The sequence below is a fragment of the Oryctolagus cuniculus genome, chromosome 15 (assembly GCF_051225735.1).
Source record: "Oryctolagus cuniculus isolate XC-2025 breed Fujian yellow rabbit chromosome 15, ASM5122573v1, whole genome shotgun sequence".
NCBI classification, from domain to species: Eukaryota; Metazoa; Chordata; class Mammalia; order Lagomorpha; family Leporidae; genus Oryctolagus; species Oryctolagus cuniculus.
Genome location: NC_142881.1, coordinates 10,256,779 through 10,400,957, shown reverse-complemented (window position 1 = coordinate 10,400,957; position 144,179 = coordinate 10,256,779). Strand labels below are relative to the sequence as shown.

The 144,179-nt window shown below is 45.8% G+C and overlaps 1 long non-coding RNA gene and 1 pseudogene across 9 annotated transcripts; both read left to right on the top strand.

The window, feature by feature from the left end:
• Positions 1 to 67,000: 67,000 nt before the first annotated feature.
• Positions 67,001 to 143,889, top strand: LOC149121904 (uncharacterized). 9 transcript variants are annotated; one of them, XR_016221520.1, is made up of 4 exons: positions 67,001 to 67,235; positions 67,619 to 67,756; positions 70,480 to 70,623; positions 100,559 to 101,578. It is a non-coding gene; the product is annotated as an uncharacterized LOC149121904 (long non-coding RNA). The 9 variants fall into 9 exon arrangements; XR_016221516.1 differs by lacking the exons at positions 67,001 to 67,235; positions 100,559 to 101,578 and adding exons at positions 142,655 to 142,757; positions 143,581 to 143,889 and having other exon boundaries at positions 67,342 to 67,756; XR_016221518.1 differs by lacking the exons at positions 67,001 to 67,235; positions 100,559 to 101,578 and adding an exon at positions 106,980 to 107,121 and having other exon boundaries at positions 67,360 to 67,756.
• Positions 119,127 to 119,237, top strand: LOC127484308 (U4 spliceosomal RNA; annotated as a pseudogene).
• Positions 143,890 to 144,179: the final 290 nt, after the last annotated feature.

The window sequence follows — 144,179 nt, the reverse complement described above, 5'->3', positions numbered from 1 at the left end:
TTTCAATTACATAGAATAATTACTGCTGTGATGTGACACCACTAGGCCTTTTCTTTCTGGTAATCAGTCTGTTTTTCTTTTTTTTTTATTATTATTATTTTTTTTGACAGGCAGAGTGGACAGTGAGAGAGAGAGAGAGAGAGAGAGAGAAAGGTCTTCCCTTTGCCATTGGTTCACCCTCCAATGGCCGCCGCGGCCGGCGCGCTGTGGCCAGCACACCGCGCCTATCTGAAGGCAGGAGCCAGGTGCTTCTCCTGGTCTCCCATGGGGTGCAGGGCCCAAGCACTTGGGCCATCCTCCACTGCACTTCCGGGCCACAGCAGAGAGCTGGCCTGGAAGAGGGGCAACCGGGACAGAATCTGGCGCCCCAACTGGGACTAGAACCCGGTGTGCCGGCGCTGCTAGGCGGATGATTAGCCTATTGAGCTGTGGCGCTGGCCAAGTCTGTTTTTCTTTACATCCATTGTTCTTTAAGATGATGAGTGTTTAATTACTATGCCAATTTCATTGTTCAACAGAACTCTGGTGAAAGGACACCTTCACTGGAACTTTCAACCTGTTGACAAAATTTCCTTATGGCATTTTGAGCCGGAAAATGAAAAACAATTACCTACCTAATAGAATTTATGGGAATGAGTACAAATGTTTAATAACCTGTTTAATAATCTGGCCACTGAGGAGTTCTGAGGAGTCAGGTTAAAGTCACACTTTCCTTTATGCAGTAAAGTAGAATCATACTATTAGGCTTGTTTTCTTTTCTTTTATCCCCCCTGAAACCTTTTATTTAAGGAATATGAATTTCTTGCTTTTCATAAATACAACCAACTTTAGGAATATAGTGATTCTTCTCACTGTACCCACCTCCTACCCACACTCCCACCCCTTTTCCTCCTCCCTCTCCTATTATCATCCTTATTTTTTTATTTATTTTATCTTTTTTGTCTTTTACAGACAGAGTTAGACAGTGAGAGAGAGAAACAGAGAGAAAGGTCTTCCTTCCATCGGTTCACTCCCAAGATGGCCGCTACGGCTGGCGCTGTGCTGATCTGAAGCCAGGATCCATTGGTCTCCAATGTGGGCACAGGTGCCCAAGAACTTGGGCCATCCTCCACTGCCCTCCTGGGCCACAGCAGAGAGCTGGACTGGAAGAGATTCGATCGGGACTAGAACCCGGTGCCCATATGGGATGCTTGTGCCACAGGCGGAGGATTAACCAAGTGAGACATGGCACCAGCCCCCTGTCCTTATTTTTTATTGAGATCTATTTTCAATGAACTGTATACATATATGATTAACTTTTACTAAATAGAGTTCAACAAATATTATGAAAAAGAAAAACCTGTTCTTCAACAGTTGAGATAAGGCTGTTTGAAGTCATTGCATCTTGAAGTGTTGATTTTGCTTCTATAGTTTACTTTTATGTGCTCTAATAGTTATCACATATCTGGGAGAACATATGGTATTTGTCCTTTTGGGCTGGCTTTTGTCACTAAGTATGATGTTTCTGTTGCACTAATTTTGTTGCAAAAGACAGGATTTCATTTTTTAACCGCTGTTTAATATTCCATGGCATATATATCCCATAATTTCTTTATCCAGTCTTCAATTGATAGGCATTTGGGTTGATTCCATGACTTAGCTATTGTGAATTGAGCTGCAATAAACATGGGGATATAGATAACTCTTTCATATGCTGATTTCATTTCATTTGAGTAAATTCCCAGGAGTGGGATGGCTGGGTCACATGGTAGGTCTATATTCAGATTTCTGAGGTATCTCCATTCTGTCTTACATTCCCACCAACAGTGGATTAGGGTAACTTTTCCCCCACATCCTTGACAGCATTTGTTATTTTTCTGTATGAAAGCCATTCTAATGGGGGTGAGGTAAAACCTCATCGTGGTTTTGATTTGCATTTCCCTGATGGCTAGTGATCCTGAACATTTTTTCATGTGTCTGTTGGCCATTGGGATTTCCTCTTTTAAAAATGCTTCTTTAAGTCCTTTGCCCAATTCTTTTTTTTTTTTTTGACAGGTGGAGTGGACAGTGAGAGAGAGAGACAGAGAGAAAGGTCTTCCTTTTTCAGTTGGTTCACCCCCCCAATGGCCACTGTGGCAGGCGTGCTGCGGCCAGCACACCGCGCTGATCTGAAGCCAGGAGCCAGGTGCTTCTTCTGGTCTCCCATGGGGTGCAGGGCCAAGGACTTGGGCCATCCTCCACTGCACTCCTGGGCCACAGCAGTGAGCTGGACAGGAAGAGGAGTGACTGGGACAGAATCCGGCACCCTGACTGGGACTAGAACCTGGTGTGCCAGCGCCGCAGGTGGAGGATTAGCTTATTGAGCCGCAGCGCCGGCTCTTTGCCCAATTCTTAACTAGGTTGTTTGTTTTGTTGTTTTTGAGTTTCTTGATCTCTTTATATATTCTGGTTATTAATCCTTTATCAGTTGCGTAGTTTGCAAATAATTTCTCCTATTTTGCCAATAGCCTTTCACTGTGTTGAGTGTTTCTTTTGCAGTGCAGAAGCTTCTCAGCTTGATGTAATCTTTATTTGTCAATTTTGGCTTTGATTGCCTGTGCCTCTGAAGTCCTTTCCAGGAATTTTTTGCCTATGCCAGTGTCTTGCAGGATTTCCCCAATGTTCTATGACAATTTGATGGTATTGGGTCATAGATTTAGGTCTTCAATGAATTTTGATTGGATTTTTTGTGTAAGGTGTAAGGTAGAGGGCTTGCTTCATACTTCTGCATGTGGAGATCCAGTTTTCCCAGCACCATTTGTTGGAGAGACTATCCTTGCTCCAGGGATTGATTTTTAGCTCCTTTGTTAAAGATGGATTGGTTGGGGGCCAGCGCTGTGGCTCACTCTGTTAATCGTTTGCCTGTGGCACTGGCATCCCATATGGGCACCAGGTTCTGGTCCTGGTTGATCCTCTTCCAGTCCAGCTCTCTGCTGTGGCCTGGGAGAGCAGTGGAGGATGGCCCAGGTGCTTGGGCCCCTGCATCCGCATGGGAGACCAAGAAGAGGCATGTGGCTCCTGGCTTTGGATCAGTGTAGTGCTGGCCATAGTGGCCATTTTGGGGGAGAACCAACAGAAGTAAGATCTCTCTCTCTCTCTCTCTCTCTCTCTCTCTCTCACTGTTTATAACTCTACCTGTCAAATAAATAAATAAAAAAAGAAGAAAAGATAGGTTGGTTGTAGATGTGAGAGTTCATTTCTTGTTTCTGTTCTGTTCCATTTGTCTATCCATCTGTTATTGTACCAGTACTAGACTGTTTTGATTATAACTGCTCTATAGTATGACTTAAAACCTGGTATTGGGATGCCTCTGGCTTTGTTTTTGTTCCTTAAGATTGCTGTAGCTATTTTGGTCTTGTGTGTTTCCATATGAATTTCAGCATCTTTTTTTCTAGATCTTAGAAGAATATTCTTACTATTTTGATTGGTATCACACTGAATATGTAAAATGCTTTTAGTAGTATTGGCATTTTTATGATATTGATTCTTCCAATCCATGAACATGGAATATTTTTCCATTTTTTGTATCTTCTTCTATTTCTTTCATTAATGTTTTATAATTTTCATCATAGAGATCTTTGACATCTGCGGTTAAATTTATTGCAAGGTATTTGTTTTTTTTTTAGAGCTATTGTGAATGTGATTGATCTTAGAAGTTTTTTCTCAGCCATTTTATTGTCTGTGTATACAAAGGCTTTTGAATTTTGAGTGTTAATTTTATATCCTGCCTCTTAACCAAACTCTTTTATGAGTTCCAATAGTCTCTTAGTGGTGTCTTTTGGAGCCCCTATATATAGAATCATGTCATCTGCAAATAGGGATATTTTGATTTCTTCCTTCCCAATTTGTATCCCATTGATTTCCTTTTCTTGCCCAATGGCTCTTCATAAAACTTCTAGGACTATATTGAATAGCAGTGGTTAGAGTGGGCATCGTTGTCTAGTTCCATATTTCAGTGGGAATGCTTCCGACTTTTACACATTCATTAAGATGCTGGCCGTTGGTTTGTCATAAGTTGCCTTGGCTGTGTTGAGTAATGTTCCTTCTATACCTAATTTGCTTTAAGTTTTCATCATGAAAGAGTGTTTTATTTTATCAAATGCTTTCTCTACATCTATTGAGATAATAATATGGTTTTTGTTCTTCAATTTGTTAATGTGATGTATCACATTAATTGATTTTCATTTGTTGATAAATCCCACTTGGTCCAGGTGAATGATCTTTCTGATCATTCAGAAAGTATCATCAGTATTTAATTGGCTAGTATTTTGTTGAGGATTTTTGTGTCTGGGTTCATTATGGAAATGGGTCTGTAGTTCTATTTCTCTGTTATATCTTTTTCAGTTTTAGGAATTAAGGTGATACTGGCTTCCTAGAAGGAATTTGGGAGGATCCTGGTCTTTCAATTATTTTGAATAGCTTGAGAAGACTTGGAGTTAGTTTTTCTTTAAATGTCTGGTATTATTCAGCAGTGAAGCTATCCTGTTCTGGGATTTTTACTGAGAGGGTCTTTATTACTGATTCAGTTTCTGTTTTGGTAACAAGTCTGTTTAGGTTTTCTGTGTCTTCATGGCTCAATTTAGATAGATTTTATGTGTCCAGGAATCTATCCATTTCTTCTATGTTACCTGGTTTGTTGGCATAAAGCTCTTTGTAGTAATTTTTGGTGATTCTTTTTATTTTGTGGTGTCTGTTTTTACATTTTCTTTTTCATCTCTGATTTTATTAATTTGGGTCTTCTCCCCCCCTTTTTTTGGTTAGTTGGACCAATGGTGTGGCATTTTTTTTTTTCAAAAAATCAGCTTCTTGTTTTGCTGGTCTTTTGTAATTTTTTTTTGTTTCTGTTTTGTTTATTCTCTAATTTTAGTTATTTTGTTCTCCTACTAGTTTTGGTTTGGATTGCTGTTGTATTTCTGTTCCTGAGATGCACTGATAGCTCATTTATGTGGTGCCTTTCCAATTTATTGATATAAGCTCCTATTGCCATAAAATTTCCTCCTAACACTGCTTTTCTGTATCCCATAAATTTTCAATGTTTTATTGTCACCTTATTCATTTCCAGAAATTTTTTGATTTCTCTTTTGATTTCTTCTATGAGCAATTGTTCATTCAAGAGCATGTTGTTCAGTCTTCATGTGTATACATGTTTTAGAGATTCTTGAGTTGTTGATTTCCAGATTCATTCCATTGTGGTCCGAGAAGATGCATGGTATGATTTTGATATATTTTTAATTTGCTGAGACTTGCTTTATGGACTAGCATGTGGTCTGTCTTAGAGAAAGTTCCAAGCACTGGTGAGAAAAATGTGTATTCTGCATCTGTGGGATTAAAAGCTCTGTAGATATCTGTTAGGTCCATTTTGTCTATAGTGTCAATTAAGTCTGCAGTTTCCTTGCTGGTTTTCTGTGGGGAGCAACTCGGACTAGACTAAGTTACTGGAATTAAGACTTATTCTATGCATCTGTTCTCCCACAATATGGCGCTGGGAGAGGAGTAAACAACTTCTACACAGGTGCCTCCAGTTCGACCAGTAACCTGCAGGAGCTGATCCCGCTCCTGATTGGAGGAGAGCAGCGTACTCGGAGTGTGGGTAGCAGAGTTGGGATTGGTGGAAGAGGACTATAAAGGAGGAGAGAGACAACATGCACCAGGAACACCTGAGGAACACCTGAGCAGCCCCCGAGAGAGCCGGCCAGTGGTGTGCCGCTCCCCTGCGGAAGTGGGGAAAGTGGCAGGGGGAACTGCCTTTCCACAGAGGTGGAAGGGTCAGTAGCCAACCCGGGAAGAACCAGCAGCAAACCTGGGGAGGGCCGAGCAGACAAAAGAACAGCGCAGGGTCCTGTGTCGTTCCTCCACGAAGAGGGGGAGCGACAGTTTTCTGTCTGGTTAATCTGTCCATTGCTGAAAGTGGAGTATGGAATCCCCCGTTACTATTGTATTGGAGTCTATGTCTCCCTTTAGCTCCATTAACATTTCTTTTAAAAAGCCAGGTGCCCTTTAATTAGGTGCATATACATTTATAATTGTCACATTTTCCTGTTGAATTGGTCCTTTAATTATTACATAATGCCTTCTTTGTCTCTTTTAACAGATTTTGTGTTAAAGTCTATTTTGTCTAATATCAGCATGGCTACACCAGCTGTTTTTTGGTTTCTGTTAGCATGGAATATATTTTTCCATCCTTTCACTTTTGGTATGCACATATATTTGTTGGTGAGATGTATTTATTGTAGGCAGCAAATAGATGGGTTTTGGTTTTTAATCCATTTAGCCAGTCTGTGTCTTTTAACTGAAGAGTTAAGGCCATTTACATTCAAGGTAAGTATCAATAAGTAACATCTTTGTCCTGCCATTTTTCCATAAATATTCCTACTGTTTCCTTTTATTTCCTTTGCACTTTTTTAAAAAAAGGATTTATTTACTTATTAAATCAACAACAGGAGTCACTGTGCACTTGCTCCCCATGTAGGACCTCTGTCCTTAATGTGATATACTATGAGAATTAATGATAAAACTAGTCTTCAAACAGTACTTTCTACTTTGTGTGTCTGTGTGGGTGCAAACTGTTGAAATCTTTACTTAGTATAGAGCTGATCTTCTGTATATAAAGGTAATTAAAAATGAATCTTAATGAATAATGCGATGGGAGAGGGAGTAGGAGGTGGGATGTTTTGGGAACAGGAAGACGAGTATGAGGGGAAGAACCATTACAATCCAAAAGTTGTACTTATAAAATTTATATTTATTGAATAAAAGCTTTCTATAATTACATATATTTATTTGAAAAGTTGGAGAGAGGAGAGGTAGAGAGAGAGGTCTTCCATCCTCTGGTTCACTCCCCAAAGGGCAGCAACAGCCAGAGCTGCACCTATCTGAAGCCAGGAGCCAGGAACTTCTTCCAGGTTTCCCACATAGGTGCAGGTACCCAAGGACTTTGGCCATCTTCTATTGCTGTCCCAGGCCATAGTAGGAAGCTGGATTAGAAGTGGAGCAGCTGGGACTGGGACCGGTGCCCATATGGGATGCCGGCACTGCAGGTGGTGGCTTTACCTGCTATGCCACAGTGCTGGCCCCTATTTTGAACATTTAATGGGGGATTTTCTGCCTACAGTTTCTTTCATAGTGATGACCATGTTTCTGTATTTCTGTGTGTATCACATCTTTAAGCATCTTTTGTAAGGCTGGATGAGTGATGACAGATTTTTTCAATTTCTGTGATAGAAGGTTTTTTATTTCGCCTTCATTGATAAATGACAGCTTTGCAGGGTACAGTATTCTTGGTTGACAGTTTTTTTCTCTTAAGACTTGGGATATATCTCACCATTCTCTTTTAGCCTGTAGGGTTTCTTATAAGTCAGCTGTGAGTCCATTAAAGTAATCTGGCATTTCTCTCATGCATTTTTTAGAATCATTTCCTTATGTTTTACTATGGAGAGTTTGACTAGGATGTGTTGTGGTGAAAATCTTTTCTGGTCTTGTCTATTAGGATTAATATGTGTTTCTTGTACTTGGACGTCCCTTTCTTTCTCCAAATTAGGGAAGTTTTCTGTAGTTATTTCACTAAAAAGGCCTTTTAATTTATTCTCTCTTTCCATGCCACCAGGAACTCCTAAGCCCTGTATGTTGGGTTGTTTGATCATATATCACAAATCTCCAGCACTGTTTTACAGTTTTCTTGTTTCTTCTTCTTCTTCTTCTTTTTTTTTTTTTTGGTCTGACTAAAATTTCTGGAGTTTTGTCTTCTAACTTGAGTATTCTTTTCTTCTGCCTTGCCGAGTCTGTTCTTAAAGATTCCACGATATTTTTTTTGCTTGATTGAATTCATTTCCAATATTTCATTTTGATTTCTCTTTAAAATCTCAATTTCATGGGAAAAATTTCATTCATGTCATGTACAGATTTCTTTTTCCATGAATTTGCTTTTGATTGCTTCTAAGTAATCCTACAATCAGTTTTTTTTTTTTAAATTCTGTTTCTGGCATTTCATTAATCTCTTCATCTTAACATTCTAGTATAGAAGTGTTACGTTCTTTTGGGGGCGTCATGTTGCCTTCCCTATTATTGTTTCTTGAATTGCTGTGTTTATTATTAGGCAATTGTGGTGATCCTTGTTTTTACTTTTATTTTTCCCCTGTGATGGCTTTTTTTTTAAAGATTTATTTATGTATTTATTTGACAGGTAGAGTTACAGACAATGAGAGAGAGAGACAGAGAGAAAGGTCTTCCATCCGATGGTTCACTCCCAAAATGGCTGCAATTGCTGGAGCTACGCCGATATGAAGCCAGGAGCCAGGTGCCTCTTCCTGGTCTCCCATGCAGGTGCAGGGGCCCAAGCACTTGGGCCATCCTCTACTGCTTTCCTGGGCCATGGCAGAGAGCTGGACTGGAAGAGGAGCAACTGGGACTAGAATCTGGTGCCCATATGGGATGCCAGCAGCACAGGTGGAGGATTAAACTAGTGTGCCACAGTGCCAGCCCTCCTTGTGATGGCTTTTATCTTTGGAGTATTCCTCTGTGACTTAGTGGAGTGTCCGATTTTTCAGTGGATACCCAGAGGCTCGTGCTGGGTGTGGTCAGGGAGCTCTGATCAGTGCTCCAGTGTGAGGGTCTAAGGTGACAACCACGTTGGGCATGGTAAATCTCTCTCTCCTTTTTTTTTTTTAACCAGAGGGGGAGGTTTGTTTAGCTCTGTTGGCATAGTCTCACGCTCACCTCCTCTCCTGCAAGGAGACCAATGCCTGGGCACTAGCCCTGGTGGGTACAGTTTTCATCTGTGCTGCCATGAGAACCACACAAAGGATCCATGCAGTCCTCGGTGTGAACACAGATCCTGCAGAAATGAGCCTCACCAAGGATTTAGGAGCCCTGAGCATGTGGAGCCACCCACAGTGACTGCCCAAAATCCCAGCCACACCCTGCTCCCTTCCACACAGCCACTGTTTTCACAGTCCCAGCACAAAATACTCCCACAGTCACGAGCTCCCAGACCTCCGTCGATTCTCCCAGCCAGACTCAGGCATCGCTCTCTGCTGGGTGCGTGGACACAAGCTGGAACAGCTGTCGCATATGTCCAGATTGGTGCCCGCCCTCTCAGCTGGTTACAGGATGCCAGGTGGTTGGGAGAGAAAGGAATGTCCCTCCTTTTTTCCCTCTAGGTTGGCAGGTACACTGTCCCCCACAGGGCTCCAGGCTGGACTCCCACCGGGCTCTTTCTACAGCTTTATTGCCAGTGGCTTGGTCTACTGCATTCTGGTCTCACCTCACTCCAAAACTGATGCTGAGGCTCTCAGGTGCTGGGGTCCTGCGTTGTGTGTGTCCACACCCTCTACGTAGTCCCACAGTTTCCTTCTCATCTGCAGGGAGTTTCCTCTGCCGTTTTCTCTCTGAGATGTCTCTTTTTTGACACTGTCTTCCCCTAGACTAGAGCAGTAAGCTCCCTTCCTATTCCGCCATCTTTTAGGCTTGCTGTCCACTAGAAGTTAACCAGATTTAACAGGTGGTAATATTCTCCAGTATCTCCTATAGCATAATATTTTCTAGATGTTATTTGTAAATGAATTTTATCTTTAAAAGTAGTAAATGCTTCACAGAGAATCTTAGGTGAGTATGGCTCTGGGTGTGGTGTAATTTCATTATAGGAATTGTCTTGTGGGGAATGTCTTGTTTGGCAGATTCAGTTCAGCTTCCTGGCTAGCCAACAGTGAGTGCCTGCTGTATACAAAGCTTTACGTTTGGAACCTTGGAGTCTAGAAGAGAAGGTAGCTTGCGTGCTGTTTGAGGAGACAGGTGTTGAGACACTGAAGGTCGTAGGAGGCAGTGCTATGATGTTGGGGTCCAGGATGTAGTGGCTCTTCTGCCCCCAGAAAACAGCCTTTTCCAAGTAGAGGATATCCCCAGATGTGAAGCTGAAGACAGGTAGTTTACTTAGAATGCGATCATAGGAACCCGGTGGGGGAGACAGCACAGAAAGTGGTCAGTAGGGGCGTGCTATTAAGCAGGCTAACTCTGTGAACAGCTGAGACTCATTTCTGTTGGGTGATTCTGGGGAAGAGTGAAGGACAGCCCATGCTGTTGTCCTCACAGAACTCTGGACAGGATTATTTGCCAACTTCTGTTAGTCATTGGCTGAGGGCACTGGTGGGGAAGAGTGCAATTTCCAAGCTCACCTGATTTGTTCTGGAAGCAGCCAGAGAAAGACCTCAGGAGAGACTTCCAGTGCTGGCATTAGGACACCATTGTATTGATGTGCACGGGAAGGTGAGTGAGAAAGTGCATGGGAAGTGTACTGAGAGTTGCTAAGATAGATCTGGGCACTGCACAGTAGTCTTGGTTGATTGGCTCAAGTGTGCACCTGACTGAGGAAGACGTGACATTGGTGGGTTGAGAAAATGAAGTTCTCTGGAAACATGAATGTGTTTCTAGAGTTCCGGACAGTGGCCTGTCAGAGCAGGGGCTAGAGTGGGTGCCACAGGAGGACCAAAGGCTAGGGTAGGTGGAATGTGGGCAGAGGGAAGGGCCTTGCTGAGCATGATGGCCTGTGGAGAGAAACAGGAAGTGGAGGAGAGAGGGAGAGTTGGGAGTCCAGTGAATTTGTAGACCTGGCAGCCTTGAAACTCTAGTTGGTGGTCTGGGTTCCCCCTGTAACCCAGCTGTCCTTTACTTCCTGTCCTTGCTGGTGAGACTGTCAGGTGTCCCTTCTGTGCTCATCCTTTCTACCTAACCTAGATCGAGAGGGATTTTCCTCCTTGCAACCAATCTCTAAGTAGGACCAAAGTCCTGTGGCTCATGACACAAGAAGTGGACTAGAAGTGAAACTTGATCTGGGTCTTGGTGCCTGAAGAAGGGTTTTACGAAGAGAGAAGGTGGGGGAAACTGAGGTCACAACCAACAAAATGCCACCACAGGAATTGGGAGACATTTCCTAGGGAGAAAGGTGTGGCTGGGATAGATTGGATGGGGAGGAGGTGAAGGAGAGGTGGAAGTCAAAGCTGAAGTTGCATGCCTGGTATCTGATGGGCAAAGGTGCCATTGGCAATAGAACTGAGTCATTTGTGCAGAGAGCAGGTAGGGAAGAAGCTACTCTGTTTGGTTTTTGCTAGATGTATTGATTTCTTTTTTAAAAAATATTTATTTATTTTAGAGGTGGAGTTACAGATGGAGTTGGAGAGATAGAAGGGTCTTCCATTTGCTGGTTCACTCTCCAAATGGCTGCAATGGCCAGAGCTGGGCTGATCTGAAGCCAGGAGCTTCTTCCAGTTCTCCTACATGGATGCAGGGACTCAAGGACTTGGGCCATCTTCCACTGCTTTCTCAGGCCATAGCAGAGAGCTGGACTGGAAATAGAGTAGCTGGAACTCCAACCGGTGCCAATATGGGATGTCAGGACTGCAGGCAGCAGGTTTACCTGCTACGCCACAGTGCTGGCCCCAGATGAATTGATTTCTGATCATGAACTGATCACTCTTATTGGTTACAAACAATATCAGGGACATTGATTTTAATCAAGGGAATAGATAGACTAATAATATGAAGAAACATTCCATTTCCATCTTGAAGTGGAAATCATAAACAAATAAATGAGATGTTTAATGCTTTCTTAGGTTTGCAGTGTTACAATACACATCCATCAGCACTTTATCTCACAGTTGTCTGGTTTGGATCTCTCAGGAATTTTCTTCTTTTTTTTCATCAAAGTTTCATGCACCATTATTTGAAAGAGGTTAGTTGGAAAAGAATGGATCCTTTGGGGCATTGAGGGGTCTCTTCCCACCATGAGCCAGCTGTTTCCTGGGTGTAAGTGGGGCTTTGGTATGGGCTTTTGAAAACTGTCTGAGTGCTTGAGTATTCTCATAAATCATCATCTAGCAGCTAAATAGTCTGAAAACAAAAGAGTCTCTACTTTCTAAAAACCAAGGGCCAATTTGTTTTCAGGAGGCTGAAGTCCAAGGGCACATTATGTGGGGCAAAGAACCCTGAGTTAGGAATCCAAAGTCTCGACTTTGGTCCTGGTTTTCCACTGTCCAGCCTCCCTGATTCAGGCAAGATAGTTATGCTCTGCGTGCCCCACCTTTTGGTGGTGGGGAGGCCACACAAAGCTGTGAGCTGGATTTCTGGTGTACTTCCTAGCTTTCAGTTACGATAGTTTTGTGATTCTAACATTTTACTTAGCCATCAAAACCTTACCTAGGAGAAGCTGAGGGCTGGGTAGATGTGAGATGCAAGGTGTTTTGTACACATACCAAGGCAGGAGAAAAAAGAGCAACATAGAATGACAGAGCCCTTTCGTTCTTCCGTGAGTTAATGGTGCAGCCAAATTACAATGTCTGTATCTATCTAGAAATAAATATGTTCACTGGCCAAGCAGTTAATGGGTCTGAAACAAATTTTCAAAACTGTGCACACTAGAAGCACTTTATTCCTGAGGACATGGCGAGGTGCCCATTATGAAACAGGGATGGCGGGATTGTTACTGTTAGGAAATCCATCAGGAGGCTTCATTTTCAGACACTGTGCTTACAAGGCTGTCAGCAAATTGCTCAGATTTCAGATGTTGCATATGAAACAGTCTGCTGTGATGCCATCTCTTTCCTATTTTTCAATCATGTGGTCCCTGGATGGTGAACTTCTCCCAAGGAAAGTCCAGATATGCTGATCACACACCTAGCTTGGATGATACGAAGATGACATGAAATGGTTAAAGGTAAAAGCATCGGTTGTGCATACAACTGATCGGTTAACACGAAGAAAGCCTGAAAATTCTTTGTTGCTGAGATTATATATAATTTGAAATCTCATTTCTTACCAAAGGCCAAGGATCTAGAAAATGAAACTCTTTTCAGAGAGGAGCTGATTTTGATGAGACACATGCATTTTGCAAAGCTCCCGTGAGCAGGATCAGTAGTCATTGAGATCCTTGTGGTGCTGATTGAAATGGGGATGTGAAATTCAGAGAAATTTCATCTTATGATGACTGTGCACTTAAAGTCTGAACTCTGAGCAACGGAAGTAGGAGAGTCAGAGTGTCCCTGAGGCTCCTGTGAAAAGCCTCGCTATGTAGAAGGGAGCACTGGGAGGACAGACCTACAGGAGGATGGGGAGAATTGTCAATTCGTTGAACTAATCTCATAGTTCCAGTCTCAGACACACTGGCTCTGAGTTTCCTCTGGTATTTACTTGTCTCTCTTTTCTTTAAAGGTTTATGCAGTTATTTTGAAAGTCAGAGAGAGGGAGAGATCACTCCCCAGGTGACTGCAACAGCCAGCACTAGGCCAAGTAGAAGCCAGGCGCTTCATCCAGGTCTCCTACATATGTGGCAGGGGCATAAACATTGGACATTTTCTGTTGCTTTTCCCAGGCCATTATCAGGGAGCTGAATGGGAAGAGGAGGAGCCATAACTCTAACTAGTGCCCATATAGGAAGCTGGTGTCACTCTTACCCACAACATCATCCCCATTCCTCTGATATTTCTGAAGAAAGATGGCCAGGAGCTATCAGCTAGCCACTGACCTTTGGAGGGGATGTCCAGTGGAGTAGTAGGGGGCAGAGGTTTTCAAGCATTTACTCTGGACCAAACCCATATTGTCTCTATTTCTCAGTAAAGGAGCTTGAGGCTTACGGAGTTTAAACAGCTTACCCCGATTATATAATGAGGAAGGAGGCCAACACTCCTATGTTTTTAAAAAAGCTTTTTGTAAACTTTACAGTAGACTGTTTCAAGCCCATGCAGAAGTAGAGAACAACAGTGTAAAGATCTGTGGAGCTTCAATGTTATGGGTTATCTTGTCGCATCTATTTCAGCTACTGTAAGTGAAAATCATTTTATCTGTAAATATTTCAAAGGCTTTGAAAAAAACCAAAGCCATCATCATACCTCCCCAGATTAATGGTACTTTCTTATCAGCAAATGTCCACTGTGAAGTTTCCCCACTGTCTCATACTTTAAAAAAAATCCTTGTTGAAATCAGGGTCTAATAAGGTCTACAAACTGCAATAAACCGCTATGTCTCTTATCACTATTGATCCACACTTCCCCAGTTGCAAGTTACCTGTTGAGGAAACACATGAAAATTTCCTTCTCCACTTCTGTTATTATTTTCCCCCATAGAGAGTTATTTTCAAGTGTTTACTGTTTAGACTTTATGATGTTCATTTAGAGAAATGAACACACACATATGAACTATGTATATTTCACAGGCATGTATGCATGTCTTGGTGATCTTTGTATGCTTGGTGGACATAGATCCAGCTAGTCCTAGTGGCTCAATGGTAATGCCATGAGTTGTATTCCTGCACTACAGTTATCCTATTGATACAAATTTAAATTCTATTTTCCCTGACCTTGACTGTGGAATGTAGTTTAGAAAGTAAGGTTTGAAATCTCTGTTCTGTTGTCATGGACAGAATAGAAATAATTGCTAGCATTTGTAGAGTGCTTTATTCTTTATTAAACACTTTCATGACTCTTCCTGTTTAATCATCTTGTCAAACATATGACTTAGGAATTAAAAGTATTGCTCTTACTGTTTGCAAAGTAAGCTTGGCCTGAGAATGAAAATTCCAGTCAGAACTGTTACTCCTATCTATTTTTAAACACTTGTCTACCCAACTAGTAGTGGCAATATCATCACAGTTCCATTGGCAGGAATCTTCTATGAGAAAGACTGCCTGCCACCCCAGCACCCGTGGGACAATGTGTCAGGCTGTGATTGTTCAAACCAGCACCAATGGGGCAAAGGCTGGCTGGTTTGTCAAGAGCCAAGGAAGGAGGCAGAGTTTTCTTGGGAAATATAAAGTCACATGGAGTTTAATTGGGTCAGAGGCTGAAGCTAGATAAGCTGAGGCTGACCCTGCCTCTCTTACCTTTCTACAGAACTACCCTTTCCACACCTACCCGCAGGGTTTCTGGTGCTACGGTTACCCGAGAGTCCCTGCCACATGCAGGAAAGAATGAGAGAAGTTGACTTAAATCAGGGAGCATTCTTAATGGGGTCACACGAATAGAATAAGTCTTTTCAACCATATGAGGTTGCCAAAACATGTCCATTGTTTTTTACTCAAAATGCCTATTTGTTTAAGAAAATTCCTCCTTAGAAATAGTTATTTCGGGACTGGTGCTGTGGTGTAGCAGGTTAAGCCTGCACCTGCAAGTGCTGGCATCCCATATGGGTGCTGGTTCGAGTCCTGGCTGCTCCACTTCCTATCCAGTTCTCTGCTATGGCCTGGGAATGCAGTGAAAGATGGCCCAAGTGCTTGGGCCCCTGCATCAATGTGGGAGACCTGGAAAAACTTCCTGGCTCCTGGCTTCGATCAGCCTAGCTCTGGCCAGTGGACCAGCAGATGGAAGACCTCCCTTGTTCTCTCTCTATGTCTATAGCTTTGCCTCTTAAATAAATAAATAAATCTTTTCTTTTTAAAAGAAATAGTTATTTCTAGGTTCAAGTGACAACTAGGATGTCCACTTGGCCCAGGGCTACTTGCATTAATCAAAGATTCATTGCCTGGGACAGAAACAGCCTTTCCCCTCCATGCAGCTGGCCTCCATCTCCCTGGGCTTCAGGTCCACAGTTTCAGCCGACTCGTCTGAGAAAAGGTTACATCTCTGTTGAACATGTACAGACTTGCTTCATTGCCATTGTCCCCCAAACAATGCAGTATACCAATGACTTGCACAGCATTTATACCATATTAGGTATTAAGATTAATCCAGAGGTAATGTAAAGCATATAGAAGAATGTGTATAGGTCTTACGCAAACATCACACCATTTTGTTTAAGGAGCTTCAGTATCTTCAGCTTTTGGTGTCCATGGGGGTCCTGGAATCAGCCTCCCACAGATACCAAGGGGGAGCTGTGTTCAGTCAACACTCAACACTCTGGTACCAAAATACATGAGCTTCTCCGGTATCAGCCAGTTCTCCAGCAGTAGCTGGGTGAGCCACCATGTAACTCAGTTCTGTTACCACCTACCTAGAGACAGCATCAGATCCCACAGGTTGAGTGCTCACCCCCACAAGTCTGCCCCCTGCCCTCACTTCAGATGCCAATCCCAAGTTCAGGGATTGTGCTTTCAACTGACTGGTTACACACAGAAAGCTCCCATGCCCCCTCTTTAGGTTCAGTTAGTGTTAGAATGGCTCAGGGAGGTCAAGGAGACACATTACTTACATTTGCCCATTTATTACCAAAGGGAAGTAGTTCAGGAACAGTGTGGTGAAAGAGGTGCATGGTGTGAGGTGTGGGGGAGGGGCGTGGCGCTTCAGTGTCTCTCCAGGGCCACCCTCCCAGCACCTCCCTCAAGAAGCTCTTGAGTTTTAACAGGGCTTCACCATGCAGGCATGACTGATGACTGGCTCAGCCTGCAGCCTCTTTCCTCTTCCTGGAGGCTAGGGGCAGGGCTGAGAGCTCCAAGCTTCCGATTACGGCTTGTTCTTCTTGGTGACCAGTCCCCAACCTAGATTCTGCCAAGAGTCATGCCTCATTAGGACAAAAGATGCTCCTGTCATCCCGGAAATCCCACATGGATCAGGAGCTCGGAGCCAGGAACTGGGGATGTAGACCTACATATATTCGACATAAATCATAACATCACATCTAGTACATAAGAGACTGACTACATAAGACTGAGTTGCCACCATTATTTTCTGGAGTTAAATACTAATTTCGAAATGCTAGAGATGGACACAAACACTTGCATGGTTTATTCTTTCTGTTATCAAGGTCCTTCTGGGGGCGGAAACCGATTCAGCCATCCTCTGAGAAGTGGGGACGGCAGCACCTACCTCGTAGTCCAGAGCCCATGTGCAGAGGCAGCCCACAGAGGGACTCAGTCCTCACTAGTTACTACTAGCTCATGGAAATTAGTGTCCAGGGCCAGCATTGTGGCACAGCAGGTTAAGAGGCCACTTGAGCGCAAGCATCCCATATGAATGCCAGGTCCTGGTTGCTCTGCTCCCCATCCAGCTCCCTGCTAATGTGCCTGGGAAAGCAGCAGAGGATGGCCCGAGTGCCTGGGCCCCTGCATCCAGATGGGAGGCCTGGATCCTGGCTTCAGCCTAGCCTGGTCCCAGGGGCCATCTGGGGAGGGAACCAATGGGTAGAGGATTTCCTTCTCCATCTTTCTCTTTCGTTCTCTCTCTAACTCTGACTTAAAAATAAAATCTTAAAAAGAAAAAAAAAAAGTTAGTGCCCAGAGAAAATACTTGAGACCCCATTTTAAAAGCAAAAAGTATTTGGTGATAAAAAAAAAATAAACCTGATACTAAACAATTTTGTGACAAAGGTCTTGTGGCTCCAGAAGGTGTCAAGGAACAAAACGAAGGAGCCAAGAGCAGTGAGAGCAGAACCTGTGCGGCCATCAGGGTTTTTCCGCTGTCTAGTCTGATTCAGATAATAGGCCTGTCTTCATCTCACAGGGTCACTGCCAGTCTTCAGGCCAAGTGTGTGGGACAGAGTGACCTCTCATGTATGGTCAGCCCCGTCCCTGACCTCCACAACCAGGCAGACACGGGATCTTTCTTCTTGAGCTCTGAGGCTTAGCACATTCTCCCTTCCAGGACTGTCATTAATGTGTTACTAATGGAAAAATAGAGTTTAAATCTGAATTGCCAATTAAAACACCCTGCTGTAAAGGAAATAATTTAAATCAAACTCCCTCGACAGTTGAGAGTAATACAAGTGCATTTTAAAAACCCTTCAAATAGATGAGATTCTTGAAAGATGATGGAAGCTTGCTAAGTATGCAAGTATTATCTGCAGACTTTTCTTGAGCCATGATTAAAAATGTTTCAAAATTATATGAATGTTGAAGCTTGAAGTTGTCCAAGAGGTCAGAAGTGAATGATGTAGAAATGGAACATATGAGGGGATTTCAAAGGGTTAACAGAAAATGGAATCAAAACATTTATTTTGGAGCAAAAACTTTTTGGAAGTCATGCATTTAGGGGGAGTCTTTAAAAGGCTCTTGGAAAAAATGGGCATCAAAAGATAATTTGCATGGATTACAAAATGATTTTACACCAAAATAAGCATCTCTTATTCTATTTTCCCAAAGATTTTTTTTCAAGATTTATTTTTGTTCATTTGAAAGGCAGAGTTAGTGATGGTAGTGTTGGGGAAAGATCTTTCATTTGCTCGTTGACTCCCCAAATGGCTGCCATATCCAGTGCTGGGTCAGGCTGAAGCTAGGAGCCAGGAGCTTCATCTGGGTCTCCCATGTGGGTGCAGGGGCTCAAGCATTGGGCCACCTCCCAGTGATTTTCCCAGGCACATTAGCAGGGAGCTGAATCAGAAGTGGAGCAGCCAGGACTCGAACCAGCACCCATATGGGATGCTGGCATTGCAGACAGCAGCTTAACCTGCTACGCCACAACACTGACCCCTCCTTGCATGTGTTGAGATCCCCTTACACATAAGATCACATTTATGTCTCAGCAGTCTTGCAGGTGGGACAGGAAAATCCAGCAGCCTGTTGTGCTCCCTGACTCTGCTCCCCAGGCTCTGGGGTTTAAAGAGATGGTTTTCTCCTTCTGTGGGCTCAGTCAGTCTCTGGCTTCTGTCTGTGGAGTGGAGTGACTTCCCCGCCTCCCTCCCTTCCCCTTCCAAGCTATCATCTACACTCAAGTCAGAGTGACTTTCTGTAACACGGTTTTGATCACATCACTCCCTGATAATGTGGCTCCCCGGTGCCTACACAATAAGCCCTGAAGCCTTAATATCTGAATCCATGACTTTCATCCTCTTGCAGAACAGAGATGTGGTTGAAGAGCCTTGTTGATGGAACGAGACTGCCTGAGTTAATCCAACGAAGTGCTGGGAGCTGTGGCTGGCATGCAGAGAAGGCACAGTGTAATTCAGCAGTGCCGATCATTCGGCTCTGGGCTGTCTTCCAGCCTCATCGTGTCTTTGATCCCGCCTACGTAATCCATCCATCATCATCTTTATTAGCACTCCCTTGTGACAGCCCATGGAGCTGGGTTCTTTGATTAACCCCATTTACAGTGAGCTGTGGATTTATTCCACATTGGAATCACTTGGGGTGCTTTTTGAAATACTGCTGCCTGGACTCTGTGCCTAGAATTTCTGAGATAATTGGCTTGGATTGAGACCCAAGCATTGGTTTTGGTTTTTTAATCTGGGGTGATGCTAACATGCAGGTGGAGTTGCGCAACAGTGAGTTCAGAGATTTGCCCAAGCTCTCAGAGGTGCTAGAATGAACCCTCTAGCTGTGTGCTTTTCTGCTGGGCTCCATGTCATCCTGCCTATGCAAGACTATTTCAGATTCTGTGTCTTTGAGGCCCTATTCCGCTCATCCAATGGGAAGCCCATTATCTTACCTCTTTACCTAATGAGAATTTTCCTTTTTCAAATCTTGGCTCATAAATGGTCTCCTTCTCGGAGACATTCCTAAGACATTCCAATAGACATTGCAATAGACATTCCTAAGTCTGGGATGCTGCTGTCTACTCCTGGGCACACATAGCATTGCCCTGTCATCTGTTTGCTAGTCCGGCCCTCCCAGCCTGGAGATCCTTGAAGACAGACCAGTCTCAGGCCTCTGGGGCACCAGCTTGTTGACTGGCAGCATAGATATCAGAGTTTTTGGTGAGTGAATGCATGAGACTGCATGCCAGTTCTGTCAGGTTCCTTCCATGGAGGAACAGGATACCTGTTCAGACTCCCTAACTCCCTATTTTTTTCTAAGTTAAGAAAAATTTCTCTACTGCTTTGGCTTGAAGGTGGTTTGTCCTCCCCCTCCCCCGCCCCAAACCTCATGTTAAGCTTGGTCCTAGTGTAACAGTGTTGAGAAGAGGTGAGAAATAAGAGGCATTTGGGTCTCGAGAGATCTGCCTTCAGGAAATGATGAATGCCTTTCTCTTTGGGTTGGGTTAGTTCTTCTGGGAGTCAGTTCTTGCTCTTACAGAACTGGATTAGTTACTGAGAGAGTGGATCGTTATAAGGTGAGGGCACCCCTCCTGTTTTAGCTCTTCTGCACTCACCTGCCTGTCCTTCCACGTGTTATGATGCGGCACTAGCCCTCAGCAGACACAGCTGTCCAATCTCTGACTTCCAGCCTGCAGAATCACAAGTCAAACAGAGTGTTTTAGTCTTAGGTATTCTGTTCTAGCAACAGAAAATGGCCAAAACCATGCTTTTCCCTTGTAAATAATGGACCCCGTGAGCTTTCCTCACTTTGTTGGAATATTGGATAATATCAGATGTATTTTTCCTCTGATTGAAAACATTCAGTGTCAAGGCCTTAAATGTGGTTTAAGGAAATGAGTCTCAGGCTCCACTTTTACTTTGGGTCTTTGGAGAGAGGGTGGGCACTATAAATGCAGCTTTTACTGTCATTAAAGAGAAAGTTGAGGGGCCAACACTGTGGTATAGCAGATGGAACTGCTGCCTGCAATGCCAGCATCCATATGGGCACTGGAGATTGTGTTGGCCTCTTTATATGTACTCTCTGGAGTTAGTTGTGTATTGCTTAATGACAGAGATACGTTATAATAAGTGCATTAGTGGTGATTTTGTCATTGTGTGACAAAAAAGTAGATGGCACAGCCTACTACACACCTGGGCTATGTGGTTGACATGAGGGATCTTCAGAAAGTTTATGGAAAGTGCACATTATCTTTCATTTCATTTTCCATGAACATCTTGCAGCTTCCTTAGCTACGTGGTATGGCCTGTTGCTCCTAAGGCCACGATGGATGAAGCAACATGAGATCAAATCAAGCTCAGGAGAAAACGATGCCATCAAGAGATGTGGTAACCATGAGGTACATGATGCTGCTGGCAGTGCAACATGGCACTGTTTTACATTAACTAAATTAGGTAGAAGAAATGTGTTCTAGAATAATGATAAAAAGTATAGTGCAGAAGCACTATAGCCAGTACCTTAGCTGGTTGTCTTTATCAAGTGAATATTCTATTAATGTGCGTAATTGTGTGTGCTATATATACTCTCATATGACTGGGAGCACGGTGGACGTGTTCATACCAACATCACCACAAACAGGAGGTGTGCTTCGGCTGCAGCTAAATGACAGGAAGGTTGCAGCTCCATTGTGATCTTCTGGGGCCACAGTTGTGTATGCGGTGGTCTGTTGACAGAAACGTTGCTGTGCATGCATGACTGTACTCACTTGCAGGAAACTCTGCTCTGTGTGTCCTCTGGTTCTTCAAGCTCTGCAGAGTTGCTGACTTTGCTGCCTCGGATCAAGGGGGGGTCCTTGCAAAGTGAAGATGCCAACTCTGGTTGGAAAACCTGGTTAAACTATTACATGTATTCAAAGTCAAATCCCCCAAGTCAATGGAATATTTTTCTTTTGACTACAGGATTTATTATTATGATCCTGTTACTTAAGAGGAGGAGTTGAAGCAGACATGGAATAGTGATTATTATTTACTGTATATAAAAGAGAAATTACATTGTGTTCAAGCTTTCATCAAGACAAGTTGATTCTCTCTTTGTGTGTGAAACCATTAGGGATTATAGTTTTGACGTGGTAACGAATATTTTCTTACTGTGTTGAATATTCACTTTACAAAATTACCATAAACTATGAATAAACATGAACAGGGCTATTAGAATGGTTATCCTCTCAAATCCTCTGGGTGTGCTTGTGGAAAGCTGATGATTCTAACTGCCTTAGTAAGTTCTAATTCTGCTAATAAAACAAGGGGGTTCAGAAAGAGTGGTTTGAGACAAGTTTGAAAAAGATGAATCTGTTTTCTGTGGTTGTTTTAAAGAATACCTGTATGGAGTTTACATGTTTTGGCCCAAGTAGCATGATGGGCATTGGTTTCTTTGAAGATACTTTGGTTGATTTCACAAAGCACGTTGTAGAGATGTGTTGAGCAGGAAAATGCACGCCTTGGTGTTGATGAGTCTGTACAGGTAATGGTATCACTGCTGGGTGTAGAGAAGGCCCCCAAACTGTCCATGGACTGTTTTTCAGCTTATGTGACTTAGGCTTGGGGACCCATTTCATCTGACCTATTTTTCACTAATTTTTCTTTTATCTCTTTTGGGGGAGTTGTCAATGTTTCTTAGGTGGTTCCCTATCCCTACCAAACATACCCTTCTTGAGCCCGAGGGAGTTAGTGTATTACCACTAGATGATGGGTTGGTTTCACTTCACTTTGCAGCTAAAGGGATTCCTTGAAAACAAAAGAAAGACTTAAGGAAGAGGAGTTTCTACTGGTATCTACCACATGCCACCAGCGGTGACCCCAAAAGTGCATTGCAACCCAGAGCAACTCTCACTCCGGCCCAGGGAGTTAATATGCTTGCTAGGAGGTTGGTCTCAGGATGGGTTTTTAGAATATCATATATTTTTACAGTTCTTTTGGTATCTTTTTGACTTTCTTCTTCTTCTTTTTCCTCTAGAAAAATATTCTAGATATTTGCTACATACAAGTAGAAACAATGATAGATAGACAACAAATGGTTATAGGAAATGGGATTATAGTCTAATTGATTTTTATTAGTAAAACAAATTTTGCTTATATTTACCTGAAAAAAGTAAAATACAACGAAAAGAGCCATTGAATTTCAGGAATATTTTTCTGTGTTGTTGACTAGTCTTGAGCGTTAACTGTGGGTCCTGGTGGCATCATCTGAAGCAGGGGCCCTCAGCTATGTCTTGGATGTGTATATAGATATGTTACTGTACTTATCTTTGTGAATTGATTTTTTTCAAATCAATATTATAATTGAGCTCGGTGTGGCCTTGAACTCTAGGTCTATTTTGTGCTTGTTCATGGATGATTATTCTTTGTGAACATTAAGCTGCTGTTCCGCAGGCACCATGCCAAGGGCTGGATTCCTGCAGCAGGCCATTGCTCCCCACCCTGAGACTCGTTGTGCACCGCAAGCCTCCTGCTGGACCTGCCTTTGCCTTTCTCCAGTCTTCTTGGAGTTACTTTGTTCCTTACTGTGGGACTCCAACAGCTTTGGCCTTTCTTCTTCTCCTTCTTTTTAAGTACCCCTTCCTGCTTGGAGGACTTTGACTTGGTTGACTCGTTCCATTGAAAGCTCTTCTCTGTGTTCCTGCCTAATTCTCTCCACTATTCCTTTAGCTCATGTCTCAATTCCTGAGGGGAGTCTTCTAGAATCTTCTAGAATATACCAGATTCCTTTGATATACATCCTGCTCTTTTTGTCTTTAGGCTTTTTGTGGGATATATTTACATGTTTATTTATGTGGTTTTCTTTCTCCCCCACTAGACTCCAAGTGCCATATGGGCAGGAACCCTGGGTCTTTGCCATCCTGTCTCTGGAACCTAGAGCATCTTGGCCAGGCAGCTGCTCAAGTGTTTTCCTTTTTCATACAAAATGTTGTAGTTAAATAAACCATGGCCCTTATTCTCCAGGGGCTTATCGTCTACTATAATTAAAGGAATTAATTCTTGTAGCAGAGTGTGTGCTGTGCTATGAGAGACTATGTTTGTAGATCTTTGTAGGAAGCTTTGGAGGATGGGTAGAGGGGTTGAAGGATATTGGAGTGTTTATGTGTTTGTAGAGGTGGGAGTGGTGGTGGGAGTGGGAGGAGAGTGTAATGAAAAAAGCACTTGGGACACAGTCACCGAGTAGAAAGGATCGAAAGCATTACAGCGACATGTTCAGTGAACTTCAAGGTATTTTATGCGACTAAAGCCACACAAGGTAGTGGGTGGTCGAAAGAGATGAACTTGAAAAGGATTATGTGGCAGAATGTGAAAGATTTTAATGCCTACTACAACAAATGAAAATGTTTTCAAGATAGAATAGAACCATTAGCTTATAGCAAGAGGAAATGTACTGTGGCCAACACTGTGGCACAGTGAGTTAAAGCTGCCGCCCATGGCACCAGCAACCCACACAGGTGACAGTTCAAGTCACAGCTGCTCCACTTCTGATCCAGCTCCCTGCTAATGTGCCTGAGAAGGCAGTAGAAGATGACCCAAGTCCTTGGGCCTCTGCACCCATGTGGGAGAACTGGATAAAACTCCTGGATCCTGGCTTCAGCCTGGTCCAGCACTGACCATTGCAGCCATTTGGGGAGTGAACCAGAGGATGGAAGATCTTCCTCTGTCTCTCTGCCTCTGCTTTTCTTTTTCTGTAACTCTTTCAAATAAATAAATCTTTAGAAGAAAATAAAACAAACTACTTAAAACTGTCAAATCTTTTTAAAAAAGAGAAAATATATTTACTGTTTAGAAAATACTGCTTAGTTTGTTTTATAAAACATCAAATAAATTAATTTTTTAGAGTGTCAAGTTTTATTATGATACTTCATGAAGCCAAAAAGATAAAGCTTATTTGTAGAAAATAAAACCATAAAGCTATAGATAAAGCCTTTAAATTAAATTTGGGTAACTAGGCAGAAAAATAATTTGGATATCTATATACAACAAAAGTAGAAATTAAAGCTACTTAGTTAATTTTATCATAACAGACTTAGAAAACCTTTTCATGTCAGTGGCCTTTTGTTGATGGTAATTTAAAGGATTCTAACATTTTTCTGTGGAAATGGGCAAAATGGATCAGTTGAATTACAGACTTGTAAATTAATTATAAATCCTTTGGAAACCAAGGCATCATCTAGAAAAGAGATAGCATGTAGTATCTGCTTGTTTATGATTTCCAGTTGGGGGACTGTTTAGTCATTTTTTGTTCTTCTTTGAGAGACTTTTGTGGTTATGCAAATTTGCTCCCCAATATTTTATGCCGTCGGTCTTTTCTTGGGAGACATGCATTCTCATCCTGGATCAGCACTACTGGTGTGGCTGGACATGAAGAGATAGATAGTACAGATTCCTGGGCCCCAGCTCAGACTTCTGGTTCCAAAGGCCCAACGTTCTGAAAGCTCCTGACAGAGTTCCATTGTATACTGAAGGAGGGGGGCGGAGTCTCTTCCAAGATAGAGGAGGTGTCCATGCTAGACAGAGAGTCGTCTTTATGCTGGGAGACATGAAACGGAGTTTGAGAAATTCCATTCACCTGCCCAGGGAGGCAAGAAGAGAGTATGGTAGATGGAGAAAGAATCATCTGTGAGAAACCAGACACTGCCTAAGCGTCAGGACTCCCGTGGAAAACAGTGTCAGTAAAGATGAAAAATAAATCATCCACACTGGGAAAGAAAACTCCACGAGGCAGATTTATCAAGCTAGAGAATTCACATTACAAGAATTAGACATCATAGCAGCAAAGTTTCCAAAATGAGAAAAGATGAGCTAGAAAGCACAAATAAGAATAGGGTAACATGATAAATGAATAGGTGCATTTGTAAAGGAATCATATAGAATTGATGGAAAATAAAATACATCCATTATAGGGAAAAAAATCTCTCAAATAATTAATCTAAATGTAGAACACACTAGCCTTAAATGAAAATTACTTAAGTGGGAGAAAGATCTGAGGAGATTACCCAGAATGTAGCACAGATAAACAAAAAGAAAATACGAAAAAAATTAGGAGATAAGAAGAGATGATCAAAGGGAATACTGACTTTACAGTGAAAAACATACAAAAAAATTCTATATAGACATTATTATAGCAAAAATGTCTGAACATCTCACAACAGAAATAATGCTGCCAGAGATGAAATATTGAGTATTAGAAGGCATGAAAGTCAACCCTAAGCAAGGTGCTTAGCAGACATGATAGATGCCAGAAGACAATGGGGTGGTGGCTTCTTCATGCTGAGGGAAAATGAAGATTGAGCTGGGAATTTACACCCAAACTATTCTACAGGAGAGATGATGAAATAAAGACACCTGATGATGTACAAATTCAGAGTCTGCCACTCACAGACTGTGTTGGAAACACATTTTCCTCAAGGTGAAGCATAACAGAGAGGGAGAGAGAATGCAAGAAACATTTGAGAGAAAAATCAGTAATTCTGGTGCCTTAGGGTTCTCCAGAGAAACTATTCCTGCCAGTAGAGGCCTGATGGATGGTTTGACAGATGGGTGGATGGGTCAGAGGGAGTTTATTAGGGAATTTGACTCAGGTGGTAATGGAGGCTAAGAAGTCCACAGTAGGTCATCTGTAAGCTGGAGAACCAGGGAGGTGGATGATGGGACTCTATGTCAAAGAATGAAGGCTTGAGACGCTGAGGGGGTAAGGGGAGGGGCACTGGTACAAGTCTTAGAGCCCAAAGCCCGCAGAACTGGGGGTTCTGATGTCCACGGGCATCAGTGATCCAACAGAGAGACAATTTATCCTTTTTCCTGCATCTTTATTCTGTACTGGCCCTCAGCAGGGGATGGTGACTGCCCACCTTGGTGAGGGATGGGTCTGCTAATTCAGATGCAACTCTCCCCCAGACACAGCCTCACAGACACTCAGAAATAATGCCTTTCTAGTTTCCTCCGTATCCCCTAACCCAGTCAACTTGACATCTACAATTAACCGTTTCAATTGGCAAACCTAAAATGAGCTGGCCTAGAAAAGACCAATTTGTGGGGATAGCAGAACAAAATGAAACTAAGATGACCATATATATCATAGAAAAGGGGTTTGGGCCGGCGCCGCGGCTCACTAGGCTAATCCTCCGCCTAGCGGCGCCAGCACACTGGGTTCTAGTCCCGGTTGGGGCGCCGGATTCTGTCCTGGTTGCCCCTCTTCCAGGCCAGCTCTCTGCTGTGGCCAGGGAGTGCAGTGGAGGATGGCCCAAGTGCTTGGGCCCTGCACCCCATGGGAGACCAGGAAAAGCACCTGGCTCCTGCCATCGGATCAACGTGGTACGCCGGCTGCAGCGCGCTGGCCGCGGCAGCCATTGGAGGGTGAACCAACGGCAAAAAGGAAGACCTTTCTCTCTGTCTCTCTCACTGTCCACTCTGCCTGTTAAAAAATTAAAAAAAAGAAAGAAAGAAAAGGGGTTTGGGGGTTGGGAATTAGAATATCCTCACTTTATCAGATTATTTGTGACCAAGATTTTGATACTGATTACTTTAAATGTATTTGATTATGTATATATAAAATTTAATGAAAGTAGAAAGTGTAACTTCTAACCAGTAAGTAGGAAAGAAAACAAATGGTCAATCCCCCTGAAACAATAGAAGATTTGAAAAAGGGGGAAAATAGCAAAGAAAACAAATAGAAATGCAATCTTATTTTTAATTATAAATAATTATATTAGTATTTACAACAGATGTAAATAGCTTAACATTCTCTATTCAAAAGCAGATATTTGAAGAGTTGCAATTAAAAGAACTTATAATGCATCTTAAAAATGTCAAAATCATGATTGCTGCAATTAAAACAAATGAAATGTGTTTTTGACCATCGACATGCACAAATTTAGAATAAAATGTTGAGTTAAAAATTCAAGTTACACAATATGTACAGGACTAAAATTTATGTATATTTCGACATCATTAAACAGTATACTTTAATGGGCTTATACTAGAATGCAAAACTGTGGGAATGAACTATATTATTAAGATAATGGTTGTCCTTGGGGAAAAATGGAATGAGACTTGTGAGGATACAAAGCTTACTTAAAATGCATATTTTTACATTAATATTTTAAAAAGAATTGGAGAAAACATGGAAAAGTGACAGAATTCATCAATGATCTGGCTGGGTACTGGGCTGAGTTAATATATTACATTTCTGTAAGTCTGAAATATTTTATTGTGGTTTTCAAAGCTCCAGACTGATTCTTCCCTTTGAGAATAAGCAGAATAAATGACCCTGTGTTCGCTTCCAATGTGAATTTTGTTCAAGTCCACACATTATTTGAAATACGCCTTGTGGGAGCTTATAGAGACCCAAGTTCTTTGTGTTTCTGGAGAAGCTGTTAAGGATTGGCCAGAAAACTGCCGCAGACTCAGAGGGGGCAGTGAAATCTCGGGCTGCCATGTTGAGTTGGTGGCTTCTGTTCGAGCCATCTGTTCGCATCATTTTCCAGCAAAGAGCTCTAGAATGGGGGGGAGGGGGTTAAAACTTTCAAACTGACATGTGGGGAAGTTATTGGTGGGTGAAGGCCTCGGATGACATGTGCTCACCCCTGGCATTTTCCGTGGAAGGGAGGAGGGGCGTGGAAAATCAGAATTAGATGATCCTTCAGAGTTCTGCCCAACTGAGCTCTCTTGGCAGTTTTCCCCTCCTCTATCAGAATCATCTCTGTTTCTTGCCAATGTGTTCTTTTCAGTTACTCTTAATATCCCATCCAGAATTAGAGACGTAGGAAATAATTGGGTCAGCTCATCTTTGCTTTGCCAGTGCAGGTGTTTTCCAACATGCTCTCCATGGTGGTGCCCAGTTTTTAATAACAAGCCTCGCACTGTGCAATTATTTTAAGAGTAGGGGAAAGTGATGAGCCGTGTCTGTTGTATGCTATGAAGACCCTCATCACAGCATTCTATACAGCAGCTTTGGGGAAACCAGTTGATTTCCACATCTGCACTGAAGGCCCTTGACTGAAACTCCCTTCCAAATCAGGAATGAGAGGGAACTGCATGTCTCGGGGAGCCGAGCAAAGCACAAAGTATAAGTTTTTAAAGTCTTAGCTCTAGCCAGCCACAGGAAACATATAATCATAGCCCTTGGTATTCGAAATCTCCATTAGACAAGGTCTAATCTCCATTAGACAAGGTCTATTTCGTAGTCCTTATGATACTTGAGAAATGACAGACGTTGTAAGTATAATTCCTTCAGAAATTGAACAAGCAGTGTGGCTATCCTTCAGCTATGTGACTCTTACACCTGTTCTTATTTTTGTGGCATGCATTTTGTTGCATCATAATGACTGTTTGTCTTCCCCTATATGGAGCCCCTTGAGAGTAGGGATTCTATATTTTCTGCCCTTCTTCCCCAAGTCCCTAGCACAGTAATTGGTTCATAATTGGTGTTTAGTGAATGTGTGATATATATATATATATATTTACATATACATATGTAAATTGGACAGCTAGTGGGGGAGGAATGAAAGGGGGCAGAGAAGGAGATCAAGACAGGCAGACAGAGCTCCTGTTTGCTGGTTTATTGCCCACATATCTAGAAAGGCCAGGGCTGGCCCAGGGCCAGAGCCAGGAGCTGGGAATGAAATTCAGGTCTCCTATGTGGGTGGCAGGGACTCAATTACTTGTTTTGTTTTTTTTTGTTTTTTTTTTGTTTTTTTTTTTTTTTTTTTTTGACAGGCAGAGTGGACAGTGAGAGAGAGAGACAGAGAGAGAAAGGTCTTCCTTTTTTTTGCCGTTGGTTCACCCTCCAATGGCCGCCGCTGCAGCCGGCGCACCGCGCTGATCCGATGGCAGGAGCCAGGAGCCAGGTGCTTTTCCTGGTCTCCCATGGGGTGCAGGGCCCAAGCACCTGGGCCATCCTCCACTGCACTCCCTGGCCATAGCAGAGAGCTGGCCTGGAAGAGGGGCAACCGGGACAGAATCCGGCGCCCTGACCGGGACTAGAACCCGGTGTGCCGGCGCCGCAAGGTGGAGGATTAGCCTATTGAGCCACGGCGCCGGCTCAATTACTTGTTTCTGTGTGTATTCAACTTTAGGATTTATTTTATATCCTGTTTAGTATTCATATAATAAAATAAAAAGTTGGCCACAAGGTTCAAGTCAAAATTGTATGAAATGTGTATTCAGAGGAACCCCTCTGCCAGCTGTATTTTGTCTCTATTTCTACCCTCTCTATAGATCACTTTTTCTTAGATTTGAGTAATCCTTTTACTATTTGTTTATTTATTTTTTGAAAGAATTATACAGAGAGAGAAGGAGAGGCAGAGAGAGAGAGGTCTTCCATCTGCTGGTTCACTTCCCAATTGGCTGCAACGGCCGGAGCTGTGCTGATCTGAAGCCAGAAGCCAGGGGCTTCCTCCCGGTCTCCCACACAGGTACAGGGGCCCAAGGACTTGTGCCATCTTCTACTGCTTTCTCAGGCCATAGCAGAGAGCTGGATCGGAAGTGGATCAGCCGGGTCTCGAACCAGCACCCATATGAGATGCCAGCACTGCAGGCATCAGCTTAACCTGCTATGCCACAGCACCAGCCTCTTGAGTAATCTTTATGTTTGTATAAGTGTGTGTGTATGTTTGTGTGTTTGTCTCCTTTATTCTTATGTAATAATAGCTGCAAAATCACTCCTCATTTGGTGGAAAGGATTTTCTGCACATGCTGGACTGTAACCTAACTTGATGTGTACACAGGGCTGTAGCCTACTCTCGTAGCAACAAGTGTTGAGCCTCAGCCAATCATAAGTTTGAATATGCTCAAGTAGGACTGATATGAACTATAAGCAATTGGGCTGTCTCTGTCTCCCACTTCTGTTTTCTGTCGGCAACTTCCTCTTTTCTGATTATAAATATCACCTGCACATAAACTCAGTGGAACATTATGACCCATATTTGATCTGTACTGATGCCTAATTCAAAAATCAAAATCAATTAAGATCCAAAAAACTAGATTTGTTGTAAGTTTCTCTTTTCAACACAAACTATATGTCAATGAAGAACTTTTATATTTGCTGTTTCTTATAGTGGTGGCTTTCAGGGTAAATTCTAGAAGTAGGAATTCTGGGTAAAAAGTTGCCAATTTGAATTCTGAGTGTATTTGAAATGGAGACAATAGGTAGAAAGTGAAGATAACGTCAGCTTTATCCCTCTTAGAGCAGTTGTTAAAGGTCGCTCAAGTTCTTCCTGTTCTAAATTCCTGAATTAGGGGCCGGTGCTTTGGCACAGTGTTTTGAGACACTGTTTATGATGTTGGCGTCCCATATTAGAACTCCAGTTTGAGTCTTGGCTGCTCCAGTTCGAGTCTGGCTTCTTGCTAATATGCCTGGGAAAGCAGCAGGAGATGGCCCAAGTGCTTGGGCTCCTGCAATCACATGAGAAACCCGGATGGAGGTCTGGGTTCCTGGCTTTGGCCTGGCACAGTCTGGGCCTTTGTTGGGGAGTGAACCAGTGGATGGAGGCTCTCCCTCCCCATCTCTCTGTGTTACTCTGCCTTTCAATTAATTTTAAAGTAATCCTTAAAATACATAAATTCCTGTAGTGGGTAGACTTAACTACTCAGTCCTACACATTATGGAAAACTCAGTGGACTTTGCATAGGCAGAACTCCTTCTAAGTTTACAGCTTTATCCATGGGAGACCACAGCAGGGAAACTGCAGAATGCAGAGGCATGGGAAGGCAAAGGGGTGGAGCCATGGGACCCAAGTATCTCCATCTCGTCAATCTGAGAAGTCTGCCCTCCTCCTGTAGGGAAGAAAAGTGAGGCGCAGGGAGAGGCCAGGACTGTTGCTCTGATGTCCTTCCACATGGAAATATGACAGCAGAGGGAAGGTGCTTCCCCTTTCTCTAATACCCTTTATTTTTAATTTTTATTTAATGAATGCATTTTTACATAGATACAACTTTAGGAATATAGTGGTTCTTTCCCCCATATCATCCCCCCTCCCATCCCAGCTCCCATTCCCTCTCCCATCTCCTTCTTCATTATGGATCATTTTTAGTATGACTTTATATACAGAGGACCAACTCTATGCTAATCATAGATTTCAACAATTTGCCCTCAGGCCCACACACACAACATATAAAACACAGTTTGGGGAGAGAATTTGCAGTGGATTCTCATATTACAATTCAATAGGATGGCTGGCGCCACGGCTCAACAGGCTAATCCTCTGCCTAGCGGCGCCAGCACATCAGATTCTAGTCCCGGTCGGGGCACCGGATTCTATCCTGGTTGCCCCTCTTCCAGGCCAGCTCTCTGCTGTGGCCCGGGAGTGCAGTGGAGGATGGCCCAAGTCCTTGGGCCCTGCACCCCATGGGAGACCAGGAGAAGCACCTGGCTCTTGCCTTTGGATCAGCGCGGTGTGCCGGCCATTGGAGGGTGAACCAACGGCAAAAGGAAGACCTTTCTCTCTATCTCTCTCTCTCACTGTCCACTCTGCCTGTCAAAAAAAAAAAATTCAATAGGGACAGAGGTCCTACCTGGGGAGCAAGTGCACAGTGACTACTGTTGTTCCTTTAACAATTAACACTCTTTTTTTTTTATGACATCAGTGATCATCTGAGCTCTTGTCATGGGCTGCCAAGGCTATGGAAGCCTTTTATGACCACAGACTCCATCAGTATTTGACGTGGCCGTAAGCAAAGTGGATGTTCTCTTCTCCCTTCAGAGAAGAGTGTCTCCTTTGATGACCCTTTCTTTTCTCTGAGGTCCCACATAGATCCTCCGTGTAGGATAATTTTTGTCACAGAGTCTTGTCTTTCCATGCCTGAAATGCTCTTGCAGGCCTTTCAGCCCGACCAGGAAGTCTTATGGGTAGATTCTGAGGTCAGAGTGTTATTTACTACAGAAGTCATTCTAGGAGTCTGCTGTGTGGACTGCTTCCCATATTGTTCCCTTCTTCCTTTTCTTTTCTTTTCTTTTTTTTTTTTTTGACAGGCAGAGTGGATAGTGAGAGAGAGAGACAGAGAGAAAGGTCTTCCTTTGCCGTTGGTTCACCCTCCAATGGCCGCCGCGGCCGGCGCACTGCGGCCGGCGCACCGCGCTGATCCGATGGCAGGAGCCAGGTACTTCTCCTGGTCTCCCATGGGGTGCAGGGCCCAAGCACCTGGGCCATCCTCCACTGCACTCCCTGGCCACAGCAGAGAGCTGGCCTGGAAGAGGGGCAACCGGGACAGAATCCGGCGCCCCGACCGGGACTAGAACCCGGTGTGCCGGCGCCGCAAGGTGGAGGATTAGCCTAGTGAGCCGCGGCACCGGCCTCCCTTCTTCCTTTTCAATTCTATTATTTTTACTGGGTACTTGATGTTATTTACATCATCTCTTTTAAACTTAGACCGATCCATCTGTTGCCTTTAACATTTAATATGATCATTTTAACAATGAAGATGCCGTTTATTCCACCAGTGCTTATGGGTTTGGAGCCCCATGACTAGTTCTTCGGCTGCACCCTGAGAGGTACATCTATATGCCTGTATGCAGAACTATACTGTTTCACAGTTTTAGACTACTTCCTCCATCTCTTATTCCCTCTATTATTTTTACCTGGGATCTTTTTCCAATTGCCTTAAAATACATACAATTAACTCTGTGTTACATAGAGAGTTCAGCATATAGTATGAAGTAGAGAAATGAGAGAGAAAGAAAATAGAGGAAAAAAACAACAAAACAAAAAGGAGATAAGCAGTAAAAAGTACCAATGATAAACTGTCCCTTGACAATCAGGTCAAGGATTCTTGAAGCCATTGATTCTAAAAGTGACAATTTCACTTCTATAGCTTTGATTTTAGCTGCGCTATTAATTCTTCCAAATCAGGGAGAACATATGGTATTTGTCTCTTTGGTACTGGGTTATTTCACTAAATATGAGGTTTTCCAGCTTGCTCCATTTTGCTGCAAAGGACTGTATTTCATCCTTTTTATTGTTGTATAGTATTCCATAGTGTACATATCCCACAATTTCTTTTTCCAGTCTTCAGTTGATAGACATTTAGGTTGCTTCCATGTCTTAGCTATTGTGAATTGAACTGCAATAAACATGGAGGTGCAGACAGTTCTTTTGTTTACTGATTTCATTTCACTTGGGTAAATCCCCAGTAGTGGAATGGCTGGGTCATATGGTAGGTCTATATTCAGATTTTTGAGGTATCTACATGCTGTTTTCCATAGTGGCTTTACCAGTTTACATTCCCACCAACAGTGGGTGAGGGTGATTCCTCTTTTGAAAAATGTCTGTTAAGATCCTTGGCCCATCTATTTATTGGGTTGTTTGTTTTGTTATTGTGGAGTTTCTTGAACATTTTATAGATTCTGGTTATTAATCCTTTATCAGTTGTGTAGTTTGCAAATAATTTCTACCATTCTGTCGGTTGCCTCTTCACTTTCCTGACTGTTTCTTTTGCTGTAAAGAAACTTCTCAATTTGAGGTAATCCCAATTGTTTCTCAGTTTGTTAATGTGATGTATCACATTGATTGATCTGTGAATGTTGAACCATCCTTGCATACCAGGGATAAATCCCACTTGGTTTGGGTGAATGATCTTTCTGATGTGTAGTTGGATTTGGTTGGCCAGGATTTTGTTGAGTATTTTTGCGTTTGTATTCATCAGGGAGATTTTACTGATTTAAATCTTCTCTATCCTTTTTTTGGTTAGTTGGGCCAATGGTGTGTCAATTTTGTTTATTTTTCAAAAAAACCAGCTCTTCCTTTTGCTGATCTTTTGTATTTTTTTTGTTTCAATTTTGTTGATTTTTTTCTCTAATCTTAATTATTTCTTTTCTTCTACTGGATTTGGGTTTGCTTTGCTGCTGTTTTTCTAGATCCTTGAGGTACATAAAGAGATCATTTATTTGGTACCTTTCCAGTTTCTTGATGTAGGCACCAATTTCTATAAACTTTCCTCTTAGCACTGCTTTTGCTGTATCTCATAATTTTGATAAGTTTTATTGTCATTTTCATTTGTTTCTAGAAATTTTTCGATTTCTCTTTTGGTATCTTCTGTGACCCACTGTTCAATCAGAATCATGTTGTTCATTCTCCATGTATTTGCTTATAATGCAGAGATTCTTGAGTTGTTGATTTTGAGCTTCATTGCATTGTAGTCTGAGAAGATGCATGTTATAATTTCAGTTTGTTTTTTTTTTAATTTGCTGAGGCTCCCTTTATGGCCTAGCATATGGTCAATCCCAGAGAAAGTTCCATGCACTGGAGAGAAATATGTGTACTCTGTGGCTATGGGGTGGTAGACTCTGTAGATATCTACTAGGTCTGTTTGGTCTTAGTGTCAACTAGCTCTGTTGTTTCTTTGTTCGCTTTCTGTCTGGTTGATCTGTCCATTGCTGAAAGTGGGGTATTGAAGTCCTCTATTACTATTGTATTTGAGTCTATATCTCCCTTTAAATCCTTTAATAATTCTTTCAAATAGCCAGGCGCCCTGTAATTAGGTGCATATAGTAACATCTTTGTTTTGGATTGATCATTTAATCATTATATAGTGTCCTTCTTTGTCTCTTTTAATAACTTTTGTGTTAAAGTCTATTTTGTCTGATATTAGGATGGCCACATCAGCTCTTTTTTGGTTTCTGTTAGCTTGGAATATCTTTTTCCATCCTTTTGCTTTCAGTCTGCGTGCATCTTTGCTGGTGAGGTGTGATTCCTGAAAGCAATAGATAGATGGGCTTTCTTTTTTTAATCCATTCAGCTAGTCTGTGTCTTTTGACTGTAGAGTTGAGACTGTTTACATTCAGTGTGACTATTGTTAAATAATGTCTTCTTTCTGCCACGTTTCCTTAAGTAGGACTGTTTATGTATGTTGCTATTTGCTTGTATTTTAGCTGGGTCATTTTCTACATTCGTCTTCTTTTGTAGTGAAGTTCCTGTTTCTGTGTTTCTGTGTGCAGCACATCCTTGAGCCAGTGTTGTAGGGCTAGATGTGAAGATACAAAATCTTTCAGTTTCTGTTTGCTGTGGAAAATCTTTATTTCCCCTTCATTCATAAATGATAGCTTTGCAGGGTACAGTATTCTTGGTAGGCAGCGTTTTTCTTTTAAAACTTGGAATATATCATGCCTTTGTCTCCTTGCCTGTAGGGTTTGTGATAAGTTTGGGGTGAGTCTGATTAGATTACCTCTGAATATGATTTGTCGTTTCTCCCTGGCACATTTAGGATTTGTTCTTTGTATTTCACTGAGCTGAGTGTTTCCACAATGTGTTGTGGTGAATTCCTTTTCTGGTCATATTTGTTAGGACTCCTGTGTATTTGTAGTATTTGTATGTTCTTTCAACCTGCCTATGGTGGAAGTTTTCTGATATTATTTCATTAAGAAGGCCACCTAATCCAATCTTTCTTCCTACACCCTCAGGGACTCCTATTATCCGGAAGTTACAATGCTAGATTGAATCTTGTAAGTCGTCAACAGTGATTTTTAATTTTCTAATTTCTTCTTCTTGTGTTTGATCTGACTGTATTATTTTTGGAAGTTTGTCTTCAACTTCTGATACTCGCTCTTCTGTTTCATCTGTTCGATTTCTGAGGGATTTCACAGCATTTTTTATTTTGTCAATTGAATTTTTCATTTCCAGTATTTCATTCTGGCTTCTCTTTAGAATCTCTATTTCTTTTTGTTCAGATCTTGAATCTGTTTCTCATTGCTTCTAGGTAACCTGATTATTAATTTTCTGAATTCTTTTTCTGGCATGACTTCAAATTCTTCTTCTTCGACCTCTATTATTGAAGGTTTAGATTGCTCCATTGGTGAGTTCATAGGTTCTTCTATATTCTTACTCAGGATTTTTCCTTTGTTCTTTGGCATTTCTGTTTGGTTTAATTTGAAGTTGGTTATCATCTGCTATGGGCTGTTATGGGTGTGCGGATTGCCAGTGTAAGCAGGAAACTCCACCTCCTAGAGCTTTGTTTCTGGTAGCTGAGGGAGGTGGGTACTTGAGTAGGCTGATACCTGGGCTTTGAGGTGCTAAGCCCCGCCCACTCGGGGAATCTCCCTGTTCCTTTGTTCACCTGAAAATGCCTGGGCCTCCGCTGACAGCCTTCCCTGTCACTGTGCTCCCTGCATGACGATGGGGGAGCCACTCTGAACTGCTGTGACCCTTGTCCCCGGGTGGGGTGGCCCATCACTGAAGTTCGCGTGTGGGAGGCAAAAGCACAGCCCGCCCTGCTGCGCTCCAAAATGTGAACAAATAAGATGGCTGCTCTCCGCCTGCTGAGCTCCAGTTGTGGGGGGTGGAAGACACCGAGGGATCGTGGTGTGCTCAATCTCTGCTCGCCCCCCAGAATTCGTACTGTCCTCCCGCTTTCAGCACCAAGCGCCGTTCACTTCGCCTTGCTTCTGCACTCCTCCGTGCTCATGTCTCCGTGGGCTCTCACATCTCGCCTGTTCCTCCAGGGGTGGCGGTGGCCCCGGCGGCAGCAGTCCTCCCACTGCTTCTTTGTTCTGTTCTCTTTCTGCAGTTTGGGCACCTCTACCTCCCCCGACATGGTCCCTGGCACTCTCTGGCGTGCTCTCATGCCACTCTGCACCACCCTTCCCGTGGTTCCATCGCCTGACTGTCCCCTCTCTTCATCAGTCTCTCTCTGTACGACTTGGCACATCTTGCTGCTATACTGCCATCTTTCCCAAAACAACCTCTCCAGGAAGCGTTCCCCAAGTCTGCTGATGGCGGCTTTCCTCACAGCAGGCCCGGAACAGACGCTGGCCACATGATAGGGGACACTGTGCTGACTGCCCCCAGGTGCCCTCCAGGACACTCCCTCAACACAGGACCCTGCTCCTCGGAGCCCTGCAGCTGGCGGTGTGGACGTGGGCCCTCGGCAGAGACCCTGTGGAGTGGGCCCAGCCGCTCACGCATGCCCTAATATCCTTTAGCCACCAACTTCAGACTCTTTAGTCTATGACAGGCACAGGTGAGGACTAGGAATGTCTGAAAAAGCAAAAACTAGTGAAAGCTAGACCACTGGGAGGCTGCTATTCCTATATTCCACTGAGTAGACTAAAGAGACTGCACCGGTTTTCCTCTTCCTGGGTTGTGTGCTGTGATTTAAAATGAAGTTCAGGTACATGGGAGCCATGATGAAAGGTGGTCGGAAGAGATGGGGTGCCCTCACGGCCACTACATTGCCATGGTACAAGCAGGCGCCCAGGGAAGACTCACTGTGACACACTTCTGGTTCTGCTGGGAGCTCCCTGGGCAGGGGGTGGTTACAGAGGGGGTCCCCATCATTCCTCTCATCTATAAAGGTTCTTGAGGATCCAGAACAAGAGGGGACATTTTCAGTCTAAATTTTACAGAGGCTTCTGGGATTACAGCTATGCTTTTAAACGTTTTGTGTAGAAGGAGAACAGTGCTTTGAGTTGTCAAACTGGCGAGTTGAAAATACCAGACTCCAAAAAACATTTAAAGGAAATATTTCTGTGTTTTCCTTCAGATTAGAATATTAAAAATTAAATAAGTTCAATAATGTTTCATTGCAAATATGAAAAATTTATGCTCAGAATCTGATGGGAAGATTTTGGATTCCTGTGAAGCCTTGTTTATTTGGAAATAGAGGAGTTTTTTTCTACTTGTGTTGTAAAGTTGAAACCCTAAAAAAATGTGTAATAGAGAAAGTTGCCTACCTCTGAGATAATTTTTATGTCGTTTGGCATAAAACCCTCCAGCGTTTCCCCTTCTGTTCCTGTGATAGTGTGCATTATGCTTTACGTGAGATAGTGCAATTATGTTGTTTTTCAACTATTATTTCTTCAATTATCATGTCTTAGATGACTTTTATAACAGATGTACAAAGTCCGTGACCCTAGACCACCGTGCTTGTCCCTGCGGCTCCACTGGACGTTCCCCTCGCCAGCCAGCATCATGGTAAGGTGACTCCTCCTGGTTTTATGTGGCCTCCCCCTCCCCGCACAGTGACTAGACTGGCTCACGCCGTGTGAACCAGTGGCTTCCATGACGTTGTAAAATGAATTGAGAGGCCGATGAATTTCTCTCTGTGGGGATGAGGTGAAGATATTCAGCTTAGGAGCTCTTAAAGGCAGGAAGTCAATACAGATGGTCCCTCTCTTGGGGTGCTTTGACTGATGATTTCTGACTTGCTGGTGGTATGAAAGCCATCTGTGGTCAGTAGAAACCATGCTTCAGCTTCTGCATTTTACCTTTTCCCAGGCTAGTGCTGTGAGGTCTGATCGCTCGTGGTTCTGAGCAGTGGCAGCAAGTGCAGCTCCCAAGTAGCCCTGGGATTGCCAGGGAAACAAGCAGGGCCTTGCAGGGTGCTGTGTTGCTGAGTTGGAGGATTGCATGCATTTGCAACTTACAATGGGTTCATTGGGGGACATAGCCCATTGAAGACTGAGGAGCATCTGAATGAAGCCAAAATGCAGAGAGAGGCAGGGCCCAGGAGTACCTTGGCCCTGGATCTGACTGTTCTTTTCTACAGTTTGATTTAGTTACCTGCTCCTTCCTTAAATTATAAGAATCCATAGGTCTTCTTTCTTTCCCCCAGCCTAATTTGAATTGTCTCCTGTCACTTATATTGAAGAGTCTTTATTACTGTGCCTTTCTATGTGAATCCATAAATATTAACCATTTTAATTGGGTGGATAATATTTCATTGAAATATAAACTCAGATATTTTAAAAATCTTTTAGCTATAATCATTTGTATTATTGGGAAGTTCGGATTTTATACAATACTGCAATGTGCATTCTTTTATACTTGCACAGTTGGTGAATATATCTCTAGAGAAAAATCTTAGCAGAGCAACAAAAAGGCTCAGATCTTTTAAATTTTAATAAGCCATAACAAATAACCCTCCTGCAAAGTGCACCCATTTATTCTACCACCAGTAGTGGCAGGTAGTGCAGGTATCTTCCAAATAGGTGTTGCCAGGAGTTTAAATCTTTGTAAATATAATAGGAGAAAAAATAATTTCTGGTTTTAATTTGTATTTTAAAATTTTTCTTGTGGAAGATCACCTTTTTTTTAGAAAAAGATTGATTTATTTGAAAGGCAGAGTGACAGCACACATGCTTCCATCTGCTGGTTCACTCCCCAAATGTCTGCAATGACTGGAGTGGGGACAGGCCAAAGCCAGGAGCCTGGAACTCCATCAAGGTCTTCCACGTTGGTGGCAGCACTTGGGCCACCTTCTGCTTTCCCAGGCACATTAGCAGGGAGCTGGATCAGAAGTGGAGCAGCCAGGACTCAAACTGCTGCCCACAGGGATGCTGGTGTTGCAGATGGCAACTTCACCTGCTGTGCCACAACGCCAGCCCTGGATCACTTTTTAATATACTTACCTCAGAGGACAAAGAAAATTATATAGACTTCTTGTTGGAAATGACATAGGCAAGAAGATGGAGGGACAAAATGTCAAAAGAACTGGAGGAACAACCATTGACTTCTAATTAAATACCCAGTGAAACCATCCTTCAAAACCGGAAGAGATAGGAAGACTTCTGAAGGAATGAAAAACTGAAAGAACCCAGCAGCAGCAGAGCTGCACTACACGAGATGCTGCAGGAGGTCCTGCAAGCAGAAGAAGATAACGCCAGAGGAGGTCTGGATTTATGCCAGGAATGCAGACTAACCCCAGATGGCAACTGCACAGATAAGCACACGTGACTTTTAGAAAGTAATCATTGGAACTGGTGCTCTGGTGTAGTGTATAAAGCTGCAGCCCACAATGCTGGCATCCTATATGGGCACCAGTTCATGTCCTGGCTGCTCCACTTCTGATCCAGCTCCTTGCTAATGGCCTGGGAAAAGCAGTGCAGGATGGCTAAAGTGCTTGGGCTGCTACACCCAAGTGAGAGACCTGGATGCAGCTCCTGGTTCCTGACTTTATCTTGGCCCAATTCTGGCCATTGGGGCTATTTTGGGAGTGAATCAGTGGATCTCTCTGTCTCTGTCTCTGTCTCTGTCTCTGTCTCTTCCTCTCTCTCTGTAACTCTTAACTTTCTAATCTTAAAGCTCTCTCTTTTTTTTAAAAAAAAAGTATTTAAATCTCTTTGTAAGATAATTGGATGCTCAAAGCAAAAAATAATAACTATAAAAATGGGTTTATAACATGTGGATTTAAAAATTTTAAAATTTATGACAACAGTAGTACAAATTGAGCCATGAAAATACTACATTTGTCCTAAAGAAGACAGAAAAAAGAGTAAGCACAGCTGATACAGAAAACAAATGACAAGATGATAGATTTAAACCAAGCCATCCAACTGACAGAATGGGAGAAATTATTTGCAAACTATGCAACTGATAAAAGAGTAATATACAGAATCTATAAAGAACTCAAGAAACTCAACAGCAACCAAGCAATCCAGTTAAGAAATGGGCAAAGGATTTGAACAGGCATTTTTCAAAAAGAGGAAATCCAGATGGCCAGACACATGAAAAAATGCTCAAGATCATTAGCCATCAGAGAAATGCAAATCAAAACCACAATGAGGTTTCACCTCACCCCCAATCAACAAACAACAAATGCTGGTGAGGATATGGAAAAAAGGATACCCTAATCCACTGCTGGTGAAAATATAAACTGGAGCAACCACTGTGAAAGACAGTATGGAGATACCTCAGAAATCTGAATATAGACCTACCATATGATACAGCCATCCTACCCCTGGGAATTTACCCAAAGGAAATGAAATCAGCATATAAGAGTTATCTGTACCCATTTGTTTTTTTATTACAGCTCAATTCAGAACAGCTAAGATATGGAATCAACCCACATGCCCATCAACTGAAAACTGGCTAAAGAAATTATGAGGGGCCGGTGCTTTGGTGTACTGGGTAAAACCACCGCCTGCAGTTTTGGCACCCTATATGGGTGCCTGTTCGAATCTCGGCTGCTCAATTTCTGATCGAGCTCTCTGCAATGGCCTGGGAAAGTAGCAGAAGATGGCCCAAGTCCTTGGGCCCCTGCACCCATGTGGGAGACCTAGAAGAAGCTCCTGGCTCCTGGCTTCAGATCAGCACAGCTCTGTCCATGGCCATTTGGGGAGTGAACAAGCAGATGGAAGACCTCTCTTTCTCTCTCTCTCTGCCTTTCAAATAAATAGGTAAATAAATCTTTAAAAAAAAAGAAATTATGGATATGTATACCATAGAATACTACACAGTGATAAAAAAAATGAAATCCTGTCATTTGCAACAAAATGGATGAAACTGGAAAATGTTATACTTACTGCGATAAACCAGTCCCAAAAAGACAAATACTATGTGTTCTCCCTGATCTGTGGTAACTAATAGAGTAACTAAAAGGTAATCTATAGAAGTAAAATTGGCCAGTGCCGCAGCTCACTAGGCTAATCCTCTGCCTTACGGCGCCGGCACACCGGGTTCTAGTCCCGGTCGGGGCGCCAGATTCTGTCCTGGTTGCCCCTTTTCCAGGCCAGCTCTCTGCTGTGGCCAGGGAGTGCAGTGGAGGATGGCCCAAGTGCTTGGGCCCTGCACCCCATGGGAGACCAGGATAAGTACCTGGCTCCTGCATTGGATCAGCGCAGTGCGCCGGCCGCGGCGGCCATTGGAGGGTGAACCAACGGCAAAGGAAGGGAAGACCTTTCTCTCTGTCTCTCTCTCTCACTGTCCACTCTGCCTGTCCAAAAAAAAAGAAGAAGTAAAATTGACACTTTGAGATGTGATGACTTTGAATAGTCCTTGACTTGATTGTTGAGGAGCAGTTTTTTTTTTTAATAATATTTGTTGAATTCTATACTTAGTGTAAGGTTAATATTATGTGTACAAAATTAATTGAAAATAAATCTTAGTAAAAAATAAGAATGGAAATAGGAGAGGGAGGATGAAGAAGGGTAGGGATTACTGGTAGGAGAGAGGGTGGGATGAGAAGAATCACTATGTTCCTAAATTTGTATTTATGAAATGCATGAAGTTTTAATACCTTAAATAAAAATTTCCCAGGAAAAGAATAAATACTACTAGAAAATGGACCAGCCACATTATCAGGGACAAAACGTCCTGGGCACACAAGCCATAGCAATAATTATATTAGATGTTGTTGGTTAAACACACCAATTAAAGGCAGAGGTTGTCACATTGGGTAGAAAGAATGATCAAACTGCATAGGAAACCCACATCAGATGAAAAGATTTCAATGTATTAAAAGCGAAAAGATAAGAAGATGTATGTTAGCATTAATTAAAATCTGGAGCCATATTAATATCACATAAAGTAGATTTTATAACAAGGAATATTTTCTGGGATAAAGAGGACCATTTCATAAGGATAGGGATTAATTTTTTTTTTTTTTTTGGACAGGCAGAGTGGACAGTGAGAGAGAGAGACAGAGAGAAAGGTCTTCCTTTGCTGTTGGTTCACCCTCCAATGGCTGCCACGGCCGACGCGCTGCAGCTGGTGCACCGCGCTGATCCGAAGCCAGGAGCCAGGTGCTTCTCCTGGTCTCCCATGGGGTGCAGGACCCAAGCACTTGGGCCATCCTCCACTGCACTCCCGGGCCACAGCAGAGAGCTGGCCTGGAAGAGGGGCAACCGGGACAGAATCTGGTGCCCCGACCGGGTCTAGAACCTGGTGTGCTGGCGCCACAGGCGGAGGATTAGCCTATTAAGCCACGGCGCTGGCCAAGGATAGGGATTAATTTATTAAAAGAACATAACAGTGCTAAAAAATTATACAATTAATAGCAGTATCAAAATATGTGAAACAAAAATTGAAAAAAAAAAACACGAGTAGAAATAGACATATCTGCAGTAGAAGCAGCTTTCAAAACCCTTCTCTTGATAGCTGGTAGGCTAAGTAGATGGAAATCAGCTGGGACATGAGTGACATGAGCACCACCATCAACCAACTAGAGTTAATTGACATTTATAGAATGTTCCATCTGACAAAAGCAGAACACACGTTCTTGTCTGTGTACAGATTATTGATCAAGAGGGACCATATTCTGGACCATTATATAAGTCTGAACAAATTTTAAAGGAGTCACAGAATGTATGTTCTTTGATTGCAGTGAAAATGGAAATTACTAAGAAATCCAGAGAGTCCCCAAATATCTGTCAACTAAATAAAACTTGATAGACACTTGATAGAGGTTAGAAATACATGATACTGCCTGAGAGAAAATATTTGCAGTCAATGTCTGATAAAGGATTTAAGTCCATAATACATTTCAAAAACTGAATAACAACCCAATAAAAACTGGGTAAAAGACTAAAGCAGTTAATTTACTAAAGCAGATATATGAATGGCAAATAAACTTATGAACAGATGCTTAACATTATCATCATTCAGTTAAGTACAAATTAAAATCACAATGAGGTACTATTACACATCTTTAAAAAAAAAAAAGGCAGAGAGAATCTCTCTTATCAACTGATTTACTCCCCAAATGTCTACAAATAGCTGGAGCTGGGCCAGGCCAAAGCCAGGAGCTGGACACCACCCAGGTATCTCACATGAGTGGCGGGGACCCATCTACTTGAGCCATCACTTGCTGTCTCCCAAGGTGTGCATTAGTAGGAAGCTGGAATTGGGAGCAGAGCCAAACCCAGGCACTACAATATGGGCTGTGGATGTCTCAAGTGGTGTCTTCATTGCTATGTCAAATGCTCACCCGTACACACCTTTTAAAAAAACTAACCTGTGGCTAGCTTTGTAGCACAGCAGGTTGAGCTGCTGATTAGAATGCCTGCATCCCTTGTGGGAGTGCCAGTTTGAGTCCCGGCGGCTCTGCTTCCAGTCCAGCTCCCTGCTCATGCTCCTGGGAAGGCGGTAGAAGAAGGCCCAAGTATTTGGACTCCTGTCACCCAGGTGGTGTTTTCCTGGCTCCCGGCTTTGGCCTGTTCCTGCCCTGGTCATTTGTAGGGTGAACCAGGAGATGAAAGGCCTCTCTCTGTTTCCCCCTCACTCTCTCGTTGTCACTCTGCCTTTCAAGTAAAAATAACATCTTTTTCTAAAAATAAAAAGGCTGACCTTACTAAGTGTTAGTAAGAGGTAGAACAACTAGAACTTTAATACACTGTTGGCAAAAATGTAAAATGGCACAACCACTTTAAAAATAGTATTCCTTTAACCATATTCTTGTGATACAGGTTTTTACCCAAGATAAATGAAAAAATATGTCCATAAAAATACTTGTGCACAGATAAAGCAGCTTTATTTGTAATAGCTACAAGTTGGACATAACTTAAGGACTGTCTTTGGAAGTGTGTGAACAAATGTAGTATGGCCATAGAATGAAGACTCAGCAGTACAAGCAATGGACTTGTACTGGAACAACGCGGATGAATCCTAAAATAATCAGGCTGAGCGATAGAAGCCAGAACAAAAAATAGTATGATACCGTATGCAACTTAGTCCATTTGGGCGTCCACAGCAAAGCACCATAGACTGGGTAGTTTATAAACAACAGAAGTTTGTCATAGTTCTGGAGACCAGAAGTCCAAGACCATGGTGAGGGCCCTGTTTCAAGCTGCAGACCGCAAGCTTCTTGGTGTGATCACTCAGAGTAGACGGATGAGTTAGCTCTCTGAGGTCTCTTTTAGGAGGGCACTAATCCCAACACTCAGGGCTCGGCCTTTATGACCTAGTCACCTGCTTCTTCCCTCCTGGAACCCTCACCATGGGGGTTAGGATTTCAGCAAAAGGATGGAGAGGCAGAACCATTCAGTTTATTGCAGTCCGATTCCACTCACATGAAATGCCAGCACATGAAACCACATCTACAGTGACAGAAAGCGTACCAGTGATCTGGGAGAGTCTGTGGTAGCTGGGGGATGGGAGAGAGTGCAGAAGAGTGGGGAGGGATTATTACGGGGTGTGAGGAAAGTGTGTGATGTGTGACGGGTACATCTGTTCTCTTGGTTGTGTTTTCATAAGGTACGCGTGCATGTCGGAACTTACACAAATGCACTCTGTCTGGTATACCTCACTAAAGAGGTTAAGAAACCTGACACCAAAGCCATCAGCCTTAATCACTGGTTAAGTCTTGGGAACAATGATTTTGGAGGTTCAAACTCAACTCTGAACCTGGACAGATGTCTTATTTCTGTAAGTCTCATTTTCTTCATAACGGAGGATAGGAATGGTGAATTAACCCATATTCTGCATATGTGATGGGGATAAGACTGCACAGATGTGAATATGTGGTCTATATCCTGGTAGCTACTCAACTTGAGCCTTTTCATTTATTATTGGCAGACATTTGGAAGCCACAGGGACCCTTCTTAGGCATTATGCCTTTGGCTCAAGGGGGATTGATGCGGTGTGGTGAACACAGATGCAAGGACCTGTGGGGTTGTTTTCTCTCAGTGGTCACACCACATCCAGAAATCGAGCCTGCTCGCCCCTGCTCAGGAACAAGCCTGCAAATGTGGCCGGACGCCTGGTTCACAGGAAACACGAGGGCACTCTTGTACTAGGAGCCATTCGCTTTGGAATCTCGGTGTTGCTGCTTCTGTCCCTAAGACTTCAGGAAAGCAATAAAACAAGCCCCTCTCCCTGTGGCCACTTCTCAGCAGCTGGACATGTAGGCCAGTTTCCAGAGCCTGGTTTGGAGCCCACGATCCTGCCTAGTTTCTAAAGAAACTTCCTGCAAGAAAGTGTTAGGGGCTGGTAGAAGCAGCACTCGAAATACGGAACAATACCAATGAGCAGACTTACCGGGATCTCATGAAGGCTGCCTGCACGTACGCACTTTAGAAATTGCAGTGCTGAGGGCAGTACTTTGAATAGGATGTGGGATTTGTAGGGATGATAGTAATATGTCATTTAAAAGTATCTTAGATATACTGTGGTCACATTTTGATCCTGGTACTAAGGAAAAATCACAGCTGTGAGGAGAAAGTAAGCTTTATTGTTTTCATAACTGACAGGGCTGTAATACTGTTAACAAATTATTGCTAATTATTCAACAGTTCCTTCAGGGTGTTGAGATCAGTTGGCAGAATTTTGTAATGCCTCCATCCCTCAGTGCTCTGGGTTTTTCCACAAATAATTGAGCCAGCTGTGCATAAGAGAGCCTCTGCAGTCCACAGTCCACGTGGCAATGATTTGGCCATGTCGGTTACACAGAGACTGTGGGAGCAAGAACCACACTGGACTGTTGATGGTTGTATCCATAGCAACAAGGACAGAGCCTGCCTCTTCAGAGGTGCTGGGTCAATGTTTGTTGAGTGGGTGATCAAGCTCTGAAGGGTGCTGTTCTCAACTATTTTTTAAAAATCTGTGTGTCATCTGTCCACTTATTGATTTCATTTCTTCTGTTTAAACACTTTTCATATATGACTATTCATGCTTTTAACACTCACAACTTCCCTGTGATGTGGAAGTATTATGATTCACATTTACAGATAAGGAACCTGAGCCCCAGAGAGGTTCATCAGTTTGCCTGAGGTCACGCAGCTAGTGGGTTGTGGTGTTGTCTGTGCCCTAGCCTCACTCATTCATTTTACAGAGACAGTCTGTTTTCTAGGTATGAGTCTTTTAATGAGGGATACACTGGAGCAAGTCAAATTTTCTTTGTGTTCATTTTCCCTAGCTTCATGATTCTAATCCAAGCTGGTGACAGGGAAGGCGAATGCGCAAAGACACTCAGCAGTGTGTGTGCACGTATGTATTCATATGTTTGAACTGAGTATGCACATGTGCATGTGTGTGCATGTACTCACTTGCATGTGCAAATGAGTGTGCGTGTGTATGCATCCCTAAGTGAGTAGGCACATGTGTGCATACATAAGCTTGTATGTGTGAATGTGTATACATGTGCACACATAGACGTGTGTGTGAGTGTGCACATGTGTGTGTGTGCATGAGTATATATACATATGCAGAATCACATGTGTGCCCTTGTGGGGCATAATGAAGAGAGGGCAGAGAGTCCCACCAAGAACAATCTCAGAATCCCAGTGAGAACTCGCAGTGACTCTGGGAACATAAGATGGCTTTTATGACATTACAGAAACCACTCCATCTATGTTTTGGGTGATGACATTCCCCTGAAGAAGATTAAAAATATACCGTAGCTGAAAGTACTCCTGAAGCTGAGAAAAAGTCTTTAACATTTAATAACCAACTGTGACCCTGGAGCATTAAAGTCTGTACCTGTGACTACACGCCTTCGATCCAATTTCACCTTTCTGTAGCATCACCGTGGTCATGTTTGGATTTGAAGGAAGAAAACAGCTCTAAGGGTAAAAGCAGAAGTGGTGGCCTTAACTCACATTCCATTTTCTTTTAAAACTTCCTCTAAACAGAGATGGTTTGGGCTTGCTGATGGCATCATCTCCATAATGAAGAATTCAAACAAGCAGGCAGTGTTGGCTGAAGACAGATGAAAACCTTTGAGTTTCTGTTCCTTTCAGGGGACTTCAGTAACAGCCCCCTCTTTGCAGAAAGCAAGAAAAGGGAAAATGGGCATCATTTTCAGGCTGATGGGAAACAATGGCATGATCAGGGAAGCCCTTTTTTCAGAAGGCTGAGGTGGTGCTTGGCCACTGAACCTGTCCACACCGCTGATCTGGAACCTGGAACCTGGTCACACCAGCGGTGTTGGCTGGCAGGCTATTCCGGGTGTCAGCAATCCACCTGAGCTGTTGTCTCTGCTGGTGGCTGTAGGGGTGCCCTCCACTGGACACTGCAGGGTCCCTTCATGTGGCCGACCATGCAGCGCGTGTGGAGGCCTCTTTCTCTACTGTCTCCTCATTTCTGTCTGCCCGGAAGGAAAAGGAAAATGCTTTTTTTTTTTTTCCATTATGGATCTGAGACTGGCGTGCAGCTGTGCTCACTGGCAAAGAGCTTGATGGGGGTGGCTTGTCCCGGAGGAAGAGGCGTAACCGCCTTCACCGTGAATTAGGGGGCAGAAAGCTGCTCTCATTTTGCCCCCTTCTCCTGCCCCCAACTCTTGTTGGTACAACAGTGTCTCCAAGTGGTTGCCTTGCACTTTGTTGAACACAGGTGAATGTGTGCACCGAACAGATGAGCGTCTTTCCCCACTTGCCTGCTTCTTCCACCTTTGCCATCAAGGCCCCATCCTCTCACTTCTGGGATGTTTAGGAGCTTTTTGGTTTGACCAATTTGGCATCAACTTGGAGGAAATGGCAGTGGGGATAGAGGCTTGATAGAGGTTGAGGATGGGAAGGAAGTGTTTGTCTTGTCCTTGAGCAGCTGTGTTCAAGTGGGCTGGACGCTCCATTCTCCCAGTGAGCATTTGGAAGGGGGAGGTGGTTTATTGTCACATGGCTGTGGGGGCACAACAGCCCCTAGTAGACAAGAGCCAAGGACGCACATGTCTTGTGATATGGGACATGTACCATATTGGTTTCCAATGGCTGCTGTTGCCAAGTTACCACAAATCTACTGATTTGAAATAACAAGGCTTACCACCTGCTTGTTTTGAAGTCTGTCATGGGTCTCACTGGGCTGGGGTGAAGGCGTTGGCTGGGCAGCATTCCTTCCGGAGGTTCCAGGGGAGAATCCACTTCCTTGCCTTTTCCACCTCTAGAGCCCTCCTTTATAACTTGGTTTGTGGCCCCCTCCTCTGTTGTCAAAGCCAGCATCACCTCTCTCCCGACTCTCTGAACTCTACTTCCATTGTCGCGTGTGCTGTCTGGACTCCCCTTCATTCTCTTTCCCTATGCGGTTCCCAGTGTAATTGTGTTGGACTCCCTTGGTGACCCAGGAATCATCTCCCCATTTTAAGGTTTCCGACTTAATCACATACACAAAATGCCCTTTCCCAGGAAGAGTAACATAAGTTCGAAGGGTGGCAATATAGAGCACTTGAGTAGTGGGTGGGGGTGGGGTGGGGAGGCATTACTCTGCCTGCCAATGAGTTTGACCTTGATTGACTAAGAGTGAGGTGATGGATTATGGCTTGTGTCTTTCTTGCTAGATAGGCCTGGTGGTTGGTGGATGCTTTTGTTACCACTGCATGGGTAACAGCAGGTATGTTCCAGCCCAAACACAAACTCTGCAGTCTTTTAGCACTGGAGTTGATAGAACCTCTCATCCCTGAGTATCTGCCCCACCCCCTTCTCTCTGAGGTCCTTGATGTTTCTCAAGTGTCCACAACACACCTGATTTGAGGCACCGTGGTATGGCCAAGTGAACTTTTCACTCTTCCGGGAACAATCTGCATGCCCTGTCTTCATCCACCTGCTCCATCAGACCAGTTTCCTCATTGGCTTCATTTCTATCCCTGCTAAGCTACTTTGCCTTCTACTTAAATTTCATTTGTCTAGCTAAGTTGTTGATTCTGTTTCTGTCCATATGAGCTGTATAATGTCCAGGCTTTTTCCAATACCACATTGGTAGCTAGAACTTCCTCCTTCAAATTCCCTGAATAAGAACAACTAAGTGCATCCCAGCTGTCTTCTAGGACTTAATTTCACTTCTCTCTCCGGTAGCAACCATGCTCTTTCTCGGTGCCCCACTGGGTCTTGTATTCCACCTCTGTGGTTGTGGTCATGCATGCATTCACTCTTAGCCATTGTTTATTGAATGCCTGCCATGAGATAGGCCCTGTGGCATCACACTCCATGATGTAAATTGGTTTTAGTTGTGTCTCCTCTTGTAGACTACGGTGGTTAGTTTCATGTGTCAGTTTGCCTGGGTTAAGGATGTCCAGATATGTGGTCAAACATTATTTCTGGATGTGTCCGTACAGATGTTTCAAGGAGAGATTATTATTTGGATCAGTAGACTGCATAAAGAAGATCTGCCCTCACCAGTGTGGGTGGCTGTCATCTCCTCCACCAGGGGCCAAGGCAGAGCAGGGCTCACAGCAGCACCCGTCCTGCCCTGTGGGCCTTTGTGCCTGCAGAAGAGTCCATGGCGTTGGAATCATCAATTTGTTTCAAAGGCTCAGGAGAAATGGCTCACAAGGAACAGGTGCCAGGCAGTCCCTGCTTGTCCTGTGCCCCCGCCTGGCTCTGACTTCTGAGGGTCAGGGCCGGGCCACCTCCCGGTACTCCTGAAGGTGGCTGGACACTACGGAAGAGTCCCCATGGCTGGCACACCGAGGGGCCACAAGTGAAGTGATTCTGTGTCTCCCCATTATTGGCCCTGTTTCCCTTAGCACTGCTTGAAGGGTGGATTGGATGCCTTTGGTTGGTTGGCTGTGGCTGCAGGACTCACTCAACCCCAGCCTCTGCCCACTGGTGCCTTCACTGTGGTGGAAGACATGCAGCCAGCACGTGGCTGTGAAGTGGCTTCAGACCCTAGCCCAGGGCAGGACCTTTGTGTTGGACGCTTGCAGCAGCTTGGGGACTCCTATGCGGAGAATGAAATTACAAGGGAGTCCCGTTTGCCTCCGCACCCATGGCTGCTGTAGCCAGAGCAGACAAAGCCCTCAATCTCTGAGGAGTGAGAGAGGAGACCCTCCTTTGCAGCACCTGTCAGGGAGGCCAAACACTCCACCTTTGGAGGGCTGGGGACTGGGGCGAGGCAGACAGCTGCCACGGAGGCTGTGATGGCAGAGTCGAGTTTCTTCTATCAGAGGCCACATAAAGTCATCCGCTTGTCTTGTTTGTGTCTTTTAATTCAACATCTGCCCTTTTGTTGAGACTCTGACTTCCACCAGGTAGGAAGGTGTCCAAGTGGGAGTTTGCACCCACCAAAAATCACGCAAAGCAAAGCCCACTGGAATACTTTGCTTCTTAGATAATGTTATGACATAAAATTAGCTATTGCAGTCAAAATGTTTCTAACAAAATAAGGAGTTTCTACAATATTAAAGCTCAATTCTATTTTCCCTTTATGGACATTAAAGACAGCTTCATTAGCCCTGCAGTGTTTCCTTGAGACATTATCTGAAATTGTTTTGTTAAGATTGTTTTAAATAGTCCAACATGTGCAGCTTCATTTTCTCAAAGCTGAAAATCAAATTCGTTTTACAAAATCATTAATAAAGGTGATGACCTTATTTATTTGAGTTTCCACTGGTTTGTGAAATTTCAAGGATGAATTAATGACTGGAAACAGGTGTCTTTTTTTTCTCCTTGCTTTCTCTCTGGGTTTTCTATCTGGCCTGGCTGTGGCTGTGCCAGCCCTGCTCCGAGATGTGGGCTGGAGCAGGTGTGGCCAAGCCCAGCAAGTGCTTCTCTGTGAAGAGACCCTGGTCCCTGAGCCCTTGCTGACTGCAGGGCTGTCCTCCTCCCTTGCAGACTGGTGGTTCATGTACAAAGTGGCAGGAAGGGGCTCGGGGTCTGAGCTGAAGCTGGGCTGCAGAGACAGAGAGCCTGGGCTCGTTCTGAAGGTCCTGCGGGACCACAGTGTGAGCTGGGCGCACTTTGGGCTGTGGCTGAGGCTGGGTTCTGGGGCCGAGCTGCCGACTGGGAGGAGAGAGCTGGGAGGAGTGGGGGGAGTTCCGGCTGATGGCTGGACTCTTCAGGTAGTGCTGTGTCAGGCTGTCCAGGCAGAGCAGGGCTGGCCAAGGCAGGGTGGGCTGTGTCAGCAGGGCAGAGAAATGGGGGCCTGCTTGCTGTTATGTAGGTGAAGAAGTCAACATGGTTCTAAGGCTTTTTGTCCTTGCTCCATCCGCGTGGAAGAACTGGGAATGTTAGTTCTGGGCTTTAATGGGGGAGGTGGGCGAGCAGCACCTGCTGACGGTGTGGCATCTCTCATGGGGTCTACAGGTGCGAGGGTCTCTTGTTTGGGAGGTGGAGGGAGTGGCAGTGTGGGGTACAGTCCTGGGCCTGGGCTAAGCACCTGCTAATCAGTGATGGGAAGAGCAGGGCTGAGTGAGGAGACCGTCCCTGTGCTGGCCCCAAGTCACAGCCCACGCCAAGTGTGAGAAGGCACAGCACTGGCTCGGCTTCTGAAGTGCCAGCCAGCAGCCGTTCAAGCCATCTTGAGAAATATTCACTCCATTCAGCTCCACTGAGGCCAGGATTGGATGTCCCCTTCCCCAAATCCAGGAAAATGTTTCCTTGGCTGAGACTGCTGTTTGACTTTTCCTTCCACGCTCGTACTCTCCTGAAGGTGACAAATAGTCTTTTTTTTTTTTTTTAAAGAAAGATTTATTTATTTATTGGAAAGGCAGAGTTAGAGCGAGGGAGAGACACACAGAGATCTTCCATCTGTTGGTTCATTCCCCAGTTGGCCTCAACAGCCATGACTGGGTCAGGCTGAAGCCAGGAGCTTCTTCCTGGTCTCCTGCATGAGTATAGGATCTAAGCACTTGGGCCATCTTCCTTTCCCAGGGGTGTGAGGAGGGAGCTGGATTGGAATTGGAGGAGCGGGACATGCGCTGGTGCCCATATGGGATGCTGGCTTTGCGGGTGGTGGATTAACCTGCTAAGCCACAATGCATCCCCAACAAATAGTCTTTTGACAAAGATGAAATTCCTCTAATATCCTGCTGCCTGCAGTCTAATTTTTTTTTTTTTTGCACATGGATGAGACTGCTAGCAGAATAGATTGATCCATCTGGTTTAGAGGAAGGGTTAAGCAATTGATTTTAATTAAATCATATTTTTAGAAATCAGCGGAATGCATCATTTTGGGCCCCCTTTCTCAAAACATTAATCAGTTAGTCAATAATTTCTTACAATTTATGGACCCTGAGTTCCCTCTCTCTGGTGACTCAGAGAGTTAGTGAGACATACTGTTCATTTCCAAAAAACAGTCATTCATTTTGAATCCTTATGTCCAACGTTCAGGGAAATTATTCAGTAAGACTTTAGGCCACTTTCCAGTTTTCCTGTGTACACTGCAATGACTGCTTACAGTTAGTAGTGGCCCCCAGTGCTTCAGACTAGAACCCCAGTGTGGAGAGGGATCCCAACCATCACCAGGCCCATCCCACCCCCTCCTGTGCTGGAACTCTTCTCTGAGAGCTTCTCTGAGTCAGCAGTCCCTGAGCAAGTCCCGGAGCGGTCGTGTGCATAAGAACCAGTGGGAGAGCGTGTTAAAGCAGTGTAGTGGGTCCTGATTCTGATCCGTTGGGTTGAAGAGGAGCTTGAAAATTTGCATTTCTACCAAGCACCCAGGTGATTTCAATGCCACCAGTCCAGGAACTACCCTGTGCCAGACATTGCTGCCCAAGACACAATGTTTAAGGGCAGCTCTGCAAGGGGGAGGCTTCCCTGGGCTGTGGGAGGGAGAGCAAGGTGAGGTTCTATCACCAGACATCTCCATGGCACAGTTTGGCCTGGCTGCCTCCTTATGGGGGTTTCTAGGCAGAGACACAAGGCATTGCTCCCCCAAGAGGGTGGAAAAGGAGAAATGGAGGAGAGCTAAAAACAAAGCAAAGAGATAATCTTCATATAATCATATACATGTATTTATTTATCTGAAAGAGAGAGAGAGCAAGTGAGCGCGGGTGCAATTCCACCTGCTGTTCATTTCCCAAATGCATACAATAGCCAAGGCGGACCAGGTCAGGTCCAGAAGACTGGAACTCAGTCTGCGTTTTCCACATGAGTGGCAGGAATCCAACTTCTTGAGCCATCACCTGCTGCCTCCCAGGATGCACACTAGCAGGAAGCTGGATTGGAAGCAGAGCTGGGACTCTAACCCAGGTGCTCTGGTATGGAATGATGAGGAATGGCATCACAAGCAATGTCCTAACTACTTTACCAAGTGCCTTCTCCTCGTATAATTCTTAACTCTGCTAGTCTAGTGATCCCTCTTTGATTTTATATAGAAAAAACTCGGAGTAACATCCTTGCCTACTTTTTTTTTTTCTTTTTTGACAAGCAGAGTGGACAGTGAGAGAGACAGGTCTTCCTTTGCCGTTGGTTCACCTTCCAATGGCCGCTGCGGCCAGTGCACCGCGCTGATCCGAAGGCAGGAGCCAGGTGCTTCTCTTGGTCTCCCATGGGGTGCAGGGCCCAAGCACTTGGGCCATTCTCCACTACACTCCCGGGCCACAGCAGAGAGCTGGCCTGGAAGAGGGGCAACCAGGACAGAATCCTGTGCCCCGATCGGGACTAGAACCCGGTGTGCCGGTGCCGCTAGGCAGAGGATTGGCCTATTGAGCCGTGGCACTGGCCCATCCTTGCCTACTTTTAAAAATTTCTTTGGAAAGTAGTAATTGCTAATAGATAATACTTTCACCATTACTCAGAACTTTCTGTTAATCCAAAGTCATTTATGTTCCTCTTGTGTGTGTTTTTTTCTTTAGGGCTTTCCAGTAAACATTGTTTGGGAAACTGAACTTCATTTTGAAAGTGCAGCCCCCTCATAAAATCTCTAAGGTAGGTAAAATTTTAATCAACTTAATTTTTCTAAGTGCCTTTAAAAACTCATTCGATCATTAATTGATTTCAGTGAGCAGAAAGATTTCTCCCTTCCCCTTCCCAAGTTTGCCATCTTGCCTGTGTTTTCCTTTTCTTAGAAAAGTTTGGAAGCTGGTTTTGTTTTGCAGGTTTCTAAGGGAGTTATGATTGTGGTGAAATGAAGCTCTTTCTAAGTTTAAATTTTAATGATAATATTCAACATATGCATGATATACCCATGCCAAAGCATTAAGAATTTAGAAAGTGTAGTATCTTGACTTTTAAATTCACTTACAGTATGATTTCTAAGTAGGTTTGGGAGGTGCAAATATTTGTAGAACCTTCTGTTTGCTTTATGAAGTATTTCACCAATGGTTTTCAGTAAAAGGAAAAATCATCATGTAAAACATAAGGTCTGATTTGCTTTTCAAAGATGGGACTTTTTTGAACAAAATGATCATGAAAAATGAGTCAGTGGTAGGGTGGTAGTCTGAGAGGTGAGGTACACAATCTTAATATGTGTCTGCTGAGTGTTGGGTTTGCAGGCTTTCTGTTGTGTTGGCCATCTAAACATGAGAAGAGTTTGAAGGAAGAAGCAAAACTTGAAACTTGACTATCAAGCCCAAAGGTGACTCAATGGAAGGAGCTTGGAGAATGTGCGGATGACGTGGGGATGTGATTAGGGATGAGCATAGGGAAGAGAGACAAGGGAGAGGTGGGTAGGGAATTACATAGACGATGCATCCGCTTGAGGAACTGCCACAGAAAATTAGCGATCCAGCTATAAATTATGAATCTGAAGCCAATTTTCTTTTTCTCTCCATATGTTCTTTTAATAGTTGCCGTTTGTTATTTTAGGCAAAATTCCAGATTGTCAAAGCCATCTCTGTAAGGCTTTATTTAATGCCAGTAGCGTCAGCCATGAAAGAGAACCACACAGGACTCTTCAGTCCCAGTAATGACTTCTCAGTTCCCAGCTGGTTCACTTAGAAGTTTCTTTTTATTCTTCTTCCTTTTTTTTTTTTTTTTTTTTTTTTTTTTTTTGGCCTTCCTAAGCAGACAGAGTTGGAGCAGGAAGTTTCTTCCAGGTTCCAAATACTCAGCGAATGTGACATCATCCCTGTTCCTATCAGAATGCCAAGTGCTCACTGGTCCCTTTCTTCCCAGCTCTCAGAGAAGAAATTACAGCTGCTCACATGTTGTGGGACTGCATGGTTTTTTTTTTTTGGCTCGTAGCAGGATGCCAGAAAAGCTGTTATCCAGGCTCCTTTCACAGCCCAGTGAGGCCACGGGTGCTGCCTCTCAGTAGGGCTAATTCCAATCACACCCCAGACTGTCAGCTCTGCTTATTAAAGAGTCTCAGGGGTACCTAGTGCAACAGAGGATGGATGCCCTGGAAACCTAGGAACCCAGGCGCTGGACTCCCACACTCTCTTACCCGCCTCTTTTTCCTGAGGTTTTTACCTTAAATATGTTTCTCCCCTTCTCCCTCCACTAATGAGCTCCCACTGTGCTTTGAGATTCATTTTAAAGAATGCTTTCTCTAAGAAAATGTCAGCAATTCCCTTAAGATGTGCTTGATCTTAAATACACGGCACCTGTGTCACCTCAGCATGTTCACACATAGCTCTAGTGCGTAGCAGCAGTGGCCTTGCAGTTTTATGCTGTTTGTACTCCTACTTTTCAGTTCTTAGCAGTACATGGCATACAGTATTTATTCACTAAAATGTGATTGAGGACATCTGGTCAACCATGGTCACCATGTACAACACAGGGCTCAATGCACCCTTCATCCCAGCCAAGGCCAATGAGAGGCACAGACACTCAAGTTTACACTTTTCATCCAGATGTTGGCCATCTCTAGGCAGAGAACCCACCACTTACAAAAGGTCGATGTGAATGGACAGAAACACTGAGAGTCCAGAGTTAGATCTGCATTCAGATCCCAACTCTTTTCTGGGTGGACTTGGATAAGCACTTCTATCCAAGGCTGCCTCCTCTCCCCTGGAACAGGACAGAAATTGCACCCATCATGAGCTTGGTGCAAGGGTTAGATGAAATAATGCATGTAACATGCTTGGTCCAGGGCCAGGATCTCCTGGCTTCAATCCTGATTGGGAGCCTGGATGCTTTCTCATCTTAAAGTATCCTCCAGAACACACACAAATCACGGTTTCTGTGATGTGTAGTTCAAACTGGTTTTCTTTTTTTTTTTTTTTTAAGATTTATTTATTTATTTGAAAGTCAGAGTTACACAGAGAGAAGAGAGGCAGAGAGAGAGAGAGAGGTTTTCCATTCCACTGGGTCACTCCCCAGATGGCCACAATGGCCAGAACTGCGCCGATCTGAAGCCAGGAGCCAGGAGCTTCTTCTGGGTCTCCCATGTAGGTGCAGGAGCCCAAGCACTTGGGCCATTTTCTACTGCTTTCCCAGGCCATAGCAGAGAGCTGGATAGGAAGTGGAGCAGCTGGGACTAGAACCGGCACCCATATGGGATGCCGGCACTTCAGACCAGGGCGTTAACCTGCTGCGTTACAGCGCCGGCCCCCAAGCTGTGTGTTCTACTCAGATTTCCTCCAGATAATCTGCGTTGTCCCAGTCCTGACACTGGTGGTGAAGTATCATGTTTCCTCTCACTTTGTTCAGTCTGCAAGGTTTGCTCCTCAGGAAGCAGTCGTAAAACACTTTGCTAGTGATGCTGTCCTCTGCCAAAGGAGCTGTCTTCTGATTATTCCTTTCCCTCCTGGCTTAGAGGCTGCTGCCCCCAGCGAGGACAATGCTCCATTCCCAGCGAGGACAATGCTCCATTCCCAGCAAGGACAATGCTCCATTCCCGGAGTAGGGGCACGGCTTCTGCTGAGTGTGGACCTGCTATTCTTGGTCCCATCCTGGAGCACAGGTGGCTTTGTGATTTCAGCCATCTGGTGACCATATGGGAAAAACAACAGAGTAGTGATGCCATATCATGGATAATGAAGCATAGAAGGCAGCCAAGACACAACAGCAGCAGCATCCTATGAACAGAGTTCAGCATCTGGAGCAGGGCGTCGGGACTGTTCCTATTCATAGAGATAAGTCCAGTGGCATAGAACGCCAGGTTGTTAGGACCAGAGAGAAATCGGCTGTCCTCTGGGGGCCTTCTCCCTGTGTCGCAGGTGATAGAATTGAGGCATCGTGGGGGAGAATGAAAGTGTCTGTCCTAAGCTCAGCCAGCAAATTAGTGGGAAAAACAGGAAGATGGAATCTAGATCTCATGATGCCCTGGTCATTGGTTTTTCATGGAGTTTAAGGCTCTTTGGCTAAAGCAAAATCTCTGCCTCCCCTGAACTGCTGCCCCCTTGGTCTTTCTCTTAGACACTTGGTCTCTGTTGGGTTCTGGTTTCCGTAGGGGAACGCCCTGCTCCCCTCAGGTGTTTCCTCCACGTGGGTCGGCTCAGTGCTCTTGGCGGAGCTTTGGTCTCTTTCTTGTGGCCCACAGCCTCTTCCCCACCCAGTGCTCGTAACCATGAGCATTCGCAAAGAAGCGAGGGGAAGATTGTGTCCATGTACATTTCTCTACCTTACTTATAAAACAGCTCATCTGATTTCCTGTAGCATTGCTCTTGGGTCCAGCATGACTTGAATCTCAATGATTTTATGCTTAAATAAAATATTAATGATCAAAACAGTAATTATATTAATGCTTAAAAAAAAAACTAGGGTTGGCGGCTCACTAGGCTAATCCTCCACCTTGCGGCGCCGGCATACCAGGTTCTAGTCCCGGTGGGGGCGCCGGATTCTGTCCCGGTTGCCCCTCTTCCAGGCCACCTCTCTGCTGTGGCCAGGGAGTGCAGTGGAGGATGGCCCAAGTGCTTGGGCCCTGCACCCCAAGGGAGACCAGGATAAGTACCTGGCTCCTGCCATCGGATCAGCGTGGTGCGCCGGCTGCAGCGCGCCAGCCGTGGCGGCCATTGGAGGGTGAACCAACGGCAAAGGAAGACCTTTCTCTCTGTCTCTCTCTCTCACTATCCACTCTGCCTGTCAAAAAAACACAAAAAACAAAAAACAAAAAACAAAACACAACAACAACAAACTAGGGTTGGAATCCTGTACTCTACTGAGAATTTGAAGGAAGTTATGGTGCCCCCAAACTAACTACAAATTGTGTGTCAATTTAGATTTTTATGATTGGAAATATTCTTTTTTTTTTTTTTTTTTTTGACAGGCAGAGTGGACAGTGAGAGAGAGAGACAGAGAGAAAGGTCTTCCTTTGCTGTTGGTTCACCCTCCAATGGCTGCCGCAGCTGGTGTGCTGCGCTGATCCAATGGCAGGAGCCAGGTGCTTCTCCTGGTCTCCCATGGGGTGCAGGGCCCAAGCACTTGGGCCATCCTCCACTGCACTCCCTGGCCATAGCAGAGAGCTGGCCTGGAAGAGGCATCCCTGACCGGGACTAGAACCTGGTGTGCTGGTGCCGCAAGGTGGAGGATTAGCCTAGTGAGCCGCAGCGCCGGCTGATTGCAAATATTCTTAACCTGTTGCTTTTCTCAAAACCAAATGTACAGAGATTGTATAATTTTACCTTTTGAGTGATTGAGATCTTTATCAACACTTGGATCCTTTTTGAAGAATGCTGTAACTTATGGTGCAGAGAAAGGACACTTCAATCAGCTGGACTCTGTCAGATGCCTGCTCAGTCTTACTCTTTGTGCCATCCTAGGAAGCATTTAGCCTCTCCTCAAGCCTGAATTTCCTCGTCTGTAAAAATGGGAAAATAATTGGTGGTTTCTTGTAGGATGATCGTGAAAACTGAATTAGGAGTGCAAAGTAGTCTGTCACATAGCTATGATGACGATCGTAATCAGACATACTCATGACAGTCAAGTTAATATGAGTAGCAGAGCACAGGAAGAAGTGCCATGAATAGGAGGAAATTTCCTCCTGAAAAATTGTTCCCAGGATTTCCAGCAATCTAAGAAACGGCTTTGGCTTTACGTCATGTCGGCTCTCAGAATCCCGTGCCAAGTCTGGCTCTGACTTAACAGTTGGCCGTAAGCGTATTTTGCACACATGAAGCAGAAGGTCGGTGCAGTGTGTGCCTGGTGGCTCCTCACGTTGCCACTGACTCGTTTCATTGGTGGGAGTCACAGGTGAGCCCACAGCTCCCACCAGACCTCTTCCACCAGGTTTTCAGTTCCTTGGACAGGAGGGCAGCCAGCTCTAGTGCAGGCCACACCGATTTCTTTTGCTCACCACTGCATTGTTATTGTAGAGTCTCCAATAAAACCTGCTGATGTGCAGCAAGCCAGTCACTGATTCTGAGATGGTGGAAGAAGGTAGCTGTTTATTTTGCAAAGCCCAGAGCAAGGAGTACAGGCAGCTATAGCTCAGTTCCCAGACTTCTTGATGGGTTAAGGGTGGTGAGTCTTGCAGATGGAAGTTGGGGTTGAGCAGTGTGTCATCAGCTCATGTGCAGGCTTCTGGTTGGACCATGGTGCTCATGGCTTTCCCTTGACTGGTCATCAACACAATGGCTCGCGTGTTCCTCTGATAATACTGTGATGGCAAAGTAGGCTTCTGTATGTCTGGGTCTATTAGTAGATGGCTATTGACTTGCTTGATCAGCGGCATGGGGTTCCTGTGAAGTATCTCCAAATGGGGTCCAGTGTTAAGGTTTACCTACAGAGTGACAGTTGAATTCTAAGCTTTGTGATCTTGGGTCACGTGAGGTCAGTCTTCCCATGTTGCTCTCCCTTACTTTAGTGAGTTAATCTTTAGTAAGGAATTGACTTGCAACTGTCATAGTGGAGCCAGAGGAAGCACAAGCTAAGGGAGAGGGAAGGGGCTGCTAAGTTTATATCAGAGGCATTAGGGGCAGGGACTTGGTTTCCTTGTCAGGTTGCCCTACTGAGTGACACACACGTGTTCCACCTTGTCTTGCGGGTTCCAGTTTGTCCTGGCATGTTCTGGGTTGTTTTTGCAAGCTGTTGCCTGACCTTGATCTCTCACTTTTTGTATCCAGCGTCTCTTCCTGACTTCCACCTCTGCCACCTTGTGGGGACATCAGCCCCATCAGCAAATGGAAAGTCAGCAGGCTTCAGTGGACTTCTTGCCCACTCCCATGCTGTGTAGATGACTAAGCAGTTGCTACCACAGAATACGTTAGTGAAAAGTGCGTTAATGAAAATAAGGTGTGTAATGCTTTGGCTGTTGGTTTCTAAGTGTATTGGAGAACTTGGCTGAAATGGTTCTTTATTACAAGTTGTCTGTGAGTGCTACTAGGTAACTCTAAGTGCTTGACCTCAGGCCACCAAACAACTGTGATCTGAACCACGTCCTAGGTGTGCAGCAGCATTCCACGGTCAAATGTAAGAGCAGATGTAAGGTTGGTTTTGAGAAAATGCGGATGGATGCTGGGTTGAGTCTGTCCTCATTGCTTTGAAGCAGCTGACCTAACAGACACTGATCTGCCCGTCTGAAGATCAAGTTGGGTGGAAACACCTTTCAGGGACAGGGTCCTGTGCTCCAAATCAGCCACCAACAAGGAGTGCTCGTTTTCCTCCTGAGACTTGTGGGCCTGGGGATGAAGGCGTGAATTCAGAAGTGATTTCTCTCACTACCGAGTGTTGTGACTCAATAGTGAAATTTTTCTTTCCCTCTCTGAGATTTTTGAGTCTGCTGGTCTAGAGGCTTTAGTTCCTATGAGAAAAGAAGCCTGGAGCTTCCACAAGGAGGCACGGCAATGGTTCAGTTAAACTGGAATTCAAGCCTGATAACCAGCCACTTTGGGTTCCTTCTGTGCTGGCTAGGTTGATTGATCCTATCAGTGGTGGTTTTGATGCACCGGGGATAAGGAGATAAGGAGAAGTACCCCTAAGGACCCCCTAGTATTCTTATGTCCTTGATAAAAGTCAATGGAAAAGCATAATGATACAATGCAGCTGGGACATCAAATAGCCCAGGCCCTTTAGAATGGAAGGTTTGAGTCACCTCTCCTGGCAGGAAAACATGACATAAATCTTGTTCTTCCTGGTCTGATACACTGCTGAAGACAAAGGGCATACAGAAGGGTAGTGAAAGAGTCACACCAGCTTGGCCATGTGATCAGGCACAGAATAAGTTGTAGAGACTCCTGCTTATGAACAGGACATATTTCCTGATTTTGACGAGGCCTATGCTTGTGCATGTAATAACTGTTCTCTTTCCCTCTTCCCTTTCCTGTACCATCTTACATAAGATATGTTAATAGTAGGTACACTTGTTTTATTTATTTTTACTTACTTGAAAGACAGAGTGACAGAGTGAAAGTGTGTGTGTGTGTGTGTGTGAGTGAGAGAGAGAGAGATATGACTTCCATCCACTGATTCACACCCCAAATGCCAGAATAGTCAGGGTTGGACTAGGCTTAAGTCAGGAGGCCAGAATTCCATCTGGGTCTCTTATGTGGCTCATAGGGGAACCAATTACTTGACCCGTTGCCTGTTGCCTCTCAGGGTGTATATTAGCAGGAAGCTATACTGAAAGCAGAGCTGGGACTTGAACCCAGACACTGATATGGGATGCAGGTTTCCCAAGTATTTGCTTAGCTGTATGCCTTCTTCTTCCTTTTTTTTTTTTTAAGATTTATTTATTTATTTGATAGAGTTACACAGAGAGAGAAGGAGAGGCAGAGAGAGGTCTTCCATCCATCCACTGGTTCACTCCTCAATTAACTGCAATGGCTGGAGCTGTGCCGATCCAAAGCCAGGAACCAGGAGCTTCTACCAGGTCTCCCATGTGGGTGCAGGGGCCCAAGGACTTGGGCCATCTTCTACTGCTTTCCCAGGCCATAGCAGAGAGCTGGACTGGAAGTAGAGCAGCCAGGACTCAAACTGGTGCTCATATGGGATGGTGGCACTGCAGGCAGCAGCTTTACCCACTATGCCACAATGCTGGCTCCCAGCTGCTGTGCCTTAATGCCCATCATAATAGTAGTGAATTTTATATCTCAATATTTAAGTGCAGATATTCAGAAGGTAAGTATGACTCAGCTAAAAGAAGAATGAATGTGACCCAAAGACAGAGAAAGGGACTCTGTATTTATTTGGGAAGTTTGTTGTCCATTGCATGCGTCAGGTGGAAGCATGATTTTGCTCTCCTCTTTATGTGGAAGTTAAGTGTGGTTCAAAGAGGTATTACCGACGTCAAGCTGCGAAGGGGTGGCTTGTGTGGCTTTGGACTTTGTCAGCTTCCTTCAGCTAAGACTGTCACCTTGAGAGAAGTGAGATGAAAGCATTGAATACAAAGCGGCTTCAAGGAAAGAGAAGGTAAATGAACAAACAGATTAAAATTCGGAGCGGGACTTCACAAGGATTTTGCGGAGTCTCCCGCACACTAGGAGAAGACAAGTCTTAATTCTGTGAGTAAGCATCCAGAAGGTGAAATGAACCTGGTCATCCATTTTAGGCACTGGGTTTTGGATTTACCTGGAAAACCAAAAATGCCACAAATCTTATTCTTCCTGGTCTGCATATTGAGCTGAAAACAACTTATGTCTGGCAGTTGGAAGCAAGGTCAAGGCTGTGATGAAAGTGCAGGTTAAGAAGAACCAGGGGTTCAGTGCTGTGGTGTAGCAGGTAAAGCCGCCGCCTGCAGTGCTGGCATCCCATATGGGCACTGGTTCAAGTTCCTGCTGCTCCATTTCCGATCCAGCTCTCTGCTGTGGCCTGGGAAAGCAGTAGAAGATGACCCAAGTCCTTGCACTCATGTGGGAGACCCAGAAGAAGCTCCTGGTTCCTGGCTTCAGATCGGTGCAGTTCTGGCCATTGTGGCCAATTGGGGAGTGAACCAGCAGATGGAGGACCTCTCTCTCTCGCTCTCTCTTTCTCTGTCTCTGCCTCTCCTTCTCTCTCTCTGTAACTCTTTCAAATAAATAAATAAATATTTAGAAGAAGAAGAACCAGGACACAGAGGCTGAGAGAGAGAGGTTTGATGTCAACTTAGCTCCTTCTTGGCTTTGGGGTTTTCACGGGCCGAAAGGGAGAGTTCTAGCAGCTTCCTGATCCCTTCTCTCAGGGATGAAGAGTCAAGAGGAAGCTAAAGTGCTCACCAGACATTTCTCCTGTCCACAGCATCTTCTACAGAGGCGGCCTTACAAAGCTTCCTCCAGGTAAGCCTCAGGGAAACTTGATCAGAAATGCACAAATTCATGTGCGAAACAGCCTGCTCTGGAACACGGCCCCCTTCTTCCCCAGGTGAGGCTCATCTCGAAGGGCCTGCTTACCAGGTACCATCTGCTGGCTCCCAAAGCCCCTTTGCCATCTGCCTGCAAAGTTCTTCACTGCCTCAAAGTCAACTGGAAGTAGGTGTCACTTCTTTGTACTGAGGCCAGGAAACAGCTGGACCCAAGTAGTTCCAAGTGATCAAAGCATTCTGAGATATTTTGACTCATACAAGATCCCATGGTACCATGTTCCAACAAGTTGAATAGACCTGGTTGATGAATACAGCATGTTTTTAACTGTCTTATGTAATCCAGATTTGAAAAGTGATCAAACAGTGAGCCCACACATAATGAAGATCTCGTCTCATTGGCAGTCTTATGAAGACATAATGCCTGGAAGCCAATGAACTGGATTTATTAACTTACGAGAAAGAAAGTTGCCCTGGCGTTTGTTTCATTTCTATAACAAACTAAATGATCTTGTGTATAGCTACCGTTCTGCTTAATAAATACTAGCTCATTTGATCCTTTTGACAACACAGTGAGTTAAGTGCTAATGAGACTGCATTTTGCAGATAAGGAAACTGAAGTATAGAGTTGGCCAAGGTTGCTCAGCTAGAGGGGACACAAACTAGAATGGTGGCCTCGTGAGAAGAACAACTCTACTCCTCTAACCAGCAAGTGCTGGCCACGTACAGAATCTAAGGTCTCTAACACCTGTACAGATTGTCACCTGCATTCTTGTTCAAGTTGTTGGCAGTGGCACCATCATTCATTCATCCGTTTGACTTTTATGGGGGCATCATATCATGTTGGAGCACCAGGCAAGGTGGATACCTGCCTTGCCAATCTCTTTTGAGGATTCACTGGGATAATGTTCAGTACATATACTGATTAAAGAAATTTTCCAAATTGTACTTGTTGTAGATCCAGTAGATTCCAGTATTTGACACCAACTGGAAGTTCAAGACCCCTCACCCCAGTTCCTCCAGGGGCAGGTACTGTGATCATCTCCATTTCACAGCTGAGTAAACTGAGTCATGAACAGGTCAAAGAACTTGCCTGGGATCACACAACTGAGTGTTCACAGCTGACCCACGCAGAGGCATGCTTCTCATTCCAGCCAATCCAGCAACCCCTGGGAAATGGACACGTAGATGGAAATTTACAAACAGACAAGGGTGTGGAGCTGAGTTGCCCTGATGCTCTCGGAAGGACCCCAGCTGCTGTGTTTCCTGGAGTGCCCTGTTCTACCCTTTCCAAGCCCCGGCTGCTCTGTTCTGCATTTGATTCCACAGAGCTCCAGGCATCTTTCTAGAGGCACTTCCCTGTTTCTCACGTCAGCCAGAATCAGATTCTTTATTTGCAGGCACACCAATCTGAATGAGCACACCTCCATGGGGCTGGAAATGCAGAGGACATTTCTGCTTGGCCAAGGCTTCCAGAACAGCCCAGCACCAGGGAGAAGGAACACTGCCCAAATGATTGAGAAACTCCACCTCATGCGTATTTAAGATTCTTAATGGAAATAGGGCAGCCCTGCTTATGCTGGGTCCAACAAATGATTTGCAATGAAAATATATTGGTTTTGCTTTTAGACACTCTGTATCAGGTACAGATATTGTTCTGTTTACATGATTCTGTCCTTATTAGAGGGAAATGTCCCTTAAATCAATGGACTGTAGTGTGGCAGTGACCTATCCACCCTAGTTCATAGTCCAGTCACCGCAAAGCAAAATGAGCCTTAATGACACTCATTTACAGATAGGAGTTACTGACTGCAGTAAGAGCTGCTACAACAAACTCATTCTTTAAGGTTAAAAAGTTAAAACCAAAAGCCCCTCGGTTCTAGGAGTTAATAGCAGTGAGCTGCACAGAATGTAGTCAGGAAATTAGATGTGTAATCCACTAATGCACTGAGCAGGTAGCTTTCTGTACCTAATGAAACCCAGGGCCACACAGCACGACTTGCTCCACAGGCTTGTTTACCCTTCATTGGCCACTGGGTTGCTCTTTGCTCCCCCTCCCATGTTCCCAGCCCCTAGTCGCTAGGTCATGAGTGGAGGGGACAGTTGCCACTCTAGGACTGGAGCATCTACTCCTTCAGCCTCTCCTGCTTGGAAAATCACATCCCAGCCTAGGAAGGGCCTTACCTACAAATGAAAGATTCCTAAGAAATGATATCTAGTTCTTTGGGATTAAAATGTGGAAAAGAAATTCCAGCAGATGGAGGCTAATTGAACTAGATGAGCTCACAGAAACCAGGGGTCAGGTTGGTTGTAGGACAGGAAGGCCTGTAGCCTCTACAGAGTTGATTCTGGGTCAGTGCAGGAGAGAGTGTTTACATGATCTCTTTGGCTTAGGAGTTACAGAGTTCCATTATTTCTTGACAATGATATAATTAAATAAAGTCTCTATCATTGTCTACAAGGTGGGAGAGGCATAAATCAAACTAGCATCAGCTTTCCTCAATTCCTAAATGTGCTTACATTTGTTTGGAATGACCGTTTTGATTCAATTGTGCTCTGTCACTCATCAGTAATTCCATCAGCCCAATTTCATGTACATAAATCTTGAGCCCTGGGGAGGATGTGTTCTGCAAATCCTGTTAGCTGCAGAAGGAGACATGAGCCATTGCAGTAAAACTACGATGATGGAACAGTGGCCAACATCACACTACAGGTATTTGATCGATTTGTTGTGGATGCAAAGAACAATCATTAAAAGCAATCATGGTAAAAGTACATGAGGGACTAGGCTTCTCTGAGAACCAGGAACGGAGGATGTACCCTTAGGTCTTTAATTCCTCAGACCCAAACAGGAGGCTGCTTGGGAGAAAGCAAACCGCTCAGCAAAAGACAAGAGAGCTGGTAGCGTTCATTCTGTGATCCGTCACATTCACTCTACACCTGGCTTCCCAGGCGCAGGAATACCTGCGGAGGCCAACTGAGAGCTACATGCCAGGATGCAAAGTGGGCAGGGTGTCTGCCCATGGAGTTCAGAGCCTCGTGGAGCAGATCGACACCTGCCCCAGACCATGCAGTGGATGCAGTTGTGGTTGTGATGGTTGAGAAAGGACAGGGCACAGCACTCTTGGAAACGGGGGAGTTACTTACCGAAGGGCACAGCTGGGCTTTCCCCAGGGAAGAGAGGATTCAGCTGAACTCCACAGGAAGCGTGGGGATCAACTAGGAGAAGGGGCTTGCAGGTGGAGGGAGAGAGACCTGTGTGCCTGGGTTTGAGAGGGCACTGTGAGCGGGGTTGAGAGGCTGCTCGGGCCATGCAGGGCCCTTTGGGCCCAGTGCAGGAGTTTTGGTTTTATCTTACTGAAGAGTATTAAGCAGAAAGTGACATATTGGGAAGGCCGCTTTGACCGTAGAGTGGTGAGTGCCACAGCTAGCTGGGAGCAGGGGTATGTGGGAGCAGGGTCAGACCCTACAGAGCATCAGCAGTTCAGGAGCAGCCAGGCAGGCCCAACCTGGGCTGGGCAGGTGGGCACAAACAAGCACGGACCTGGAAGGGGACCTCTTCCTGGAGCAAAGGCGGGTCCGCCATGCCCTCCTTGGGTACACCTGCCTGGGAAGCAGCCACAGCTGCAGAGGGGGCTCTGGTGCTCTCGGCCTTTCAGTTAAATTCTCACCACAGAGACGCCTGGCCTGCCCTTCCTCGGCTGCTGCTGCTGGGCTGTTCCTGCTGTAGGTCCAGCTCTCTGGGTTGGCCCTAGCAAATGCTAGTCACTGCTTTCGCTTATCACCGTGTGTCTCAGGAGTTCAGAAAAGGGATTGGCTCCTCAGGGAAGCAGAGAACTCTTGTTGGATGACACCGAGGTGGCCTTTGAGCTGAGGATGAACAGAGACCTGAATGGAGGAGGCGAGAGGAGTCCATGCCTTACTACTGGGAGAAGGTGGGAGATGCCATTTGAGCCCGATAACAGCATGCGCGGAAACAGAGGCAGAGGAGGAAGACCTGGGAGGCAGGAGGGTAGCACCTGAGAGCCCAGCCTGCCTTGGTGAAATCCTCCACCCTACGCGCTCGCTAGCATTGTGACCACAGGCGAATGCCTTTGCTGCTGTTTCCCTACGTGTGAAATGAGAACCAGGTCACCAACCTCGTAGGGTCGTTGTGGACAGTAAGTCCAGCACATGGAAAGCGCCATGTCAGTGTTCAGGGTTACTCCAGCAGCAGGAGGCCATATCACGAACAAAGTTAGAGGTTGTACGATGAAGGGGTCAAAACCCAGGCTGCAGCGTTGGCAGATATTGGGGATTTTCCTGATACCAATCTGTTTTTGATTTTTAGCTTTATTTCAGTCTTGTTGAGAGAACATACTTTGAAAGGCTTGAATCCTGCTCAATTTATTGAGACTTATTTTGCCTGACGATAATAGAAAATGTTCCATGTATATTTGAGAAAATTTCTTTGGTGCAAATACGTTTTAAAATCACACAATTTTTTTTCTATGAACTTTTTGAAGACCCCCTCAGTTGTCTTCTGTGTCTTTCCTGTTTCCATGTCCCTCGCGAATGACTCAGCCTCTGTGCAGCAGTGTTTGATGTCTTTGCCTGCTAATTCTCGCGTCAGTTGTGGGTCCATTTAGATAGATTTTGCTCCTCATGCAGGGTTATATTTTTTGGCTTCTTTACATGCCTGGTCTTGTATACCAGACATCATGTTAGGTGCAAGTGTTTTTCTATTTATAAAATTAAATTGAGCTTTGGTCTATGATAAAGTTAGGTTCCTTTGAAACAGTTTGATCCTTTTGGGTCTCACTTTAGAGACATTTTTAAGTAGAATTAGAGCCGTGGTCAGTCTAGGCTAAATTATTCTTCATTACAAAGGAGTGAGCTCTTCCCAGTGTCCTGTGAATCCTGGGGCTTTGCAGTCTGAATAGGAGTGACAGATGCAGTCTGAGTCTTGTTTAAACCTGGGGCACTGTTGCATGGAAAACTCTCTTTGTCCAGCCTCGGAGCGTTTCTGCCCACACTGTGCTGGTCAGTATGCAGCTGAACACATGAGAGTGACACTCTGAGCATATCCAGATTTCTCACTCTGTGAGGCTCTTCCCCTCTCCCCCCGGAATGCTGTTCTGTGAATCCTGCCAAGACTACCGTGGGTATCTCAGCTCAGTCTCCTCAATGCAGGGAGTCTGCCAGGCTCTGTCCGATGGGCCTAACACATGTGCCTGGACACTCGCAGTGCAGGCAACTGGAGCAATCGGAGGGCTCATCCTGTTTTCCTCTTTCAAGGATTGTTGTGCTTCGTTGCCTGAAGTCCTGTGTTTTGGAAGTTGTTGTTTTCTGTATTCCATCCATGTTTTGGTTAGTGTAGGTGAGAGGATAAACCCTCCTACTACCCCATCTTGGTCAGTGGTGAAAGCTGTAGCCTGCCAAGGTGCAGCAGGTGTAGCAGGTGTAGCCTGCTAAGTTTGAGTCTCATTCTTCATGCGATGCAGAAGCATCAAACCAGGGCAGTGATGCTCAGCTCTGGGTGCCCAGAAGGTAACTCCAGTTGGGTTTTGTGGAGAAATCAAGGAAGGAGGCAGAAATCGAAAGCATGAGCTTGAGAAATAAATCTGTATACGGAAAATATCTCTAAAAAGGATGCAAATGTCCAAGTTTGCACAATAGAAACACCATACAAAGAAATAGGTTATGAACCTGCAGCATTTTGTTTGTCTCTGACCAGACAAGTTGAAGGCAAAGATTGTGTCTCCCGTGGTGTCCCCCAAACCCTAGGTACCAAAGTTCTTTAGACTTGGGGATTGGGGACTCAGCAGAAGCATCTGGAAGACCCGCTGAGTCTGGCAGCTGTGAGTCTGTAGACTTACATAACCCCCAAAGACTTCCAAATGGCTATTCTTGTTTGGACAATGTTTGAGTATAGTGCCTATGAGAAATCACGATGTTTTATTCATGTGCATTTGGAAACTTTGTGAATAGCAGAGAATATTTTAGGACTTTAGAAAGCTAATCTCCACATGTGCTTATCGCAAAGCCTTTGAGTTTTCGAGTCACTTTGGAATAAGAATATTTTTCTTCCAAATCCACAAAGTCTAAATCCAGCTGGGATCTTTACATTTGAACACTGTGTTTCCCCAAGTTACTGGTGTGTCTAATGCTAAAATAATATATTTAGGATAATAAAGCAAAGTAGGCAATAAAAAAAGCACGAGGCATAGTTGAATAAAATCAGTCTTGAGAAAACGTTCCATTATCACTTGGAGGGACTTGGGATTAAACAGACTCACTTTAGACATGGTACGGGCGTGGGGAGCACTCTGTCAAAGACCAAAGATGGGAAAATGTTAACAAGCTTGTGCCAGAGAAAGGCCATTAGGAAGCTCTGGGCATTCGTTGGTGGGGGGAGGGGGCAGTTCTGATCCTAAAAATGCTGCTTCTGTGACAAGAAACGGGGGCAGCAGAGCAGCTGCTGGCTGTGTTGGCTCCCTCCCAAACTTGGGGCTCAGGCTGATGTTCTACCTGCACCTTGAATCCCTTTGGGTTTCTGAATGACTGGCAGACTGTCCCCCAAGAAGCTTACTGGTACCCCCGTCCAAAGATTCCCTTACACACAAACCCCTTTACAAAGTGACTCTTGAACAACAAAAAAGGTTGTTGCTTTTTTCAGGTTAAATCTGGGAACTAGGACCTGTTCATTCTTAAGGTTTGAATCCAGGATGGCTGTGGGATGGCTGTTGTTACTCCGAGGAGAGATGCAGGTGATCCCGCTGGTGGGAGAAAAGAAGAGGAAGAAGAGGACTTGGAGAAACAAGTGAGTGCGGTACAAAACTAAGTCCCCAGTCTCCATGTCGCGGGGTTGGCAGCAGGAGTCTGAGGACCACAGAACAACAAACAGTTCATTTGCCACTATTCAACATCACCACAAAACTGTCACCCCCTGGGGGCCATCTTTTGATGCTAGTTTGGTGAACAGAGAGTGAGTGAGTGAGTGAGCAAGAGAGCTCCTGTCTATTGAGAGAAAGAGAGAGAGAGAGAGATTCATTCATTCATTCATTCCATTTACTGGTTCACTCCCTAAATGCCTGCAACGGCCAGGCTGGCAGGGCTGAACTCAGAAGCCAGGAACTCGATCCAGGTCTCCCGTGTGGGTGGCAGGGACCCCATCACTGGAGCCTTCCTCACCACTCTCTCCCAAGGTCTGCATTGGCAGGAAGTGGGAGTCAGGAGCTGGCATTGAACCGAGGCGCTGTGATGTGGGATACTGGTGTCTTAACTGACATCTCAGCTGTTGCGTTAAGAGGTAGCTGCACCCCAGCTACCTTTGTTTGTTTTTATTTAATGAATGCATTTTTACATAGATACAACTTTGGGAATACAGTGGTTCTTTCCCCCATGCCCCCACCCCGTTCCCATCCCGCCTCCCATTCCCTCTCCCATCTCCTTCTTCATTATGGATCATTTTTAGTATGACTTTATATTAGAGGACCAACTCTATGCTAATCATAGATTTCAACAATTTGCCCCCATGCCCACATACAACATATAGAGCCCAGCTACCTTTTTAAAACTGGAGTGATATTGACTCCCTCTCCCATCCTTGCTGATGCCCTTGGAAACTCAGTGTTTGCAAGCTGGCATGGCAGAGCATGGTAGTGACAGCTTTAGCTACTTAAAGTGCCCTTCCTGCTCCTTGGTGATGCTGTTGAACTCCTTATAATACTGGTGGGACTCAGAAACCCTTATCCCACCTCTGCCAGAGGAACCCGTGTGCAACCCAGGCTGGCCCATCGGGAACCTGCTTCCTCATGCAAAGAGCAAGGTGAGGATGGGCACAGCACACAGTAGGACCATCCGGAGTCTCCTGAGGTGGATGTGGAGGAGTTCTTGAGGGCAACAGGGACTGCTGCTCTCCACTGAGGGTTGCTGAGCTGAGCTGCTGGCTGAATGCAATCAGATGGTAATTTTGCTAAATATCCAAATGGAGCCTGCTTCATGACAGATGGAGGGTTTTAGGGATTAATGAATTTTTTTAACAGCTTCCTAATTGCAGACACTCATTTTTGACACAAGTGTGTATTCTGTCATGTGGATTAAACCTATCACTCCTCCCTGCCAGTCCTCCTGTCAGAATGACAAATGACCTGCATCAGAGAAGCACTGGCAGGCGGAGCCCAGCAGCCCTCGTTCCAGCGCCACCAGTCAGGGTGCTGCGGCGACGGTGGCTGCCGCAGGGCTCTGCTGCCTCCAGCAATGGGATTGCTCCAAGGATTAGCCTCCCCCGACAGCCACCGTGCATGGAGAGTTTTAAGAGAAACCTCCCCTTCAACAACTGGGGAAGCTGCATAGGAATCGGCTTCCCTCCCTGTGTTTGGCTGTTCTTTATAAATTGAGTTTGCTGGCAAGAAAATAGAAATCTCCAGTTTCTGAGTAGCTGGAATGGAAATGATCCTGTAAATGAGGATTGGCAAAATCTATTACCAAGCAAAGCAGTGAGGACGATGTTTAGTTTGCTTTCAGTGTTGAGCCTGAGTCAGGATGCAGGGACCGTGGGTGGAGTTTTTGCCACTTGAGGAAAGAACCCTGTTGGGTTTTGCTGGAGCAGCGTGTTACTAGGGCAAAGCCAGAGCTGCGTTGGCTTCTCAACACTGCAGAGACCCTTACCTTTGCTCTAGTCCCCAGAATCTTTCCCTTGGTTGGCTGAGTACTCCTATAGGAAGCCCCTGAGGGTAGGCCCCATATCCATTATATATGGGTAACTTGTTGATGAGAAGGTGGGCTTTTTAAAAAATCTTTTTGTTTGAAAGAGAGAAAAAGATCTTCCAACAGCTGGCTGACTCTCCAAATGCCAGCAACTGCTGTGGCTGGACCAGGACAAAGCTCGGCACCTGGAACTCAGTCTGGGTCTCCCATGTGGGTGGCAGGGACCCAATTACTTGAGCCATCACCTATTGCTTCCCCAGGTATGCACTAATAGGAAGCTGGCATTGGAAGCAGAGCTGAGACTCACACTCAGGCCCTTCACTATGGGATGTGGGCCTCCCAAGTGGTGTCTTGACTGCTGTGCCAAGCACCTCCCCTCTCCTCAAAGGTGGCTCTTCCTCTGTGTATGCACTGGAAGCATTTGCTTAGTGCATGACAACACAGGGATGAGTCAGAGAATTTGGAAAATGTCAGGAAAATTATTTGGCATACCAGGTGGCCAACTTTTCCTTTCAAGAGCTGGCTAGCAATTCTTTGGGAATACTGGACTCACTGCAGGTTGCGTGTTTGCTGCTGCAGCAGGAAAGCAGGCATGGATGACGTGCGAATGAATGAATGTGTATGTTCTTTATTTACAAAAACGAGTGGCGGCTGGATGTCGCCCAGGGGCCCTGGTCTTCTGAACATTAGTCCAGTCCCGTCCTCTCGTTAAGGAAACTGAAAGTCAAAATGATCTATCTGGGGACCTGTGCTGTGGCGCAGCAGGTTAAAGCCCCAGTCTGCAGCTCCAGCATCCCATATGGATGCCAGTTCAAGTCCTGGCTGCTCCACTTCTGATCCAGCTCCCTGCTAAGGTACCTGGGAAAGCAGGGGAAGATGGCCCAAGTGCTTGGGCCTCTGTACCCACATGGGAGACCTGGAAGGAGCTCCTGTCTCCTGGCTTAGATTCAGCTCAGCTCCCTCCATTGCAGCCATCTGGGGAGTGAACCAGTGGATGGACAACCTCGCTCTCTGTGTGTGTCTTTACCTCTCTGTAACTCTGTCTTTCAAATAAAAAAACAAAAAAAACTTAAAAAACTTGTCTGACCCCTTACCTAGAAACTAGCAGAGCTGAGTCCAATCCATTCTGTTTCCACTCCCTTTGGGTCTCAAATCCAACTAGACTCTTCTCTCCCTGGAGGCTGCAGCAAGTGCCAGGGATGAATTTTCTATTACATCTGAGGTTTGGCATCAGCATCCTTCCTGCTCGAGGCGATGTTCCCACGCATGAGCCGTGTGTTGGAGGCAGGGCTTGTTAGGTCATAGCGCAGGTTTCTGGAAGGGCTGCTCTGACATCACCCCTACAGCGACGGAGGCCAAGTACTCCCAAATCCATCTTGAACCTGCTTATCCAGGCCAGTGTCAGAAACCTCCAGGTTACGTCTGAAGCTGATTCTGCCAGCTCCCGGGGGAAGGTCCTCATGCCTTCTAATAGAATTAGCGGTATCCAGGGCAGTTGCTTTCTCGGGCCTCACCGCCCTCTTCTAACCTAAGGTACCTCACTACCATTCCTCAAAGCTCATCAGTCAGTTCACCCTTTCATTTAGGCTCATGTATTGCTACACTTTTAATCTTTATTTAACTTGGCTGTAGCATTAATTATTTTAATCTCATCTCATGAGTCACACTCCCTTGACTTTGAATCACTTGCTTAGCTCTGCACTGAATATTCTCTGATTCACTTTTATTCCAGAGGTGGAATTTAAGCTGTAAATAGCTGTAGGGGGAAAAAAGTCATTCTCTTCTTTCCACTTATTAAAGTTTTGTCTTATGAAACACTTAAAATATTTTATTCATCAAATTATTTAAATTTAAAATTACATCCCAGATCCATCTGGCCTGTTTGATGTCTTTCAAAACAAGCTAAATGGACCTGAAATGTCATTAATCCCAATTCTGCTGTTGATTTGTTTAGGAACTGTTTGGCTTTAATGAACAGAAACACAAACTAAAGCAAGTAAGCAAGCAAAAAAAAAAAATAACTGAAAGACAACTGGACACAGACCACAGAGGGTCAGCTGGCTGTGTGGGGGTTCACACCAGGGGTTGGTGAGTTGGGGCCAGGTTGTCCTCCCCCTCTCAGGGCCTGTTCCTGCATCTTCTCACCTGGGCAGTGTACAAAGAAGCCATACACAGCCTGGTCCACTTTGGGCCTCCCAACTCTGAGCCCATCCACGGTCCCCTTTACTAGTGTTTGTTAAACTGATCCTCTAGTTACTGGGCACCCCTAATGAAGAGTTTATCCCAACCAGTGAAGGTTCAGACCACCTGGAGAACCCTTCATCACTCCTCTTGGCTATGTCAGGGCTCAGTGTCAGGCATTTGGACAAAGGTTCTGCTGTCCGTTTCGTGTCCCTGTGGAATGAGTACTGAGGACTATAAATTGTAGGGCAGTGTTTTGGATAATCATACTCTGGTGGCAAGTGAACTCGTTGTCATGTTTGCCTTTGGATTGGGTTTCCCTTTAGTTCTCAGGACCAAAGAAGCCGCTGGTTTTCTGGCTGTTTAAGTTTGGAGCAAACAGATGATTGATTGAATTGGATTGGCCAGCTATGGCTCTTGGGCTAAATATAGTAGCTGCCTATTTGTCAATAAAGTTTTATTGGAACACAGCTACATCCGTTCATTAATGTATTGTCTAGCGCACTTTGACATAAGTTGAGTAGTTGTGACAAAGGCTGCATGGCTCCCATGTCTGCTTCTTTACAGAAATCTTTCTGATCCCCAACTCGAGACAAGAACAGTTTTGGTCTCAGTAGGTCACAAGGTGATGTCTCAGGTGATTGAAAAGCCCAAAGACAAATAGTGTAATCTACAATGAGGAGGCCATTTGGAGAGCCCGCACCACCCTTGTGGTGGGGTCTGGCCGTGGACTCGTTTCAGGGAGAACAGCAGAGGAGAGCCCACTGCGGTGTTTGGTAGATCAGATGACTTCAGGCCCATGCGGCAGTGCCAGTAGTTTGAGAAGAAATGAGTCAGCTACTGGGCAGAGTGAGTTTTGATCAGGATCTGGGTGTAGGTTATTGGGACTTGGCGAACGGGGCGGAACAATGCCTCTGAAGCCTTGCTGGGGCTGTGGCGTGCTTCTGAGTTAACATGTGACAAGACGTGAAAGGGGAGTAGGCTCTTGACAAGTAATGGGACAACAACCCTCCATGGCCAGACTGTGTGATTCAGGACAGAAAGATGCTGGTATTTCTCTTCGCTTTCAGGTACTAAGGAGCAGGCCCTCTGCAGGCTGGCAGGTGGAGGCCATCTTGGTCTCCATGACTCAGTGTGGCCACACTTTGGGGCTGCTGTTGCAGAAAGCAGAGTATCTAGGAGGAGGAGTTCTGCCTAGGTCACCTCTCCCTTCTCACACCTGGTTCGTACCCTAAGTCTCTGCCTTCCCCTGAGTTGAAGGCCCCCTTGTCCAATTTATGTCTCTAAGCTTTAATATGACAGATCTCCCACCTATTTGTCTCTATCATGTAGTTTACATTTTAAACTATAACTTTTATCATTTTACTATTTTAATGAAAATGTTAGCTTTTGTGTTCATGATGTCAATGATAATGATATTAGTTATAGCCTTATAGCTAGCATGTACTAAATACCACTTATGAGTTAAGTGTTTGAAATACTGTCTCTCATTTGATTCTCATATCAATCCTACAAGGTAAATACAACCATAATTCATATCTTACTAATGAGGGACGTCAGGCTTAGAGAGACTAAGTAATTTAACATGATTCACATGCTTATCTAGTCAACAGATGTATATTGACTGCACATCCCTTGTACAGTGCTGCATGTTGTGCAGTGAGCAACTGCTCCTAGCAGGGACATGTGGAGCTTGTACTCTGGTGTAGTAGACAAGTGGTTAACACATGCCAATACACAGTCCCAAAGTAGGCTAAGTGCTCACTAGGGCAAGGCAGAGTGCCGTGAATAACAGTGAGAGGTCACAGCACATGGCTGCCTGGCCCCCAAGTGTATCTGACTGTCTCTGAGGCCTACGTTCTTTTTAAAGATGTATTTTTTATTTTTAAAGGCAGAGAGAGGAAGAGACTGAGAGAGCTTCTAGCTGCTGGTTCACTCCCCAGTGGCCACAATGGCTAGGGCTTGGTCTGGGCCAGGCTGAAGCCAGGAACCAGGGACTCCCTCTGGGTCTCCCATATGGGTGGCAGGGTCCCATATGCTTGAGCCATATTCTGCCTTCCCAGGTACATTAGCAGGAAGGTGCATTGGAAGTGGAGCATCAAGAACTGCAACCAGCACTCTGAAATGGGATGCTGGTGTCACAGTGGTGGCTTCATCCACTGTGCCACAACACTGGCCCCAACACGAGCTTTTTGAATACCCACGTATAGAGACCTCACGATCTTTCTCAGAAGCCTTTTCTACTGTGTTGTCTTTCTAAGTTTTTAACATATGAGCAAATACTTCCTTCATCCCTTTCTTCCTCTGTTTGAATTATTTCCTTTCTACCAGAGAATATGATATATTCAATTCAGCAAACATTTACCAAGTCTGCCCAGGGATTAGGAGAACACTCTCCATAACTATTTATGGAAAAAAATTGAATGTACAGGACTTAAAAGAAATTTAAACCGGGCAGGATCTTGACCTCAAGGAGTTCATCCTTGCTGAGCAGAGAGACACAAACAGCTCTTCAAGTCCAAGGCAGAGAGAATCAGGCACTGAGTAGAGTTCACCTTGGGTGATTCTCCTAAAGTCCTACCCTGAAAAGTCCTGATACTGAGTTTCCTTCATACCTCAATGAAGAGCCTGCCTCAGTGGTCAGTTTCTTAAAGCACCAATTCATGGTTTGCTCTCTAATCTATCTCATGATCTCGACTCAGAAGAAGGCAATGTTTTCAAAGCTCTGCAGGTTGTTTTCCAGGATGGGCTGACAAACACCATCTCCAGCGGTAGAAATTTTGTTAGGGTGGCACTGCTGGTGGCAGTGAGCAGGTGATCCAGGGAACAGGTGTCAGATTCATTTGGTCTTGTGCAATCAGCATGCTTACACAGTTGCCGGAGTCCAGCTCCCGCAGGTCCGGGGTTCCCGAAGGTATGGGAGGCGTTGGCGTAGGGAGGAATGAGAGACACACTCACAGCAAGGCTGATGGCATGGCTCCGAGGAGAGAGCACCAGACTTTATTTTTATACCCTAAGTTACATCTGCTGTTCATTTTACACATTCTTTACTGTTCTCATAAATTCTGCAAATGTCCACTCATTAGTGATCTTTACAGTTAATGATTCTTCCTTATGATAACAAAGTCTGTTTCCCATCCACTTTAAACCACTGACCTTGTATTACATGTAACTCTTCCCTAACCCAGATTTCCATAGCCACGCAACAATTTCTTCGATTTTAAAGATTTACTTGATTTTGAGATACAATAGAACAGAGACTCAAGGTGATGCTAACTTATACAATAATCGATCACAAAAAACATAGTGGTTATTTTGCAAAGAATCAGAACATCTGCTTATAACAGTTAACTACGAAGATTGGAACATCCACCTTTTAGTTTACTGGTAACCATTAATGCCCTGCTCAAACAAACAATCCGTTACACATGTCCTTTCCATAACCCTCCATTACTATTTAGTTTTAGTAGCTCGTTTAAGACTCGCTTCCTGATTTTGGTAATTACTTTATGTTCTTTCCACCAGGCCACACAAACTAAGGTATTTACAAGTCATTATTCTATGATGAGACATCCTCTCAAGTGGATTATAGCAGGAGACTGAAGACCTTCCCCAAGGTCCATCTTATCCCGAAGTCAAGTCTAACTGCTTCTCATACACTCTAGTTTGGAGTTCCCTCTAGGCTTTTATTGTAGATAACTGAAGCATCAGAAGGGGTTGGATTACTCTAGGAGGATCCAGTCCATCCAACAGCTCAACCATCCATGAGGTCATTTTCAGCAGAGGTCATTTCTCACAGATTTCCAAGAATATAACGATCATCAGCGAGATCACCAGGAAACTGGCTTTTTTGTATCAGTAAATCTAAAACCACCAAGAGGACCACAGCTTGTTGTTCTCATGCCCTGCGGAGACAGACCTCCTGCTGTGACCGTGTCAGACAGCCCTTGGCCTTGGCCTCCTCACACAGTCAGTGTCCCCAGGGTCAATGATTTCCATTCGGATCATCAGCACTCCAGAGAGTTTGATGGATGTCATTCACAGCCTCCAGTCTAGAAAGTTCATGCCGACCTTAACAGTTGGTCCTCAGGTGGGTACTTGGCCTAGCAGTTAGTTAAGCTGCTGGTTGGGAGCCCACATCCCACACTGGAGTGCCTGGGGTCAAGTTCTAGCTCCAGCTCTTGGCTCCTGACTCCAGCTTCCTGCCAGTGGACATCCTGGCAGGCAGAGGTGATGACTCAAGTAGTTGGGTTCTAGCCACCAACGTGAGAGACCAGGATTGAGTTCCTGTCTTCTGGCTTCAGCGTGGCCTGACCCTGGCTATTGCAGGCATTTACAAAGGGAACCAGTCAAAGGGAACTGTCTTTTTGCCTTTCAAAAACAAACAGGAAACTTGTGCTCCTTTGGCTCCAGCTCCGCACAGCTCCCTGCCATCTAGTGCAGGTTCCTAGGGCTCTGGAACAGATGACTACAAACTGGGTGACTTAAACTAATAGAAGTGTTCTCATACATTCTGGATCCTAGAGGTCTGAAATTAGGGTGTGCATGGCCGGGGCCCGCCCCTCTGCGGGCTCTAGGGGAGAATCCTCTGTGGCCTGGTCCAGCTTCTGGCGGTTGCTTGGCAGTGCCTGGCGTTCTGTGGCTTGCAGCTGCAGCCCTACAGCCTGCTCTCCTGCACATCCCTGTGCCCTCACCTCCCCCTCTCCTTGTGAGGACGATAGGGACAGTTAGCGAGGCCTGAGCTAGATGGTCAGGGACACAAAGGGCCCAAGCCTGACATACACAGGGCCATGCCTGGAACAAAGTGAAACCCCAACTCAAAAGCAAGATGGAGAAGCTGAAAACTAAGCAGGATGTGTTTACAAGTGCACATGCCCAGCTCCCCAGCAATGAGGTCATTGGTGACTGATATATATATATATATATAATATATATGTTTTTTTAAAGATTTATTTATTTGAAAGGCAGAGTTACAGAGAGGCAGAGGCAGAGTAAACCATGCACAACTTCTAGCTCAAAATATATAAACCCTGAGGCAACTTCCCCCCAACAGATTCTGTTCAGGAACTACACCCACTGTGGGAGTTCTCCTTTGATTCAATAAAACTTTGTGTTCTCTTTTCACTCCATGAACTTTCCTTCCTGCTCACCCTCCATTGTCCGTGCTCCGAGTTCTTCTTGGTTACAGGACTCCTGCAACAAGGACACCTTCACTGGGTTAGGTTCCTAATCCAGGATGACTTCAATTTGTTATACCCTAGTTCCAAGTAAGATCATCATTATATTTTCCATGTGATTCCTGGATTCCCAATATCAAATTCCTAGAACTGCTGTGTTTTAGAGCTGGAAGCCTCCTAAGATTTTCAGAAGTAGTTTCAGGTTTTTTTTTTTTTTTTTAAATTTATTTATGCTACAGCACCAGTCCCAATAGTTTCCAGTTGTTAAATGAATGATTAACGGCACATTAATATGTGTACTAGTGATAGAATCTTTACCATTTTCCCCTTTTTACTGAGGAAACTGAGACCTAGATGACTGGCCTGGTGTCACAGGCGGGTCCAGGTGCAAGACCACGACCTCAGCAGAAGCGCACTCCCATGCCCCTCTCTGCTTGCCTGGCTGGGGTACCTCTGATACACGCTGCAGCTGTGAGGCCCACTTTGCCTTTCAGTTCTTTGTTGTGTTCTACCAGGAAGTTCATCTGAGAAGTGGAGACATTAGGGCCCAGGTAACATTTAGCTGTAAATGAGGAGTGTCATCGCGGCTGTCTTCTTTGCTTCTGACCTTGATAAATGCACCAGCCACACACTGGAGGCTCCAGGTGGGCCCGTGCAATCACCGTCAGCTGCCTTTCTGATCTTATTCTGGAAAACAACATAAAGGCTTGTTTTCTAAGCACTAAAGTGGATGATATATAATTTCTGTCAAAAAGCACTCAAATCATCTTCAAACAATTGACATTCAGATATGAAGTGTCTGCTTTAGATCATAAATTTTTCAAGGCTGACTTTTGATTGTTTTTATGAAAGGAGAGAACTCACTTTAGTGGCCGTTTAAGTTTTTGGAGAGGCATTTGCTTTGGCTTTTTGGAGAACAAAGTGCTTGTGGTCTGGGATGCCTCAGTAGCTTTTTGCAATCTTCCATCTTGTTGAAGACACAAATGTGATTAACATGTTGGAAACTTCTCATTTTGCAGATCATTGTCAGGGGCACAAAGTAGTTAAATCAAATTGGGCCAAAGTCACAGAGATATACATGGAGGAACCAAATGAAACCCAGGTGGTCTGGCTTCTGGGTTCCTTATTGGTACCCAGTGCACTACGGTACCTGTGATTTTGTGTGCTCAGTCTCCATCCGTTGACTAGCTGCTCTCGTTAATACTTGGCCAAGCACTGGCAAATCCTGCTGTGCTCTCTTCTCTCTCCTTTGCATTGTGCTTGGGTGCTCAGTTGCTGAGGTTGGCAAGGGGAGGCTGGACAGGAGGGTCTGTGAGCAGCAGGTCCCTTGAACGTCCAGTAGATCTTGTTGAATGAGACACGGCAGTTTTAACCGAGCATCGTCATGAAGAATGAAATGCAAGGATATGCTGGAGGTGGCTTCTGGCTCCTTTCCCAACTCTGCGTTCACTGACTTCATGTTAGTTGTTTGAAATTGGCTATGGAAGGAGTATTTGTATCATCAAAATTGGTGGTCTCTACAGCTGAGACCTTCCTCGCTCCCACCCTGCCAGGAGGCAGGCATTTGCCAGCACACTTGCGGAAAAGAATGAAAGTCACCAACACTCGGTTTAGCCTAATTCCCTCCCAGTTAGCTCCTTGCTGCGGAGCCAGCCTCCCGGATCTCAGCCAGAATCGCTGCCTGGGACCATTTAGGCTTATTTTCTCCTTCTCTTTAATGCAATCCTCTCTCCTCCACTTTCTGACTTCCCATTCTTTCCCATTCATAAGGGCCTTAATCCTTTCCCTTCTCCATCCTAATACTGCTGCCCATTGCTGGATTCTCCTCTGGGCACTATTGTCAGTTTCCTGACTTGTGCTATTGGACCAAATCTTGCCTTGCTTGGCAGCTGTTGGCTTGCTGGGATGGTCATTCTAGAACGCAGGTAGATCACTTGCTAGTCACTTATTTTAAAGAAAACACCTGAATTGCTGTTGGAGACTGGTCCTGATCTGCTTCCCACCACCTCCATCCAGGTTCAGCTCTGGCTGCTGCCTCTGCTCCACCTCAAGTCTTAGCCTCAACTGTGCTCTGCTCTTGCGAGGGATTGCTCTGGGTCCCACCGCATTTGGTGAAAATTGTAATGATCTCATCCTGTCATTCCTCTGTTTCCCCGCAGTCTGTGTGGTCATTCACCACCAGAAAGATGTCTTGTTCAATTAGTCACCTTTGTAGATCTCTACTGGCTTGTTTACTCATTTCTGCTCCTCCATCTCTTTTGGGAACAGCTCATCTCACCTATACTCTTGCTGCATTTCCATGATTCCATGTGGCTGCCTTTTGAACCTCCATTCAAGAGGAGATAGATCTTTGGCTAAAGATGAGCCAAGTGATGTCGTCCTCAATATTTTGGAACTAGAAGCGAGTGAAAGAAAAGCCTGGGATGCAAGATGTAAAATTCTAAGAACTGTTGACAGCCATTACATGGACTGAGTCTAAAGGAGGCCAGTCTTCAGGGAGAAGGCAGCACCTGCTGATACAGAGCAGGGCAGAAATGAGAAATTCCTGGATTGACTCTGTTCCCAAGGCTGGGCTGCCCATATGGCATTGTGATATTGTGCCATCTTTCCAGTAAAGAGACCTGTTTGCTGAAGGTAGTTGTTTTGGATCTTTTTTTTTTTTTTTAAAGCAACCTCTATAAGGAAGTCAGAATAATGCCCCCTTACTTGAGAACCATACCCTGATCTCATGAAGTGGTGAACACAGTGTTAGTTGGCAAGTAAGGATTAAGGTAGCAAATAGAATCAAGGCTACTAATGAACTGATTTTAACATAGGGAGATTATTGCAGCTTATCTGGATAAACCCATTGTATTCACAGTGTCCCTAAAGTGAAAGAGGGAAGCCAGAAGGGACGTGGTGTGTGTTCTGAGGAAGCCTTGACCACGGCTGCTGGCTTTGAGGATGGTGGGATGGGCCACAGGGAAAGTGGGCAGGAAACATCCCCTCTCCAGCTTCCAGAGGGAACACAGCAGTCTTCCTTGATCTTAGTCTGAAAAAGCCAATGGAACTTCTGGTCTACAGAACTTAAGACAATACATTTCTTATTGACTTAAGACAATACAGAGCTTAAGACAATACATCATCTTACCTCTGTTGTTTAAGCCACTGAGTTTGTTACAGCATCACTAGCAAACTCATACACTCTAGCAACCTCCCATCACTGAAACATCTCTGTGTCAACATCCCAAACCTTAAAATTCCCTGCTTGGAACACTCTTTCTGTTTCATGCTCCTCAGTCGGAACAAGCTCCTTAAGTATTCTTTATGTTCCTCAGTCTCTGCCTCCACACATATATTTTTCATTTTCCTCATAATTATGCAAATCTTTTAGCAGAGTTACTGACGCATGGAAGAGATCCAACAGCATAGCCATAACAGTAGTAGCTTTGATTATTGTTGCCACAACCGAGGGACTTCTTAACCTTTGCAGAACTAAGAACAGTGCCTCCCTTATAGGTAGTTTCTTAGCAAACAATTATAAGATTGCATTGAAAGTATGCTGACAAAACCTTAAGAACAATTCCTTGTGATTTCTAGTGAGTTCCAATTAAAGGACAATTTAAAAGCACTAATTAAAACTAGGCAACCTCCCCCTTTTTAGTTAAATGTATAAGACAGCATCCTCATCTGTGTCTTCTGTCTCTTATTTCTTCTTCTTTTTTTTTTTTTTGACAGGCAGAATGGACAGTGAGAGAGAGAGACAGAGAGAAAGGTCTTCCTGTGCCGTTGGTTCACCCTCCAATGGCCGCCGCGGCCGGCGAACCGCGCTGATCCGATGGCAGGAGCCAGGTACTTATCCTGGTCTCCCATGGGGTGCAGGACCCAAGCACTTGGGCCATCCTCCACTGCACTCCTGGGCCATAGCAGAGAGCTGGCCTGGAAGAGGGGCAACCCCCTGACCAGGACTAGAACCTAGTGTGCCGGCACCGCAAGGCGGAGGATTAGCCTATTGAGCCATGGTGCCGGCCCTCTTATTTCTTCTTGAGAGCTCAAGTGTTTGACTTCTAACCTTCCTCTCTGGCTTTTGCTTTTTTCAGTACAAAAGGTATTGATTTCATTCATATGGTGTTCAGTGACAAACTGAAGACCAGATATGTTTCTTAAATGATGAGATGAACCCTCAACACATGCAAGTTGGTTAACTAAGAACTGCTCCAATTTGTACACAGCTTGTCAGGTTGCACGTCTTTAGACATCTTTTGATCTTATTTTCTTCAGTACATTAACAGAGCACAATGCCCCATAGCTTGAGGTTGTCAGCCATCCCTTCTGTAGAACCTTGACTGCCTCTGAGGTGCACCTGTTAGACCTTTGTCGTTGATGTCAGATCTATCCCATTTACAGCGTGAAAGGGCTCAGAATGGGATTACTCGTGTAAGTAGCGCCCAAAGTTTCTGGGTCCGATGAGCATTTTGCTTGAATTCACTCAGAGCTCTGTAAGAGCATATTATTGATGAGATTAGTGTAATTTGTTTGGGTTTTAGTTTGCAAATCCCTGAAGTGGAAGGACAGATGATGAAGATTATAGCCAGGCTTAGGGAGCTGCAACTCAGATCTCAATTTGATGTAACTACTGATCTTAAGAAAATCATACCATCTTTCATTTTTCTGTGATTTTTAAAAATTGTGCAATGCTTCAGATATACAGAATGATATTAACTTGCCAACAGCTTTATCATGTCTCAACATTGTGGCATATTTGCCATGGATTATTTTGGTAAAAAAAAACAGCAACAAAACATTGCAGAAGTAGACAAACCTCTTCCCATCCTATTCTTTTCCTCTCAGCAGAGTAACTTCTGCCATAAAGTTGGTGTACATATCACCCTTATACTTTAAATAATTAATTGTGCATGTTTTCTACCTTTGCATAAATGATATCCTACTGTGCATATAACTTTACAGCTTCCTTCTTTAATATAATATTTTATCTTTGCAAGGGTCGTTCAAAGATTTCATAGAAAAATAGAATGAAAAGATAAGTTTATTTTGGAGCAAAACAGTATTGAAATCTGTGCATAGATTTTTCTGTAATATGCATTTTCCATGACCTTTTTGAAGGTCCATCATATTGCATGGATTTTATTTTTTTGCACCAAAATCAGCTTATCTTTTAGTTCTATTTCCCTTGAAGTTTTTGAAGTCCACCAGTATATGTAAACATGTTGATGTAGCTTTCTCATTTGAAATGCTTTGCCATTTTCTATTATAAAAATATATGAAAGTATATTTTTCCATTTTCCTATCAACGAATTTTGAAATTGTTTCCAGTTAGAAACAACACTGCCATGAACATTTTTGTGCATGGTATTCCAGGAGAGGCTCTCTAGAGCATGGATATGAAGTTGTTGGGATTTAGTGTGCGCACATCTAGAACTTTCCCAAACCTTGTTATGTTGCTCTCCTAAATGCTCGGCATACCAGCTGTGTCTGAGTCTTGTTCCTCTTCAGTTTCATTGTTTGGCATGGCCCAAAGACTGTCCCTCAACTTGGCGAGTCTAGACTCACAGGACGTGGAAATAGTTACGCACTGGATTGTGGCATATCACAGGAACAGGACCCAATGTTTACAATGAAGTAAAAAGGCACTGGGGCTGGGACCGGGGAAACCTGCTCCCAGAACGCTGTCCCAGCTGTGTTTGCAGGGTGTGCTTGCTCCTCCAGCAAGTTACTCCAGAGTTTTTAATGGTGGCTGCCAGACAGGCACACATCACTGTGTGGTCAGTGGTAGTTACTGCAGAAGGAAAGTCGCTGCTAACATAAATCACAGGGTTTGTACACAAATTATCTCGACAGATTGGTGCAGAGTGATTAAATGTTCCGAGTGTACAAAGCGCCCTTATCAGTGGTAGCACAGGGAATAGGCCCATAGCTCAGTCCCCAGGAGCTGGCTCTGGGCTGTCACACAAGCAGGCCCTCCTGAAGATGTACAAGATTGGGGCAGTCAGGCACGCTGAACTCGCTGCTTTGCAAACTCGTCAATTTGATATTTTCATGTTAAACTTTGAGCCAAGCTGACGAGTGTGAAATAGAATCTCATTAGTAGTTCAGTTTGCATTCCTTGATGACAAGTGGATGAGTGGGTTTCCTCTTCTGTGACTTGCTGTTCATGTACAAGGACTGCTTTGTCATTAGTTTTTTCTTCTTTTCCGTGTTGATTTGCAGTTCGTTCTGCATTTGATGATTGCATTCTTTGTGGGATCTACATGCTACAAATATCTTCTCCCCATCTGTCAGTCGCTTTTCCCTTCTATTCCTAGTGTACTACAAGTTATTTTCTATGAATGAATGCCAAATTTCTTGAATGATTTTCCTTTACTCATTGATGTATTGGTTTCCCTTGGCTGCTGTAACAAATGACCACAAGTTGGGTGGCTCAGAATTATAGAAATGTATTGTCTCACAGTCCTAGGGGATAGAGGGTGAGATCCAGGCATCAGCAGGGTTGGTTTCTGCAGGGTCTTAGTCCACCTGAACAAGGATGGACGCGCCGCTCGCCCATTTCCCAGCCTCGCGATACTGGAGACAATCAGACGCAGCGGGGAGTCAAGTCAAGCAAGAACTCGTTTATTGTGCATGTAGCAAAGCCTTTTAAAGCACAAAACTCCAGAGTCACTGGGACAGGGCATAAGGACCAACCAATCACTTGAAGGTCATTTTATGGGGCGATTTTTTATAGGAATAGCCATAGTTGTTGTCACCTCCCCTGAAGTTGTGTGGCCAAAGAGCTTTGGTGGTAAACAACTTTGTGTTCTGCCCACCTTACTTCCTTTGGGCGCCATCTTTGAATTGCCTTGTGTGTCTAATTTCCCTATAGGTTTCTTCCAAAAGCTCTGAGGGAGAATCCATGCCTGCCCCTTGCTGAACTTGGTATTGCCTGGTCTAAAGCTGCAACAGTTCACTGACAGAATCTGTCTGCACATCACTTTCTCCTCTGCTCTTCTCCCTCTGTTCTTCTGACACTTGCCCTTGAATTCTGGGCCCACATGGATAACTCAATATACTTTTCTTGGCTGGTGCCGCGGCTCACTAGGCTAATCCTCTGCCTTGCGGCGCCGGCACACTGGGTTCTAGTCCCGGTCGAGGCGCCGGATTCTGTCCTGGTTGCCCCTCTTCCAGGCCAGCTCTCTGCTGTGGCCAGGGAGTGCAGTGGAAGATGGCCCAAGTGCTTGGGCCCTGCACCCCATGGGAGACCAGGATAAGTACCTGGCTCCTGCCATCGGATCAGCGCGGTGCGCCGGCCGCAGTGCGCCGGCCGTGGTGGCCATTGGAGGGTGAACCAACAGCAAAGGAAGACCTTTCTCTCTGTGTCTCTCTCTCTCTGTCCACTCTGCCTGTCAAAAAAAAAAAAATATACTTTTCTCATCTTAAGATCCTTAATTATAAACAAAAATATATTTTTCACCACATAAGGTAATGTTCACAGGTTCAGGGATTAGGATGAAGTAATATGTTTTTGGGAAACACTGTGCAGTCCACTGTAATTGGAGTAGTCCTGTCATTTTCTCCCTTAATCTGTACATCTAGCAGATTATGAGAGGTTTTAAAAAATACATGGATGGGACCAGCACTGTGGTGTAGTCAGTGGAGCCACCACCTATAGTGCTGGCATCCCATATGTGCACCGGTTCACATCCCGGTTGCACCACTTCTTCTTTTGCTTTTTTTTATTAAAGATTTATTTATTTAATTGAAAGTCAGAGTTAACAGAGAGAGAAGGAGAGGCATAGACAGAGAGAGAGAAAGGTCTTCCATCCGCTGGTTCACCCAGATGGCCACAATGGCCAGAGCTGTGCTTATCTGAAGCCAGGAGTCAGGAGCTTCTTCTGGATTGTCCACGTGGATGTAGGGGCCCAAGGACTTGGGCCATCTTCTGCTGCTTTCCCAGGCCATAGCAGAGAGCTTGGAAGTGGAGCAACCAGGTCTCGAACTGGCGCCCATATGGGATTCTGGCACTACAAGTGGTGGCTTTACCTGCTATGCCACAGCGGTGGTCCCTACTCCACTTCTGATCCTGCTCTTGGCTGTGGCCTGTGAAGGCAGTGGAAGATGGCCCAAGTCATTGGGTCCCTGCACCCACGTAGGAGTCCCAGAGGAAGCTCCTGGATCCTGGCTTCAGATCAGTGCAGCTCCAACCATTGCTGCCAGATGGGGAATGAACCAGCGGATAGAGGATCTCTCTCTCTCTCTCTCTCTGTGTAACTCTGACATTCAAATAAATAAATAAATAAATATTTTTAAAAATTCTTCCTGGAAAATGTATCCTGTGAAAACATTAAAAATATTCATGAATATGTTTACTCTGAAAAAAAATGCATGGATTTCAAAAATTTTGGACCAAAATAACAATATTTTAATTCCATTTGTTGAACCATCTTTGTTTTCCTAGGGTTAAATCCTAGTTGGTCCTAGTGTGTTAATTGTGTGTGTATATAAGATAGAGCAAAGTTCAAGCCTGGTATTGTGGCACAGCTGGCTAAGCTGCCACCTGTAACTCCGGCATCCCATAGCAGAGCGCCAGTTAGAGTCCCAGCTGCTCCACTTCTGATCCAGCTCCCTGATAATGCCCTGGGAAAGCAGCACAAGATAGCCGAAGTTCTTGGCCCCTGCCACCTATGTGGAAGTTTCTGGCTCTACCAGATGGAAGATTCTCTCTCTTTCTCTCATGATCTCGCCTTCTCTCTCTCTGTGTGTGTGTGTGTAGCTCTGCTTCCAAATCAATAAATCTTTTTTAAAAAGAATAAAATTTAGTTTTCCTATATTTAGCATTTTACCTCTGTGGGTGAGACCCCAGTGGAAAGAAGTGGTCATCAAAGGAGGAGGTACTTTTCTCTGAAGGTAGGAGAGAACTTCCACTTGCTTATGGCCCTGTCTAAATACTGACAGAGTCTGTGGATTCAGAAGGCTTGCATAGCATAGGCAGCTCATGTCAGAGCCTCGGGTGATCACTGACGTCATAAATAAGAGTGTCAGTTGTTAAATCAACAACAGGAGTCACTGTGCACTAACTCCCCATGCAGGACCTCTGTCCTTAAAGAGTGGTATTATGAGAGTTAATAGTAAAATTTGTTCTCAAAGAATTACTTCATTTTAGTGTATTAAGTAGAGAATATTCTTTTGTCTCATAAGTTATAGTTATGTCTGAGTGCTTGCAAAGGCTGTATCATTCTTGCGCCCTTTAAAGTTAATTAAGTTTCTCAAAGGAAAAAAAGTGAAATCAACTTTGCGATGCAATGACTTTGAACAGCTTTTGTCTCAACCGTTGAGGAACAGTTTTTATTTTCATATAATTTGTTGAACTCTTTACTTAGTATAGAATTAATCTTCTGTGTATAAAGTTAATTGAAAATAGATCCTAGTTTAAAAGTAAGACTGGAATAGGAGAGGGAGGAGGAAGAGGGGTGGAGGTGGGTGGGTGGGAGGGTGGCTATGATGGGAAGAATCACTGTGTTCCTAAAGTTGGATTTATGTAATGCATGAAGCTTGTTTTCCCTAAATAAAAGGTTTCTTTGGGGAAAAAAAGTTGGAATTCTCAGAATTTCTGCATTGTCAAAGAGAATTACAAAATTCCCTTTTGTAATTAAATAATTTGTGGGGTGAAAAAAAGAGTAAAATTCAGTTTCCTTGTATTTAGCATTTTTTCCTGGATGCTCATAAATGAGATTATATTATGTTTTATTTTCTTGCCCAGTTTTGATTTCTTCAAACTTTTTGATGTACTTGAATATTTTTACAGGGAGATTATTTTCTGGCAAAAATAGCTCAAAAGTTCACAAAACATTATGCCCGCTGTGTCTCGGCCAGTTCTCCTCCACCTGAAGAAAGAGCCTCCCTGGTTGCTTTGTCCCCTTCCATTGAAGCCATAGGACCTCCCTCAGCCCAAGGAAACTAAAAGACTGTCCTTAAGGGGCTGAGCACATTTGTTTTCCAAATGTGTCCAAGTTAAGAACAATATTTGGTATAGTGATGGCCACTACTTATTGAGAGCCTGTTCCACTCAAGGCACCCTATATGTCTGGTCCTTCCAGGCATCCCAGCAGCCCTCTAAGTCAGGTACTTGGCTACATGGGGTTGCCAGTTCTGGGAAAGATGAACTAACATCACAAGGTGCACAGAAATATAGATGTTTATTTAACTCTGAAGTCTCTTTCCTTAATTTGAGCAACCCACAGATTTGCCAGAGAGCCCAGAAGGTCTTGTTCACAGAAGGGACTGGGAGGTAGGCCTCTCTGAGCAGGCGATGTGGTGAGCTGCAATCTGATCAGCTGGTGGTTAGAGCGTTGTGGAGCCTGGGTGAGAGACGGCAGTTTACTGATCACTGTGCTCTGTGGCGTTTGCCCTGCAGAGCCCTCTTAGAACGTTCACTCACTTGATCTTGGCATCAGTGCTAAAGAAACTTGTCTAGAAGGATCCAAAGTGCAAGTTCAGGCTATTTGTCCCAACAAGATATTGTCCTACTGGAAAAAAAAAAAATAAATCGCGGGAGGAACAATGAAAGCATTACCGACTGAGTAGCACGTGGGTGAAGACCCTAACCGCGCCTCACTGAAATTCTACGCTTAGAATATGGCCTTGACTGCTTCCTGCACAACAGAGCCTTCCCCAGTCTTTCCCAAAGTTATGAGGACTGATGATTGGGGTCCGTGAGCTCATGTATTTGGGGGTTATGAGACTGCAGCTCCTGCCCTGATGCGACTGATGTCAGCTCAAACATGCTGCTCAGCCCTGTTATTCAGGAACATCTTGACAGTTCTAGGGTTTGGCTTGGTTAAAGGCAACGTTTGGGCAGCTCTTTACAATTGCAGTAAAGGATGCAGAATTCATTATCTCAGTCACAGACGCCTTTCGTCTGCAGTTTCTTAACAATGCTAATGAAAATAAATGCGGAAATATGTCATCTCAAAGCCGTTTTCTCTCCGAGGACCAGGACGGCTGAGAGCCTGCAGTGGATCCAGTGTGGATCCAGACATGGGAGTGAGGAGGTGTGCCTTAGTGTAGCTTCTGGAAAACGGTTCTTCAAGGAGCCACATTCTGCTTGTCATTTGCTTACAGGTGCACCCTGCAGTTAACTCACCTATTTCTGGAGCCACCTTTGTAGTCCATAATTTCTTTGGGGTTGATGCTATGCTCTCACTGGAGCTGGCTTTATGTTTGTTGAATGACTCTAAGGTAAGGATTTGGTACTGGAACAGACAGAATCACCTTCTGTGTCTGTGCTGGGGACTGGATACCTCAGTCAGCACTAAGCTGCAGGACTCGGAATTCCAGCCGTCCAGGATAGAGTGAGAGGCAGACTTCTCACTGCACACCACTGGAGTTTGGTTGGCCAGTTGGCTGTGGCTGCCTGGAGTACCATGTGGAGAACATGAGAAGATTCTGTCTGGGTTAGTGGGAAAAAGCTCTGTGATCAAACTCAGAACCTACCACGGGGGAGGCAGGGAAGGAGGGGGCACAGGGCTCCTTATTTTCCTTCTCAGAATTGAAGGGCATCAACGAACACAACCCGGCACAGCCAGGATCAGGAGCACAGGAAAGGTGGCAGCACCGCTTGGTGTTATTCCATGAGGGCAAGAACACCTCTGTCTTCAGCACTGCCTGTGGTTGTTCTGAGCCCATGTGGACAGAACGTGGTGCATGCTGGGAAAGGGGGCTGGCATCCCTGCATGGCTCAGCCCACAGGACAGACAGCAGCTGATCTGTGGAGATAATCCTGAGAGCCAGGCAGCATGGCTATGACACTGATCACACACCAGCTGCCCGTGTTGACAGGCCCCAAACACTCCTAGGTCTTGGGACACTTCATAGCATTTGTGACTTAGAAGAGCTTGCCTTTAGAATCAGAGGTTTTGGTTCTTTTACGCCCATTATGCAGTGCTGATAAGCTTGTAGTTTGTTGGTGGGGCTGATTAGAGACTCTACAGCAAGGGTCTTGCCACGCCTCCTGAGCCTATGGGATTCAGAGTCAGACTGGAACTAATCTTATCCTAGGGATGGGCACCTGTGGCAGCGGAAACAATGATGGAGATTCCCACATCGTGTATCTGAGTGCCTGGGTTAGAGTCCCAGCTCTGCCCAACTAAGGCTCACCTCCTTACTCCCACGTCTGGACCCACCAACTAAGGCTCACCTCCTCACTCCCACGTCTGGACCCACCTTTCTCTGCTGTTTGTCCCATGGCGTTTCTTTCTGTCTGTAGGTGGGATTTACATGCTGTGTTGCTGGCTGTTTTCTGGGTTGAAAGTTAACCTGTGTCAGAGGGATTTTTGTCTGTTGTGTCACGTATTCCTGGACCTAGGCTGGTGCCTGGCACACAGAAGGCCCTCGGTGGATATTTGGTGGATGAATGAATGGATATCTGAGTGAATGAATGCACAAATGTGCGCATTGGCATGGGAGCAGGAAGCAGGAAGTGACCATCAGACTTGTTAAAGTGATTCTGTCTCACAGGGGAAGGGTTTGAAAATGTCCATGAAGGTAGCTAGGTGCGGGCGGCTCCTTCCCGCCCTCCACTGGAGTGTCCTTCTGAGAATGGCAGCTGTTGAGTCTGATGTCTTTCCTCTGTGCCCCAGATAACTCAATGAGGTGCTGCACCAAATGCTGGCTTGACTGTCCATCCCATGGGGAGAAGTCAAACACCACAGATATAACACTACCTGAATTTCTTACGGATTACAAAGGAGATTAAATAAAAACTCAAAACTTCTATGTGTTATATTTCAACAGCAACAGTAGCAAGACTCCAGCTCACTTGCAGTATGTCACGGTAGAGAAAGCACCAGATTTCGAGTCAAACCCAGCATTAAAATTCTTATTCCATACTTGTGACTTTGACCAAATTATTTCACTTTTCTAAGCCCAGGCTGTCTTAGTTATTAAAAAAATCCATTTGTTATATGAACAAAGCCCTACACAAACACTCAAAATTTGTTAGTGATACCAGAATCCAGAAGTTGTATAATTCAGGCAGACATGTTACAAACACAAGCTACAGAAATTTATTTACTTTTAAAGAAAAGGAATTTGAAATCCACAAAATATTTGTCAGCATGACAGAGTGTCAAGACTACAGACAGAGATGACAGTGAGCAGAAAACATTGTTTTACATTTCTATTGCTATGGATGAAGCTGGTGTTCATGACAACAACATGGAACCACTTGGGATTGGGAAGGGCTGCCACCTGCCTGGTGCAGAGTGGAGTCATAATTCATTCCCGTGAAAGTGAAATCATTAGGAGGACATATTGCCAACATAAGGAGCACAGTCTCCAAGCTCTGGAAAGATAAACAGATCATGAGTGAGTCTCCATCGATAGGAATGGTTGAGCAGTGGTTATGTTATGCTTCATTCTTGATCCCAAACCCATCCCCAGACGTTGGCAGAGGAAAATAGGAAGGGGGAAGGGTTATCTTTAGGACAAAAGCTGGAAGTGCTATATCCTTAACTGACATGCTGTTTGTCACCTCTGTGCTGGACAAATTGTGATGATCTTGGCTGCCCAGCATCCCAGTTCCTTGCATGTCCAAGGATCCCCTGCCTCTGTGGCTTGCAGGAGGGTGGAATCTAGAGGGAGGGGAGACAGCTGGGTCCCCTCTTTTAAGGATTCCAAAAGTAGAAATAACCTATGGCTTCATCCTCCTCCCCAGGGTGTGGATAAAAACAAGTTCCTGAATGAATAGGATTTGGGAAATACTTTTCTAGGTAGTTGGAATAGACAAGGCACCTGTGTTTATGAGCAAGCATGAAGCAGCAGGTTGGATTCAGAGAATGAAGTACATTGGTTTTTGATTGAATTTGACTCCCAAGGGAATGAATAACAGCATTTGGACATAAAATGAGGCAGATACTGCAAATGAAAGTACTTTGTAGGTTGTAAGGTACTAGAACAAAGTTGGTTCTTTTTAATTTTCTACCTTCCAGGATTATTTACATCCAAGATGAGACAGTATACATCTAAAGTCTCTTTGTGGAAGATAACAAATGCTGGCAAATGCAGGAGAGAATGACTAGAAAACCTCATCAATTTCTAGCAGGGCAGTAAATTGGTGCTACTAGTTTGGAGAGCAGTATGCGTGCCTGTAGGGGAAGCTGACTATGCACTCCATTCCACTTGGAGAAATTTCTTACATACACAGAGGCTTGTACAAGCACATTTGTAATCACAAAGAGATGGAAGTACTAGCTAAATGGCCAGAACAGTAAGAGGAATCGGTTAACCTGATAAACACTTAAAGTGGAATGTCATACAGCGAGTAAAAATAATTGTCTTTCTATCTGCGAAGGACAAACAACTTGAGCAGTTGTCTCACGGAATGATCAATAAACATAAGAAAGGATGGTCAAGTTTATTGATTGCCAGGAAGTTCAGATTAAAGCCAGGTTTAAGTTTAAGTCAATAATATCAACCCTAATCAAAGACACTTGAACCACTGCCATGTTCTTTGCTGATTATAGCTGCTCTATTCTTAAACGTGTCATTTTCAGACTAGTCAAATGTAAGAATGATTTAATAATAGCTAAGGCAGGAAACTGGAAAGAAACATAAAAAGTCAAACCAAAAAAAAAAGTTAACAGTTGGGAAGGAAAACAAAAATGAACTTATTTTCAGAAGATATTCTGTATTCTACATCTGTGTGAATTAACCGGAGAGCTATTAGAGCTGATAGGACAGGGCCGGTGCTGTGGCGCAGTGGGTAAAGCTGCCGCCTGCAGTGCCGGCATCCCATGTGGGCACCGGTTCAAGTCCTGGCTGCTCCACTTCCAATCCAGCTCTCTGCTATGGCCTGGGAAAGCAGTGGAAGATGGCCCAAGTCCTTGGGCCCCTGCACCCGTGTGGGAGACCTGGAAGATGCTCTGGGCTCCTGGCTTCAGATCGGCACAGCTCTAGTCATTGTCGCCATCTGGGGAGTAAATCAGCAGATGGAAGACTCTCTCTCTCTCTCTCTCTCTCTCTCTCTCTCTCTGCCTCTCTCTAACTCTGACTTTCAAATAAATAATTTTTTTAAAAAAGAACTAATAAGACAATTCACTCAGTAAGATAGCCAGAAAGAAAATAAACGTATAAATATCAAAGACTTGCCTATGTGCCAGCAACACAAGAGTTAGAAGGCCGGGTGGGGAAAAATGAATTCCTAAAAGCCACCTTGGCTGGGAGTGATGGGTTTCCTTGTTTGAGCTCAAATGTCACAAGGACTCCTAGGACTTCAGCCCCTAATCCTGGGCTGGACCCCATCCCAAGGGCTTGCCAGGGACTGAAGCCAAGCAGCTCTCCCCTGCCCTTGGCACATGTGCCTGACCACACTTAGGGTCTGCAGCCCAGCCTCCAGCACAGAGCTGGGTTGCATTGCTCTCCAGTGCCATCACAGCTTCTCAGAGTCACATCTCTAATCCCTGGGCCAGCTCAGAGGGCTCCACATTTGCATCACTAAAGGCCCATTATGCTGGTTTTCCCAGAAAAAAAAAAATGGAGCACTCTCCTCAATGGACTATTGAAGTCTTTTCCTCCTGCCAAAAAGAAATAGCTTAGAGTTCTCAAATGATTGACTTCTTTTATTTTTTTAGCTTAAGTGTTTCAAAAAGCAATAGTTCCAGGCAGAAGGCTGTGATGATAGACACTCTAAAGGCGTGGCTTCTGGGATCAGGGGTTGACCTGATCAGGAAGAGGCAAGATAGAATCTTTTCTGCACCTTTTTTTGGTTGATGGTTTCACAGGTGTATACAATTGTACAAGATTACTGAATAGAACACTGAAGATCTGTGTGTTTTATTATATGTGAATCATACCTTGATTAAAAAGAAAAATAACTATAGTCTTTCAAAGTTAGGGTGCATCAGAATTGCCCAGAGACTTCTAAACAATTTTGCTCCAGACTTTCAGTTAAGGGTGGGGTGGACCATGGATGGGCCACGAATGCTGTTTTTTTTTTTTTTCTTGTAAGATCAATTTATTTGAAAGAGTTACACAGAGAGACAGACAGACAGACAGACACACACACACACAGAGAGAGAGAGAGAGAGAGAAGAGGGATCTTTTGTCTGCTGGTTTACTTTTCAGATGGCTGCAACAGCCAAGACTGGGCTAGGCTAAAGCCAGGAGCTATGCCCAGGTCTCCCACGTGGGTGCAGGGGCCCAAACACTTGGGCCATCTTCCACTGCTTTCCCCAGGACATTAGCAGGGAGCTGGATTGGAAGTGGATCAGCCAGGACTTGAACCTGCACCCACATGGGATGCTGGCATCACAGGCAGGGGCTTTACCTGCTGTGCTATGGTACTGGCCCCCGATGCTGTGTTTTTAATACTTCCAAGTTATTCTTTTATCTTCTTATGAGAAATGCTGACTCGGGCTCTGAGATTCAGCCTGGGAACCCTTGACGAGGTTCTTAGAGTTACTAGTTCCAGGGCAGTGTGGAAGCCTCAGGTGGGTTGGATTAATTTCCCCACTGTACCCCTGACCCTGCTGGCAGCCATCCACATGAAACTTCTTCTTTTTTTTGACAGGCAGAGTAGAGAGAGAGAGAGAGAGAGAGAGAGAGAGAGAGAGACAAAGGTCTTCCTTTTCCGTTTGTTCACCCCCCACTGGCTGCTGTTGCTGGCGTGCTGCAGCTGGCTCACCGCGCTGATCCGAAGCCAGGAGCCAGGCGCTTCTCCTGGTCTCCCATGCGGGTGCAGGGCCCAAGGACTTGGGCCATCCTCCACTGCACTCCTGGGCCACAGCAGAGAGCTGGACAGGAAGAGGAGTGACTGGGACAGAATCTGGCGCCCCGACCGGGACTAGAACCCGGTGTGCTGGTGCCGAAGGCGGAGGATTAGCCAAGTGAGCCGTGGCGCCGGCAACATGAAACTTCTAATGTCACCTCCACTCCAGACGGAACACAGAAGCATAGTCTTGGCTCAGTACGAGGAATTGGGTTGCCTGCAGGAAAGACGATGCACATCTTTCTTTGTCCTCAGTTCATAAAGACTCTCTAACTTTTCCTCCACCCCTGACACATGGCAGAAACTTCTACTACTGGATCACTGCTACAGGAGGAGGTAGAGTTTCTTCCCAGGAGATCCCAGGTAGAATGCATGCCAGCAGGGAGAGCCACGTGAACCACTGAAGGGGGCGGGACCAGTCTGAGAGAGGAAGTGGTTTGCCACACGGTGGGCCAGACTCAGTAGCAGGGCCAAGTGAGGAAAGAAAACGGGGGTTATTATCCTCACCACGTCCTGTGGGGGGATCACAGACGCCTTGTGAAGAAGAAGTTATAAAGTAGACCCAAAAGCCATGAGCACGTAGCAGCCAAGCAGGCTATCAGCAGTCTGTATGTGAGTACTTCAGAAAGTTCACAGGACAATCTACTTCAAAAAAATGTTAAAATCCATGCATAGCTTTTTTTTTTTTTTTTTTTGACAAAGTGGACAGTGAGAGAGAGAGACAGAGAGAAAGGTCTTCCTTTTCCATTGGTTCACCCTCCAATGGCCGCCGCGGCTGGCGCACCGCACTGATCTGATGGCAGGAGCCAGGTGCTTCTCCTGGTCTCCCATGGGGTGCAGGGCCCAAGCACTTGGGCCATCCTCCACTGCACTCCCGGGCCACAGCAGAGAACTGGCCTGGAAGAGGGGCAACCGGGACAGAATCCGGCGCCCCAACTGGGACTAGAACCCAGTGTGCCGGCGCTGCAAGGCAGAGGATTAGCCTAGTGAGCCACGCGCCGGCCTCATACATAGCTTTTTATAGTACCCATTTTCCATGAACTTTTGGAACACAGATTAGTTAGCTATTGCTATATAACAAATCATCCCAAAGCTCTTTGCCTTAGAAATAGCACAGCAAGTGTTATTTCATAGCTTCTATGGGTCAGGAATTCCTGAGCGGCCAAGCCCGAATGTTCTAGCTCAGAATCTCTTGTGAGGAGTGAACAGGTCGAGCTGCTCAGCTGGGTGGTGCTGGATTGTCTGTTTCCAAGATGGTTCACTCACTGCAGTGGGCAGGGAGTCTTAGTTCCTCGCTAAGTGGAATCCTCCCTAGGGCTGCTTTAGCAATCACCACAGGGGCAGCTGGCTCCCCCCATGCAAGAGACCCAAGAACTAGCAGCCAGGGGGCACCACCGTGTCTTTCATGACAGCCTTAGAAGACACACATCATCATTTTGTCCACATTCTGTTAGAAGCAAGTCGGGGTGGACAGCCCACGTGCGAGGAAGGGGAAGTCAGGCTGCACTCTCGGGAGGGAAGGGGACCAAAGAGAATGTGTACGTATTTTTAGAACAGCACAGAGTCACACCTTCAGCCAGTGCGTGGAGAGAATAGAGACACAAGAGAGGAGAGGAGAGGGGAGATGTGGAAAGAGGGAGGAAATTTAAAGCAGCGGCAGGGAAGCTATTTTTCTGCCAAGGGCCATTTGTGTATTTATAACATCACTCATGGACCATACAGTCATCAGCATAAAAGTTAGCCTGCTGTAGGTGGATTGAATTTTGAGTCCCAGCTGTGGTTGCCTTGGCAGGACCAGACCAAATGATTTTGTGGGCCTTATACGGCCCTTGGGCCAGGTGTTCCCCACCACTGGCAGTGTAGAGTGAGAGGTGAACATCTGAGCTAATGAATTCTTGAGAATCTCGCTTTTACACTTGTCAATATATGATTCAATAAATCCCCTTATTGTTAAGGTCACTTTGAGTTAGGTTTCTGTCCTCAGCTAACCACATGACTGCAACATGGGATGGAGGTCAGAGAGTGCCGGGCCGGACGCCAGGTGTGTCCAGCTGAGCTGGAGGGGACGGATCGCGTGCAGTGGAAAGCCAGCTCTGGTGGTTCCGCCCCTGTGCTGATGAGTTGGCTTGTGTTTCTCCAACCTGAGCATCAGAAGCAGCCTCACTAGAGTTTCTGCCTTAGCAGGTCCAGGTTGGGCCAAGAACGTGCACTGCTCGTGAGTCCCTGGTGCTGCTGGCCCAAGGGGTTCATTTTGAGGCCCAGTGAAAGGGTAGGGGGGCAGTTTGTAAAGGGGTCTTTCAAAGGTCTTATATAGATGCAAAGAATAGGCAGCGCTTGGCTTGCTTGCTTTGGGTGTTAGTAATGCACCTCCAGGAGCTGTCCTGTGACTACAAGGCAGCCAGCTGCAGACGGAGGCCTTTGACAATGGCATTGAGTTTCTGATTGACCGACTCCGGGGCTCTTTAAAGCCACCTTTCTATTAGATGTTTCCTTATTGATCAAGTCATGGGGTTTTCTGTTTTCTCAACTAGGAAAAAAAAAAAAAAACCAGAAACCTAAGCTCATTTATATGCAATATTTGAGGCTTTATAATGCATGTTGACACACTGTCTTGCACAGAGCTGTAGGGATGCACACTTCCCCCAGCAGAATATGGGACTGTTTGCTACCCTACAGCCTTGTCCACACTGGGTAATAGCGTTTAAGAAATCTTCACTCGTTTGACAGGTGAAAAATGCTATCTCTTGGTGGTCATTTGTATTTCCATGATTATTAGTGAGGTCAGAAATTTTAGCATCCTGAGGCAGAAGCAGGGTGCATGAGACACTATCAACAGGGTGTCCCCATGATAGTCACCGTTCATTACTTTTACTTGGCTCAGGTGGGACTGAAATCATGTGGCTTGGGCTCTCAGTGCTGACGAAGTGTGGCTTCCTGCTGTGCACGGCACGTGGCTCCCGGGTGCACATGATACATGGCTCCCTGGTGCACATGGTGCATGGTTCCCCGGTGCACACGGCACATGGTTCCCCGGTGCACACGGCACATGGTTCCCCGGTGCACACGGCACGTGGTTCCCCGGTGCCTGGTGTCAGCTGTTTTGGAGCAGAGGCCTCATCTGCAACTTTTGTCTCACGCCCCGGGTCCTTTCCACTTGAGATGTGCTTGTGTGGGGGCCCTTTCCTCTTCCCTAAAGTGGTCAGGCATGTAAACTCCTTTCTGAAGGGGTATTAAAAGTTCATCCTAAAAGCAAGGGGAAGCCCTCAGATGTAGCACTGCTTCGTAACCAAGCGTGGCCGACCCAGGGGGCGAGGCGCACGTCTGGGTGCAGGTGATTACCCCACCAGCTGTGTGGCCGCTGCACCCCTCGCATCCAGTGTCGTGTGCTGGAGCTTTGGAAATCACAGCTGACCAGGGTGCGTCCTGGAAGTTGCTGCAGTCTCTGGCAGCTCCCCAAAGCTGAGAATTGTCAGCGTTCTTGCTCCAAGTCTGCTCACGTTGTATTTCTTTTCCATTTATATTTGCAGTTGGAGGCAGCTTGGTGAATGAAAAATTGTCTGGGTAATGTGTTTCCCATCAGAGAGACCGAGATGTCAGATTGAATAGGCCATGGTGTAGGCAGAAACTGTTTTCTTTATTAATCTGCTTCACACACACACACACACACACACGCACGCACGCACACACAAACAGCTTAGCACATACTCGGTGCTCAAAGTTATCTGTTTAAGGGTTAAAGTGGATGCACTTATCTACTACTAATCTGTGCTGTATGAAATCTGTTATCAGCACAAGTGGAGTAAAATTCCTGGCTACTCATAATTCAGTGATACAGATTTTCCACGGTGATAGTGGAAAACTGGAACTCCAGCCTGGTCAAAAGAATGCTACTGGGACCAGCGCTTACATGGGTGACGGTTTGAGACCCAGCTGTTCCACTTCCATTCTAGCTCTCTGCTGTGGCCTGAGAAAGCAGTAGAAGATGGCCCAAGTGCTTGGGCTCCTGCACCCCCCTGGGAGACCCGGAAGAAGCTTCTGGCTCCTGGCTTTGGATCAGCCCAGCTCCGACTGTTGAGGCCATTTGGGGAGTGAACCAGTGGATGGAAGACCCCCCCACCCCGTCTCTCTCTGTCTCTCTTTCTCTGCCTCTCTGTAATTCTGCCTTTCAAATAAGTGAAATGTGTTTTGTGTGTGTGTGTGTGTGTGTGTGTATTTTAAATGCTGTTGGGGTGGCCGGCGGCCTGCGGGTGGAGGTGCATTGCCTGCAGTTTCAGGAGGGCGGCCTCCCAGGTTGAGCCTCCTTGCTGTCAGCATGACTGAGAGCCCGGGTGCCCAGTGTGTGAACTCCACGCCTGCTATGTGGATTTTTTCATGGTGCCCTCTGTATGGGGTGACCCACCCTGACCAAGCACACAAAAGCAGGTTTATAAAAGTGGCAGTCTCTGTTAATCTACACAGAGGAGTGCTGTTGTGAAGGGGATGAGTCCTATGGCTAGAAAGCTCTCTCCCGGGGGAAGGCCCAACAGGAAGCCAGATGTTCATGGGAAAAGCTGTTTGGTAAGAAAAATGCAGATGAAGGAAGGGAGGAGCACCTGAAAGGCCTGGGGCCGCGAGAGCAGCTCCGGCTCGGACAGTTCCACTGCTGCACAGCTCTTGGTGCGCGGGGCGGAAGTGAAGCCGAGGGCAGGTAGGAGGGGCGGGGTCGGCAGTGATGTGCAGCAGGTGCAGGTGGCTGGAATGTCCCCCTACTCACCTTCCTTCCCAAAGAAAGGCATCCCTTATTTGTTCCTATTACACAAGCAGGACTCTGTTCATTCCAGAAAACATCAGCATGCAAAAAGAATCGAAGGATTACCATTCTATGCAAAGATGATAAATCCGACGCCTGGATCCTGTTCTGTGCCTCAATAGCAAGTCCTGTTGTAAAACCAGTCTTTTTGCTTTGTAGTCCCTAATGTCTTTTTGTGTCATATATGTGTCATATCTTTTTAATACATATTTATTATTTTTTTAAAGGCAGAGAGAAAGAGAGCATGAGCTTCCATCCGCTGGTTCTCTCCCTAAATGATTGCACAGCCAGGGCTGGACCAGGTCTGGGCCAGGAACTGGAGTCAGGAACTCCATCTGGGTCTCCCTTGTGGGCAGCAGGGGTCCAAGCACTTGAGCCGTCTTCTGCTGCCTTCTCAGGAGCATTGGCAGGAAGCTGGTGTTGCCAGGACTCTAACCAGCATTCTGAGAGGGATACTGGCATTGCAGGCAGTGACTTAGCCCTTCTGAGCCACAAAGCTGGCCCCCTCAGATATATCTTATAAAAGAATACCTCCCTCTGTCTCTCTGTAACTCTATCTTTCAAATAAAATAAATAAACCTTAAAAAAAAGAAAAATAGGAGGCTGGCACTGCAGCATAGTGGGTAAAACAGCTGCCTGCAGTGCTGGCATTCCATGTTGCTGGTTGGTGTCCCGGCTGCTCCACTTCCGATCCAGCTCTCTGCTATGGCCTGGGAAAGCAGTGGAAGATGGTCAAGTCCTTGGGCCCCTGCACTAGCATGAGAGACCCGGAAGAGGCTCCTGGCTCCTGGGTCCTGGCTTCAGATTGACCCAGCTCTGGCCATCGTAGCCATTTGGGGAGTGAACCAGAAGATGGAAGACTGACACTCTCTCTCTCTCTCTCTCTCTCTCTCTCTCTCTCTCTCTCTCTGCCTGCCTCTGCTCTCTGTAACTCTTCCTTTCAAATAAATCAATCTTTTTTAAAAAAAAAAAATAGGGGCTGGTGCTGTGGCTTAGTGGGTTAATCCTCCGCCTATAGCACTGGCATCCCATTTGAGCACCGGTTCTAGTCCCGGCTGCTCCACTTCGATCCAGCTCTCTGCCGTGGCCTGGGAAAGCAGTGGAAGATGGCCCAGGCACTTGGTCCCCTGCACCCTTGTGGGGGACCTGGGGGAGGCTCCTAGCCCCTGGTTTTGCATTGGTGCAGCTCTGGCCGTTGCGGCCAATTGTGGAGTGAACTGGTGGATGGAAGACCTGTCTCTCTCTCTCTCCCTCTCACTGTCTGTAACTTTGCCTTTCAAATAAATAAATAAAATCGTTTAAATAAATAAATGCAAAGTATTCCATTATTTGTGTGGGCCACAATGAACATTGGTGTCCAGTTCTGACAGTTTTTCCTGTTATAAATAACACAGTGGTGAATCATCTCTCGCATGTATCTTCGGTGTATCAGTGTGACACACCTGCCTCATTTCCATGGCACAGAGCTCCCTAAGAGACTCCCACACCTCCCAGGGCCTATACACAGAGTTTAGTTCTTGGGGCTGGCATAGGGGTGTTAAGGTAGCTAGGTAGCTATTAGCCTGTGTGAGTGAGAGGGGACAAAGAAAATGGGAAGAAAGTGAGAATTTGTAAAGAAAATGAATTTTTGTGCAATGGAACAGGGACACAGCCCTGAAAGCAGGCTGGCAGTCCCTCCTGCAGTCACTGTAACCCTGTTAGACAGCTTTGGCCCTGTCGCTCCCCCTCTTCGTGGAGGAACGACACAGGACCCTGCGCTGTTCTTTCGTCTGCTCGGCCCTCCCCGGGTTTGCTGCTGGTTCTTCCCGGGTTGGCTACTATCCCTTCCACCTCCGTGGAAGGGCAGTTCCCCCTGGCCGCATTCCCCACTTCCGCAGGGGAGCGGCACACCGCCGGCCGGCTCTTCTCGGGGGCTGCACAGTGTTCCTTCAGATGTTCCCCTTAGATGTTCCTCATAGATGTTCCCGGTGCATGCCGTCTCTCTCCTCCTTTATAGTCCTCCTCCGCCAATCCTAACTCGGCTGCCCACACGCCGAGTACGCTGCTCTCCAATCAGGAGCAAGTCCTACAGTTTATTAGCTGAACTGGAGGCAGCTGTGCGGAAGCTGTTTACTTCTCTCCCAGCGCCATATTGTGGGAGAGCAGATGCATAGAATAATTAATTAATAATTAGTTAATTTCAGTAACTTAGTCCAGTCCGGATTGCTCCCCACAGATCCCCCTTTCTTTTTATTTTTGGCGTTGATACGCGCCTGTCTTCGGTGTCCCGCAGCACACACTCTGCTCTACTTGCTAGAGTTGCCACAGGTTCTTACAATCAGGCAAACTGAATCCGGGTCCTCTCTTCGCCATGTTGTGAGGAGGTTTTTAGGCGCTGATGCGTGCCTGTGTTCGGTGACCTGCGGCTCACACTCTGGTCGAGCCGCCTGCTGGCGCTTACCGCCTTAATTAGGCAGACCGAATCCAAGCCTTCTCATTGCCTTTTTGTGGGGAGGCCTTACTGATGTTAATTCGTGCCTGTCTTCGGTGACCTGCGGCGCATAAGCTGCTAGCCGCCCAGGTGCTCATCGCCTCACTAATCGGGCAGACCGAATCCAAGCTCTCACATTGCAGTGTTGTAGGGAGGCCTTTCTATTTCTCTATTTCTCTATCTCCGGGCATTCCTATTTCTCCCATTTTACTTCTATCTTCCAGCATTCCTATTTCTCTTTTACTTCTAAACTTCTGTTTCTCTTATCCCTGCAGCTTCCCGCTGCCCGCCCCGAGGCTACTTCTCGGCGGCTTCCCAGCTGAGCCACTTCAGCCCGCGCCTCTTTCATCTGTGCAGCTTCCCGGCTTTGCGCGGCTTGGCTTCGCGCGCTCCGCGGTCTCCACGCCCTTCGCGTCTGCACCACGGCCTCACGCCAGCCCCGTTCCCTATCTATTCACGCCCCGTGCTCTCTGCACGCGGCGGCTTCCGCGAGTAACACAGCGTAGCTTACGTGTCCGCCACTAGCATTCAATCTAAGTTCCCCGGGCTAGCCTGGCGAATTCAACCCAGCATACGTCTCCGCCCCACGATTTGGCTTCCCGTCCTTTGCTCCCCGGGCTAATCAGACGGATCCCAATCTGGCTTACGTTTCAGCTTCTGGTTTCAACTTTTCGCCCCCCATTCCCGGGCTAACTTGAGAACCCCAAAGTGGCTTTCGTTTCCGCCTTGGCCTGCCCCCCGCGGCTTCAATTTCCCTAACATTTTTCTCTACCCGGTATGTTTCCCCAAACTTTCCTCCAATGATATTCCTCCCTCATTTCTCCTGGCCTCTCCCCACAGTCCGCGTCCGAGTCTGTTTGTTCTAGCTTTCACTTTCGCTTTCGACCTTAGAGATTTCTCCCAGCTTCCCCCCGTAGTCCGTATCCGAGTCTATGCCTAGGCTTTCAACAGCCTCCTCCGGCTCCCCTTTCGTCCGGCTTTTCCCTAGGCTGTCCGCTAGTCTCTCTCTCCGATATTTTCCCTAGGCTGTTTGCTAGTTTCTCTCTCCGATATTTTCCCTAGTTCTTCTCGTTTCTTCCCTCCTAAGTTTCATATCCGTCCTAAGTTTCCTATCCGAGTCACGGCACCATTATGTCGCTCCCCCTCTTCGTGGAGGAACGACACAGGACCCTGCGCTGTTCTTTCGTCTGCTCGGCCCTCCCCGGGTTTGCTGCTGGTTCTTCCCGGGTTGGCTACTATCCCTTCCACCTCCGTGGAAGGGCAGTTCCCCCTGGCCGCATTCCCCACTTCCGCAGGGGAGCGGCACACCGCCGGCCGGCTCTTCTCGGGGGCTGCACAGTGTTCCTTCAGATGTTCCCCTTAGATGTTCCTCATAGATGTTCCCGGTGCATGCCGTCTCTCTCCTCCTTTATAGTCCTCCTCCGCCAATCCTAACTCGGCTGCCCACACGCCGAGTACGCTGCTCTCCAATCAGGAGCAAGTCCTACAGTTTATTAGCTGAACTGGAGGCAGCTGTGCGGAAGCTGTTTACTTCTCTCCCAGCGCCATATTGTGGGAGAGCAGATGCATAGAATAATTAATTAATAATTAGTTAATTTCAGTAACTTAGTCCAGTCCGGATTGCTCCCCACAGGCCCTGGCCCTGAGTCAACTCAGGGGACTCCCCCTACCCTGCACCAAGGTGACTGTTAGGTCTGATAACACTGTGCTGATAAGATCCTGGGAGAATGGATGGATGGATGAATGTCTAGGCTTCTGGCTTCAACATGGCCAAACCCTGGTCATTGTGGCCATCTGAGGAGTAAATCAGCAGATGGAAGATCTCTCTCTGTCTTGACTTCTCTCTCTTCCTTTCCAATAAATATATACTTATTTTTTTTTTAAAAAGAGTCCAGTTCTTTGGTCAGATGCAAACCTTCTTCCACATTTTCTTTGAAATATCCTCACAACACAAAACAAACTCATTCTGAGAACTAGATCCAAATGGACCATTCAGGTATACCATTAGTTTAATGTCTTGATTTCAACCCAGAGTTTTAGGTTGCAGATGACTCCCTCTTATATACTCATAGAAAAACATGCTTTTCCACCCAAATATTAGAATAAAACTGTGGGTTCAGGAGGACATGCTGAATTCTTATTCTGCAGCTCTTGGCACCACCCCTACTCCTCCCTGGAGAGGTCTGTCCCACATTAGTAGTTGAGTGTAAATGCTAGGGGACCCCTGGAGGATTTCTTCTGGGCGATGATGTGGTCAGATGATCAGATCAGCCAGCCTGAGAGAAACTGGAAGGCACTGAGACGGGAGACGGGAGCCTTGGTGGACTGGTTAGCGAGAGAGGGAGGGTGGGCTCTGCTGCCAGAGCTGCAGTGATGGGGGTAGGGCTGGAGGGGGAGGCAGAATCCACAGCCTTCACCTAACGCATCATTGTCACGAATAGCCAAGGGGGGGAGAAATCCAGGGTGCTGCGAGTGTTCCCCTTTCTGATCTGATAAATGATTCGATGAGAATTATGATCCCAGTGTGCTTCCTGCTTCCCGTGACCAACAGCAAGCCCACAGGTCGGCTAGTGATCAGTCAGAGTACAAGGGCACTTCAAATCCTGGAAGATGGAGTTAAAAGATCTGTTTATTTTGGCGCAAAATACATTTGAAAAGCATGCATAGTGTTTCCTAACTGGTGTTTTCCCTGAGCTTTGGGAAGAGCCCTCGTGTGAGTTGCTGGGGTGATGGGTTGACTTGACTGATTCTGCTTTTATTACTGGAAGACATCGTGCAGTGCGCTTGTAGTAAATAACGCCAAGATTCAGCCTGGCTCTTCATCTTCCACTGGTGACGTGGACCCAGGGGGAGTGACAAGCGATCTGGACGGGGGGACACGGTTAGGTTTGTGAAAGAAATGGACGATCTCCGGTCTCAGGCGCACTGGTTGGACTTTCTATAGAATTTAAAGATTTTGAACTGTATTCAGCTGAGCAACAATTTCCCCCTCTCCTTCTCTGTGCACTATTACCAAATGGCCAGTCTTATTACTTTTGGTTCCTCCTTGAGCATGGCAGATAAACTTATTGGAAAGCAACACTCAGCCCTAATCTTGGTTCATTTTGAACAGGCCCCGAGGATCGGCATCCTGGAAGCTTCCCGATGTCCTCTGATTGGGCTGATTCTCTGGGGCAGCCGTCTTCTTTCTTGTCTGCTTGGGTTTTCCCTCCTCATCACCTCTGGAGGCCAAAGCAGGGCTCCGGCTAAGATGCTGGGGACTCAGAGCCGCGGCGGAGAAGCAGCGCTTTGCCCTGAGGCAGGCATAGCAGCCTTGCTCTTTACTTCTTTTTATTAAAAAATGTTTTCTCCTTTCTTAATATTGTCCCTGATTTTATTTTCAAAATTGCAAAAAAAGTAAATTAGATTTTCTCCAGTGAGCATGGGAAAGATGATCCTGCCCCTCTCCCCTGCCTCCCTCTCCCCCTCCCCTGCCTCCCTGCCTCCCACTCCCTCTCCCCTGCCTCCCTGCCTCCCACTCCCTTTCCCCTGCCTGCCTGCCTCCCTCTCCCTCTCCCTCTCCCCTGCCTCCCTCCCTCCCACTCCCTCTCCCCTGCCTCCCTGCCTCCCACTCCCTCTCCCCTGCCTCCCTCCCTCCCACTCCCTCTACCCTGCCTCCCACTCCCACTCCCTCTCCCCTGCCTCCCTCCCTCCCGCTCCCTCCCTTCTCCCTTCCTCACACTGCTTGCTATGTATTCCCTTTGATCTTTCGCTTTTCTGCAGAGGTGATGGGCTGCAGCCCTGAAGGAAGGCCAGTCCTGGCCCCCCAACCTCACGTTCGTTCGCTTCCTCTGCACCCTCAGCCTTATCGTGCTGCCTGGTTCCTTTAAGCAAGATTGTGACCCTTGATACTTGCCTTTAGTCAACTATTTATAAATGGTGCTTAAGTACTGGCAGTATTTCTGTGTCTTATCCCCAAGCATGACCGGGAGACCCTTCTAGAAAATGTGGAGCCTTGCTCAGATGCTCCCCATTCCAGTGTGTTGGCAGCTGCCAATCAGGAACTTTTGAAGGCCTTCCTGTGGTGCTCAGGATGTGGGCAGCTCGTTAGCTGCTAAAGTGAAAGGAAAGTGTATTTTAATTGTAAACTCTGACCAACATGAGAAAGTGTTACAAAATTGTGGGGAAAAAAAAAGGTGGACTTATTGTACCTTTTGAATCTCTCATAAAACATTCACTTGCTCTCCAGTTCCTATTGATTTTTTTAAAAAAATTATTTATTTATTTATTTTGAAATCAGAGTTAGAGACATAGTCCAGCTGCTGGTTTGCTCAGCAGATGTCTGCAGCAGCCAGCGCTGGGCCAGGGAGCTCATACTGATTTTTATGCACCTGTTTCTGTCAAGGGGCTAAACACCCAGTAAGAACGACAAATTCTAATATTATGAAAATGGTTAGTTTTTTTTAAAAAAGGTATATTTATTTGCTTGAAAGTCAGAGAGAAAGGAAGGAGAGAGTGAGAGTGAGAGCGAGAACAAGAATGAGAGAGAGAGAGTGAGTTTCCATCTGCTAGTTCACTCCTCAGATAGCCACAACGGCCAGGACTGGGCCAGGTAGAAGCCAGGAGCCAGGAGCTTCATCTGGGTCTCCCATGTGGGTAGCAGAGGCCCAAACAGGTAGATCATCTTGTGCTTTCTCACGCCTTTAGCAGGGAGCTGGATCAGAGTGGAGCAGCCAGGACAGGAACTGGCACCCACGTGGGATGCTGGAACTGCAGGTGGTGGCCTTACCTGCTGGCCATGGTTAGTGTTGGTTAGGACGGTGTAGCTTCTCAGGCACATCGCTGCAGTCATTCTACTTCAAATTCACCTTCCAGTTGCTCAACTTCTTTTTAAAAAAATTTATTTTATTCATTTAAAATAGCTACAGAGAGAGAGAGAGAGAGAGAGAGAGAGAGAGAGGTCTTCCATCTACTGGTTCACTCCCCAAATGGCCACAATGGCCAGAGCTGGGCCGATCCAGATCCAGGAGCCAGGAGCTTCTTCCTGGTCTCCCACATGGGTGCAGGGGCCCAAGCACTTGGGCCATCTGCTGCTGCTTTCCCAGTCCATCACAGAGAGCTGGATGGGAAGTGAAGCAGCTGGGACTTGAACCTGCAACCATGTGGGATGACAGTGCTTCAGGCCAGGGCTTTCACCTGCTGTGCCACAGCGCCGGCTCCAAGTTACACAACTTCTTAAGGTCACAGACAAACATTGTTTAAATTGGTAAGCCTGTCTGAATATTGTCTTGTTACAATGTCTTGTTTATTTTCCAGATCAAATAGAAATCATTCAATGAAAACAACTCCAAATTATTAAAAGCAAAAACAACAAAACAGCTCCAACTATCAGGAACTCCAACTATAGGCAAACAGATTCAGGCTGTATGTATACTGAGACACTTTTTTTTTTTTTGACAGGCAGAGTGGACAGTGAGAGAGAGAGACAGAGAGAAAGGTCTTCCTTTGCGTTGGTTCACCCTCCAATGGCCGCCACTGCCAGCGTGCTGAGGCTGGCGCACAGCGCTGATCCAATGGCAGGAGCCAGGTACTTCTCCTGGTCTCCCATGGGGTGCAGGGCCCAAGTACTTGGGCCATCCTCCACTGCACTCCCTGGCCACAGCAGAGAGCTGTCCTGGAAGAAGGGCAACCGGGACAGAATCCGGCTCCCTGACCGGGACTAGAACCCCGTGTGCCGGCGCCGCAAGGCGGATTAGCCTAGTGAGCCATGGCGCCGGCTCTGAGACACTTTTTTTTTTTTTAATATAATGATGTAATTTTATTATATATGTAGTACACAGCAAGTGTGTCCTTTATAAACAATACATAGGTACCATATAGAAAGATATAGATACACTTAGGGATACTTTGTACATACACATGTAAGGATATATATTACATACAGGATGAGCATAGCTTATATGAATGTATGCATACCTACATATATGCATTTTCTTATATTCTACCTAAATCTTTATAGTTTTGGAAAATAAATTATTTCAGGTGACAGAGGTATAAGAAAGAATTTTCCAGCTGTAATCATGTATACTTTTATGTTTTTGATATATTGTCACTCTGAGACACTTTTTACACTGGTGTAAAGGAACTACATAAATGCCAATAAAGGGGAGGAGTATGTTTTGGAAAAGCCAGGGACCTTTTTTTTTTTTTTTTTTTTTGACGAGATGATGTCAGTGTATTGAGTATCAGCTAGAACCAAAGAGGCTGTCAGTCCTCACCCTGCGGGGGACTGAGGGAGAAGACCCCCCTGGCAACTGCAGAGAGTAGGTCCAGTGATGATTTCTGATTTCTGAGAGCACAGGAGGGAATTGGGACCTGGTGTTCTGTTTTGTAAGCATTCGCGAATTGGTGCCCTCTTGTTGCATTGTCTTCAGAAGGCGTAGGCATGGGAGGGATTATTCTAAAATGAATTAAATCACTCAGGGTTATAACTTGTCCAGGGTGTTAGCTAACAGTGATGACCATCATAACAAATATGGAAAAGATATAGATGATCATTGGGTAAGCAAAGATTTCCACTGAATTTTTTACTTTAAAAATGAGGCCTCTATAAACACTGGGGATGGTCATGCCCCCACCCCCACCCTGTGTCCTTAGTAGTGCTGCATAGGGGCTGCATAAGGGCCATCTGACCCAGCTTCACTGTGGGTGCATGGAAACTGAGTCTCTTGTCTACTCTTATTTTTAACCACATTTGGGCTGGGCGTTTGATCTAGCGGTAAGATACCAAATGGGATGCCCTATCCCATGCACAACTTCCTGGGTTTGAGTCCTGGCTCTGCTTCAGATCCAGCTTCTTGCTAATGTGCACCTTGGGAGACAGCATTGCCACCCATGTGGGAGACCCAGGTTGAGTTCTCAGCTTTGGGCTGGCCTAGAACTGACTGTTGAGGGCATTTGTGGAGTGAACCAGTGGATGGAAAATCTCTCTCTGTTTATCTTTGTCTCTCTCTCAAAGAAATTAACATTTTTCAAAGACATTGAGTCAGGGGCTATTGGATCACAAACACCCTGTTGCACTGCAGTCGTGGCTTAGCTATGAGTTAGCATGTTTATTTTTCTTTCTGCATTCTAAAACGGCAGATGCACTTATGTCTGAGGGGCAGATTAGTTTGCAGGATCTAAGCCATAACCACATAATGGCTTGAAATGAAAGTGCAAGTTAAATATCATCATTATGACAGGAAGAGAGAGAGGTAATGAACTGAAAGCATCATTTATAGGAAAAGTGTTTTAAAATATTCACTAAAAACAGCCAGTTTGGGGAGTGGAAAATGGGTAGGCACATGGTTTTGCAAAAATTCATTGGAGCACCTTTGGGACACATAAAAAATGATGTGTTTCAGACTGTGTGTGTGTGTGCGCATGGATGCACATACCTGTATATACAGACAGACACATACATATGAAGTTACAAGTATTTTGGCAAAAGGAATGAGTTGGAGGCTATTTAATGACATTATTTTTTATGATCTTGCCCAGTAATCGTCTTGGGTGGATGGACTTTGGCATGGAGGAGGGCTCTGAAATGAGTCCCAGGCTGTGCTACACTCCTGCCAGCGTGAGCTTCCTGTGGCGCCTTGACCAGCCTGGGGTGACAAGACCAGTAGTATCAGCAGACGGTGATCTGGCTGTGGCTCTGAAGATCTGGCGTGCGATGTGATTGGCCCCTGCATTCGGTTGACTTGAAAGAAGGAGGTTGCCTTGTTTGTGTGTGTTGGGGGCCGAGAGCAGGGAGGGGTGTGGGCAAGGGGCTTATCTAATCAGCTGGAGTCCACAGAGCGAAAACAGAAGAGGAGATTCTGCTTCAGGACAATGCATCCACCCCTGCCTGGGGTTTGCAGGCCTGGGCCCCAGCAACTTAAGGCTGGGGCCTTAATTCCTTCCAATAAACCTCTTTAGTTCTGTGTATTTGCATGCGTATTTCTGTCTCTCCTCTGTCTGGTTTTCTGTGGCACCTTGACTGATGTGGTCGGATAGGTGTACTGGACAGTCTTAGCTTTCCTGATTTGAATCTGATATTTCAATGACTTAAGTCACATTTACGTAAACACAGGTACTGAAGTCTGGATAGTATTCTGAAGAAGGGTTCTGACTGGGTGGCAAGCGACTGAGGTAACAATGCAATTCTGTGAGAACTTTTTCTTTAGAGATCAGTTGCATTTCATTCCCTGAAGTTTGCTTTCTGAGCTGACTTGCCCTGCACGGCCTTTAGGAAGAATACGGTGCCATCATTCTTCTTTCCTGTGAAAACAGAGGTTGTGAATTCTGCCTGGGAGTCTGAATTCTTCAGTATGAGGAATAATTTTAAATTTGCTGTCGATACTGACAAAAAAGAAAATCCTTACCAGAAGCAACCTAATAACCAGATAATGTTTTAAATAAATGTGCTGATTGCTGTAGGTGAGGCTCTGTGGTTTACCTGGGCACAGGCTTTTGGGTGTGGCAAACGTCTGGCTGTGCCCCCACCTGCCCGTCCCCTTTTGCCCTGGGAAAGGGTGGAGGTTGGGGTGGGGGCTCCTCTGGCTGGAGAGTTGCAGGGGTGGGAGTGTGCTGCCTGACTGGCCCTGTCCAGAGTGCTGTGAGGCCTCCTCTGGCAGAAGTGCACAGTCCCTCAGATTAGCTCCTCCGGCATGGCCAAGTTCATTTCTAGTGCTAGGAGCCTCGTTGTGGCTGCGTGAGAGCCGTGTCCTCTAGCCATGGGTTTCCAGGAAGAGCGTGGAGCTGAGTGACACGAGATCTCTGCCCTTGGTCCTCTCGCCACGTTGCTATCGTGAGAGAAACCTGCTGGCCTCCTGTCCCTGACCCTCCAGGAAGGCCACCGGCACTGTGGACCAACCGGAGACCCACCTGGGAGCTGACAGTGCATTGCCCCGGCCCCGCTTTAATCTGTGAGATTCCTTCCCCCACTCCACTTCCTTTAATCCCTTGGGGAGTTTGGAGCTGCCTGACTCCAAATAAACTCTTGCTTTCTTCCACTAAAAATAAGTAAATAAATACACTGCTAATCAAAGTCTGACCACACTCACCACCAGAAAATCTAATCATTACCAAAAGTCTCCTCCCAAGCCTAACACTGCCTCCTCCTTCTCTCCCACTGTGGTTGTACTGCACATGTGGTGTTCTGACTGCAACTTGCTGGCCTGAGCATGTCTGGACACTTCCCAGTAGGAACAGTTGCATTTTAATTAATTCCCCTGAGAATTTAGATAGTATAATTAAATCCATTCTATGGGTTTCTTCCGGGTGATTTTTTGCCTCCAGTTGCCCATCACTGTGGTTAGGAATCTAGCGCGACATAGGTGGGGCCTTACAGGAGGCAGCATTTACTCTCCGGGGAGTCCACTGTGTTCCCCTTAGCTGGACCAGAGACGTCAGCTGCTCTGGGAGTGCACGACACAGCACCTGCAGGAGTAAACCGGTGCCCCCAGCGCTCTGCCCATGACGTCAGGGGAATGAGGAGGCAGGGACTGGCACCTGCCAATCCCCGGGCAGCAGGGGCAGGAGCAGGGGCAGGAGCAGGGGCAGGAATGAGACCCAGGCACTGTCTTGAGAAATGCTTCTGTTTCCAGCTGGAACCTGGGAACACAGTCAAGCTTGCAAATTAGAAGTGTGGGAAGTATAAGATATTAAGTTTATGAATAATGTAGACTCAAAAAATGGTGTCTTAAGCAAAATGGGAATTTGCTTTTCTCCCCTAAGTAGAAATCTATGGATGAGAAATCCACATATAGAATGGAGATCCCATAAAGTAACCCAGGCCCCAGGCTCCTACACATTTTCTGTTCTGTCATTCGTTGTGTAGGGCTTCAAATCTTTTTTAAAAAACATTTATTTATTTATTTGAAAGAGTTACACACAGAGAGAAGGAGAGGCAGAGAGAGGTCTTCCTCTGCTGGTTCACTCCCCAATTGGCCGCAATGGCCGGAGCTGCGCTGATCCGAAGCCAGGAGCTTCTTCCAGGTCTCCTTCAGGGGTGCAGGGGCCTGAGGACTTGAGCCATCTTCCATTCCTTTCCTAGGCCATTCAGCAGGGAGCTGCATCAGAAGAGGAGCAGCTGGGACTTGAACAGGCGCCCAGATGGGATGCTGGCACTGCAGGCGGTGGCTCTACCTACTACGCCACAGGGCTTTAAATCTTAAGGTAGTCTCTTGACCACACTTCTGCCACTGGAGCTTTGGCTATCACATCCAAGTTCCAGGCAGAAAGAGGAACTAAGAAGGGCAAAGATACTCATCAACTGACTTAGCCTCCTCCTATACCTCTCCCCCCATGCAGGAAACTGAAGCTCTCACTCCTGTTTTCTGCCCAACAACTTCTTTCTACTTGTGGGTCAATCATAGACCAGGACTTGATGGTTCATGGATTAAAATGCAGCTGCTCTTGTCTGCAGAGGGTGCTGAGAGACACAGGCTTGGTTTTTGCTGGACACAATGCCTCTCGAGGAAATGTTAGGCAATGGGGGAAATCAGGAAGCAGGGTGGAGGTGGTTTGAGGCATTTTGCCAAATTGTCTCCTCTCCTGGTGCTGCCATTTCTAAAATTATCCAAACCAACCCTGGCTTACAGGGCTTGCCATGAGCTGGCCTCTGTGTACTTGTTCTGAACTTTATATTTTCTCTTTCTGGATCTTTGTGTCGCTGGCTCTTTAAAGTCACCTTTTCAGAGAAGATGTTCCTGAAATGTAGTGTGTCCCCAGTCGCACTGACCACACGGCCCATTTTATGTTCCTCCTGCAGCCTTCGGCATGGGACAGTGCCATGGTCTGACCGTTTGTTTGCTCCATACCTGCATACTGAACCCTAACCCCACACTGTGATGGAGTGAGGAGGCGGGGCTTGGGGGAGGTTGTGAGGTCGGGAGAGTGGAGTCCTCCCTAGTGACGGGGTTGGTGCTCTGAGGATGGGGGCTCATTCTACCAGGCAGGGGGACAGTAAGGAGGCAGCATCGAGACCGGGCCCTCACCTGACTCTGAGGCTGTGGGCACCGGACTACCTGGCCTCCAGAACCGTGAGAAATAAGTTACTGGTGTCTCTAAGCCACACAGTCCATGGTGTTCTGTTAGAGCAGCCTGGATGGACTGGCAGAGCTGCCTCTGTTCATTTGTCTGCCTCCGTGTCTTCCATCAGGGCATAAGCCCCTGGAGAGCAGGCACCTGTCAGTCATGTTCCCTGATAATGATGTTTCAACACTTCTGTAGAGACTCACATAATGAGCTTGCTTGGATATGGAAAGAAATGACCCAGGGGCTGGTGACGTGGCTCACTAGGCTAATCCTCTGCCTGCAGTGCCGGCACCCCAGGTTCTAGTCCCGGTTGGGGCGCCGGATTCTGTCCCAGTTGCTCCTCTTCCAGTCCAGCTCTCTGCTGTGGCCTGGGAGGGCAGTGGAGGATGGTCCAAGTCCTTGGTCCCTGCACCTGCATGGGAGACCAGGAGAAGCACCTGGCTCCTGGCTTCAGATCGGCGTAGCACTGGCTGTAGCAGCCATTTGGGGGGTGAACCAATGGTAAAGGAAGACCTTTCTCTCTGTCTCTCTCTCTCTCACTGTCTAACTCTATCTGTCCAATAAATAAAGAGAAAAAGAAAAATAAAGAAATGACCCTTGGCACTTCGATGGCAGTCGAGTCCTGCTTGACCATGGGGAAAGACCTGCACCTTGAGGACCCCCCAGGAGTAGTCTAGGGTCTACCTGGAGCAAGCAAAGTGCCTCGCAGCTCTGTGCTTGCTTCCAGCTCCTGGTTCAAGTTTGCACATCGTCCAGAATCCAAGTTGGCACTGACTTGGACCTCCAGGGTTCTTCCAAGATTAAAGAAACCTTGACTACGAAATCTCTGGCCCAGGTTTCCTGTGCAACTATGCTCCATGCTGGTAGAAATGCAAGTCGAGTCTGTGGTCCATGGAGAGCTGTTCATGCCTACTGCAGATGGAGGCAGATCCTGGGACTGAGAGCGTGGGAACTCCTTCCAGGCCTGGATCTCTGTGCCCCTTCCCCCACTCCGTACCCTCTCCTCATGGACCTCTGAGCACAGCACCAGCTGTCACACAGCTGTGTCTTCCATGATGGGGACCCTAGGGCGGAACAGTGCTGCCCTGCAGATGTGTTTCTCACCGCCTGCATCAAAGCACGGAATGGTTGTTAAAATGCAGGTGCCCAGGCCCAGGCCTGCCCCTGAAGCTGCCCCCTGCCTCAGGTGCCCAGGAGAGCTGGGGGCTCACGGCTGCTCACGAGCAGTAAGCTCTCTCCCAGGCTGGGCCGGATGCGGTACTTTAGGGTAATTTTCCTGGGATCTTTATGCTTGATGATTTCCCTCTTTATAGTCAATTTCACAGAAGCCAATTGAGTGATCTGAGCTCATGTAATTATCTGGAAGTCGGCCTCCTGCACTCTGCTTGGAGATGGACGTGGGGGAGAGACCATGGGCTTTGGAAAATGCAGGGCCCTAGGTCTCCAGAAGTCACTGGGAAGAGCTCTGCTGACACCCAGCCCCCCGTGGGAGGGAGCGCACCTGTTTATTCCCATCGTGTGCCCGCTGCGAGGGCTGTTCTTTCTCTCGCTGCTTGGAGCTGCCGGGTTGTGTGGCCTGCAGTCTGGGTAACGTGAGATTCAGCTCGTTTCGTGCCACAGGCACTTATTACATATTCACCACATGTGGGCATTTTGCTAGACTCTGGGAGAAGGGGTTGAGATAGATGTTCACTAAACGATGGCCCTGCGGTTGGGGCTGCAACCTCCTGGGAGAGACATCACTCAGCAGCTAAGTATGGCGCGAGGACGCAGCAAGTCAGCACTAACGAGGCACAGCGATAAGCGAGGAGTGATTCACTCACAGAGGAGGTTCCGGAAGGCTGCTTGGAGGCAGTGTCATTGCCGCAGGGGGGAGGAGGAAGAAGGGGCAAGTTGCCCAGAAGGCAGCTGGAGTCACATAAAGGACAGCGAGGCAGGATCTGCAAGGAGACCGTGCTGTGTGTGAGAGATGTGTCTATTTTATGCTGTGGCTTTCGGCCTGTGGGACAATGCAGACTATGCCTCCGGACCTGGGGTGCAGAGCTGCTTGGTGGGTATCAGTCAGTGAGCTGCCAGCTGTGTTACCCAGAACCCTGGGTCAGCTGCCCTCAGACCTTCTCATTCCCCATCCGGAGCACAGATGGAGGTTCCCTGTGGTGCTGGGTCTCTAGAACTGGGTGTCCTGGGGCATCCATGTGCTCACATCACACATCCTTTAAGTTGCAAACGGTGATGCCCACAGCCTCTCGCTGCTGGATGCTGGGGAGGTCCACCCTTGGCCAGATTCCCTCTTGCTTTCTAGAACCTATGTGCTCAGTCTTTTCAAATTTCCTGGTCCTTTTCCTGTCTCCCTTGTTGGCACATGGTGTGTTGGCCATACACATTCGGATCACATGACCCACATAGGTGTGCTCTCTGGAAAGTAGCATTTCTGCCACCTCAGCAGTTATGGTAGCCTGCGCTCGCTGAGGCCGGCTGGATAACCTTGTGATTGGCTTGAGATGGGCAGCAGATACTCCAGATTCTCACCCTTGCCTAGACCAAGCATGTGCAGACATTACAATGAGGTGCATGCTTTAGTTAGGAATTTATTGGTTTGAAGGAACAGGGACCCAACTAAAAGTAGCTCAGGTTGCAAATAAGTGCCTTGACTTACAGAAATCCAGGGATAGATCTTGGCTGTTAGCTCTACTGCTTCTATCTTGCTTTCTTCTTAAGCTAACTCTGCACGTGGCAATCAAAGTGGCCAGTGGCTGCTCCAAACAGCCCCCAGAGCTCCCGCCGCCAAGCACCTGGTGTGAAACAGCACAGGGGGCTTCTGACCGGCTCTGCTTGGGTCACATAACTGTTCTGGGGACAGTCTCTGTGGATGATGAGGGCAGAGCCGGGTCACTGCAACCACTAGGGAGCAGATGAGGCAACGGAACCACCCAGAAGGCGTGTTAGAGATCCACGACCTCGGTAACATGGGGATTCTGCCTTCCAAGTAACAGCCATTTCTAGCCAGGAGGAGAGGGCTTTGCCTGAGGCATGGGATGGGCATCCTTCCAGTCCTACTACCCTCCTTTCCAAAGTTGCCTCAGCCCTCCTGAGGGTCTCCAGGTCCACAGCACACATGCCTCACCGAGGAGAGAGTTCTCTACCCCAGGTTCCTGCACTGACTTTGCAATCAGGTGTGTCTGTGAGTAGGGCAGCCCAGGTACTCTCTCGATTGTCCGATTGATTTTTCAGCTTCAATCCTGTCAACCTAAGCCACCCTCGGGACACTGAGTAATGCCCGCTGGAGCGTTACATCCACCCGCTTAATTTCCATTTGAGAGATTTATGTGTGCAGTTGGGCACATCATTACCCTTGTGTGGGCACTCAGCACTGTTTGTGAATTAAGATTGATTACACAGGCAGCCACCTACACAGATTGCTTAGAAGTCGTTAATTCATGGTTGGCATTAACTTGTTTGATGGATATCATGAAACGCAAGTCAGAAAGAGCTACGAGTTCATTCCAGGGAGGGTGGGAATGCGTTACTCCCAGTGTTGCCCCATGATGATGCAGCACCTGGTGACGAGCTTCTTCAAGCAGGGCCCCTCAGAACACCTGCTCCGCAGGTACCAGATGGCAAAGCATCCACATTCCGAGGACTCACACAGATGAACAAAATCGCAGTCTCTAGGAATGGGGCCAGGAATCTGCATCTAAACAAATCCCCACTGGTTCTTTATGTGCACTGAAGTCGGAGGACCCTGTCCAGAAGTTTCCACGATGCTGCTCTGTGGGCTATTTCACAGTGTGGCAAAAGAGCAAGATTTGAGAGACCTTCTAGCCGCTCAGGGATGTGTGGCTCACCAAGAAGTTGCTCTGCTGGGAGCCCAGCCAGGCAAGTGCTAAACCAAGAACCCAGAAGGCTGGGGACAAAAGAGCGTCTATGAGCAAACCAACATGGTGGGACTGGGTAGGTGCTGTTCTGTGTTGATTTTGTAGCTGATGAGAGACCACAGGTCTGAGCTTTGCTATGTGGCAGGATCTTTCAGTCAGATCCAGGGGAGGAGCCAAATCCTGTGTTAGGGGGAGGCTTCTCAGACTTGAGGGCAGATGGCGCCCCCTGGAGGGCCTGCTACACCAGATTCCTGGGCCTCACCCCACAGATCCTGACTCGTGAGTCTCAGGAGGGTCCAGGATGCTACCTGCAGTAGGTCGCCTTGAAGTATCAAGGTGCAAGCTTTGTTCAGTGGCAGTATTGCAGCCAATGAGGTTTACCTGAGGCGCCATTATTGCTGATTGAAAACTTTTCCCAATACCCAACCGTAATGACTTGAAGTATCAAGGTGCAGTGGCGTGGAGGTCCTGTCACTCCTGTCCTTGGGGCGTGGCCAGGCCTCCTTCCCCACACGCATGTTCCATCTGTCTTTCTGGAGTTCTGTTGGGGTCAACAGAGAATACTCTGCGTTCTTGCTTTGTGCCTATGACTATAGCATAGCACTTTTCTGGATCTTTTTAAAACCCAAATTGTCTGACATTTAGAACATTTTTAGCTCCTCTACTCAGATACCTTAAGCATAAACAGCCAAGCCCAGGTATGGGTGGTGATGCAACTTTTGATGAAGGGGACAGAGCTCTTGATCTTGAATAGAATCTTTTTAGGGGATGATTTGGAGGCAGAAAAATAGTTTCCTTCAATCCCTAGGTTGTCTGGCTGGAATCCTGGAAATTAAATTGGCAGAAGGCAGACTAATAAGAGAAAAAGAGTTTATTAAGACATGATTGTGCACATAAGTGGGAGGAACTCAGTGACGCAAAGGGATGGTTAGAACTGGGGCTTATATAGCGTTTTAACAAATGAAAATGAATCTACGGAGTTAGCAAGTCAACGCAATGGGGGTTAGGCTTCCAAAGACAGCAGTTGTGGGAAGATAAATATGAAGGGGAAACAAAGAGAAGATGAGGGATACTTACATACGATTTGTTATATAGACTGCTCTTGCTCCTCATGGTGTCATCTCTGGCCTGGTAAGAAACTGCAGCTGTCCCTAGTGATCCAGGGCCTCAGCTCACAGGCAAACCAGGGGTCAGGACGGGTTGAGGCAGAGTTGCTTTGGCATCTGCTATTTCTTGAGCATCCTCACCTCAAAATAATCCTTGTGCCAAAATGGCCTATTTTAGGGTAAAATAGTCTTATCCCCTATAGGAGTAATTTTTAAAATTTATTTATTTATTTTGAATGTCAGAGTTACTGACAGAGAGGGAGAGGGGGAGAGAGGGAAAAAGAGAGGTGGAGAGGGAGAGAACCATCTGCTGGTTCGTTTTCCAGATGGCTCCAATGGCCTGGGGTTGGGCCAGGCTGAAGCCAGGAGCCAAGAGCTTCAGCCTGGTTTTCTACGTGGGCTGCAGGAACCCAATCAGCTGGGCCATCCCCAGACCATTAGCAGGGAGCCGGATGGGAAGTGGAGTAGCTGGGGCAAGAACTGATGCTCATATGGTTTGCACAACATTGGCTCCCCTCCAAGAGTGTTGCTTCTTCCCCTTCCCCCTTGGCCCAATCTATGGATTTCCTCTCTTGCAGTCCTTGCAGCTGGAGACAGCCTAGTGTCTCTTCTTCAGATAAGCACCCTTCCCTCCAGCCATTTCCAGGGCAGTGGTCCTGTATCTCCTGCCTTGTATGATGATTTCAGACGCTGTTCGTGAATCTCTGTACCTTTTCTACCAGGCTTGGAGGCAGTCTTCTAGTCCTTTTTTTAAAAAAATTCATTTATTTATTTGAGAGGCAGAGTTACAGAGAGAGGGAGAGACAGAAAGAAAGGCCTTCCATCTGCTGGTTCACTCCCCAAATGGCTGCAATAGCCAGAGCTGGGCCAATCCAAAGTCAGGAACCAGGAGATTCTTCTGGGTCTCCCATGTGGATACAGGGGCCCAAGCGCTTGGATCATCTTCTACTACTTTCCCAGGCCACAGCAGAGAGCTGGATTGGAAGAGGAGCAGCTGGGATGCGAACTGGTGCTCATATGGAATGCCAGCATGCAGGTAATGGCTTTACCTGCTATGCCACAACGCCAGCCCTTCTAATCCTTTTTAATACAATATGGAAGCAGCTACATTTTGACTTCTTTACTGTGAAGATTCTTTGTACTCAGATCTAATAAACTTCAGAGTTAGCTTAGGGAGATGTGGAGGCTTGGGGAGAAGAGATGATACGCTTGAATCTGGAAACCCAGGTACTTTGGCCCTGATCTTGAAGTTTTTTCCTTATCTGAGTAAATGATCATTTTTAACAGCTGCTATCCAGAAAGCTTAACATTAGACCATAAATTTTAATATTTAAAATAGAAACTTTTGGGGATATAATCTTTTGTCCTATATGCATGGAAATTTCTTGAGTGTTATGGAAACTAAAGAATGGGGTATATAAATAGCCATTGGTAAGTAATAAGTCCAAAAATTGAAAGCTGGTTAACTGCCAAGAATAATCAAATTAGTCGGTTCTGCACTGTCTGTAATGTAGCGTTGTAACTGGTGGTTCATTTATTTCACTGAAAAAAAAGGAGGAACAAAATAGCTTAATTTGCAAATACTGAAGTCTCGGCAATTGCAAAGGGTAAGACAAAGTGGACTGTTTGCTGCGCTCTTGTCCTCCACACGGCTTTGAAGGGCTACCAGCTCAGTGAGAACACTTGCTGTTTCCCGTTGAACTTGTACCCAGAGTTGTGTTTGATATCCCATTACCACAAAGGGAGGCAGTGCACAGTGGCCACATCGCACGCGGGGATCCAGAGGTCTGCAGAAGGAGCCTTCCCAGTGTCGTCACCTGGGACCCCAGTTCCTGTGCTCAGTGCTGCTTTGTCTACTCTCATGACTATTAGGAGAATTTACAATACATGCAGGGGGGACTGTTTCCATTGGCGGTGGCAGGAAGCTGTCACTGAGACCCTGCTCCATGCCCCCGTCAACTCCTCTGCCCACAGCACTGTTCTTCATCCTCATTTAATTCTTTCCTCCTACTCACCCCTCTCTCTCTGCAGATATTTCTTTGCCAAGCCCTCAAGCTGGATTCATTTATAACATTAATAATGTGGTGAGGAGTTCTTTTGCCCAAGGAAGAGTATAAAGCGAGCTGTGTCATTTTCATTCGTATTTTCCCATAAGCAGTCCATCTGCTTACTCATTGCTACTTTCGAAACATTAGCCTCTGCATTGGAAATTTTAACCTCAGGGATAATTAGGTCTGCAACACTCATGGTCGTTACTTTTTGGTTGAAAGTGATAAAAAGACCAGAAAACTGGGAAACAGAGTGGAAATGTTCTAGAAAACAAACTCAAATCTGTGAAAAAAGTCTGCATTTTCTCAAGAATTTTTCAGTGAGACAACAGAAGACATGAGTTTGAAAAACAATAATCTTCTTGTTGAAGAAAATATACTTTCTGATTTTCTCTTCTTTTAGTTTTCCAATAAAATGCTAGATATAGGAGTCTTTTAAAAAAGTTCATGAAAATGTGTATTGTGAAAAAATGATGCGTGGATTCCAAAAACTTTTGTACCCAAACTTATCTTTTTAATTCATCTTTCAACAAACTTTTTTTTGAAGCATCCTGTGTATATAATGCTGTTCTACCTGTTACACACATACTGAGAGACAGCTGGGAGATTTTGCATAAGGCAGCCAACAGCTTATAGATGGTTCATCAAGATTTTAAATTCACATACAAGAGAGATGTATTAACATAAATAGAGAGAGGTTTGTTTTACATTTGGGCGTGAATGAATTGGAAAGAATTTAGAAGATCAGAAAACCATGCTTTTTCTTCCCCTTAGATGAAATTCACACTTGCTCTGAATGGAGTGCTGATTAGTCCATCCCATTTTACATATATAAATATATATATACACACACAAATATATATAATATTTAAAGATTTTATTTATTTGAGAGGTAGAGTTACAATGAGAGGGAGAGACAGAGAGAAAGGTCTTCCTTCAGCTGGTTCACTCCCCAAATGGCTGCAATGGCCAGAGCTGAGCCTGTCTGAAGCCAGGATCCAGGAGCTTCTTCCTGGTCTCCCACGTGGGTGCAGGGGCCCAAGGACTTGGGCCATCTTCTATTGCTTTCCCAGGCCACAGCAGAGAGCTGGATCGGAAGAGGAGCAGCCAGGACTAGAACTGGTGCCCATATGGGATGCCAGCACTGCACACGGAGGATCAACCTATTGTGCCACAGTGCTGGCCCCCATAATATATATCGTGTGTGTGTGTGTGTGTGTGTGTATGCCTTCCAAATTGCTTTCCCTTCCATTATAGCCTTGGGTCTTTCTGCAGTTCTGAGCGGGCAGTGCACTAACTCTTCTCTTCATGTCACAGAAGAGGAAACAGTCGTTCACAGCAGCTGATGGCTTGTGTAGTGTGAAGCAGCTGGTGGTGACGAGGCTGGAGATTCAACTTGGCCACTGCCTCATTCGGTTGCTGGTAACAAGCGTTGAGTCCATGCTCTGGGCTGGGCGTAGGGGCCAGAGGCGACAGGGACATGTCGTGGCTACAGGGAGCTCTCAGCAGCAGTGGCAGTTCCGAGTACGCGGACTCTACAGAACTGTGAGTTTGGGACAGAAGGTCCCGTGCTCCTCCCTGCTGTGATTGTGTTCTGCAGAGCTGGGAGCAGGAGAAGAGCAGGAGTAATGAGTAGTGCGAGGAACTGAGAGTTGGACAGGAGATGCAAATGCCCAGTGGCTGGGAAGACACGAATAATTCAATGTGTCTCGTTCCACAGTTTTGTGCCTTTTTTACACTTTGATTCACCAAAAGGTGAGATTATTTATGCACATCTGTTTTTATTTTCTTGCCACCCAAATTACACAGTGGAACTGGAAGTTCCTTATACTTGTAATACCTTATTAATTAAAGAACGATGAATTCCCAAGGAGCTATGCAGTTAGACTCCTGGCTCTTGTTGATGCTTTCAATGAGGAAAATTCATCTCTCATCTGTTACATTATTTTCTTTGACATGAGAAAGCATAATAAATCCAAGAAGAATATCAGCAAACTCAAATCTGTCCTTTTCATTATTAGCACAGTGTGAATAATATGTCTTTACTGATTATTTGTGACAGGACCACAAAAAAGTTATAAATGATAGTTTCAAATTGTAATGAAATTGCTGTCAAGTTTTTTGGTTCAATATTTCCTAAGCAGCAGGTGATAACATTCAAAAGATTGGTGTCTGCAATTTTTCTGGACTCGGCTGGAATGATGAATGGCTTGGTCTTGATTTGAATTAAGAAAGAGGTATAAGGCAAGATCAATTACCGGTGAACTTGGACTTCAGTAAATTCAACTCTGGTTTCTGTATATGAGGGCACAGGGAGGGGTCAGGATGTGAGGAGGGCATGGTCTGGGCCAACAGCCTACCTGTGCACAAGTGATGTTTGCTCTGACAAGGTCTTCTCACTGAATCAATACCATGACAGAAGATCCTGGCCATAGCAGCAGCTTCATTGTTTTTGTGGTTATCCAAGCATATCTCCTCACTGTTAAAAATCTACATCCTATCAAATGTCTGACTTGGAGAGAGAATTTCCTGGAATCACCACTGCTCTCACGAGTCTCAAAGAACCACCATTTAGCGGTGCGTATTCTTGCAGTGGGTGCCTATACTACCCTTCCCTCCAATTTGTCTGATGGAAGAGAAAAGATCAAATAATACATTGTGAGCCTGGTTCATGGCAATATCTCACTCCATTAAAAGAACAAACAAAATAAAAGCAACTCACTGGAGCCTGGCCTGCTTTGCCGTTATAACGGCTATGTCCCTGTGACCCAGTGGCCGTGTCCCTGTGACCCAATAGCTGTCCTTGTCCCCTCCAGGCTGGTCTTTTTTGAATGCCACAGTAGCATTGCCCCAGGATAAGTGTTTTCCTCTACTGGAGTCATTTAAAAGTTCTGAGCCAAGACGCTTGCTCAAGGTTCAGCTCCCTCTTGCTCTGCGTTCCTGGTGCTCTGGACTTGGTGTCTTCCTGCACAAGGAGTCTGAGAGTGGAATGGGTCACAATTTATTTTCTGGAGTTCATGACTTCCAAGCTTCTTAACCTCAGTGAGCCTTAGTCTCCTTGGCTGTATTAAGGAAAAGTCTGAGATGAGTTAAATTGAACAGTGGTTAGATGAGCAAGAAAAAGATTCCAGAATGGAATGCCCTGCCATGTGCACAGGTTGTATTTATAGCCAGAGAGCAGGAGGTGACCACAGAAACACCTGGTTGGCTGCAGTCAAGATTTGTCACTTGTGCATGGTGTGATGAGTTGGCAGCCTGGGATTGGTTGAAGCTCAGCTGCTGTGATGAACTGAGACTCGGCTCTCTTGTTATATGAATATTCTCAGTTGAGTTTGTGGTTTGTTTACGTGCTAAGTCAGGGTCCAGCTTACTGCATACAGATTTTATCACTCAAGGATGGAAATATCAACTTAACACCTCTAAATGGAGGTAATCAAAATACCTGTATCATAGTACTGTGCCTGTGAGGATTAGATGAAGTGGCTTACGTGAAGCACTCAGCCCGGCACCTGTTATCTGTGTGCTCCGTGTGAATGAGATCTGTGTATCCTCCGATGGGGTTGCAGGCTCTATGAGGACCAGACACAAGCTGCTCTTTCTCCTGCTCTACCCCAGAATCAGAGCCCAGCTCCTTGAAGATGCTCAATAAATCTGGTGAAGGGATGGACTCCCGCTGGTTGCCTCCATTGATTTCACACCAGGGGCCCATCAAGGCCCCTTCTAGAGCACAGCAGTGTTCAGACTGGAGGGAGAATCTGGAGAGAGGAGCTGGAGGTCCGAGGAAAGTCGTTAACCCATCCACAGAAGCACAAACAAGCTGGGCAATGCAGAACGAGTGGGCAAAGTCGGGAACCTGTCCAGCATGACCCAGGGCTGGAGGGGGACTGCTGGAGGGCTGGGGGAGGTTCATGGAAGGCTGTTCTTCTTTGAGCTGGCTCTAGACTTGCTGTTGGTAAGAAGTGCTGGTTGCACATTGCAAAGCCAATAAGGGCAAACTTGAACTTGCCCATCCTTCTGCATCTGTTCGCACCTTGCATACCGTGATGGTTTCCTGAAAGCATGGCCTCTGCTTCTCTTCCACCTTTTAGATCCTGGCAGGTTTCTCCTCTGGGTGACTCTTTGCAGAGAAGGCCCTTCAGGAACCAAGAGCCCTGCTCAGCCAAATTGACTCCATCAGTGGACAGGTCTCTGTGTGTACTGGATGCTTGCGTCATCATGCTGCTCATGAATCCCATGGCTTTTTGCCAGGAAATTCAGAACAGCTTCCAGTGTCTAGCTATGCTCAGCTGGATTGCTTTACCTCTGTGAACAGAGAGGCCTGCTGCTATGGAGAGACACACACATACATCTACTGTGCAGCACCAGTGTGTTCGGGTATACTGTGCCGGAGCTTATTAGCTGTTGTAGCAGGCAAGGATTCCTAAGATTTCTCTGGTCTGCAGTTGGCTCTTACTGTAGTGCATTCCATACATGTCAGAAATAATGAGGTGACATTTGGATCTGACATGACATCATTAGACCACTGGTAATGTAGATTATGAACATGTGTTCATGTAAGGGAAAATCATAAATCAAGTAGAAAAATACTTGAGAAACCATAAGGGTCATGTCCAAATACATACTCTTGCAGTGTGTATCAATTCCAGCAAGTAGTAATTCAAGGCGTTGTCCTCTGGGGACTTATGGGTCACCAACCAAAGTAACATTTCTTGGGCCATTGGAAAAACCTATGGTAAATCTTAATAAACCTGAAGATGGTTTGTGCCAGGTCCAGGGTTTGGTGGGAGGCTGCTTGGCTCATCAGGTGTGGGAGGGAGGGGACATTATAGCCAGTTTTCCAAACTGGAATAATCCTGAGCATGGTTTTATATGCTCCTACGGGATTCCAGCAACATTATGGTTTTTGAAAAAAAATTATATAGTGATTTATTACAGTCATTACATTGCTGTGATTTCGAGAAGGCAGCCTTCCCCTCCCCTCAGAAACGCTGCAGGCTATGTAGTCTACCACACTCAGGAACAAACCAGTGCAAATGTTTGTCTCTGGCCAGAGAAGTTCTTTTCTCATGCACTGCATGTCTGTGGGCCTTGGCACAGCTCTGCTCACCACAGAGCCCAGAACTCTCGGCACCATTGAGTGTGGTCATCAGGTGAGCAGAGAAGGGAGGGCTGGGAGCAGTGTTTGCGGGTTGTCTGCTACCTCTCAGCTCTTCCACACGCACAGATTCAAACCTCGTGTCTGTGCCTCCTGTCCCTCACCTCTCAATGTGCTGAGCACCCCAGAGACAGCCATGATATCAAACACCTCCGAAAAAAGTGGGACATCTGCCGGAGCTGCTCCCTGCCTGTCCCTGTCTGCTGGCATCTGACCCCGTGTGACTCTGTCTCTATCTGTAGGTGCTCACTGTCTCCAAAACTCTCTCCTTAAAACATGAAGAGGAATGCACTTAGACAATAATACTCACATCCTAAGAGCTCAGCTCACGAGAAAATCTCACGAACCCTCCCCGTGTCCGGATCACTGCCTCTGCTGTGGGAAGCCACCCTCCTGCCCTGTGGCAGCACAGATGTGTGTGCCTCACCGGCCTCTCCCCATCTTGCTCCCCTGACCTCATCGTCCCACACCACCAGCTTTTGTCTTTATCAAGTCTTGGTGACTGTCTCCCGGAGATATCTGTTTGCTGCTGGCCCTTGCCTCCTCATCTCCCCTTACCGCTGGAAAAGAGAAACTGGCAATAGTTTCTGGGGACCATGTACACATGTTTGTAAAGGAAGCTACTCATGAAGTGGGTTGGCTAGGGCCCAGCACAAAGGTGCGCTTAGACGGAGGGCTGGAGGAGTGTTTAACCAAGCGGCTATTTTGAAGGCGTGGACGGGGTTAAGAGAAAGCAGCAATGGGTGATGCAAAGCTGTAGGGTTGCTTCTGCCACTGCTTAGCTTGAAGAGGCTTTGGCGGGGGTTCTTACTGGAACCTGAAGGGAAGAGTGGATGGTGGAAGAAGGGACCTCCCTCCAGGACATGGCCTTTGGGGGAGGGACCAGCCAAACTGCAGGAGGGACCCTTGATAGAGGGAACAGCCAAACCTGCAGGCTACTGCAAGAAGGAGTGAACCTCTGCTTCACTTTTTCCCTCCTTCTGTTTGCTGGCGGCGCCTCTTGTGGTGGAGCCAAGTGGATGTCCATTGATGCCGCCCATTTCCGAGGCTCCCAGGCTGCAATGCAGGGGGGAGGAGGGTGAAGGCAGATGGGGCGGGGGCAGCAGAAACTGTCCAGACATAAATCTGAGGTTATTCCCTGGTGTGGCTGTGAGGAGGAGCCACCTCAGCATCCTGGCTGAATGTGTCTGGAAGTCCAGAGAGTGGGCAGCCAGGTCCACGCCTTTGAAAAAGCCCACTTGCAGCTAATGATTCATTACAAGGAGATTTCTACAAGTAATATGGCAACTTCTAGTTTCCTCTCAGCAGAATCAGTTTCCTTCTTTACATGGGAAAAATGCAGTCTTGATCTTTTGGGGTAGAGAGTAAAGGAAATACCAACATCTTTCAGCCACAAGTGGATGTGCTGAGAGTGGAGACAATCCCGGAGCAGAAAGAAGACACTAAAAAGACAAGGGCTGCAGTTATGCTCTGTGACTAATTTCTTTTCTTTTTTTTTAAAAAAATTATTTATTTATGTGAAAGGCAGAGTTACAGAGAGGCAGAGGCAGAGAGAAAAAGAGGGAGAGAGGTCTTCCATCTGCTGGTTCACTCCCCAAATGACCACAACGGTGGGGCTGAGCCAATCCAAAGCCAGGAGCCAGGAGCTTCTTCCGGTTCTCCCATGTGGGTGCAGGGGCCCAGGGACTTGGGCCATCTTTTGCTGCTTTCCCAGGCCATAGCAGAGAGCTGCATCGGAAGTGGAGCAGCCGGGACTTGAACCAGCGCCCATATGGGATGCCAGCACTGCAAGTGGCAGCTTTACCTGCTATGTCACAGCACTGGCCCTGACTAATTTCTATCTCATAGTTGATCTAATAGTCAGAATCTTTCCAATAGATAGTAATTCAATTTAAATTATTTGGATATTTAACTCAACCTTCCCGTTCAATGCGCAGTCTCCATTGTTGGAATAAAATTCCTCATTTGTGAGAAATAGAATCAAGTCAACAGACTTCTCAGTAATATAGCACATTATTTTTGTTCCTCTTCTCCTTTTGACAAATGAGCTCAAAGGTGATATACAGAGATATAGATTTTTTTGGCTCACACTCACTTAAAATGCATTTTTCTTGTGTAAGTAAAATGAACCATCATTTATTAATTTGGACAATCTGATTTATTGGGTTTTCTGGAGCTGTTAGGAGTTTTCAAATATGCACTTAAAAACTTCTGGTTCATTTCTGTGATTCATTGCAAGGTAACCTTATATAAATATAAGCTTAGGTGCCCATTAAAAATAGATTTGAGTCTCATAATCTGGAACTTACTCAGTTCTTCATACTTCATAATACATCACATTAGCTGGCAGTGTAGAGCCGTTATGATATTAACATAGATTTGAGCAGTAATAGAAATGTACTTACAGGGAGGTTAAAAGAATGAGATCTGCGTCTGATGGCTCTTTGAGCCACTTGGAGCAAGGTACTGCTTTGTGGGCATATTCTTGAAAGTTTGAATAATGAGGTAAGATTTTATTTTGGGTACCATTTAAAAGTATTGTAAAACTGTGTCTGTTTCAAAATGCAAGCAACCAATAGCAGGACGGGGCTATCATTTTCCTCTTGCATCTGGAAGATGACCAGGAACGTATGAAGTGTATGTGGGCAGGCATGTCTGCTGGGACCCTGCACCGGGCTGTTCTGCCCCTCTTGAGCCGGGCACTTGCTGGAAGGAGAATGGCAACCACATCTGCAGGGCAGCACATGATGGGCCATGAGGACTGATGGCTCACTCGGCACCCTCCCAGCAGGAGCAGTGCTGGGAAAGGGTTTTGCCCCGAGGGCCACTGGGACTGACAGTCTGCCGGCTCTTAGTTCCCTTCCATCTCCATCGTGGTTGTCACGTTAGCGCCCTTCCCCCGGCTGAGCCGTTGAAAAGAGTCTGTCTTTCCAGTCTCTCCCTGGTGAATTTGCTGTGGGTAAGACAATGTGGAATCCAAGGCCAGCACCCTGTGATGATCGCGGATTCTTCACTCTGTGTATGTGATTCAAAATCATCTGAAGACTGGGGTTCGTGGGACCCACACGCCACCTGCATGTTGTGGTGTAATGCAATGACTGATCTTTAAAATTCCTTTGTGTTTGTGATGCTTTCTCCTTTTCCAGAGGGCTTGCGATGATAGAATACGTTGACTTCCTCCTGGTAGTAAGGAGTACCCACCTAGTGGTCCTTGGCCTCCAGTGCATGTTAGCATGATCTAAAGCCATGTTGATGGGTATCGGTGCTTGGCCACCTCCTCTAACCTATCGAGTGAGGATTGCTGAGGACCAAGGAGTGACCATTGAGGACTGGTGGTGAACAGGGGCAGGAGGATGTGAGCTGTCTCTCACTCCTTTCTCTTGAATCTGGGAATCTGAATTATTTTCCAATAATTCACTTTCTAACAGTCTCCTTTCAAGAGGCCTTTTGCCCACGTGTTTTGAGGTGGGGGTGAGGTTTGTATGGACAAAACAAGACTGGTATGGGGCATGGTGTCAGACATGGGTGGTCTTTTGTAAGCTCAAGGACTGTGTCAGTCCACAGAAACTATGGCGTCAGAGGGAAGTGACGAGGGACACTGTGGCATGTTGTTGGGTGGAGACGTAGCAATTGAGAGAAAGATAGGTGTCCCTCTACCTGGGCAAGGGGCACAGCCTCGCTTCAGAGTGACAAAGACAGCTCACTCTATCCCTCCATGGTGGAAAAGCCTGCTGTCCCTTTGAATCAGCCAGAGCACCAGCTCTGTGGACACTGGCCTGTAGTTTCAGGACAGAGTGGCAGACAAGAAGTATTGTGAGTCAGTCTGAGGCCTCCTGGTGACTCTTCAGAATGAGGGTATGTACATGTGCCAGTGTGCCGGTGTGTGAACATAGCCGTGCACCTGGGAAAGGAGCTAAGGACACCTGGGCTGAGGGCCTTCCCGTGCCCTCTCTGCAGCATAGACTGGAGAAACCTGGGGAGCCCTCAGTGAACCCTAGTTCACCTCGCCTTGGCTCCTGTGCCGTCACTTGGTGGACGTGGACCAAGTGACTAAGGGGAAATGCAAAACACCATTTATGTTTGCACCTGTGTCGTGGCTCCCTGAGACACATGCAGACCCCAAGTCTCAGTGCTGTCCTTTGCCTCATACCTGACACCCCTCTCTCCCAAAAGCAATAGAAAGTGACCTTCCTAACGGGGAGATCAAAGGATGCTTCCTTCGGGTAGCCCTCTGGTCTCCAGCAGCTGCAGTCTCTCTCCATTGTTGGTTTACGGGGACACATCCACCATGCTTCTCTCCTTGGCCTTGACACTTTCTCATTTGGGTCTCTGCTAATCATGCACATCTGTGGGATGATCAGTGGGTGCTTGTCAGGGATGACCTTCCACTTGCTCCCTAGATGAGAATCCTTGAGGAAAAGGCCCCACCTTTTCCTGTCTTCTTTCAGGACAGTGCGCTCGGGGAAGACACCTGCTAATGCCCCCTGAACGAATGAATGAGTAACCCTGAACCCATCCTGATGAACAGCTGTGGACATTTTGCTCAGAAAAATAGAGTCCATGAGACGTTGTTCTTGCTGTTTTAAAACCATTCCTATTTAAATGTGCTTTGTGAGTCTGTTGGTAGCAGTCATTTCTGAGTGTATTTGTTATTCTCCTGATCTATCAACAGAGAGCCCGGCTCTCCAGGCCCCGTCCAAAGTGCTCCACTGATAGGCGATCCTGTGCTTGTTGATTGAGTTCTGTGAACTCCTACGATTTGAGGAAAGCTTTCTCACTGGGTCACCAAACCTGTGAACAAGCAATTCCCAGCCTTGAGAGGACCGGGGCAGACCCCCATGTTAATGGCAAACACTTCTGGAGTTCACACGTCCAAACTTCCATCTCAAAATGATGTAAAAACAATATTTCTGCTTTTAATATCTGCTGATTGAATGTGGGTAGAATGGCAAAATGCATCCCTCCTTCTCATGCTCCCACGTTCCCTTCTCCTTCCTTCTTTATTCTTTTAATTTTTACAATAATGTTCAGTTTATTTTATAATCATAAGTTTAATATCTACTGAGTAAAGAATTCAACAAATAGCAAGAAGAAAAAAACATTGTTCCTCAACAATAGAGACAAGGGCTATAAATGATAGTCAAATCTCAAACTGTCAATTTTGCTCATGTACATTACATTTTTGGTACTCGGTTACTGTATCAGAGGAAATATATGATATTTGTCTTTTGGGGACTGGATTGTTTAACTAATTATAACAGTTTCCAGTTGCATCCATTTTGTTGCAAAAGACATAGTGTATGTATTCCATACTTTCTTCATCCAGTCATCAGCTGGTGGACATCTGGGTTGATAACATTTCTTAGCTTTGTGAATTGAATTGCGATTCACATGGGGTGGGGTACAGATAACTCTTTCCTATGCTGATTTCATTTGTTTGGGTAAATTCCCAGGAAAGGGATGGCTGAGTCATATGGTAGATCTACTTTCAGATTTTGGAGAAATTTCCATACTGTCTTCCATAACTGCACCAGTTTACATTCCCACCAGCCGTGGATTAGGGTACCTTTCTCCTCACATCCTCAACACCATTTATTGTTTATTGATTTCTGTATGATAGCCATCCTTCCTGGTGTAAGGTGAAATCTTATTATGGTTTTGATTTGCATTTCCCAGATAGTTAGTGATCTTGAGCATTTTCTCGTGTGTCTGTTAGCCATTTGAATTGCATCTTTTGAAAAATGCCTGTTCAATTCCTTCACTCATTGCTTGACTGGATTGTTTGTTTTGTTGTTGTTGAGTTTCTTGAACTGTTTATAGATTTTGGATATTAATCCTTTATTGGTTGCGTAATTTCCAAATATTCTGTCCCTTTCTGTCAGTTGCCTCTTCCTTGTTGAGTGTTTACTTTGCAGTGCAGAAGCTTCTTAGCTTGAGGTAATCCCATTTGTCTATTTTTGCTTTGATCACCTGTGCGTCTGACGTATTTTCCAGAACTTCTCTGCCTATACCAATGTCTTGCTGAGTTTCCCCAGAGTTATCCTCTAGTAATTTGATGGTAACAGGTTATAGAATTAGATTCTTGATCCTTTTTGAGTTGACTTTTGTATAAAGTATAAGGTAAGGAGTTCTTTCGCATTCTCCTGCATGCAAAGATCCAATTATCCCAGTCTCTTGTTGAAGAGACCGTCCTTTCTCTAGGGATTGATTTTAGCTCCTTTGTCAAAGATAAATTGGTTGTAGATGCATGGATTGGCTTCTGGGATTTATATTCTGTTCTATTAGTCTACATGTCTATTTTTGTGCCAGTACTAGGCTGTTTTGATTATAAATACCCTTTGATATGTCTTAAAATTTGGTGTTGTGATGCCTCTGTTTTTCTTGTATAAGATTACTTTAGCTATTTGTGTTGTCTATTTAGCTATTTAGCTATTTGTGTTGTCTCTTGTGTTTTCATACGTTAGCATCATTTTTTCTAGATCTGAGAAGAATATCATTGGTATTTTGGTTGGGATTGCATCAAATCTGTAAATTGCTTTGAGGAGTATGGACATTTTAATAGTATTAATTATTCCAATCCATGAACATGGAGATTTTTTTATTTTGTTGAGTCTTCTATTTCTTTCTTTAATGTTTTGTAACTTTCATCATAGAGATTGTTCACCTGCTTGGTTAAATTTATTCAAAGGTATTTAAATTTTTTGTAGCTCTTGTGTGTGTGACTGATCTTATAAGTTCTTTTTCAGCCATGGCATTATCTGCCTATTCAAAGGCTATTGAGTTTAATGTGTTGATTTATATCCTACAAATTTAACAAACTCTCTTACAAGTTCCAATAGTTTCTTAGTGGAGACTTTGGTTCCCCTGTATATAGAATCATGTCATCTGCAAACATGAACATTTTTACTTTCTCCTTTCCAATTTGTATCACTTTGATTTCTTTTTCTTGCCCAATGACTCTGGATAGAACTTCCAAGACTATACTGAATAGCTTGGAAAAGTGGGCTCCTTTGGCTCTGGATCTTAGTGGAAATGTTTCTAACTTTACCCTGTTTAATATACGGCTGGCTGTGGGTTTGTCATATGTTGCCTTAATTGTATTGAGGAATATTCTTTCTATACTCAATTTACTTAAGGTTTTTATCATTAAAAGATGTTATATTTTATCAAATGCTTTCTCTGCATCTATTGAGGTAATCATATAGGTTTTATTCTTTAATTCGTTAGTGTGATGCATCACATTTATTGATTTGCATTTGTTGAACCATCCCTGCTTACCTGGGATAAATACCACTTAGTGGCCGGTGCCATGGCTCACTAGGCTAATCTTCCGCCTTGCGGCACCGGCACACCGGGTTCTAGTCCCGGTCAGGGCGCCGGATTCTGTCCCGGTTGCCCCTCTTCCAGGCCAGCTCTCTGATGTGGCCAGGGAAGGCAGTGGAGGATGGCCCAAGTCCTTGGGCCCTGCACCCCATGGGAGACCAGGAGAAGCACCTGGCTCCTGCCATCGGATCAGCATGGTGTGCTGGCCACGGCACGCTGGCCATGGCGGCCATTGGAGGGTGAACCAACGGCAAAGGAAGACCTTTCTCTCTGTCTCTCTCACTGTCCACTCTGCCTGTAAAAAATTAAAAAAAAAAATCCCACTTAGTCCAGAATTATCTTTCTGATGTATTGTTGGATTCAATTAGCTAGTATTTTGTGGAGAATTTTTGCATCTATGTTCATCACTGACATTGTTCTATAGTTCTCTTTCATTGTTGTATCTGTCTCTGGTTTTGGAATTAAGGTGCTGCTGGCCTCCAAGAAGGAGTTTGGCAGAATTCTCCTCATTCAATTGTTTTGAATAGTTTGAGGTGAATTGGAATTAGTTCATTTTTTAAAGTCTGGTAGAATTTGGCAGTGAAGTTATATGGTCCTGGGCTTTTCTTTATAGGGAGGGTCTTTATTAGTGATTCAATCTCTGTTTTTGGTTATTGGTCTGCTTAGATTTTCTATGTCTTCATGACTTAATTTTGGTAGATTGTATGTGTTCAGGAATCTACCCCTCTCTTCTAGCTTTTCCAAATTGTTGTCATATAGCTATTTGTAGTAATTCCTGATGGTTCTTATTATTTCTGCGGTATCTGTTGTAACATCTCCTTTTTCAAGTCTGATTTTATTGGTTTGAGTCTTCTCCCTCCTTATTTATTTATTTATTTATTTATTTTGGTTAATTAAGCCAATGGTGTATCAATTTTGTTTATTTTTTCAAAAAACCATCTATTCGTTTCATTGATCTTTTGTATTTTTTGTTTCAATTTTGTTTGTTTATTCTCTAATTTTGATTATTGCTTTTCTCATACTAATTTTGGGTTTGGTTTGTTGTTTTTCTAGGTCCTTGAGATATGTTGATAACTCATTTATTTGATGCCTTTCCAATTTTTTTATGTAGGCAATAATTGCTATAAACTTCCCATTTTTATTTTAAGATTTTATTTATTTATTTGAGAGGTAAAATTTTAGAGAGAGAGGGAGAAACAGAGAGAAAGGTCTTCCATCTGCTTGTTCACTCTCTGCACCACCAGAGCTGAGCTGACACAAGCCCGGAGCCAGGAGCTTCTTTTGGTTCTCCCATGAAGGTGTTGTATTGTCATCTTCATTCATTTCCAGGAATTTTTTATTTCCCTTTTGATTTCTTCTATAACCCACTGTTCATTCCATGTTGTTCAGTCTCCATGTGTTTGCATATTTTCTAGATTCTTCAGTTGCTAATTTCCAGCTTGATTCCATTATGGTCAAAAAAGATACATGATATGACTTCACTTTTTTTAATTTGATGAAACTTGCTTTATGGGCTAGCATATGGTCTACCCTAGAGAAAGTTCTAGGCATTTATGAAAAGAATGTGTACTCTTCAATTGTGGGATGAAATGGTCCGTTGATATCAGTTAGGTCCATTTGGTCCATAGGGTAGATTAGCTCTGTTTTTCCTTTGTTGATTTTCTATCTAGTTGATCTGTCCACTGATAAAAGTGGGGTGTTGAAGTCCCCCACTACTATTGTATTGGAATATATGTCTCCCTTTATATCCACTAACGTTTGTTTTAAATAGCCAGGGACCTTGACATTGGGAGCATATACGTTTATTATAGGCACGTCTTCCTGTTGAATTGATCCCTTAATCATTACATAATGGCCTTCTCTGTCTCTTTTAGCACATTTTGTGTTAAAGTCTAAATGGTGGTGCTGCTTGGTGGACGTCTGAGAGATTCCGAGTTGCCAGTTCTGGACCGAATCATCCTTTTGATTCAATGGCAAGGTTGAGCTGCGGCCCTGACACATGGCAGAATCACCACTCTCTTGGCTTCCTGCAGTCGCCTTACAGTCTCTTACCATGCTCTGTGCATCGTGACTGTGTGCAGCTTAGCGCCAGCACATCTGGAAAAAGCACAAAGGGGATACAACTGCACCTGCTTAGGGGTGTATCTCGCCAGCTGTGTAGTGCTGCCTGCAGCCAAACTAACAGCAGGACCTTGCTGCCCCTGTATCACCAGAGGGAGTGACCTTGACCTGCTGCCGTCCTTGCTCCTTAGCTCTAGTGCTGGCTCAACCTCTTGCCCAAGCTCTGTCACTGGACTCCTAAGAAAGGAAACATCAGAGTGGGTGCATGATGCCTTGGTTAAGACTCCACTTGAGACACCCACACCCCATATCAGAGCACCTGGGTGTCCTCGGCCCCGCCTCTGCTTCAGATTCCAGACTTCCTGCTAAGGTGCACCCAGGTGGCAGCTGGTGATGGCTCAAGTACTCGTGTCCCGACCACTCATGTGGAAGACCGGGTCTGAATTCCAGGCTCCTTGCAATGGCCTGGTCCAGTCAGATCTATCGTGGGCATTTGAGGAGTGAACAAGTGGGTGAAGATCTCTCTCTCTATCCTTCTGTCTCTGTGTCTCTGCCTTTCAAATAAATAAAAATAAATAAATGAATACAATTTATTAAAAGAGGAAGAGAAATTTGATATTGTTCCTTGTAATTAGGATGAAGGGGGAAACATCCATGGCCTTATATAAATACAGCATTGACAAAGAGGGTGCCTGTAGCCCCGGTACTTACTGAGACTGCCAATAGTGGTGTGAGCCCGTGTGGGTTGAGCCAGTGTGAGGCTGTGAGGTACCCTTTGTTGCTTTACGGGTATCCATCTTTTCTTTCCAGCTGGACTTGATGTGGGAAAAGGGAAGGTGTGACATACATGTAACCAGATTCTGAGCATCCGCACGTTCACTCGTTTCTCAAAGCTTCGTTAACAGCTCGCTTAGTGAACAGTCCGGGCCCGGCAGCTTGTGTGGGGTCAGGGACTAAAGCCTTGCAGAATCACGGCAAATGCCCGTCCTCAGGTATTAGCAAGTGCACAGAATTTCTCCTTGCTTCTGTGGTGTTCACTTACCTCTGTTTTCAGGCAGAAAAGTGCCATCTCGTGTCTTTAGCTTTTTCTTTGTTAAGTGAAATCACAATTTATTCCGATATTTCAAACGTACCCAGTCTTTTTCCTTTGTATCCTTGGCTATTTTTGACTTTAGAATCTTCCAAGTAGAGGGTGTTTTCCTAAACATACATTTTCCTGAGTGTTTTGTGAAGTTGAGAACTTGAACGTCACCTAATCAGTCCTTTCTGTTGTCTTGGCAGGATTGAAGCAAGTTCAGTTGTTTTAAGAAAGTGATGTAATTTTGCTGAAATACATGGTCTTGTGCAGGTCCCACCCTCTGCCAGCCTCTCTGTCTTGTTTCTGACAGATTTGACACAGCTTATTTCAGCTCTGACAGAGTTTCAAGGATGTATTGGATCCTTCTATTAGTAATATAGAAATTGCATTTTTTATGCAAGGAAATCACTGAGACTAGGGTCCGGGTCTGTTGGCTCCCAGGAGCTGGAATACTGAATGGATGCCACTAATCAGGGTCTCGTAGACACCCACGGGGAGAGGGGTCTACCTTCCCCTCCCCCTCCAAAACTCTTTTTAATGATTTCTCCTAAGAGCTCAATTTCTACCTCTTGGACGTATGGTTTACTACACTAAGTGAATTCTGGACCCAAACTGGGCCCTTGAGAAAACAAAGAGCCTGGCGAGAGAACATAAGGTGAGGTAGTTGGGTGGCCTTTGTCCTTAGTTCCTGAGGCGGAGTTTCTAAACCCTTGCACTATTCAGGGGAAGGAAACCTTTTGTCTGCCAAGAGCCATTTGGATACTTACGTTGTCATCCACAGGCCATACAAAATTATCGACTTAAAAAATCAGCCTGCTATAGATTGACTGAATTTCAAGTCCCTCCTGTGGGGCCAAATGACTTCACTGGTCTTACACAGCCTGCGAGCAGGACATCTGAATTGGGGCTTCTGCTGTGGGTTCCGAGCCTTGGGCCGCATCTGAGTTCCTCCCACGATCACTCTGGGTTGGGGCTGGTCCTGCCAGCAAGGCTACCCGTGTGGTTTAAGGGCTGGAGCTTTGAGCCACGCGATGCTGAGTTGGTCCTTCGAGAGGGGGATGGGGTGAGGGAATGAGTCGTTCAGCCATGTCATCCATGATTGGGTCACACTCACAGAACAAAATCCCAGGGAAAATGGTGGACACTGGCACTCGGGGAGCTCTCCAGCTGGCGGACCCATCAGTGTGCCCTGATTCCGGGAGAGACATGGACACTTCATTTGCGATCCTCCCGGGCCTCACCCTATAGGTCTCTCCATTGGACTGGTTCTGATGTACTCTTTCTAACAAAACTTCAGCACTTTCCAGGGTCCCATGGGTCATTCTTGTGAGTTACTGAACCTGAGATGGTCATGGTAGCCTTCTGAATGTATAGCAATTGATTAGAAGTACAAGTGGCCTGGGGCCCAACCTGCGGCTGCCAGCTGAGGTGAGAGCAGTCTTGTTGAGTACGGAGCCCTACACCTGTGGCGTCCACGTGGATGCTGGAAGGTTAGGGTCAGACTTGCGTTGCAGGAATGCAGGGGCCAGGTTACCGTTGGGGAGAAATTTAGAGGCAAGGCCTCAGCCTGCGCGGCTGTGTAGCTCCCCCCGTGGCACGCGCTGGTGTCTTTCTGAGGACTTCCCTTCAGTTTCCCCAGGCTCATCCAGCTAGAGTTGGTCCACCCCTTGCAAATCTCAGGCACTTCAGTGGAGTGGGCAGGAAGAGAGACCATCAGAAGCCCTCTGTGCCCCTGCTCTCCAGCCGGAATCTGAAATGCGAGGTGTTCCCGGTTCCCCAGAACCGGCTTCTATAAAGGGGGCCCTCTAGGAGGCCTTGGTCCCTGGACTGACCTGGACCCATCTGGTGCCATCTGTCCTATGTCTGCCCCTTCCTAGCCACTCTGTCCACAGCCTGCACCACAGGAGATACTGGCAGGGGACGTGGACAGCAAGGGCCCAGGGGACCCCACCTGTGACACCTGGAAGCCAGCCTGTGCTGATTTGATGTTGGCTTCTGCTGTCTGCCATCAGTTTCATTTTCCTTTTGGTGATCATTTGGCCTATGTCTTCACGTCTTGGATGTTCAGTTTATGTCATGACAGAATAAGAGAATCTTATTGCTTCTTTTTTCTCTACAGTTTCTAAATATTAAAGGCTGAATTATGAATTTCTAAGAAAAAGCCAGTGATCTATGTCTCTAATATACACTAATGGGCTGCATGATTAATAGTTAATTAGAATCCTTTCTGGAATCTCTTCTAAAACATTGTAACTGAATTTTAGGTACAAAAATATGCTCCGTAGTTTTTTCTTGGTGGCCTCCATTTACCTCTCTCTTCCAGTTGCTTCTGACGTTACGGGAATGTGACTCACTGAACCGTCAGCATTGTCTTACCTTTCCACTTAGAGAATTCAGAAAACCTTCCAGCAATTCCATTCATCTAAATCACATACTGGAAAGTTTTAAGTGTACATGAAAAACTTCATCTGGCCATGTATCAACCCCTGGCATGTTTAGGAATGGGACTCTCAAAATGTCTTGAGTGTTTCCAATAAGCAGCAAAGTTGGAATCACTGCTTAATGGGCTTTGTAAATCTCCCAAGTGTGGTTTTATAATCCCTCGTTCATTCCCCTGTTGTCAATGCTCTTCACATAAACAGAGAGGGGGCCTGTAGTGCTTATTTAAAAGAGGCGGGAAGTAGGGAATTCGTATTACAGGCTTGGGATGGGGACAAGAAGCCCAAGAGATGGGGTGAAGGAGATTACTGAAGAGAGAAGAGCAAGCAGTCCTAACTCCTCAGGACTGGGGAGGCAGAACAAACGGCCCTTTGGAGGGCTTAGAGGAGACAAAACAGAGAAAGAAGATGGCGTAGGGCAGCCTGCAGAGCTGCCAGCATGGCCGTCTTTCTTAGCCCTGCCCACACTTTGCTCCCAGATGAGTAAGCGCTGCTGTTTGTCATTGCCAGCCTCTGTCGTCCGCCATGGAACTGTGGCTGGCGTCTCCCACCCCAGGGCTTTAGCTGAAGGTTCCCATGTGATTTGTTTACCCCCTTGTTTCATGCAATTTAATTTCTGGTGCTGTATGCAAAGTGATTTGTGTTTTGTAAACCTTCAACTCCATCCTGCCTGCCCATCACCCTTGTCCTCTGGCCAGCAGCCAAGCCTGGTAGACAGCCAAACCCGAAACCCCAGGAGTCCTAGAGAGACAGAGCAATGCCAACCAGCGCTGTGACTTCAGAGAACTGTGAACAGGGAGGCCTGTGCAGCTACCATCTCAATTTGTGATTTAATGCACAAGAGCTTTTATTCTTGCATTACTGATGTAATTTTCTTTTGCACTACAAAATTAATACCCTTTGATTATTAAAAATCCGAACCCAAAGCGAAGGGTGAATTCTCTTCCCTACATTCTCTCCCCTGGTCCAGCTTCCGACACATGGCATGGCTAACAGGTTGGTGTGCATTCTTCCAGACTCCTAGCACCACATGCACACACATGCAACATACATGCACACACGTACACACATGTGCACACATACACATACACACCACATTTATACACGTACTCACTTGGCTTTTGTTCATTTTATACTGGTTAACAATTTGACAGGATGATGCTTTCTCTTTGCCCTTAGCAGTGTGCTGTGGACACTGCACATTTGGCTCATGGTTGTTTTTTAATTAATGAATTAATCTTCCTTTTATCTGAAAGGCAGAGAGATGGAGAGAGATCCTCCATCTGCTGCTTCACTCCCCAGATGCATGCAACAACCAGGTCTGGGCCAGGCAGAAGCCAGGTGCCTGGAACTCCACCCAGGTTTCTCCCTGGGTGGCAGGGACCCAAGTACTTGCATCACCATTCACTGCCTCCCAAGTTCTGTATCAGTGGGAAGCTGGATCAGACAGAGGAGCCAGGACTCATACCAGGTGCTTTGATTTGGGACATGGGCATCCCAAGCAGTAGCTTAGCTATTGCACCAAATGCCCACCACGGCTCATGTGTTGTAAATAACCTCTGATCCATAGTTTTGGTATGACTTACTTCATTTAACCACACCCTGGTGATTGATATTTGGATTGTCTCTGTTTTTGTTATCCGATTAATCAGTAAGTTTTAAAGATTTATTAATTATTTCAAAGGCAGAGTGTCAGAGAGAGAGAAGCAGAGAAAGAAATCTTCCATCCACTGGTTCACTCCTCACATGGCCGCAGTGGCAGGGCTGGGCTGGAGTCAGGAGCCAGGAACTGCATCCAGGTCTCTGGCATGGGTGGCAGAGGCCCAAGCACTGGGGCCATCTTCCGCTGCTTTCCCAGTGCTTTAGCAGGGAGCTGGACAGGAAGTGGAGCAGGCAGGACGTGAGCCAGTGAGCCAGTGCTCACGTATGGGATGGTGGTATCACAAGCAGCAGCCAGTCCCTCCATAAATATTTCCTAAACGTTAGTTAGATGCCAGGCTCTGTTCTAGGCAAAGATTCTTGTCCCCGTGGAGTTTGCTGGTACAGACACACGTGTGCCCCACCCCTCCACCACGTGGGCCAGCTGATTGGGTATGGTGGGAGCCGTGCTTAGGGGGCTGGGAGGATTTTACCTATGCATGGGTCCTGTTCCAAACCTGTCTCTAACTCTAAATTGCATCTTTAAAATTCTATAATTTTCAATTTTTATGTAGAAAGAATCGTTTCCTTTCCCAAATCCTGTCTGCTGTGGACCAATGTGAAAGTGATTGCATTTTAATCAGAAATGTGGACAGAACAATTGAAGTTGTTATAGAAGAGATCTTTGTGGGGGGAGTACTGATGGAGTTTCCCACTTCTGTCTTGGCTGCCTTCCTCTCTCAGCAGATGCAATTTTAACTGTTCAGAGCACGATTGTTGTCCCCGCCCCAGGCTCTCCAGCATCGGGAGACTGGCAGAGGTCTCCAGGGAAGCCTGCGTCTCTGGACCTGCCAGCAGAGGAGAGCAGTTGGAGATCCAGGGGGCTTTGTCAGCGTTTGGGCTGTGGTGGCTTCGGCTGACATTCCCATGCTGTGTCCTGGGAGCAGCCTGCCCTGGGAAAAAGAAACACAGATTTGGCTGACAAATCCTTACGTGGTTTCTGCTTTCCCCCAAATGGACAGATCAAGCATTCATGAAAAGCAGACCTGCGATTCAACAGAGTGTCTTCATTTTGCTAAGTGATCTCTGACGACATTTAAAGGGTTTCGGCATCTCTAGAGCAAGGTAATTGTTGCAATCAACACCGCCATGAATGCAGACAGCCCACTGGATCCCAAAAAGCCAGGCAGCAGGTTCCCTAGCTCCTGGGTCTCCGTTCTCGCATCCCGTTTCCCACAGGGGTTGCTGGGAGCCTCTGCTTGGGGTGAGAGTGGTAGTGGCCCCTGATGGAAGAGGGGAAGCGAAGTCAAAAGAGCAGGAGAGGGCCGGCTCCACGGCTCACTAGGCTAATCCTCCGCCTTGCGGTGCCGGCACACTGGGTTCTAGTCCCGGTCGGGGCACCGGATTCTGTCCCGGGTGCCCCTCTTCCAGGCCAGCTTTCTGCTGTGGCCCAGGAGTGCAGTGGAGGATGGCCCAAGTGCTTGGGCCCTGCACCCCATGGGAGACCAGGAGAAGCACCTGGCTCCTGCCTTCAGATCAGCGCGGTGCTCCGGCTTCAGTGCGCCGGCTGTAGCGGCCATTGGAGGGTGAACCAACGGCAAAAGGAAGACCTTTCTCTCTGTCTCTCTCTCACTGTCCACTCTGCCTGTCAAAAAAAAAAAAAAAAAAAAAGAGCAGGAGCTCTGAAGCCCAAGATTGGAGTTTGAGAACCTGGCTGTGCACTAACGATGGACGGTAGGCCTGCCACATCTCACCTGCAGCATGGGATGCTAACACCCTACTCCACGTGGCCACTGAGATGCTCTGAATTCCCGTTCGCCCAGCTGGCGTTCAGATGTGGCTTTGGCTCCCGCGTGAGCTGCAGCAGGAGCCATGGGGCTGGCTGGGCAGTGGGGGAAGTTGGGCCAGTGGGGAGGTGATTTACAACAGCGCCCTCCCTTATTTGCAGGTTCACGTTCCATGGTTTCAGTTACTGAAGTTCAAAAATGTTAAGTGGAAAATTCCAGAAACAAAGAATCTGTACATTTTAGACTGCACACTGTTCTGAGTCGTGTGGTGAAATCTTGCTGTGCCACCTCACTTTGTCCCACCTGGGCTGAGACTGCTGTCTTTGTCCACCACGTCCACACTGTGTATCCTCCCCACCTGGGAGTCACCCCACAGCCAGTTGCTTTACCAGAACCACTGTCACGCTATCATGGTACTTGAATTCAAGTAACCTTATTTTACTTAGTAGTGATGCTGGCCGTTTTATTACAGTATATAGCAATAGAATCGTTCTAATTTATTATTAGTTCTTATTGTCAATCTGTTACTTACCTGATTTGTAAGTTAAACTTTATCATGGGTTGTCTGTCTAGGAAAAGACGTAGTGGGTATATTGTGTAGTACTGTGCAGTTTGGGCAAGCACCGGGGGGCTGGGAGCATACCCCCCCCCAGACAAGGGGACTGCTGTACTCGGTTCATGATCCACCATGGCGCATGCTGCTGGAGTCGCACAAACCTAGTCAAAGGCTCTGGGCTACATGGTTTCCTCACTGAGGACT